The sequence below is a fragment of the Odontesthes bonariensis genome, chromosome 21 (genome assembly GCF_027942865.1).
Source record: "Odontesthes bonariensis isolate fOdoBon6 chromosome 21, fOdoBon6.hap1, whole genome shotgun sequence".
Classification (NCBI taxonomy): Eukaryota; Metazoa; Chordata; class Actinopteri; order Atheriniformes; family Atherinopsidae; genus Odontesthes; species Odontesthes bonariensis.
The window spans coordinates 8,727,151-8,848,943 of NC_134526.1; the positions used below are offsets into that span (position 1 = coordinate 8,727,151).

General features: G+C 41.1%; 10 protein-coding genes, 1 long non-coding RNA gene and 2 other non-coding genes across 15 annotated transcripts; 8 read left to right on the forward strand and 5 right to left on the reverse strand.

The window, feature by feature from the left end:
* Positions 1 to 5,448: 5,448 nt before the first annotated feature.
* slc1a9 (solute carrier family 1 member 9) lies at positions 5,449 to 30,340 on the forward strand. Its single transcript, XM_075453455.1, has 11 exons — positions 5,449 to 5,550; positions 13,557 to 13,715; positions 14,378 to 14,530; positions 16,327 to 16,580; positions 18,321 to 18,426; positions 18,554 to 18,680; positions 19,927 to 20,160; positions 20,902 to 21,096; positions 26,655 to 26,789; positions 26,941 to 27,370; positions 27,663 to 30,340. Exons 2-11 carry the CDS (start codon positions 13,562 to 13,564, stop codon positions 27,951 to 27,953), a joined length of 2,079 nt encoding a protein of 692 aa, XP_075309570.1. The 5' UTR covers positions 5,449 to 5,550; positions 13,557 to 13,561; the 3' UTR covers positions 27,954 to 30,340.
* A 2,068-nt stretch (positions 30,341 to 32,408) lies between these two features.
* Positions 32,409 to 40,452, reverse strand: kcna7 (potassium voltage-gated channel, shaker-related subfamily, member 7). Its single transcript, XM_075453456.1, has 3 exons — positions 40,216 to 40,452; positions 38,955 to 39,709; positions 32,409 to 36,742 (listed from the first exon to the last, which is right to left on the reverse strand). Exons 2-3 carry the CDS (start codon positions 39,657 to 39,659, stop codon positions 35,816 to 35,818), a joined length of 1,632 nt encoding a protein of 543 aa, XP_075309571.1. The 5' UTR covers positions 39,660 to 39,709; positions 40,216 to 40,452; the 3' UTR covers positions 32,409 to 35,815.
* Positions 40,453 to 43,324: 2,872 nt separating this feature from the next.
* On the forward strand, positions 43,325 to 50,124 carry hsd17b14 (hydroxysteroid (17-beta) dehydrogenase 14). The gene is made up of 9 exons (XM_075454759.1): positions 43,325 to 43,596; positions 43,689 to 43,724; positions 43,908 to 44,005; positions 44,073 to 44,139; positions 44,239 to 44,330; positions 46,580 to 46,684; positions 46,773 to 46,840; positions 48,714 to 48,810; positions 49,466 to 50,124. The coding sequence occupies exons 1-9, from the start codon at positions 43,515 to 43,517 to the stop codon at positions 49,610 to 49,612; spliced, it is 792 nt and encodes a 263-aa protein (XP_075310874.1). The 5' UTR covers positions 43,325 to 43,514; the 3' UTR covers positions 49,613 to 50,124.
* On the forward strand, positions 49,955 to 64,187 carry bcat2 (branched chain amino-acid transaminase 2, mitochondrial). Its single transcript, XM_075454758.1, has 11 exons — positions 49,955 to 50,330; positions 51,843 to 51,914; positions 52,315 to 52,515; positions 52,823 to 52,933; positions 54,192 to 54,311; positions 54,431 to 54,594; positions 57,417 to 57,559; positions 57,678 to 57,763; positions 59,554 to 59,694; positions 60,503 to 60,577; positions 62,755 to 64,187. Exons 1-11 carry the CDS (start codon positions 50,313 to 50,315, stop codon positions 62,794 to 62,796), a joined length of 1,173 nt encoding a protein of 390 aa, XP_075310873.1. The 5' UTR covers positions 49,955 to 50,312; the 3' UTR covers positions 62,797 to 64,187.
* Positions 64,188 to 66,348: 2,161 nt separating this feature from the next.
* Positions 66,349 to 70,545, reverse strand: ifi35 (interferon-induced protein 35). Its single transcript, XM_075453389.1, has 10 exons — positions 70,457 to 70,545; positions 70,096 to 70,122; positions 69,857 to 69,934; positions 69,270 to 69,428; positions 69,068 to 69,184; positions 68,846 to 68,990; positions 67,650 to 67,759; positions 67,386 to 67,569; positions 67,177 to 67,283; positions 66,349 to 67,081 (listed from the first exon to the last, which is right to left on the reverse strand). The coding sequence occupies exons 2-10, from the start codon at positions 70,108 to 70,110 to the stop codon at positions 66,878 to 66,880; spliced, it is 1,119 nt and encodes a 372-aa protein (XP_075309504.1). The 5' UTR covers positions 70,111 to 70,122; positions 70,457 to 70,545; the 3' UTR covers positions 66,349 to 66,877.
* LOC142370870 (uncharacterized) lies at positions 69,058 to 73,398 on the forward strand. 2 transcript variants are annotated; one of them, XR_012767911.1, is made up of 5 exons: positions 69,058 to 71,327; positions 71,782 to 71,947; positions 72,109 to 72,294; positions 72,381 to 72,532; positions 73,157 to 73,395. It is a non-coding gene; the product is annotated as an uncharacterized LOC142370870 (long non-coding RNA). The 2 variants fall into 2 exon arrangements; XR_012767910.1 differs by having other exon boundaries at positions 72,381 to 73,398.
* A 1,146-nt stretch (positions 73,399 to 74,544) lies between these two features.
* On the reverse strand, positions 74,545 to 77,171 carry rpl27 (ribosomal protein L27). Its single transcript, XM_075453444.1, has 5 exons — positions 77,097 to 77,171; positions 76,511 to 76,593; positions 75,922 to 76,091; positions 74,719 to 74,829; positions 74,545 to 74,632 (listed from the first exon to the last, which is right to left on the reverse strand). The coding sequence occupies exons 2-5, from the start codon at positions 76,589 to 76,591 to the stop codon at positions 74,584 to 74,586; spliced, it is 411 nt and encodes a 136-aa protein (XP_075309559.1). The 5' UTR covers positions 76,592 to 76,593; positions 77,097 to 77,171; the 3' UTR covers positions 74,545 to 74,583.
* A 1,923-nt stretch (positions 77,172 to 79,094) lies between these two features.
* rundc1 (RUN domain containing 1) lies at positions 79,095 to 85,048 on the reverse strand. The gene is made up of 5 exons (XM_075454422.1): positions 84,514 to 85,048; positions 83,184 to 83,342; positions 81,727 to 81,925; positions 81,514 to 81,612; positions 79,095 to 81,367 (listed from the first exon to the last, which is right to left on the reverse strand). The coding sequence occupies exons 1-5, from the start codon at positions 84,898 to 84,900 to the stop codon at positions 80,505 to 80,507; spliced, it is 1,707 nt and encodes a 568-aa protein (XP_075310537.1). The 5' UTR covers positions 84,901 to 85,048; the 3' UTR covers positions 79,095 to 80,504.
* Positions 85,049 to 86,017: 969 nt separating this feature from the next.
* On the reverse strand, positions 86,018 to 99,792 carry grna (granulin a). Its single transcript, XM_075453843.1, has 21 exons — positions 99,700 to 99,792; positions 98,943 to 99,083; positions 97,589 to 97,726; positions 97,378 to 97,506; positions 96,479 to 96,560; positions 96,277 to 96,383; positions 95,923 to 96,076; positions 95,702 to 95,836; positions 94,068 to 94,165; positions 93,740 to 93,982; positions 93,388 to 93,630; positions 93,036 to 93,278; positions 92,684 to 92,926; positions 91,060 to 91,302; positions 89,973 to 90,215; positions 89,621 to 89,863; positions 89,275 to 89,511; positions 88,419 to 88,766; positions 87,498 to 87,734; positions 87,099 to 87,356; positions 86,018 to 86,796 (listed from the first exon to the last, which is right to left on the reverse strand). Exons 2-21 carry the CDS (start codon positions 99,081 to 99,083, stop codon positions 86,653 to 86,655), a joined length of 3,909 nt encoding a protein of 1,302 aa, XP_075309958.1. The 5' UTR covers positions 99,700 to 99,792; the 3' UTR covers positions 86,018 to 86,652.
* Positions 99,793 to 99,875: 83 nt separating this feature from the next.
* Positions 99,876 to 107,430, forward strand: slc25a39 (solute carrier family 25 member 39). Of its 2 annotated transcripts, XM_075453841.1 has the most exons (12): positions 99,878 to 100,340; positions 101,398 to 101,503; positions 101,661 to 101,720; positions 101,864 to 101,914; positions 102,487 to 102,596; positions 102,695 to 102,762; positions 104,328 to 104,452; positions 104,535 to 104,708; positions 105,085 to 105,194; positions 105,990 to 106,071; positions 106,164 to 106,244; positions 106,330 to 107,430. In XM_075453841.1, exons 2-12 carry the CDS (start codon positions 101,407 to 101,409, stop codon positions 106,446 to 106,448), a joined length of 1,077 nt encoding a protein of 358 aa, XP_075309956.1. In that variant the 5' UTR covers positions 99,878 to 100,340; positions 101,398 to 101,406; the 3' UTR covers positions 106,449 to 107,430. The 2 variants fall into 2 exon arrangements, with proteins under 2 accessions (XP_075309957.1, XP_075309956.1); XM_075453842.1 differs by lacking the exon at positions 101,864 to 101,914 and having other exon boundaries at positions 99,876 to 100,340.
* A 451-nt stretch (positions 107,431 to 107,881) lies between these two features.
* On the forward strand, positions 107,882 to 111,229 carry rpl3 (ribosomal protein L3). The gene is made up of 9 exons (XM_075453435.1): positions 107,882 to 107,925; positions 108,364 to 108,556; positions 108,853 to 109,021; positions 109,364 to 109,499; positions 109,705 to 109,891; positions 109,976 to 110,238; positions 110,320 to 110,415; positions 110,534 to 110,653; positions 111,092 to 111,229. Exons 1-9 carry the CDS (start codon positions 107,923 to 107,925, stop codon positions 111,134 to 111,136), a joined length of 1,212 nt encoding a protein of 403 aa, XP_075309550.1. The 5' UTR covers positions 107,882 to 107,922; the 3' UTR covers positions 111,137 to 111,229.
* On the forward strand, positions 109,542 to 109,633 carry LOC142372207 (small nucleolar RNA U83B). The gene has a single exon (XR_012768200.1). It is a non-coding gene; the product is annotated as a small nucleolar RNA U83B (small nucleolar RNA).
* LOC142372205 (small nucleolar RNA SNORA54) lies at positions 110,891 to 111,023 on the forward strand. Its single transcript, XR_012768198.1, has one exon. It is a non-coding gene; the product is annotated as a small nucleolar RNA SNORA54 (small nucleolar RNA).
* Positions 111,230 to 121,793: the final 10,564 nt, after the last annotated feature.

A 121,793-nucleotide genomic window follows, 5' to 3' on the forward strand; every position in this document is an offset into this window, starting at 1 on the left:
CACTGCTATTGACCCATGAGAATAGAGCGTCCACTGAGCCTCCCCACCTTGAATGGTCTTGTTGAAAAGGAGAGCCATAAACTGGCGGATGAGCAGAGAGGGGGTGAGACTCTGCCTCCCACTCCTCCTGCCTCCCCCCTTTCTCTCTCACTCTCTCACATGCTATCTCTTTCTTTCCTTTACCAAGTAGTGGTTTCCATCTCACCAAAACCTCTTTTCCCCTGAATGTTTAAAAAGATGAAAGGATAAGGAAAAGAATGGAGACAAAAGAGTGCAGGGTTGTGTTACAACCCTGCCCCTGAGAGACTGCTCATGAAAGAGTTTGGGGATGGGAGAGATAGGGACCAGAGAGGAGACACAGAAAGAGACGTGGAATCATGAAAAGAGGTTTTTCAAGCCGTTAAAACGGGTCACTTCTGTATTGAGAGACAGACTAAAGTGAAGTCTTCACTTTGGGACGGAGACATTTAACACTGTCAATACCCTGAGATGGAAGGAAGCGTTGATATACTTGCACTCATTGACTGCTCGCACAAACACACACAATCACACACTCTCTGCGTTTCCTTTGCAGGATTATTCCTCCTGGCATTCACTGGCAATCACTTGAAATCCTTGCAACCCTCCAGCCATTCTCCCTATCTCCTTCTTTGTCTGAACTTGCCCTGTGTGCACCTAAATATTTCTGCCTCAGGGTGCATCAATGAAAGTTTGAGTGAAAGACAGAGAGCAGGAGAAAGTTGTTGGCTTCATGTGGGCAGGAATGACAGAGATGGTGATTAAAAGGGCTGGGATGTGTTTTGTTAGGCTATCACGCTTCAGCTCTCCTCTCACTGTGTGAGCATAATTTACCTATGCAAAGGTAAATGCAACCATTTCACAATCAACTAGATGAAAGGTTTTACTTAAGATAGTCGTTCACAGAACAAGTTTTACTTTATACCGATACAGTAACAGATTTCCTAAATCCTCCAGTAATCAAAAGTCCCAAAACATGGCAGGCTACGAACACAGCACAGTCCCTCTCTGTTTCCCATGACCTAAACAGATTTTTAGACTCAATAAAAAGTCTTTTTACAACACAGACCAAACATTAGAGGTTCCAGTGTAAAAACACAGAGCAGACCTATTGCTTTTTTCCTAAAATAAATTTCATTGCATAAATTGGCACGCAGCGGAAAACGCATACAAAAAACTCGATATCAGGGATGGTGTGCTAGGACGTTTAGTTTTGAATCATTGCATGGTGTTTATGAAATTAACAAAATTGGCTCACAGGAAGTTGAATCTTTCCAGACTGAATCGGTATCTTTGTATCTTTTAAATTTTTTACACAATCCCACCTCAAGTCTTAATATTCAGCACAAGATTTTGCGACTCGTGGTTTAAGAATATATTTTAATACGACTTAAGGCTCTTTTCGAAGTCTGCCACCCTGTCTGCCTCTTATCATCTCAAACCCCTTAGGCCCTGTATAATCCAAGAAATTGTTTCATCTCTCTTCAGAATTTGACAATCTAGGATTCTGGATTTTAAGTCAAAAATCGCTTAAAGAACTAAAAGGGAAACAGTTTTTATTTTAATAAGAAATTGAAACTGAAACAGGAAATTACCAAAAATTTAAAGAAATTTGAATGAAAATACAAGCTCACAGATATTCTAATATGTTGAAGAAGAACTCTGAATGACAATGGTGTCCCGTAGCTAACCCCTGTAGCTTGGTTGTTTTCTGTTAGATTTTTAAAATGAAAGTTTTGAAAGGATTATTAGAGCGGTGTCTGTTAAAGTTAAGTATCTCAACAGGCAGTAGCTGCAGTGATGGATTCGGGATTTTTCCTCAACTTTTTCCATGTTGAGCTGCCATATTGGGGACACATTTAAAAAAAGAAGCTCAAGTATATGCTCAGTGTCCATTTCTTCAGCAGGGTGTATACGTTTCGCCACCCTTTCGTTTACTGCTTGTCTTATTTTCTACAAGATACAAACACTGCATCGGTATAGTTGAAACATGGCTTTAAAGCACTGCAGTTTGTCATTTTTGCTCGTCTGTAAAGAGTCAAGTCCACTCTGGCTGGACAGAGGAATGTCTTGGTCCAGTCAGATTTCAGTGGGGTCAATGTCCCTCTAGCACAAACCTCCTGAATCCTCTTATGTTAGCTGCTCTGGCATCTTCAAAAGTGCTTCAGAAATTCTAGTTTCTATCATACAATACTACCTTGTAGGTCAGGAACTGCAGTCTCACTGGAATAACTTGATTGATCCACCTTTTGGATCGTCTTCAAATGGCTCTCATTTCTCAATAAGAAAAAATACACACAAGCATTTTGAAGTTTCCAGATGTCACTTTTACTCCCACCGGCCCCTCTGATGAAATCTTTACCACAGTGAGTGCCATCATCCATCAACTTGTTGCTTTTGCACTGGACATCCTCCTTCAATTGAAACTGGGAACTGAGTGTAATTGGAAGGCAGCTATTATGCCAATTATTGCAAATAGTTGAGCTGAGCCGTCAGAGTGAGGCTAACAGTGTGTCAGCAACAGAGCCACCAAGTCAGACCTCAGTTATAGATCCCGTACCTCTCTAAGGTACCCGCTGACAGTCCTTCATCGTCTCCTCTTACATCTTCACATCTCTCTGTCTGTCCTCTCTTTGCTGTCTCCACTTGCATTTTCAGACCTTTTTTATTGTTCCCAATATCTCCTCACTCTCCTCACGCACTAAACTCCACTTGTTGCACCTCTTCACCTCCAAAACAGCTCTCTCCAGTAAAATCTGCACTGCAACCATTACCACTAACACACTGAGGTATAGCTGCATATGTTTCCAATTTCAGGCGTAATGCAACTCTCTGCGCAATCTGACCCAATTAGCCCAAGTCTTCTGGAAATGCCGCAGTCGCCAGACCTGGTGGCAAAGAGGTAAAGGGTCAAAGGTGAGGCCGTTCAATCGGGGGGGGATCAGACTCTCTGATGAATGCGTCACCTCCTGTTTGCCTGTCTGTCTGGCTCTGAGTCTATCTTAGACATCGCCGGCTGCCGTGCTTTAGCTGCTGTCCAACTCACCCACAGACATGTTTGGCACAGGTGTGGGATTGTGCAGAAAAAGGAACCCAAGCCTGAAATTAAATTTCACAGCTTACTAAATGTCAAAGAGGATGAGTAGAGTTACGGGATCTGGAGCCAGACCACACATAAACACACATGCGCACTGAAGAATAAGTATGCACACATTTTCCCGTGCCCGTACCTACACACTGCTGCTCTGACAAACAAACAGCACATGCGCCTGCAAGTCTTTCCTGCGTAAAACTGAAATCAGCATGTGGAATGTTCAACTTCGGGAAAATGGTTTGTGGTGGGGGGCTTATGAGCACCAGAGCTTCGAAGCCTTCATTAGGGGAAGGAAGGATTTAGCTTGATAATTTAATTCTGATGGTTTATTAGAAACAGGTTGGAATAGGTGAAATTCTGCCCTATTTCAAGTCTGTTTAGATTTTAAAATATGTGACATACATGTAGACGCTGTCAGACATTGTCAGTTCCTGAAGCAGCTTCAGTATGCACACACTTTGCACGTCTTGTTTACATCGTCTGCACCGCTGTTCCCTCTCCTCTTACAGCACTTCACTCTTTCTCTCCCCAGATTACCTCTCAATCACTCCTCCTTGCTCCTTATCTGTCCCTCCACGGTGTCTCGTTGCAGCTCGGTCCACCTACAGCGGCTACACTTTCATTCACTCGCCGCAGATTTGTTGCAGTCTACACACCCCCAACATTCGACATGCAGCCTAAATGGTGAATGATCTATTTACAGTTATGTCTTCCATGTCGGTCCACACCTTCCTGTGTTTCTCAGCATTTTTGCACTTATCCACCCCTGTGCCCCCTCACCTCCTCCTTAAGCCACGTTTTGTCTCTTTTCTTGCCAGTGAGGAAAATGTTACACATTGTAAACTTTACTCACTGTACAACACCCGCAAGATTGGATTTCAGAGGCAGACTTTGTGTTTGAACTGCTCTGGCAATTAGTAGGGGATAGACTTACAGCGCACCTACTGCACAATGGAGGCACCGGCTCTGTTGTACAAGCCCCTGTTCCCATTTTGCCCCTCTCCATCTGTCACTCCTGTGGGACCATGTGTGAGCCAGTGTGTGTGCATGGAGGTGTGTGTTTGAATTCTTGTTTGCATATGTTTGTATGGAAGTTTGTGAGTATTTGTGCAGCGATTAACCAAATTCAAGTGCCATAGCTTAGAATTTTAATCAATATAATAATAGCAATTTATGAATATGACATTTACAGGTGACTGTTGTTATGAGCAGGTATTTGTCTCATAACAATTTGAAATGCTATTTTCTAATAGGATCATTTTTAAAGAATTGTAATTATTTTTTGTGTATTTTCTTATTTTAAAATCTGCTTATACAGTCTTTGGAAAACAGGGAAGTTAGAGTAAAATATTAATCTGTAAAAAAGTACAATTTCGGATTTTCTGAATATTTTACTGATCCAAATATTCTGTAAATATGTTCTGTCTGTCTAAAATTAGGATAAACTCAGCAACCAGTGATCAGACTCTCACTCCGAAGGGGAGAGGACAGGATGAGGGTCTTTTTTTAGTCTTTGTTACCAATATGACAGTTTTTAGTTAGTTTCATCCAGCTTAGTTTCATATTTCTGCCATGCCAGCAAGAAGAAGGAAGTTACATACCGAGGCATGTTTTCTTATGACTGTCAGCAGAGTCATGTCCACATACCACATTAGGCCCATAAATCAATTCTGACTTTGTCACGAAGCCCATACACCAGCAGCTTTTATGATGTAGCAATGTCTCTATGACATAGCTGAAATGCCTCAGAGCCTTCATTTTGTTTATTTCCAACTCCGTGTTCTGATGAAGTGTCACAGTTGATGGAAAATGCGAGAAACTTGTATGCGCAGTATGTAACTGCTCCGCCCTTGGGCCTCCGAGCACTTTGAGGCTCAGGCCTCATGACTGACACTGATATCTGTCAGAGTGCACCTCAGTGGGGAGCCTCTGTGCAGATTTCTCCTCACAGTACAGAGTCATAGCTCCCTCCTGTGGAAGGGAGGGTACTCATGCCCCCCCCATACAAAGACACACACACACACACACACACACACACACACACACACATTCTTGTTTAAGTTTTTGCATGAATCGAGTCTCTAAAATCATCTAAAAGCTGCATTTCTCATCTCTCTCCTGACTTGCTCAAAGTGATTATCATTTTTCCTCAATCATCTATTCTCTGAAATATGTCATCAAAGCACTGATAGCGGCCTGGGATGGGGAGAAGTGAGTGAAATAGAGTGAAAGAAAGGGAGGGGAGGAGGGTGAGATGCAGTGGAGGGTGGGGGGCTCAGAACACCAAGCTGTTGTATTAATCTGCAAATTTTCTCAGATGACGCAAGGACTGTGACTTTGCCTCCTGTCCCCTCTGCCTCTCCATCTCCACATCCCTGCACTGTGGATCTCTCCCGATGCCTCGCTCTTGTTGGACGGGAGACAGCGACACACAGCAGGTAAGCTCTGCCTCCTTTCTGATTTTTCACCTCTGTGTGCTGCCATTCATTCGCTGCTTGTACTTGCACTTTACACACACCACTTGCCCCCTTTGACAGAGTTGTTTTGATTTGATTGATGAGTGATATGTCTTGTTTTGTTCTGTCTGAGTCACTTATGATCATAAGCTTCCCAGAGGGAGGGGATGTTTTAATACGTTAGAGATGTTATTTATGTGTGATCTGCAGTAATTCTGAGAGATTAAAGATGCCGACTTTGCAAATATGTGGAATGTCTTATCACTTATGAGCATCATACCTGGAGAAGAGGATGAGAGAGGTTTAAAGCAGGAATAAGGGTTTTCCAGAATGTCTGCTTGCCAAAAGAGAAGATGGATTTACTGTACGGTGGAAATGAGCTTTATGAAATTCAGTCCTGCTGGACTGAGGAGCAATGGAGAAATACCGGCGACAGATCAAAAACGAGAAAATGGGAAAAAGAGAGAGTTTATATATAGCAGGGCTTTACAAGGGTGAGGAGAGCAGATGTGATAGACAGTCTGTGCTTAAGGAGTTCAAACAACAGATTAATACACTGAGATTATCATCCCTGAGAGAGGAGGGGAGGGCTGTGTGAGTGTATGACATGTGTCACACACACGCAGACTCAATCATGCTCACACAAGCTCAAGCGTTTTCTCGCACTCTCACTGCATTTCCATCCAATCTGAAATCTTAACACACGCACACACAAAAGTCGCTATCTGGTGGCAGCATTCTTGAGATTCTCTCTCAATGTCCACATTAATGAAAAGTGTAACAAATGGATGAAGCAATTAGTTAATCAATCCCCCACCCCCCCAAAAAAAACAAAAGAATTGAATAAAGTCACAGGAGATTAAACACCTTTGCGGTTGGTTGCAAAAGATAAGTACTAGAAAGACACAACCACACATTATTATGTAAAAAGATATTGAGATTATTCTCACCCACACCACCTATCTCTGAAGGTCTCTGGCTGCATCTTGATCTCTAATTTTCATCAGATCTGCATTTAATCCTAAATGTATCACTGATTAATTGATTTAGGGAGCTATATTAACATGCTTTGAAGATTTTTTAAAGGGTTTCATGTCCTTTTCAGTTACAAATACCAAAGATTCTATAATTATCTTTGAGATTTGCACAAAAATATATGAAGATGTCTCGGTGACTTTGGGCAAATAATAACGTGGCCAAATGAAAGAAATTTATTGAGATAAACTGAGCTTTGTGAAGTTGTGATGTGTATTTTTGACTCCAGAGTTATTTCTTGGCAATATGATAAAAAGGTTGAAACAAGAACTTCAATAATTGGTTGCAGCTTCATATCATTTAGAGAGTAAGCCTACATCATTAAATATGAGTTCCAGACAGGAAGGTTTGCGGCTCGGGAGGTAGAGCGGTTGTCCACCAGTCAGAAGTCAGTGAAGCCATTTCTCCATCCATACGTTCAACTGTTCTTGAGCAGTTTACTGAACTCCACATTGCCCCAGATGTGCTAATCCACGAGCGTTTGATAGAGAAAATTGTTGCATGAATAGGAGATGAAATGCAGAGCGAATGGGAATGTGGAATTGTAAAGTGCTTTGTTTGTTAAACAAAACTCAATGACTTGAAAAGCATTGTATGAACCAAGTTCTTTTGCCATCTGGTTTCACTCAGGCAACCAAAGCTCGCAGACACAAGTAAGATGTTTCCACGCCACAAAGGTTTTTGATCCATTAACTATACTTGCACATGCTGAACCTGTAGAGGGTGACAGGAGGCTGGAGCCTGCCCCAGCTAACTATGGGCGACAGTCAGTGTACACCCTGGGAAGGTCAACAGTCCATTGCAGGCATATGACAAAGAAACAGACAACAACACACCTTCAGTATATGTGGAACGCTCAATTAGCCTTACATGCATGTCTCTGACTGTGGGAGGAAACCGGAGAGCCTGCCAAAAACCCAGCAGGAACAGAGAGAACATGCAAACCCTAAAGTTATTTATGTAACCCTAAAACAAACAGCAGAAACTCTACAGGACGACTCAAATCCCATGTAGCCTAAAAGGGGTTAAAACAAGTTCAGAAGCTCCCTGACCTATGTGGTCATAACCGATCTCTTGAGCGCAGACCTGATCTGATTGACACTGACATTTACTGACAGAGTTGATATACATTTAACCCTCCAGCTGTAGTGATCTGGTAAAGCCATACCCCAGACACATGTTTGAATGCAGTTTTGCATATGTTGAAGGAATTAGTTGCTGCTGTGCTTTGAAGTGCAGATGTGTTTGTATGACGCATCCATACCACAGCGGTTAGGGTTCGACAGCAGTCCCGGTGAGATTTAGTTGATTTTAAAAGCTTTAATTTACATAAGCTTAAACAACAGCTCAGATTTAGACAGACAGTTTATCAATATTTGCAAGGTAAAGGACTACCTTATAGTATTCTACATTATTTTACTATTTAAAAGGGAGACTGGGAATTTGATGAGAGATTTTATTAATTTAGAGCTGAACTGATCAGTGTGATTTGGTAGTAATTGTTGTTTCCCAGCTGCACTGTTGAAGAATTTCCAACTAGAGCTGAAATGAGTAATTGATTAGCTGAGCAATAAAAAGTGACAAAGTAACGAAATAACTGTCAATTAATTTTTAAAGAAAATGCGTTCTCTCAAAATAAAGCTTCTGAAATGTATACATTCGCCACAATTTTGATTTGTATATAGGAATCTGAATATTTTTATGATTTTTGTTTGCTGGGTAGATTACATATTTAACAGTTCAAGTGGTTTGGGCTGATTTTCCACTATTTTGTGCTCTCACATCTATCAAATGACCAATTGACTAATTGTAAAAAATAACTGGCAGACTATACAATTAAAATAACATATTACTGTGAAAGAACATTTATGTCAGTGGATGATTTATCACTAATATTGCATATTGATGGTAATACCAGTTGCCATGTTTTTTCACTCCTAGCTGGTGGTGTACAGAGTTGTAGTGCATCTCTGCTGTGCAGCAGTGACCATCCTCTTTTCCTCTGTTGAACGAGAGCTGTGGAGGGGCGGGGTTAGGATTATATCTGGAGCAAAGCTCACACCAAACAATCAACTACAGAAATAATCCTCTAAGACACAGACACCGGTACACACCCGTACTTACAAAAAAACACGCATACAGATGTCTCCTAAACAATCTATTGCAACATACTGTATATTAATAGAACACACACAGTCACGTGAGAGGGAATCTGCACATTGTGGCAACTTGTTTGTGCTGTTCTCTGTGATCTTCTCTGTGTAATTATGAACAACTCTAATGTTGGTGTAAATCAAAAAGGTTCCACTCACTGCATTTTAATGGGAGTTGAGTAACACTGAAACCAAAGTAGAGGGAAATGTGTGTGGTTGATTTATGGTTGACTCAACTATTAACTGTTATCACAACATACATGAATATCAAACCCTGACGGGTCACATCATTCAAGACAACCAACAAACCCTCCCATGTAAGATGCTGGAAATTGACTTTTAGCCTGAAAAATGACTGGAAATACTCATTTATTTTCAAAATAGTTGCACAATTCATGTCTTGATCAGTCACTGGAATCTACAGTCAAGCTCTTATATTGATTTTTAGAACAAATAACTTGCGTTGAGACTTGGCTGGAGACCCGGTTGGTTCTGTAATGTTGAAGTGAAGAAGACTTTGAGGAGGAGTCCTGTTCGGATGGTCTGTGCAGCCTTGGCTCATTTATAGTAATCAAAACCTGCTCCTCTGGGAGATTAACTCATTCAGTGACTGCAGCCCGTCGTCTTGGAAACCAGTTAAAATGAAGGAGATGTGCCTTAAGAACATGGCCATGTGGAGACTTATTGTGAGGGTTGTCACGCATTGTCTTTTATCACGCATCGGATGAACCGCCACATTGTTTCCATTGAGGATCCTCGTGTTTATCCAGAATCCATTTCTTTAAAGTTCATGTGGAAGTCTGCCTGTCTTGTGGCTGTATTTGGCTCACGAGGGCATAGAAACAGCAGCGCCATCACTACCATACCATGTTATTTCTTTGTTCTGGGCTCAGCTCACTTCTGCTGAAGCTGTCATTCGTTAAATGTGTTTCCAAAACTCTTATGAACAATCAAAGGTATTCCCCCTTCGAATTTAAAACCTTACTGTCCAGAATCCACCTGGGATAGTTGTAACATCACTGTCATGTTTGGACAAAATCCAGGATTTAAGGTAAACTGCTTGACCGATCTTAACCTGCTGATTTTAATAGCATTTTATTATGGTTACAAAACTGTAATACGATATAACAGGACAGTCATTCATATCCTGGGTCTTTCTCTGACACTCTTAACAGCATCTGTTTCTTCTTCTTTGTGAAGAACCTTTCTGGCAAAGAAACTTAAGAAGTCAAATAGTTTCCCTCATTTGAGCTGAGCCAACAGGACAGCAGACTAAGAACTGATTCCTCGAGGCCAGCTATGTTATGTCTTGAGCCAGCTCTGACATTTCCTAGAGCAGGAAAATAATCTGTCTGTTGGGGAATGAAGACAGATTTGCAGCACAGCTTCAGTCTTTGAGTGTGTCCTTGGAGCTTACAGTCCTCATCATCAACCTCTTCACTGAATGTATGCTGTTGCTTCACTCTTCCAGGGCCTCAATCTGCCTTGACACTAAAAATACAGGCACCTTTATGACCTTCTGACTTTTGTTTTTTAAAGACTTGACTTTGCTCTTGTATTTTGGATTTTCATGGCTTTTCCTTGTTCCTTCCAAAGAACAAAACACTATCCTGCAGCCAGCAATACACTAAAGCTCCTGTTTTGTACCCACCCAATTAGACTCTTTTATGACTCCTTTGTGTGTGGTTCTGCCTAGATCTTATCGGCCAATTATGATCTTAACAAACAACAGAAACAAGAGCCAAATCCATCTTCTGATCACCTTTAATATATTTCATGAAAACAGCCTGTGGCCCTCACATTCCCCTCAGATTTGTGTAAATACGACCATGTGGCCAACTGACATTACCGAACAGTGTTCATGCTAAGAATGATGTAAAGATTTAAAAGAGGATTTATGAAGACTATAACAGTGGAACCCCTCCCCCTCCTGTCCTCGGCAGTCCATTCACTGAGGATTATATCTCTGCGATTGAAACTTGGCAGGACATTCTCCGCCCCTAAAATATAAGATTTTTCTGATCACACGGGCTGTCTGACTTCGTGTGCCTGGGGCAGCATCTGTTTGAAGAGAGTGGAGAGGGCAGACATGGCCACAAGCAGCAGGAGATGAGAGGGTGGAGATGATTCCTTGAAAGCGAATAAACCAGTAGGTGACATTTCTTCGTGTTTCCCTCCTTTATTGTGTTTTTGGTGAACGTGCACGACTGTACAGTACTGCCGTCCTGCTTCAGACAATACCATTCACTGAGCTGATTGATTATAATCATTTCTTATTGCGAGTCCGACTGTTAGTAAATGTTACATTTGTACTTGTGACAAGGATTTGGCATGACCGCTCTGCTCCCCAGATGTGTTTATGTATGATTGATGTTCAGAGATGGTGTTGTGCAGCTGAAATGTCTCAGTTGAGAGGACTCGTGTGGTGTTATCAGATAGCAGACAAATTCCTGTTGACGCTTTCTTTTGCCTTGGAGGGAAATTTGATTGCTTCCATTGCCATCCTGTGTTGATGCTCAGAGGGTAAAGACAGTGATAGTTATTGGTCGACAGGTGTTGGGATAAGAGTTTGGATTTGCACATGGACTTTATCATTTCACACATTTTGCTGATTATTCATCACCACTTGTTTGCATTTCTTTATACACAGATTTCAACATTTCAGAATGAATAATCAGGTTATGATTTTTGCTGTGTCACTTTGCTTAACCTCTTTTGAATGGTTTGTCATGACTACACATGTAGAGGATGAGGCCAACTTGTTCAGGTGATTTCCCTTTTCATCAGGTGCCACCATTTCAATCCCGTTTTTGATCTTTTTTAGGAAGTATCGAAACAACAGAGCAATTACATTTATCAGCACATTAATCTGAATCAGCCGATCCATCCTCTGACGTTCTCTGTAGCAAAACCAGCAGCTTAAACCTTTACTGATCGAACAAAATATCTCATCAACACACTGAAAAGACAAACAATTTGTGGAGGCAGTCAGGGTTTCCAGAATCCTCATAAATCCCCATAAATTTTGTACAAACAGTTTTGTTTATTAGCTGATTCTTCTATGGCTAATATAATTTATGCCCACCCAGCTGTGTTTAGCTTTAATAAGCAAATGAGTACATGAGTGGGGAAACAATGAAACCAGAGAGCTCAGAGCAATACAGGGAGCCCAATCAGTCATTCCCCCTGAAGAATTAAAATCAGACAAATCACAAGTTATCTGCTGCTCAATGACTCAATGTAAACTTTGAGTTCCCATGAAACAACTTGCACAATGCTATTGGCTTCCATGTATCTGCAGATTTCATATTAAAACAGAAGTTAGGGGGGGCTGTCCCCCTTGTCAACAAATGTCTTCAAGTGCAGAATGAGTAGTGAACGTTTTAAAATGATTTTCCAGGAAATTACAAACTACAAAGTGCAACACCTGAGGAAGATATCGTGCATCTTGTCTAATTTTTCCATTGTGTTACGTATGCACTCAATAGTAAAAAAAAAAGATATAACAAGGTACAGCCTTGTCTCAAATTAAAAATGTGGATAACGATGCCAACATTTGACCACAAGCTCCCTTGTGATTGGTAGTTGCCGCATTTGACAGTTGACAAATAAACTCTTAACTAATAAATATGGAGCTGTTTCTTCATTGAATACATTGACTCTCCTGCTTGCCGTGGTAATCAATGCCCAAAAAGTGTGTAATGTTTGTTCCTTTTGATTCTATATTTATTATATAAGAACAAACATAAAATAAGAGTCACAACCACACTTGTAAGGTGTCAAAAAAGTTTACAATCTGTGTTCTGAAATAACTTCAACTTACAAAACATGGGTGAGCCGCCCAGCTGGATGATTCTCCATGAAGCTTTGAATCACACACATTATATTTAAGACAGATCTATTGCTTTTAGAAAAGAATAGAAATAACTCTGAAGTATAACTCTTATTTGTATGGTGAGTTATCCGTGGCAACAACTGTAGAGCCCTTGACCGCAATATTTCGCAAGTTTAAAAACTAGTTGGATGTTCATCTTCTTCTTTTATGCAGTTTAAATGGTGAGCATTAAGGTTGGGAAGAATCCAGTACTACATTATGTGCAGATAGTGCACTTGATGGTGGCATAATTGAGTGAATAGCAAATGTGAGTGTGTAAATATGCAAATTGTTACATGTAAATAGATTCAGAGTTAAAAATAGAAACAAAATTCTGTTTATACGGAGTGGCCATCAGTCCTTTTAGTCTTCTACTATTCTATTACTATGGATTTAGCATAATTTACTGAAGCCTGTGCCCAGGTCAAAAAAACAGTCCAATTATGTCACACAACCAAATAGCTCATAACTCATAACTACATTTATCTGCAAAACTTTTTTGTCTCTCACCTCACAACAAGTTTCTGCATTTTCCATTTAGATGGATGCACAGATTATATCTCCGGAGTTGTTTCTTCATGTCTTGGTTTGCCAGTGCCTGTTCTGTTTGGGTTTCCTGCAGTCGTGCGTTTTTACTTCCCTCCGGAAGCTAAACCAAAAATAATCAAAGTTCCTTCATGCTGAGCCGTAGTTGCTTTGGTTTTCCTTATCCAACCTCAAGAACAGAGACAGTTCTCGACAGGAAAAGATTACTTTACAAACCATACAGGCCACTGGTGCATTTTTGAGAAATTTTAATGTTGCTAAATTGTATTTATCATATAGCACAACCTTCAGAGACTAACCTGTACCACGTCTGCAAGATGTTGACTTCTGGAAGATGAATTAATCCAGCAGCACCCATCTCTCTCCCTCTTCCTTCACAGGCAGGATGACAAACCAGCCGACAGCCAACCAATCCAAGACAAAAAAGGAGAAGGAGAAAGAAGAAACCCTGCAAGTTGACAACACAGACCTTGCATTTAAAGATGCTGAACACAGCAGCCAGAGTAGCCACAACCTGCTACTGGGACTCACTGTTCTCGGTATACAGTGACTGAGAAGCGCAATCTATGCTCTGAAAGTTTTCTGTGTTCAAGAAAAAAGACTTAACTTTTGCATCTCGAATCCCCACATTCCCACTGGCTGAATACAAATCAATTTAAGAACAAGTTTATTGTTTTAGGAGTGAAAAAAATCTGCTGCAAATGTCGCCACTCGGAAACCCGAATGCACACTCTCCACAATCACTTTCCCATGAGACATCGTAGGCTTGATGTTGTCTTTAGTCTGCCTCTGTAAACACTTTGGTATGTTTCACCATAGCAGTGTTCTTTGTCAAAAAAGCGCTGCAAAGTTAAGAAGTGGGTTATTTTTGTCTGTAATTTGTCACTAAGATTTAAACTCAGATATGAAGCCGTTTACATTACAGTAGATGGCTATCATTAGTCAGAGTTCCACTACATGTCAGATGTAAAACAGCAGGCCAGTTAGTACACTCAAACACTGTAAACTCAATATCATGTTCCAACTTTTGGACTTTTTTTTTCCCAGCTAAACAAGTACATAAACTGTGTTTCTCCCTGACTTTTGAAATGGGGGTGGGAGTCGAGAAAAACTTAAAAATTAACTTGATGTTATTCTCACTTTAAGGATTGTAGGTAATGTGTTTGCACAAATGAAGGATTAAACCCTGTCTCCTCCTCAGGTGTTGTTTTGGGGACAGTGTTTGGGATGACCCTGCGGTACATGACGGTGAAAGACAGTAATACCCTCACTATGGTTTCCTTTCCTGGAGACATCCTTATGAGGATGCTGAAAATGCTGATCCTGCCTCTAATCATTTCCAGCCTTATCACAGGTGAGTCACTTTGCAGTGACATATATGGTAGATTATGGAGTGAAATAATCATCATGTAGTTTACATGATGAGTAGTAGCAGATGGCTGATTGTCTCTGGGAGTTATTCTGCATAAATATAACAGAGTCGACCCACTCACCATCCATTTCCTGTGTTGTGCGGTTTTTGCCTCTGATTCACCCTTTCAAAGGAGACTATTAGCACGCCTGAATCTACTCATTCCAATGTACAAAAAATGTGAATGTGACCACAGATTCAGTGGATAATAGTCTAAAATGAAAATTGGGACCAATTTTACACAAGCCACACATCTTCTGAACATTCTGACATTACACATTAAAATCAGAAGGAAAGTACAGAGTCTGTCTATAGGTGGCAAACTATAGGTTTGGGATACCTCCTATGGAAAAGAAAAAAGAGAAACACAAAGTTAATGAGAACAATAATGGAGTGTTCAACACATAGTAATGAATACTAAAAGTATTTGGTACTAAAATGCTCACAATGATCTTTTAACTAATCTTAATAATCAGTTTATACCAATCTGATGACATTTGACTTGTTTTTTATTATGATCAATAATAATAAAAATGTAATAATTGTTGAAAACATTGAAGGACCCAAGCTTCCTTAAGAAGTACAGTCTGTTCTGTCCCTTGTTGTAGACAGCCTCAATTCTGCATTTGCAGTACAATCTGTTGTCCAGATAAACTCCACCTCTTCTCCCAGGATAGCTAAATGTAGTTTTTGGCGTATTCCTGATCCGGCCAAAACCCACAATCACCACATATATCTTGTTATTGTTTAAGGCGAGATGATTGCTCCCAAACCATGTCGCAATTTTATCGACCTTTTCCTGTCCTTCACCCCGCCAATGCAGTCCTCTGAGTATTTCTCGATATGGTATTATCTATAGATAATGGTCATATGATTCTAGCATTTGCATGGTGAGTGCTGTTTTGAACCAAACATCTTGTATGCATTTCAGATACCGCACCATTTTACTGCTATTATAACTGAAAAAGGAAAAATAACTTTTTATAGCAGATCTATCCAAAGGATGGGCTGAAAAATGTGAGATTTTGTAGAAGTCTGTGGGTGCATGATTCTACCTCAACTTTGATTTCAAGTTCCTGCTACATAGGAAACAGTAGTTTTGTGTAGTGCTGTGGTTCTCAGTTGGATTCAGCCCTAACTTGTAAAGTCGAGGCTTTCAAACAGTTGTCTTGATTAAGTCCAGTAGCTTTATTTATAAAACAGACTTATGCATAAAAGATAAGATAAGACAGACTTTTATTCATCCCACAAGGGAAAATTCCAAACAAGGGGAGATTCCAAAATTAGAATTTATATATCATTCGAAAATCATTTATAAATAGCTGATATAAAATCTTATTTTAGCATGAAAATGATATCCAACTGAAAATGTCTAAACATGACTGGGATTTTCCTTTAAAGGATTTTCTCACCGGTTATGTGGGACAGAGGGGGTGGGGTTGTAGTTTGGGACATATCCAAGTACATCCAAGCCCAAACTTTGCTTATTTTTGCTGACAATTTCTGGTCAGTTTAAGGTGTGAGGAATTAGTCAACAGACAGTTGAGAAAGTTAGGCAATATTCTAAATTTAGAGAGACAATGCAAGCATTATGAAAAGGAAAACTAAAAGGCATATGCCTTAATCTAAGTTGATTTTAGATGGAGCGCAGTGGATTTAGGACAACATGGATTTCTCTGAATCCACTTTAATCAGCTGTGTGAGCATGTCATTTCAAATCTGGCGTCTGTCTCCTTCAGGCCTCGCTGGTCTTGACGCCCGCTCCAGTGGCAGGATGGGAAGCAGAGCCATGTTGTACTACATGTCCACCACTATCATCGCTGCCATCCTGGGGGTCATCCTGGTGCTGGGAATCCATCCGGGGAACCCCAAACTGCGGGGAAATACAGGAACCTCAGCACCCAGGAGCCAGGAGGTCAGCAGCATGGACGCCTTCCTCGACCTGATTAGAAACCTGTTCCCTGAGAATCTGGTGCAGGCCTGCTTCCAACAGGTATCTGCCTATTTGAACCCCTTGAACAGAATTCTTGTGACGTTACTCTGGCTCTTCATTTCATCTGTGTTGCTCTTAATGAGACCATTATTTACTAAATGAAAAATCATGCTGCATTAAAGAAGATTTTCCACCAGCCAGTGAGACTATAAACTCACCAGGGATGTGTTTAATTAGGCAACAAATTATGTGAAAAGTTGGACAATTTTCTCAAAAATTCCAACAATCTTGTTTTTATTTGTCATTTCATGTATTATTAAATATGCTCCCTTCATGTTTTTTTCCAGCTTTTGCTCTAGTTGGTTTTTGCTTTGTGTGTGTTTTGCTTAATACCTGCTTCTTTTTAATTGCCTGCTGCTCACCCATGATCCATTAGTTGATTTACCCCTCACTACAGATATACACCTTTTTGCCTTTTTGTCTTCCTATGGGAATTCCCATTTTTTGAGGGGATTTTAATTATTTGGACTCAGTCTTTCGCCTGTCGTGTGTTCAACTGCCTTTGTATTAAACTTTGTTTTTAGGATGTTAATCGTCTTTCTTGCCATTGGGTAGAATACAGATTTAACGCACTTCATCACTGGCTTCATATTTGATCAGTGGAGGCTAATTCCTCCTCTTTACACAGTCCATGCACCAGCATGAGAAATCTCAGATCTCAGAGACTGTTCACAAGAAGGGTTTCCTGTTTTTTGATAAGCTAAAATTAAGAGATTCATCGTCTGAGATTTAAATCTCCATAATGGCTACCAAATGCACTTCAAGTTTTGGTTTACGTTAAATATTGTAAAATTTTGTTTGTGCTCTCAGTCACAGTTTAAATCCTTACTATGTGTGTGTATAAGGTATCACTGAGCAGTTTGATTTAAGGAAGGAAGAACAGTTGTCAACAACTGGTGGGTAACAACTGGTGTCCTCAAAAGCTCATACATAGGGCTCCGTGTGAAGGCCTAGTTTGATTCAAGGTATCTTGTGTGTAAAACAGAGCTCCCTCAAATAGTATTTATTAATAGTCTTTGAGCAATATCCTTGTTTTGAGCTGCAATGAAAAGATTGTTGGTATTTTTGCATATGAGGGTAACAGTCAGTTTGTTAATGCTGGGAGTAGTGCGTGGAAATCTGTGGATTAATGTAAGTCTCAGTCATGATGCAACAGTGGCTTGTCTGTCAGTATCCTGTTTTTTGTGCCATGCGTGTGTGTCTGAATGATTAGAAGTATTTGTATATGTGCATTTAACTGGGTGAGGGGTGAGGTCGGGCCTTCCTGCTACTGCTAATCTCTTTACATCTGCACTGCTACATCTGCATTTACAACAGCGAGGTATCTGCTGGTGAACACGGAGCTCTGCCCGACCTAACCTTACAGAGACCATTGTTCTTTTTCTTCTCCCTGTGGTGTTCCATCAGTTTTTCCTTTTTTTATTATGCCTCTCTTCACATCTCAGCTTTACTGAATCTTTTGTTTGTACCCATTAGGGATTCATTGAAGTCATAAAAGATTAAAATGTTTTAACAGAAAGGAAACGTACTTCCCCCTTTCAACCTCTCCGTCTCTTTTCTGTCTCTTTGTTGTTTTTATGTGAGAATATCTTGTTCCCTTAGTTAATTTTCCAGCTGCCAAGTCTTTGTTTGGTGATGAACTGCAATCGTTGCAAAAGCAGAGTTTTGCTGTGTTGTTTGTTTTTTCACAGCACCCCTAAACCACTGATCAATCTGAATGTCGGTCTGTGCTCATTTTAGGTTCAGACTGTGTTGAAAAAGGTGCCAGTGGCAGTACCAAATCAAACTGAGCCTTTAATAATTAGCAGAAAAAAATTGGAATACAAATGGGGCATGAACGTCCTTGGTAAGTGTAATATGTTTTGTGTCTTTTCATCTCATCGTGTTCATTTTTAATTGAGTTTTTTTGCTTTTGTTTTGCTCCACTGCATGTTGGAGTGTACGCTGTCAAACTGCTTTGTGTCTTTGTCAAGGCTTGATTGGCTTCTTCATCACCTTTGGGATCTGCATGGGCAGGATGGGCGAGCGGGGGAAGGTCATGTGCGACTTCTTCAATGTCCTAAATGAAATCATCATGTCAATGGTTTCAATGATCATGTGGTCAGTGTTTTGTATTCTCTGTGTGTATTTGTGTGTGCATGCACAACATGTGTCTCTGTTTTTGCTCTTGGTCGCCAACGGCTGCATTGCTCAGACATTCTGGGGATACCACACACAGAGGCCAGCGACAGTGATGGATAAGGCGCAGCCTGTGTACAGACAAATTGTGGGAACAGGCAACAGGGTTGAATAGCAAAGACTGAAAAGGAAAGAAAGAAGGAGGAAGAGGGAGAAAGTGTTAGTGAAGGACACAGACAGATGGAGAGAGAGAGCAGGTTTCCCTGGGACATGCTGGAGTCTGTGGTATGCTGGGGAGTAGCAGGAGCCGAGGCCCGGAACAACGTTGTTGGCTCCCTGGGGAACTGGGGTGGAAGAACTCCAAAATGTAATGTATCTGCCAATGGCAGAGGAGTCGCTTGGCAGCAGAGCAAAAAGCAGATGCGCACAGGAGCGATGTGGAAAGATGCGTGTGAGAGCATGCCTTCAGATAGCAGCGCATGCCTTGATGCCTCAGGATCCTGAGAAGTTGTGCAGAGAAAGGGACTGTGGTGACACCCAGAGCAGGGATGGAAGGAAATAGGAGCTGGGTAGGCGGTTGGAACAGAAACAGCAAGATGCTTGTCTCATAGCTCTCCTAGGCCATCTACATGTGCAGCTGGACACCAAAGAAATTGTGTCCTGTTCGCATCACTCACTCAATGTAAACATATTACTCGGGGGCCTATGGAGTTAGCCAAACACAAAGTCAAGTGTATACAGACAAACGTATCCTAGAAGGAGTACATTAATCGAATCATATACACTTCATACTCATACTTCATACTGTCATACAAACAACTGTCAGAGAGTGTCAGCCTCGGGGTTCAGCGCACAGCTGACCTGGAGGAGCAGGCTGCTGTCGTGATGGGACAAACCAGGAGGCGGGGCTTATAGGGGAGCACTGCTTCAGTTCAGATCTCCAAACAGAGCAGCCTGTATTCAGGAATGGGAACAACTGCACGATAAAGCTGACTAAAGAAAATGTATTGTCACCGAACGTTAATCTGATATCTCACTTTTAATCAAAATAAATGCACGACAAGTAAATCTTACAAATATAAAGAGTTGTGGTCAGTTTTTTGGCACCTTTGATTAAAAAAATAGATAAATGGGATGTCACACAGGGGGGGGTTTAAATATACAGAATACATTTAATGTCAGTCTTAAAAAAAAGACATAGGTCATCATCTGATAACTTTGTGTGCAGGTACTCTCCTGTTGGTATTGCCTCTCTGATAGCGGGCAAGATTGCAGCCATCGGAGACCTGGAGGTGGTGGCCAGGCAGCTGGGCATGTACATGGTGACTGTTATTGTGGGTCTGGCGATCCACGGTGGCTTAATCCTACCTGCTATATTCTTCGCTATCACCAGAAAAAGCCCCATAGTTTTCTACACTGGAATCTTCCAGGCATGGATCACAGCTCTGGGCACCGCCAGCAGGTATGTCACCATAAATGTGTGTGTGGGTGTGCGTTCAAGTTTTCTGTTTGCTCAGGTGTTACCACATTTGTGTCACTTTTTACACCATCCATTCCTCAGGCACCTGCTGATTACGGTGATGAACCAGCATCGCTTGCTACTCGCTGTCTGCTATTTTGGTTAAATCTAAAAGGCCTGATTGCAAAATTCTGTTCATGAAAGTGCAGTGACAAATCAGGACAGCAGAGCCAAATGCGTGAGTGCTGGCTATCATTGACAAGTCCATGTCAGACAGATCTCAAGTCGTAAATGTGTAAGCCTTCGGATTTGTAGTAACCAGTCACACCAGCCCCACTGTATCCTGCCTGGCTTGGCTTGGCTCGGCTTATCAGGGATTCTGCTGAAACCAACTGTCATTTTGGCACATCATTGAGGCTTTAGTGAAAACGGGTAATCCCATCAACGTTTCACTAATTATATTATGACCCGAGCTTAACATGGCTAGGAATCAAATTCCTTTAATTCACATATTGGAGGACTGAAACAGTGGCCTACACCAGCTGTTAGGAGGAGGCTGTCAACCGACTCAAATTTCTGCTGCCTTTTATTTGTGTCCTTTACCCCTTCACCTTCCTCCCAACCTCCACACTTATGTCTCACACCAACTGTTTGCCTATTTTATATCCTGAAACAGACACTGCTGTTTTCTGGACATCTGCATCCTTTTTATCTTACTTGCATCTTGTGTGGCCTTTGTTTCAGTGCAGGGACATTGCCAGTGACTTTCCGCTGTCTGGAGGAAAATCTGAAGATTGATAAACGTGTGACACGCTTCGTGCTGCCCATAGGTGCCACCATCAACATGGACGGCACCGCCCTGTATGAGGCCGTGGCTGCCATCTTTATCGCCCAGATGAACGACATCTCCCTGGACGGTGGACAGATTATCACTGTCAGGTATGTGTATGAGCAATTAATGATGCTCTTCTTCTGGTGCTGTTCTTTTTGAGAATTAGTGATCCTCGTCTTTCCAGATATGAAGGCGCCAGTATACTCCCTCCCTCCACATCTTTCCAAGAATAGATTTGTTTGGTCGGTTTCAGTTTCTGTAGCTTTCACAAACCAACAGTCCAACTTTTACACCCACTTAACACCATGTTTGGCCAGCTGTGCTGAGGCGAGAATGGAGCCAGAGTTTAAACTTTTCTCTCCAGTGGTCTTTATTAACTCTTCTCTCAACTTTTACTTTTGGGCTTTTACAAAACATTCAGAACCTACTAAAAGTGTGTCATTATTTACTAATTTAAACAGCATAATTCAGTCAAGATTGGTCAATCCATCTGCAGTTATCGTTTATTGTATAAAAGTTTGGCCCCTCCACATGGAATGCCTGAGACAGAAAGCAGCAAAGACTCCACACATAACAATTCCACATTGATCAGCTGATGTGTTGAGAGCCAAAGATAAACAGAAATGTGGCTGAGCTTGGCTGTGTGGCCTGTCTGAATTGATACTATGCTTAGTGTGTGGCCATTTTGATTCAGTTTAATCACCCAGTGATACATTATTGTCTTTGGTAGGAGACTCACAAAAGAAAACACATACTCTGTTGTCAAAGATATAACTAAAAGGTCAAAGCATACATACGAAAAAGATGGCATGCTGAGTTCAAAGCATATCAATATTCTATTTATCCTTATTTGACATGGATATTACATTGGGTATGATGTTTTTATGAATTCTTCATGAAGTAGTTGGTTCCAACAAACAGAAGAGACAAACCAGAGCTCCTCAAACTGCACATCGCTCAAACAGCAGAGGTTTTAGAAGACTTATGATTTCCATACCTTCTGACATGATCAGATACAATTTCGTACCAACTATGTAGCATAGCAAAGCTTGTAAGCTTTACAAATGGTTTCACTGATGAAAGTTCTTGGAACTATAATGTTTCAAAAGGGCTTTTCAGATGCTATCAAAAGCATAGCAAGTTATAAGAAGGTTTGCTAGAAGGTTTAATTTAATTACCATTGACAACATTTTTCCTCCTTAAAGTCCCCCTCCGCTAAAAATCAAGTTTTTAATAAACACATCTATATGTTTTCTTTTGTTATGATTCTTTTTTTTGTTATATTAACAAGACACATCATGGCAAATTCAGCCATCGGTGCTATGGTGCATGATCTCTGCAGTGAATTATAGAGCATCACCTACATCCTCATCCTCACCAAGACAAGGTCAAACAGCCCACATGTTCTGGTTAGGCTTCTTTCATGAACCAATCCTGACAGCCTAAGGGGTGGTGCTATACAGTTATACTGTGTGAACTGTGTGAGCTCGGATAATGTTAATGTTCGTAGTTCACCCATTGGAAGTTCTGAACTCAGTTCACAGTACCAAAATAAAATAGTTTTTTATGACCTCCTGAATTCTCCTCTCTATGTGGAACATAATGCTGTTGAGTGCTATGAGGTGCAGGAACATGTGTTCCACAGGCCTCTGAGCAGGTGTCTGCACATCTCTGAATTTATCTATTTTATTAATAACCATCAAGATATCAAAAGAATAATAACAAAGAAACATGTTTTAAGTGCATGGCCCGATGATAAGCGCTTCAGCCTCACAGTTATCGTCACATTAACACGAGGCAGCAAGTGAAAAACAATGCAAAAACTAACAGCAACAGTACAATTTCATATGTCTGAAACAAACTAAAGAGAACAGGCAAGCAGCGGTGTGACTAAATCCTTTGTGGAAGCAAACTTCATTTATTTTTTTTGCCAATTTTTGTCATTTGCTGTTTGTTATGGGAAAGTTGCTGCATGGTTTCAGATTAACTGTATCTATGCATGTCTGGAGTTCTCCTGCTGCAGTTGAATTATTGTTATTGTATATATTGTATTCTTGTCTGTGAATGGTGTAGAAATCACTGCCAGGGTGCATGCAAACACAATTCAGTATCTCTTATTCATTATGGACAAGATCGCTGTTTAATTCCACAAAAGAGCTGTTCTCACCTCATGTTCCCGAGTTTAAAACTGCCTTGTTCAGTTAAAAAATGTATAGAAAATATAAACAGTACTCACAAACACCTCCATTGTTGCATTCATACACAGTATTGATTAGTTGGGAGGTTGCTTTGCTATGACTACAGGAGGTAGTCTAACTAACTCTACCAAGCACTTTCCTGGGAACTTAGATGAACATGAGGGACCTTCTGGAATCACAAGCTCTTGATTGAACATGCAGCTCCCAGCCCAAAGATCCCCACGGCTCTGGAGATCCAGGGTCTCCACTGGGAGATAGCTTAGCTTTTCTATGAAGTGAATATATTACTACTCTTATTTTTTCTTTTGCATGTGATCTTTGATACTTTGTCTTCCTCTTATTGTGATTGTCCCTCTGCAATTACTGCAATATAAGACATGCTAAATTGAGCAAAGAATAAACACAGTTAGAGTGAACAGGGAAGGCCACTTTCAGTTTCAGCTGACGGCAAGCAGAGATTTAGGTAGGGTTGATTAGCATTTACTGAATTTGTTTGTTTTTTGGGCAAAAAATTCAAAGTGTACAATTTTGAGGAACATAAGTGAGTTTTTATAGGAATTTATAACTGCTTGTATGGGACTTTAAAAGCTTGTTATAGTCTTTTTTACTTATTTCCTGTCAAGCCTGTCAACAAAACAGTACTGAACTTAATATCTTTTTACATATCAAGAGCTCGAGAATGTTACAAAATAACTGCATGTGTATGATATTCCTTTCTCTTTTAGCCAGCCAACAAAATTGGAAACAGTTTAGGAATTTCTAAAAAGGAGCTATGGGTTTCTTTCATTCTTTGACAAAATCCTTTAAACAAAGTCAATCCCAATTGTACATAAAGACTTAAATCTTATTAACCATCACCAAGAGCTTGACTTCCTGGATAGTTTCTAATCTTTCTAATCTGACAAGCTGTTTATTGTTGTTTTTTTGTTTTATTATTGTTGTTTACACCAATAAAGGAGGTCTTAGGGTTCACTCAGATCAAAATGTGCCTGAAGAAATGTACTTGCATGCTGGGAACAAAAGCACAAGGGAACAGGAAACCGTGTGGGTAGGGCTGTAAACACAAACAGCTGGACCAAGCATGACTTGCGGACTAACAGCAACAACGCACAAGGTTGTAAATTATACAAATTACTCAGTGTTATCAAACATTTTACTCACTGTCCTTATCATCATTGCAGCAAACAGCCTATCTCCTTATCCCCTTCATCTGGGGGGTCATGTCTTCTTCTTCCAAACTGGTTGGACATTGAAGAACCTCTTGATTTTGTGTGTCTAAGATCACTCAAAGAAGCAAATCTGACCCCATAAACAGCAACCAACACCAGATCACATTGTATGATATAAGCTTTTGAATGTATGTTGAATGTATATCATATTTCTACTGCTGTTTTTAACTGCTCATATATACAAACATTTTATTTGCATCTACAACGTGCCACGTGTAACATTGTCCCGATTGTGAATATGCTCTTAATAATGTAGACAACAGTTTAAACCAAGTTAAAAGCATTTTCAAAAGACCTGCACGAATAAGGCAGCTTTTCGTGATATATAGAAATTAATGGAAGAAAGAGACTCTAAAACAAATGCAATGCAGAGGCAATTTTCCCATGTCTGCGGTTTTAGCGAAACATTAAGTCTAATTGGAACCAGTCTACTTGGTACAGATTCAGCTTGTTATTGCTGTGGGTTACAAATGGTGCTCAGCACTTTAAAATTGTTTATTGTATGTCTTTCATCAGTGGCTTTTTACCACCAAATTCCAAAATCTAATTTTCAAAACGTGCTGTATGACCATGGTGTCTTCTGCAGTAAATCTGTTGTCAAATATAATTCATAAATGGTTTGTAAACCATTTCATTTCCCAGTTAATAATAATTAGAGCTGCAGATTGTCAAAAGCAATTAAGATGTAATGCAGAGCTCTGTAATTAGATATATGGCATCATGGTGAAGATATCATGGTCCAGAAGAGCATCCAAACAGCCCTGCAGTTACATGTGGGACCAACAGGAGTTGATCATTTCTTTAATTGCAGACATGTCATGACAAGCAGCATTCCTACATGCTTTGTTGTGTACAGAAAAACTGCGTCCTCTGTGTTGCATTTATATAGGAGGAAAATAGATACACAGATGTCAGGTTGTTAGGGCACTGTATGAGCTTTCACTAAACTGTAGACATATTGTACCTTTTTTTTCCCACAAGTTGATGCAGTTTCCAGGTTTTGCATCTTTTGAGAGCTGCCCCACAGCTTTGAGCTACCATGCAAATGTAGATTAGGACACATTTATTACCATATGACAGAGAATACAGTACCGTTTTATCCTCATATGCATACATTTCCCTCGTCTGCAGTTCAACCATGGACAGTTCCATAAAACCCTGGCTTCAGCGCTGGTCTGTCCCTCTGTGTATTTGTGCTTTAGTGTTTCACATACTCTCAGAAGTCTTTTTGGTAGTATTCAACTTCCAACTGGGATACTCAAAGAATACCCCAACAATGAGTTTGTAGAATATGGCGTGCTCTTATCCCAATTGTTTGTAGGCTTCTTGGGTTTGGGTGCTCTTTAGTCCAAGGTATTGTACATCTAAGTTCAAATAATTCTCTGACTAAGGCACTCCCAATTAAAATGTCTTTATTAATTGACAAATCCTATTTGGACATTTTAAAAACAAAGCCCACGCGTAGCGGCATGAGTGCCTTCTTCAGGGCAGTAACACAAAAGAACAGAGTAGTGCATTTGTTAAGGGTGTAGGTAAGGACAGGTGCAGACAACTATACAATTAATGCTGAGCTTCTCCACACTGCTACAGCCCGCCTCCAAGACCCCAACAATAACAACAAAATCTGTCGAATAGAGAAGAATTTAAAATAGAAATATATGCATACTATGACTATTATTGTCAGTGTTCAACTTTGTGATGCCAAAAATGTATAATATCTATGATCTTAAAGTAGTCCATACACTAACTCACCAGCAAACTTCATGTGGTATTCAGTACCTTTTATGGCCCCATTAACAGGGCTTTTTTAGCACCCACTCGACTGAGCAAACATGCTGAATCAACAGCAAAGGCTCTCGCAAGTTCAGTCATTTCCACGATTAAATGTGGTTTAACCTCTGCCTTATCTGGTGTTGCTGTTTCTTGGAATCCCTAAATATGAATTTTATATGGGGACTTTCTTGCATTCTTTTTCTTTTTTTTGTTATTATGCAGAAAAAGGACATTGTTTCATGTTATTTTCAACAAAACCTAGATTTTGGAGTAAAAACCTCTTCACAACACCATTGCAGATGGTATCAAATTGTGACTATAAGTATTTGTTTTAGACCAACTTTTAACTGAAAACAGAAGTCACATTTGGAGACAAACCACTCCACCACATGACCTAAGTGCCAGTTAGTCAACCAATCAAACATCTGTCATTGCAGTGATTGAAATACACCTTTTCCTCCATAGTATGACCGCCACCCTGGCCAGTGTTGGAGCTGCCAGTATTCCCAGTGCTGGACTCGTGACCATGCTGTTGATCCTGACGGCAGTCGGCCTGCCCACCCAGGACATCAGTCTGCTGATCGCTGTCGACTGGCTGCTGTGAGTCAGGTGTCTGATGAGCAGGGAATAAGACGTCACTGCTCTGCAGTCTATGTTGGGGTGTTATAATCTATGAGAGTGGTTGTACAAATATGGGTTCTGGGGATCTTTTCTCCTTACTCCCTGACACTAACTCTGTTTGTCCAATCAGTGATAGATTGCGTACTTCCATCAATGTGGTAGGCGACTCTTTTGGTGCTGGAATTGTGGATCACTTGTCAAAGGAGGAGCTTGCAGAACTTGATGCAGAGGTTCAAATGCTCCAACCAGAGGAAGTGCTGGATTTCATCCCCCCGCCACCGGTCCTCACAGAGATGGACCTGATGGATCCTTTTAAACCGCCTGAGCTGCCGCCCCGCTCCCCACGCCCCCAAAAACTAAACCACCACAGCCACGTTCCCTCCCAGCCCATCACTTACTCCCCATCCCGTTCGGTCCGATCTCCATCACCACGCTCCGTCCGATCTCCCTCTCCACACTCTGTCTGCTCCCATTCCCCTCGACCTTTCCGTACTCATTCGCCACGCTTCCTCCGCAGGACGGAGCCGGGCTATTGTGCCCTGCCCAGCCACGATAATCAGGTATCTACCCTTAGCTTCTTCTTGTACTGTAATGCCATATATCTTTTTGACAAAGCATTCCTTTATGTTTTTCTGTGTTAGAGCTTTTTGATCTTGATTTGTGATACTAAAAAGATGTAAGTTATCTACCTTTAATACAAGCTAGATTTTGCCCAGTTTTATTGTATGTTGTGTGGTAAAACAACCAGTGTCCACTGCTGCAAACCCTGCTTCTATTCCTTTAACATCTGAGAATGTTAAACAGTCAGCGAATGCAGTCTGCGTGATCTCATATCCTTTTCTTTGCACTCAGATTTCCACACTGCAACGCACTTACAGAGAGCGGGACAGAGAACGGGACAAAGAGCGGGACAGAGAACGGGACAGGGAACGGGACAGGGAACGGGACAGGGAAAGGAACAGGGAACGGGACAGGGAGCGTGACAGGGAGCGTGACAGGGAACGGGAGCGACTGAGGCGAGAAAGTGAAACAGAGGAAGAGGAAGAGAGAGAAAGAGTTTTGTGTGAAGTGAGCGATGGCGAGGAGAGTGACGACACTGCTTACGATCGGAGACACACCATCCCACCTTGTGACCTGCCGTGATAGTATTTTACCAGCAAAAAGCTTTAGTTAGTTTGTTTCCGTTTTATGACAGATTTTTCCCAGTTTCAGCTTTTTAGCAAGACTCCACTAAAGGGTCCAGACTGGATTTCTAGCTGGTTGCGCTGCTAATTTCTGACTGACCAGTAAGCTCACACAGAGTTTAGTATAGATAGATATTAAATATTGTAATAACAGCATATGAACCACCTCTGAGAACGCCCCTTTAAAACTCGGCCTGAGATCAGTTTTATTCAGAAGTGAGCTAAAAGAGTTGTTTTTTTTCCCCCACATCCATCGCTGTCTTGATTTTCTATTTCTAAACTTAAACCAAACCTTAAATGCTCCTGATCTGATTGCCTGAACTTCCTGAACTGTGAGTCTGCCATTGATGATAAAAGCTGTTTAGTATGTTTGTTGGTGTTATCACCGGCTTTTTAACGCACAACCAGATGTTATTAGCTTCTCCTTTTCTTTTCATGATCTCATTCTGGTCCAATTTTACTTATTCAGGAAATTTAATTATTTTACATTTGAAAGAATAATTATATTATTTTTAGTTTGTTTTTTGCAAGACATGTTAGATTAGTTGAGTACAAACGTAGCCTGGTTCTGTCCAAAGATGATCCAATCCCCCCTAAAGCCCCAAGGTTTAAATGACCTGGAATCAATTTGAACATTTTAAGGGTTTTTATATGGTATGTCTTTCACTTCACATCTCTATTATATATTCTAAAGGTTTAAATTTCCTCAACATGTTGATGATTCATCATGCACCCGGGGGCATAAACTAGTTGGTGCCTTCTCAGGCCAATCAGAGCAGAGTGGAAACTTGTTGAAGGAGCGCCCCCAGTGTTGTCAACTTGAGACGTTTTCACACTTGGTTGCTGGTAATGTTCAGGGGAACGTGCGGACAATTTGCTCCAGTCTTTTTCCGCAGTTGCTGTTCACACAACCACATCACAGCAGGAGACGAAGTGACTGGCAAAACGATTAGCTGTTTTTAAGATAATCATCCCCAGTTCTGCCTTGTATGAGCAACGTCTCTCCTGTTGCAGGAACAGCTCTGTCTTTAACATCCTCTCTGCTTGTTTAGTGGCTAAAAGGAGCAGCAGCACCTCTGGGCTGCTTGCATACATGTAGTATTCTCCTTAGGCGTTAGGGGGCTGTGGACTGTGTGAGGAATCTTTTTACATCATAATATAGATTAAATCACAGCACAGCTTTTGTTTTTTGTGAATGATGGGTTTGTCAGATGATGCTAAGCTTATGAAATCTCAATTTTTATCAGAACAGAGCTACAACCTCAAATTGCTTTGATAGGGATTAACATGTTTTATGTCTTCATGGAGCACTTTGCAGTCACAATTTTAGACTCATTTTTTCCGACTGACAAAACTGTGATTGAGAATAGCTTTATTCTATATTTGACTGGATTAGGAAAGAGAGTAGGAGTTACGCAGATTTAAAGGGCTGGCACCAACAAGAGTGCAATCTCTTAAATATGCTAATTAGTATCGAGCTTCATTCAGCATCTTTTGTTCAGCATGAAAAGTTATATTTCTTTGCAATTGCAAATATTAGGGTCAAGACTGGAAGTCTGCTAGCTGTTTCAGTTGGCATTTGCTCTACCTTTTTTTGTTTTACATATAAGCTGAAGTGACACTTTTTCCATTCAGTGGATGATTTTGTATTTCACTATGCTGAAAGCAATAACTTTCTAAAGCTGTCACTGGTTCTATAGTTGTTGGTCTCAAGAAACAAGCTCTAATGTTTATTCTACACTTACGATTTTTTTTCTCAATTAATCAAAAACAAAGGTGGGGGTTGGTTGGCAGATTTACCTCCTATTGGACAGGTCAGGTTAGTGTTTATGCTAAGCTAAGCTAACCATCTTCTTGTTGCTGCCATATATATACATGAGAGATTCTCTGTGGAAAAGAGTAGTTTCAAAGTGTTAAACTAGCAACTTTGCAACACAAAAAGCACATTGAAAATGTAAATGGCATAAACATGAAATAAAGGCTACAACCACTAGAGATTAATTTTATACACTTTTCTACCCTCTTTCACCTCTATATTTTCCTCCTTGGTGCTCTTCTTCCTTTCCCCCTGACAGCAATCACTGTTGATGTTAATATTGTCTATATTATTTATGGTTTGTATTTTCTTGTTGTGATCTGGTGTGTGGTATGATGAATATTAAGCAAGATGCTGTTTTAACTTTGTTGTAGGTTTGAAATTTTTTAGAAATTTTACTCTAATATGTCATTTTATTTCTTAATTGCTGTAAAATAACTTTATCAGCCTCCTCTGTCCCACTGAATTGCCTTTCATTTGGAACTGAAGTTTATCTACCGCCTCCCTAAATCCTTAAGTCTTAATTCAAATTCACAGGTCCAGGTCGTGTGTATATTGTATGTAATAAAATCTTAGAGATTTATTTAAAGATACTGCAATTTGTCTGTGTTTTCTCTGCTGCTTAAGTAACTTGAACAATCTGAGGAGGGATTTTCTGTCAAAAAGGGGTCACGCGTCAGTGTTGGTGACTAAAGACAGCTGAAAATTCCTGCAGACAGCGATATTAGTGGATGGAGAATTTGCAACAAACACAAACAAAATGCACACGTTACACACTAGTCTGCGCTTGCACATTGATGAGACAAAGACTCACAGAGATACAAACGCTCTTAATCCTCTCAAAGAATAGTTAGAGATGGGCGAGGCAGGCGAGAGTGATGGATGGGAGAGGAATCGTAGGGCAGCAGATGGCCAGAAAGACGTCAATCCTTTTCATTCTTCCCAGACAGCATAAGGGCACTGTGGGTAATTGCAAGCAGGGCTGACGTTCAGGTCCCTGTGCATCAGAGAGGAGAGCTGAGGTGGAGAGAAAGAATGAGGTCATAGGTGAAATTCAGCAAGTTAGAAAATCACAACTTGTGTTAAAAAATTGAAATTTTGGATGATTGATTGGACATGTCAGGCTGATGGTGTCATGGATGTAATGGAACACTAATCTGCTGTGCAGCATGAAAGAAAGCTGGTCCTCCAACACATGACGTGGGGATATCTGAGGCCACAGGGGGTCATGAATTTAATCACTGCAGGCATCATTGCTGAGAGGAACGTGTGTGTGCGGGTGAACATCATCTGCTCTAAAACCCTGTACTTCAGCTCATTCAAGCATATTCTCAAGTCTTCAGTTATCATAAAAAGTGAACTGGAAAATAGCTCAAGCTACGACTACATAACTGGATAGCCTAGTTTTTATGGGATTCCAAAAAGATATCCCAGAAGGTACTTCCATTCTTCATATTCGTCCCAACTATTATGAGATATATAGGTAGTATATGGGTAACATATCTTGCATTAACTCTCTTCACCTATTATTGAGCCATTTCTTCGATTAAAATTCTTTGGTCTGGTTCTTGTGTCAAAATAATTTTACACCTGAAACGCCCCCCCACCAACAGGATAAATTGTTAAACTATAAAATTGTGCAGCTGTGTGATGTTCCCGTGTCCTTTTCATGCGGTCTTCCAGTCTCATGAAAAAGCGTGTTATTTGTAGGAATTGTGAGTTGGTAATAATTCCACATTAGTTTTGAATAGGGCAGCAACGTGACTCTGTCTATGTTTCCATGTATTTTTTAACAGTTAAGCCTAACCTTGCAGTTTGTTTTTTTTTTTTTATCCGAAACCTTTGTATTTATTAATATCTAACCCTAAACAGTCTTGAGTCGGATGGAGATCGAGCTCAGTTCTTTGTCATAACGGTGTCACGTTGTAGCCATGCTACCTCCTCATAAGCCCTTTCAAGCATGTTATAGTTGTGCATCGATACATTTAAGACAGTTTCTGTTGTGCAAAACAGCATCTAACAACTTGCAAAGAAAAACAGAGGAATGTAATGTTTTGGGGCGCTGAAAATTTCAGTCATTTGACCATTTTTGAGCCTCCATAGTGAAACCATTAAACTATTATGACTCTTACAGTTGCACAGTTTGTGAATTGCAGATATCCCCCCCCAAAAAAAAAAACTGATAACCATAGGTATTAAAACAAGTTAATTCTTTATGAAAAATGCTGTTAATCTTCTGTTTATACATGTCCTTTCATGCCATTGGAATGCCCCTGCGTACAGTATACAGGTGTTTTTCCAATACACTTTGCAGAAGTGTGCCACAGTGGATATTTCTGTGCATAATGTGAGAGCTTATACATTAGACCATACATCTCCATCAAAACCCTCTTTCAGACTGAATTGAAAACCTAAATTTGTCTCATCGCCTGTCTGCCCTCTGTGCACAGTTCGGTTAATTTAATCTTCGTTTTCTTTAGCTTTGATTCAAAATTTCCCTAATCAGTGCAGACTATATGAAAACTGTTATTTAAAAAGATAGAGCACCTTACAGCTATTTCCACTGTCAATTGAAATTAACAGTTATGTTTGATTAATCCTTTGACATATTATTTCCAAAAATAATCAACAAAATTCACAAGATTGTCCCGGAGCTCATCATGAAACATTCAAATGCTCCAATGTACAAGTCATAACATGAACATATTCCATTTAAAATGGTTAGCACATTTTTTCTTATGATTTAACAGTTGATTGATTGTTTTATAGCCCATTTAGGAGCTTCGGAGAGCATAAGCAGGATTCTGGAAATTCTCAACTTCTAAAGGAGTGTAATGGTTTCACATTATGTTTCAAATATGATGAAAGTGTTTTATTTTGGAACAATGAAAGTTACTGAGGATAAATCCTCTTAGTCATATGTTTTAAATGAGCAGAATCATTTCAAGATGACAGATGTTGTGTTTGGATACTCATTTTTACTATAAATCAAACCCACTGACAGCAGGAGTGAGACAGACATCCCGGTTTATGCTGTGCTGTCATTTTACAACCCAGTCTGACACCTGGAGGCAGGATCAGTCATCACATGCAGCAGATAGCAGCGGAACGGCATGTAATCTCACTGCTCTGAGCAGAGATTTCCACATTTTTCTGATCAGAAAATGCCAAGAACCTTGCACATACAGTTTCCATTATGCATCTGTCTCTGGTTACATGACTTATGATGCTTTTTAAAAGCTGTTTAGATTCAAGTACACATCATCAGATTCTCCCAGAGTCACTGCACAGAGAGTCATGCGAAAGGAATTGAGAAATCCATGACATGAATGATAAAACATGATCTTTATTAAATAAAGAAATACATATACAAAGCCACATCTGCCCTCAGTATCCAGGTCACACAACAGCCACACAGTTTAAACATGTCTATCCTTTAAAAGTGTCTTCACTGACACGACTTTTTAAGGTTCTCTTCTATTTTAAGACTTAACAATCTCTTCTTTAAGACTGAAAAATATTTCTTAAAGGCTGCAATCATCTTAATTATAGTAAAATTATGACAAATGTCAAAAAAGCACTCTAACGAACAGTATTTGTATCTTGCAGAGATGTTTTTGACAAAATAGGGATGAATAAGTTGTGCCACATTGTGCAATTAAGCAAGTATCACATGTGTCATTATATATTGTACTTTTTTCGATGAAAATTAATGAAAATGTCTCTGTTTTATCCTTGTTTAGAGCATGTATAAAAATGAACAACACTGAAGCAGATTATGTTGCAGGACTGGTCTGAGAATAGTTCTTCTGTGAAATCATGTCACTGGAATTCCTTGTGATGGATATTTTAATCAGAGACATATACTGAAAAACTCATATACTTTACAGTAGTATTCTGCTGTATTATTGCCATAAAGCGACATACTGTAAATAGCAAAGCCATGTAGAAGGAAGGTGCCATTATTTACACGGTAAACGTTGGACAGTGTGGGAAGGTGAAGGAAAAGGGTTTGATTTAAACTCAAGATCTTTTTATTTTGCTGGAAAAGTTTAATTTTGCCGTCTGAATTTCATTTTGAGTTCTGGAGCTTTATAGTTGCCTTTAATTATCAATAATTACTAAGTAATTAACAATATTGTAAACATACTGTAATTTCCTGACAAAACTGACATCGTTATGTCCTTATACATTTACAAAATGACTGTAGTAACCTTTATTAAATGATTAATAAATAAGTCTCAAATACAGTAAGAAAGTGTCACAGTGGACATTAAAGGATTAAGTAAGAGTTTCACTGATCCAATAAACACCTACGTGAACATTAAATCAGTTGAAATCAAATATAATAACTTAATGATTATGATTTGTTTTTTTTGTTGATGATTGACTTTTTTTTAGCACAAACTTCAAAGCATATGCAACTTGTGGATGTTCCAAAAATAAAAAAAACTGTCATTGATGAAATAGATTAAATAGGTTTTTTATTTAGTAACTGGATGGTAACGAAACAACCCTCTCAGTGATGAAGAGTTTGCTTAAAAATGACTTGATTTATGCCAATATTGTGCCATGTTCAAGCTTTTCGTTCAGCCCTGAAGATGGTGAATGTTTGGTTAAAAAAAAAAAACAGATTCAGGCTTCTTTAATTAACACATGCAGAGGTTAACAAAGACAAAGAGTTTTCAGTGATGAAAAAGCTGGGATGTGTGTTAACGCTAAAACTTCTGTGAGTAGTTGCAGTAGTAAAAGCTTCAGATTGTGATTGTTGCATCAGCCTGAGGTAGTTTGGTCCTCACCTCTTTGATGGAAATGTCAAGCAGTCCTGTCCTGAGATCAGCTTTTGCCCTACGCCTCTCTGAGCTGTATCAGTTTCACTGTGTAAGTGAGTCACACACAAACTGGCTCTGGACCAACCACATCAACTGTGTCTGCACCACCGCCAGCCGATGAGCGCTCGCTTTGTTGTCCTCGTCAGCGTGAGATTACGGCGCCACATTTCTGCCATAACTGTGACAAGAGCACCATCAACACCCACTGCACAATTAGCTGCTGGGCAAGCACAGGATTGATCTTGTTGTAACTAACTTCCACAGATCACCTCGGGTTGCAGCATCAGCAGCCATTACCCAAGTGTCTCATTGTTTAATCCTTTTTATTTTGAGAGTTTTTCTTCTGTTCATGTACGAAAATAATTACAAACTAATCAGTAAGAGACACGTGTGTTTTTCACAGTGAAAGAATTCAAACCAAAATCTCATAGCTTGAAATAATTTCCAGATACATCAGGCCTTCTTCTGTTTACCTGGAAAGAAACACGCTTTCAACTGCACCTTTCTAAATGTGACACTTTGTGATGCTATTTTTTTCCATTTTGAAATTCTGAAAATGGAAACTGTCAAACTTCCCAAGAAGGCGATTAATTGTGTCGCATGATTTCATGCTTATTTGTATCTGAATTCAAAATGTCAGCATATTTGGACAAAACCAGAAACTATAATGTTTAGTTGTTTTGTGTTTACATTTTTTTTGATGAAAACATATATTCTCACAACTTTGAGAATAAGAACTGGACAGAAAATTAGTGAAAAAGCAACCAGTGTCCGAAGAAAAACTTTAAACAGGCCTTCAGAAAGCCTGGAGAACTATTGCTCAAGACCACTTTAATAGATTACAAGAAAGACTGACTGTTTGCAAGAAAATATAAAGAAAAAGGGGTGGCTCAAGACTTTAGTACAGTAGTGTAAGTTATGTGAAAGTTCAGCTTATTTGTTGGGAAAACCAAAGCTTACTGTATAACTGTAAAATACAATCACACAAAAGCCTGAAATATTGAAACCATGGTCACAAACCTGGTTTGTTATGGTGCACTTTGTGTTTTCTTCTGAACCCAGTTGATCTTCGTTTCCTCCTTTTTTTTACATCTCAGCAGTATCTTCTTTCTTGATGTGTGGCAGTGTTTGTGTCAAAACCTGAACCTGAGCCTGAACCAAAACCCAAAACCGTCAGACCTGAGTGACCAGAGGTTCTTGGAGATAAAATCTCTGATCACCAGCTGGTTGTCCTGCACAAAGCCCAGCTGGAAGGGTCCCATTGAGCGGAGGACACACGGGCCTGTTTTGCCCATACAGCGGAGCATAATCCCCTATGTATTCAGGATCTTCATCTATCCCATCCTCCTCATCGTCCTCTTCATCATCCTCTTGATCCTTTTCCCAGAGTGAAGTGGCGACATGGTGGTACTCCCTGTTGTCCTCACACTCCATCTCTCGGTGGTAGAAGTAGCTGAAATTGGACACAATAACAGGCACAGGCAAAGAGATTGTGAGCACTCCGGCGATGGCGCACATGGAGCCCACCAGCTTTCCCCCAACCGTCCCTGGGCACATGTCCCCATAGCCGACTGTCGTCATGGACACCACTGCCCACCAGAAGGCCTCAGGTATGCTGGTGAAAAGCGTGCCAGGACTGTCCACCTCAGCAAAGTAGACAGCACTAGAAAACAGTATGACCCCGATGAAGAGGAAGAAGATGAGCAGGGCGAGCTCTCGCAGGCTGGCTTTCAGAGTCTGTCCCAGGATCTGGAGGCCTTTGGAGTGACGAGAAAGCTTGAAGATCCTGAATACTCTCACCAGCCTAATGACCCTGATTAGGGCCAGCGACACGGAGGGCTGTGTGCCTTTGTCCTTGACGAGCTCTGTTCCCACTGTAACAAAATAAGGCACTATGGCCAAGAAGTCGATGATGTTCATGATGTCTTTGAAGAAGTGCACCTTATTCGGAGCGCTGATGAAGCGCATGACGAGTTCAAAGGAGAACCAGCAGATGCAGATAGTCTCTACTATAAAGAAAGGGTCCTGGAAGGGACTGAATTTAGGGGGGATCAAGATGGTTTCATTTGGGTTGGTGGGGTGAGGCATCGAGGTGTATTGCTGTAAGACAAATAATGAAGCACAGGTGGTCACACTCATATTTACAACTTATTTTCTGTTTGTCAAACGTGAGCTCGAAAGAGAAATATGAGAATAAAGGGTAGCGTGATAGTAAATAGCACCATGGAGACAATATTTACAGAAGTGCAAACAGAGAAAACAAGGATGGGGCAAATGAGAGGGGGCGCAAGCAGGATTGTAATCAAAATTTGTCCTCAGCACATTTCAAGTATGACATCTGTCATCAGGATCCTGTGAGCTGTGTGATACCGTGCTAACTTTTCTCTCCTCTCCTTTTTCACTCTCCCAGCTTTAATTTTTTCCACAGACTTTTATATAAATCACTTTCTCTATATTTAAACACAAATAAACATGAAGTTCATGTGACACTGGTTTGTGTTACAGGCATCTGATACTCCGTTTAACCCAGCTGTTTGCTTTTTTCTCGGACGAAGGCGCAGGTTTGAAATAACTGGGCATTCGTGTCTTTTAACAAGTTAGATAAAGTTACTGCGAGCGTTTGATGGCTTTGCAGCACATATTATCCTCGTAAAGTACACTCAGTTTCAATTTCAGAAGTGGACCTGGCTGAAAATGAATGTAGTGTAATAGAAAGGTATAAAACGTTGTGCATCAGACTGTTAGAGAGGTGCGAATTAAACTCTGTGACCATTTTCAAGCTTGTGTTTTTCTTTGGGGGGGGGGGGGGGGGGGGGTTGCGAGATATTTTCATTACTAGCTCACCTACAGATGTAGGATGAACAAAATAATGAGAACTATATGTTCCAAAATGACCATACAGCTTAACAAACTTCTCCCTTTTCAACTCACATTGTGACGGTCATGAAAGGAGGATTTATTGTATATTAGATTACATTAGTTTCAGCTGGATGGGCCAATAAACTGGAAAAGGCGCTTACTTTTAATGTTACTTTTGAGTTCTTGTGTCTGCTTCTTTTTATAAAATCTGGAGGCTATTTAACTTTTCTTTTTTTTTTTTAAATGAAGTTTAAGACAAACAGTGCTCACATGGGTTTGATCACACAAAGTTGTATAATTTTTCTTTTCCTGCTGTTTAGATTTGTTTTAGGATCTGAGATATCTGACTCTTGGCCACTTTTAGCTGGACATCACAGCTCCAATAGCTCTAATGCTAACTTGGCTTTTTTACCCTGATCCAGACTGAAATGTCACATAAAATCACTAGCATGTATCCATCATGGACGACAGTTTGTGTAGTTTGTGTGCCACTTGCTCTGATCATCTACAGTATGGTCCTATCTGAGTGTATAATGCAGAATAAAACATGGGTGCTATCTTCTCTGTTCCCTGAACTCGTAGAATCTGTCTCGTCTCCGGGCTCCACGAGGCTAATTTCATTCTGTGGCTGTCATCAGAAAAGTTGATCTGCCACAATCTTTTCCATACCATTCCCAGTGCCTGTGAGTCACAGCGTTTATTAATACGGACTTTGGTTTATGTGTTGATGCACTCTAAGGGTTGTCCTTCTATTTATAGCCCTCTAGGTCTCCAAGGTGTAACATGAGACAAGCTCTCTTTCCTTGCCTTCACACTTGCTTCTCCACTTCTAAGCCCCTTCATTCACTCTCACATCTCATTAATTTTAAAGTATCTGCTTCATCCATATATTCTTGTCAGTCTGGCAGGTCTCAGTGAGCGGTCAGAGAGACATAGCATCTCCATGTGTCCCTCCTCTAAAAGTAAACCTCCATCCAACCTACTTTGATGGCTCTCCTCCCTTCTCTTGTTTTTTCTAGCCGGGGTTTAACTGCTCTCCTCATCCCTTCCATTCCTTTCCCTCAGTCTGACTGGATCAGATTTAATGACAAGTCCAAAATAATCTCAAGAAAACCTCCCTCCTGCTTCGTCTCTCTGCTGCCTTTGCTTCCTCCTCCTTCAGTCTTGGTTCTAAGCACTTCGCTGACGTCCTATTTTACCCTACATTTTATCACTCAGTGTTGATAGAGGAGATAAAGATGTTTTCACCTTGTCCGATAGCAGCTGGTTGATGTCATGCAAGGTGACACCTGTCAGCACTTGTTGTCATCCTCTGCTCACCTCATCACTTTAATGCAGTGTGAACCTTTGTTCTCGCTGCACCCCATCAGTGGCCTGACTGTTTCTTAACTCATCTGATTGTCTCCCCGTGAACCCTGGCTTTAGAAGGTGTCACAATGTAGCCCATCCTCACCTCCCTCCGTTCCTTCTCATTTCTGAACTCAGGCAGAGTCTCCAGGCAGAATATGAGAATAGATAGGACGATGACCATGACGCTGATGATGGCAATGATCCTTGCTCCGCCAGATGACTCTGGATACTCAAACAGCATCCAGATGCTCTGCTGCCACTTTTTGGCAGGTAAAGGTCGCTCCTCCTCCTTAGGGAAGCCTTCATCTTCTTTGAAGCGGTCGATGATAACCTCTCCAAGCTCGTAGAAGCGCAGCTCCTCCAGGAACATGTCCAGGGGGATGTTGGCAGGCCTCCTCAGCCTTCCACCTGACTGGTAGAAGTAAAGGATGGCATCAAAGCAGATGCGGTTTCTGTCCAAGAAGAGTTCATTACGCAGGGGGTCGAAGTAGCGTAGGCGCCGCAGGGGGTCGCCCAGCAGGGAGTCAGGGAACTGAGCGAGGGTTCGGAGCTGGGTCTCGTAACGCATCCCTGACACGTTGATGGCGAGGCGTTCGGTCAGAGCACAACCGCTCCTCCAGTGATTGGGGCGCCGGTTCTCCCTCCTGGACCCGCTCCTCGGTTCCTTCTCGCTGCTCTCCCTCTCCAGTTTGTTCAGCTTGTCTTTGCTCTGTTTTTGTTCGTCAGCGACCTCCTCAGCTTTCTGTTTTTCTTTTGTCTGCTCTCCTCCTTCTCCATCCGTACCTCCTCCCTTGTCTTGATTAAGCATTTCTCAGCCTTGGGGTTTTTTTTTTTCTTGCTGCTTTTGTTGTGTTTATTCTGGAGGGAAAAAAAATCAAGGTTAAACCCGCCATGGAGATACAACAGTACACAAAATCATACAAATAAAACAGTAAAAAATTATCAGTATCAGGCTAATGATGCTCATATTTAGCCAAAATCCTAGAAATACAGTGTTTTTATTCACAGATGTGTGTGCCAGATATAAACACAGGTGCCAGGTTCATTTGTCCACAGGATTTGTATCGAACAGGATAGGCTTTACAGGAGAAATATAACCATAGAGCACATTAAGCTGCTTAGACTAAATATTACACACAAAGGGAAGATTCATTGCATCATTAGTTTCAGTCAAGTGCATCCTTTAAACTCACAAAATCTCACTAAAGGTTTCTATGTGACTATGCCATAAAACTAGGGGAAGGTCTATACTTTTTACAACTTTTCCCCCTGGGTCTTCCATATTTTCATGTAAATTTGATCATATCAACACATGCAAACATCTCAGTACTTCACTGGAAGGCCACTTCAGCACGACTCCTCACCTGTCTGCCTGCCAGCTCCCCTGATTCCAACTAATCACACCTCCAGAGGGTGACCATGACTCTCCTGCTGTACCTCCACCTCCAGGTGCCTCTTATGCTGACTCCTACGTCCGTCTGCAAAACTTTCTGTATCAGTCCCCTCATCACGATGTCCAGGAAAGCCCTCCCAATTGTCCCTCCTTCATGAGCAGCAGGGAGGAGGCAGAGGGCTCCTTCAGGGGCCACTGTGGTGTTAATCTGCAGCCCTGGGTGAAGTTAAGCCTGCTTGTAGGTCACTCACTGTCTTGACTTGCACCCTTGCGCTCTCTCTCTCACGCTTAGCGCGCCACTCAGGGAATGCTGCGGGGCAGAAATTCAATCTTTGACCCTCTCCTGCTCCAAGAGTGCCGCTGCCTCTTCTCCACCTTTTTTTTTCTGTCCCCAACAAGCGGTCCTGCCTAAAAATGTCAACCTCTTCACCCCCTACTCTTTCTTAAACATACTGTACATGTTTGCATGCATGTGAGCGCTTCAGTGTGAAATATCATGTATCACAAGCAGGAACATTTAAGAAATGAAAGATTATGATAAAAAAAATTAAATACAGGGCAGAGTGGTGATGATTTACAGCTGAAATTTTACTGTGTGGTCTTTTTGCTGAATTATCAACAAATGGCTTTGCTCATTTCAATATAAAAATAAATGGCTGTGGTTATTCTGGACACACGGTGACATGCCTCCGTGTGTGATAAAACTACAATTCCCAGAAGAGGCTTTTCTAGCAGTTTATACACGTTGCCTTCATGTCCTCCATGTCTGCTCCAGCTTTTTATGTATGACTCTGCTGAATTCAGTTCATTATGTTTTAGATGTGTCATAGTTGAGAGTTTTGATGTAAACTATATGGATCATCGTCTGTGTTCTGTACTTTATTTTCAAAGAACACCCCTTTTCTGTGTGGTATGATATTTTACTTCCTGAGTTTGTCCTGCTCAAGTCTTTTGTCTTTGTCTGATTGCCTTGATTGTTTGCACTCGTCTCATTACCCCATCACTCCCTCTTCTCTGTCTCTCCAGCACTGTTTTTCTCAGCACGTTCCAGGAATCTGTCTCCAGATCTACTCGCTCCTTTGGTTTTGTTTGGATTTGTCAGTGACTTGGATCTGTTCAATTTTTTGTAAATGTATTAAAGTAAGTTTTCGTTATTCTGTGTCTACTTTGAGCCCCCCTGTTATTTAAAAAGACTGGGCTGCGTAAAGATGTTTGTTTTTGATGATTAACTTTTCAAATATATGGTAGCCTATTGTTCAAAGATCAGAAGAAATGTTAAAATCCTTTATATTTTGCCTGATTCTTGAGTGGCAGTGTCTTAATAATATATATATATATATATATATATATATATACACACACACACACACACACTGACTGTAGTAGCCTGGATGATTTTGCTCTTAATCTGGCTGCCCTGTTTTAAAAGAAGCATTTTATGCTTTTTTATTTCTGTGTTGTTTGTGACTCAGACCTGCCTGAAGTGATGCAGTTCTGCTTGTTGCCGCTGATGCTGCTAACCAAGATCACTAGTTATTTTGCAGCTGATAGAAAATGCCGACACCAAGACTTTAAAACGTTAAAAAGAATTGACCACATTACACAAATTAATGCTGCTTTTCACTGGATACCTGTAAGGGTCAGAGCTATTGGGATTATTTTTACTTTTTCGTTTTCTAAAGGAGTTGATTGGTCTGGAGTTGGAGTTTTTACATGTGTGGATCTCTTATCTCAAAGGTTGCCAGCATAAGTTACCATGATGATACAACTTGGTAAGAAGTGAACCAGCTTTAAGATACCAAAAAAACAGTGTTGAAAGTTACCGTGCCAAACCACCACTTCTGCTTAGTAGTTCAGGCCTGTGGACTTTTCTATCTGGAAACAATCTGTAAACTGTATAACTTGGAGTTATCTGAAGTCCATTTCAGTATCTTTCAAATCTCTTCTTAAAGTAGGGTGACCATACGTCCGTATTTCCCGGGACATGTCCGTATTTCACGGGACGCCCGGGACAGGAAGTGAAATACGGACGTGTCCCGGGAAATACGGACGTATGGTCACCCTATCTTAAAGGGATAGTTCGCCTCTTTTGACATGAAGCTGTATGACATCCCATATTAGCAACATCATTTATGAACATTTTCTTACCCCCTGCTGCGTCCTGTGAGCCGAGTTCCAGACGAGTTTTGGCGCTGACGAAGGTAGTCCTGCTAGTTGGCTGGGGCTAAACAAATAAAGAGTTTTGCTTCTCAAAACAATATGCGTTCAAAAGAGTAATACATTTGCATCACAAAATCGTTTTGCATGAAAAAGTCAGACCTCGCATCGCTTGCCGCTATTTTTGCCTCCCTTGATATCAATGCGTCCAATGTAAACTGTGCAGACCTAAGAGCAGACCGAGCAGTCCCCTGCTTCCGAGCAGTAAACACCGTAACAGCTATCGCTAGGTGGCTGGACGCATTGATATCAAGGGAGGCAAAAATAGCACCAAGCGATGCGAGGTCTGACTTTTTCATGCAAAACGATTTTGTGATGCAAATGTATTACTCTTTTGAACGCAAATTGTTTTGAGAAGCAAGACGCTTTATTTGTTTAGCCCCAGCCAACTAGCCGGACTAGCTTCGTCAGCGCCAAAACTCGCCTGGAACTCGGCTCACAGGACGCAGCAGGGGGTAAGAAAATGTTCATAAATGATATTGCTAATATGGGATCTCATACAGCTTCATGTCAAAAGAGGCGAACTATCCCTTTAAGACTCACTTTTGTCTGTTTTAACTGTTTTTTACAGTTAGTTGAAATTAATGGAATTGTACCTCTTTTCTTTTTTTCCCCCCTGTGTTTGTGTATAATTTCTTTTTTCTGATGCCTTTTCTGTTCTAAGCAAAGTGGCCTTTCTCTTTCCTAAAATAACATTTTCCAAGTACATTGTGCGCAAGTTAAATCGAAATGCAGGTGCATTCACATAGCCATACTTAAAACATTTACTTTTGAAATGACATTTTAAAACGCTCTGCTTTGTGTACAGTTTTAAGGTGCTCTGTGATTTCCAATTCTCCTGACAGCACATGAATGCAGCAAAACAAACTCCCTGTTTTTTTTGTGGAACTTTGAACCTCTCAAACTGCGGTGACATGTGGTTTTATTCGACAAAGTGGGATTGACAAAACCTGCTGTGAGAACATATGGAATAAATAATCGCTCCTGACTCCCTGCTGTCAGCAGCGCAGCTTTGCGGCGTTTTTCGACCAGATCAGCACAACCACCAACAAAATGTCCCTCCGCTACCACAACAAAGTTGTTATTGTCACTGGAGGATCCAAAGGGATTGGCAGAGGGATTGTCAAAACATTTGGTATGGTAATTCATATCTACAGTCAGCTATGGGTTTGTTTGATTGCAGCAGGAGGTGCAGCACTAAAACTTTTGCGCCTTTTTTTTTTTTAGTGGAAAATGGAGCCAAAGTGGCGTTTTGTGCAAGAGGTCAGTCATATGGATTTATATCCGGTTTCTTTATCATTTACTGTGGCTGAAAAGGCTGTAACGTCGTATTCAGTCAATTAAATTCAACAGATTGCATTAACACTATATTTTCTACTGTACATGAAACAAATGTGGCCTTTTAAAAATACTGTATATTTCACTTAAATCATGCATGTCTTTTAGGAGCAGCAGGTGAGGCTCTGGAGGTGGAGCTTAACACAAGTGGACCAGGTTCATGCAAATTTGTCAGGTGTGACGTCTCCAAGGAAGAAGACATCAAGGTAAAGTATAAATCTGGTGCCCAGCTTAAGCTGGATCAGTTTGTTTTAATTAGTTTTCCTGTCTCAGAAACTGATCACAGTCACGGTGGAGCATTATGGTCACATCGACTGTCTGGTCAACAATGCAGGCTGGCGTGAGTTTCGTACTTCTCTTCCTCCTGCAGATATAAGGTCATAAGGATTCAACTGCTGCTTAATTTAGCTTGTTTGGTTTTTTTAATCTTCTTCTTCAGACCCTCCCCATAAACCAACTGATGACACCACAGCAGAGGAGTTCAGAGATCTGCTCAATCTCAATCTTGTCAGCTACTTTTTGGCTTCAAAAGTAGGTGTGTGTGTGTGTGTGTGTGTGTGTGTGTGTGTGTGTGTGTGTGCGCAAATGATTTAAAGATGTATTTCTTCAGTTAATGTTGCCTCTGGAAACAAAAATATGACTCAGCCAGACCATCTTGTAAACTTTTAAAGTGGTCTTGAGCAATAGTGTTCTTGGTTTTTTTGAAGGTCTTTCAGATTTATTTCTTTGGACATTGGCTGCTTTTCTTTAAACTCTTTGTTATCTAATTCTTGAACCCGACTGTTTTCAGAGGAATTTTTTTATTTTTTTTATTTTATTTTTTTATTGAAGCCACTTAAAACTGACAGATGAATGTTTCCAGTATCAAAAAGCCCCCTAACTCAAAGGATGGCCCAGCGTTGCCTACACACAAAACAGCTTGGCAAAGAACCGAGTTTAAGGTGTATCTTTAGGACTTTCCTAGTAGCCTGTCACAAAGACACATAGATTGTTCCCGTGTCTTTAGTTTAGTTCTACATAAGCAGATGAACAGGATCTGTCCTTAAGAAAGAGGAAAAAATCCAGCAAAGACCTGACACAGGAGCTGAGAGATGCATCTGGACCTTCAGCTGATCCATCTGCTGTTGGCCCAAGCCTCATCAGAAATGGGCTCCATGGAAGGGTGGCTGTCAGGAAGCCGTTCTTAAGGAAGGGAAACGGGGAGAAAAGGCTGAGCTGTGCCAAAGGACACAAGAAGTGGGCTGAAAATCAGTGGCAACAGGTCTGATGGAGGGATGAATCCTCCCCAGAGCCCGGAACTCAACATTACTGAAGCAGTGTGGGATCATGTTGGCAGAGAACGGAACAAAAGGCAGCCCACATCCAAAGAAGAGCTTTGGGATGTCCTTCAAGAAGCCTGGAGAACTATTCCTGAAGACTCCTTAAAGAAAGGACAGAAAGCTTGTCTGAGAGGGTTCAGTCTATAATGAAGAATAAAGGTGCTCATACCAAATATTGACTTTCAACCTTGCTAGATTTGAACAAACTCTGTTTTTTCCTCATATATAGATAGATAGATAGATAAATACTTTATTAATACAGGGTGCTTGCGCAAGTCTTGAAAGTCTTAATAAGTAAGGAATTTTGAAGCACTGTTTTCCAGACCTTAAAGTCTTGAATTTTGTGTGAAAGTCTTAATAAAGTATGGAAAATAAATGTATGGTAGAATTTTACAGTATGCTCAAAGGCATTGTGAAATGAGAAATAGGAAGGTAGGCTATAAAACTATAATTTTACTAACTGGTCACGTACTGTATTAGCCTAATGGGATGAGATGTGAGTGAAGAGACTGAATTCGACATTACATTCATTCATCCATCCATTAGATAGTTTTTGTGACACTTGTTTGATGTGAAATTCATGTACTTGTGATTTTCATGTTTTGAAACATTTTCATCAGTAAAAGCATAATTTACTGTGAATAATGCATTTGTTCATTGAATACTAGCCTATAAAAATTAACATTTCTAATAAACACAGTTTAAACAATCTCAACCAATGAAGTAGGCAGTAGGCACACAAGTTACTAGTCCATAAAGTTAAGGTCTTGGGGAAAAAAAATATCAGTTTTGAAAAAGTCTGGAATTTTAATTTGGAAAAAGAGCAAGTACCCTGTATATAGGCAAATGTCTGCACATGTTGAATAAATAACTGCACCTGTTTCCTGTGTTCTTTGGCAGTATACAAAGAAACAAGGTTGGGTCAGGTCTGTGCACAGTAGAATACAATGTTAATGCAACATCACTTCAATGTTAAGTGATTCAGATGTATCACCTTCCAGATGGAGGAGAATCACTGACCAAAGAAGAACGTTAATATAGCCGTAATCAGGCAGTATGGAAACCGTATAGCACCACGAATCTGAGCTGAAGGGGCTAAACCGTTAAAATAATGTCCCTGATAGTTTGCTGTTTGCACAGTCTGCCTCTAAAGTAAAGACAAGGAAGTGCCTCGACTTGGGATTGATAAAAGATGGCACAGATGGTGTCCATGTCTGGTATGAACCTGGCCAGAAATGTAACAGTGAAGGCAGAGTCCTGACTGTGAAGCACAAAGGGTGGAGTTTGAGATGGGGCTGCATGAATGCACTAAGTTTGAGTCTGTCATTAAAAACAAAGTGTTGGAAAAAATGTAATCAAAGAGTGAAATTAAAGTTATTCCAGGATATTTTTGTTTGATTCCACAGACCTTCCCCTCATGCTCATCAACACTGTATTTACAACCTTTGTCTCTTTCCACAGTTTGCATTACCACATCTGCGACTGCGCCAGGGAAACATCATAAATATTTCCAGTCTTGTGGGCACCATCGGTCAGAGAGACGCTGCACCCTATGTTGCTACTAAAGTAGGTAAATGTCAGTGTAACCTGTTTAATCATTTCTTAAATCTTAGCCAGAGGAAAGGCTCCTGTAATGTAATGTTTTCTCCACAAGGGGGCGATCATTTCCATGACAAAGGCAATGGCTGTTGATGAGAGTCGATTCAGAGTCAGAGTAAACTGGTAAGGAAGACTTTTTGTCTGGTTTCTTCAGTTTCACGGCACTAAGAAAAAAAAAAGGCATTAAATACAAATTATCTCTGCTGACACTGATTTCCCCACATACAGTTTGATTTTGTACACAGTGGAAATGCATTCTGATGGTTCAAACAAGATCATTTAGACAATATCAGGTCCTGTAAAAAAAAAATAAAAAGGAGGGTAAAAAGGACGCAAAATAAATCTAAGGAAGGGTCATTAGATTATTTATTGGAGAGCAGAGTTTGGAAGTAACTAAGTGCACCAATTGCAGTCCTGCACAAAAGTCCTTCTCCAGCCCTCTTTTCTTTATAATAAGCTTCAAAGCAGCAGGCTTTGTTGTAATCTTTTAAAGTGATCTTGAGCAATAGTTCTCCAAGCTTTCTGAAGGTCTTTCAAAGTTTTACTTTGGACATTGGCCGCTCATTTTCAGTCCAGTCCTATACCTGACCGTTTTCAGAAGAACAAAAGGCAGCCAACATCCAAAGAAGAGCTTTTTTCTTGCCAGTAAATGAATAAATGAGGATTGGTTCATGACTTTTGCACAGTACGGAACTTAATTACTGTACTTCTTTGAGTTTTCCTTTGAATCTAAGCTTTTTACTTTCACCTGTTACAGCTCATATCCATACTTTCACGTTTGAATAAAGAGGCTTGTTACTTTAATTTTACTGTATTTGATGAATTTTATGTGCTTTTCTAACATGAAGTTTGGATTCAATTAACACGGATGGGACAGTGACATTGTGAAATAATCATCACTTGGTGCGTCCTTTGACACACGAGCGACATAAGACGTAACGCAACTAAACGGATAATAGGCAGACTCCAGTTTAATGCCACAAGAAGGGCCAGTAAAGAGAAACGTGGATGAAAGTGAAGCAGATGACGCGACAGGCAAAGCAGACGGTTGTTATTTAAATTATCTGATCAAAGTTGTCCTCGGTTGAATGCCCTGCCAGTTTTTTATTTTAATTTTCTTTCAAATCAAAAAGGTTGGATATTCTTTATATGTTATTATGAGGTTAGGATCAGATCGCTTTGCATTGAAACAGCTGGAGGATTTCTCTTTCAAATGGTTACTTTTGACTTTTATAAATAAATACTTTGTTGAACTTGAAATTTCTCCAGCTTGTTGTTAGGCTTCCAAGGAAAGAATCGGGCTAAAATTTCTAATTCAGAGCTTGTATTTTCTCACTTTCACTTGAGTTCTTGACCACTATTTTCTATGTACTTTTCTTAAGTTTTTCTGAGTTTTTGAGTAAACATTCTGTGCTTCTGTTAGCTCGATTCTTTCATTGGAAGCTCAAGAACAAGCCGGAGGAATCTCAAGTTAAATTAAGTGTTTATTGTTAGTCACACGTCAAGCATATCAGCGCTGGGCTCAGTGGAACAGAGCTCCCGCAGGAAATCCTTCAGACTGAGCCCCAATTTCCGGTAACATTTTGTATTTATAGCCTCATTATTTCACATAGGTTGGACTCACACTCGACCGAGTATGATTGGACATGAGTAGGTTCAACATGCATATTCTCTGAATAAGCCAAATAATGTGTGTGTGAATCTTGCACCTGCTTTCCCAGGCTAATTGTTTTGTCTCCCTATTCCTGGATCACTTAAGGTCATATATTGTGTCCACCGTGGAAAAGTACAGCATTTAACAAAGCCAATTTTAACACTTCTTCAACCTCTGGAGAGGTAGAAATGAAAAATGACACAATCATCTAAATTTACATTTTGAGTGTTGGATTAATATTTCTGAATAATGGAGTTCAGAATGACATGCCAACACTCTGTACCTTCTGCTTGTGATGCTGTAACACCTTCTGTGTCTGATGATGTCTGACATCTGTTTCAGCATCTCTCCAGGCAACGTGATGACCCCTCTGTGGGAAGAACTCGCAGGACAGACGCCGGATGCTGCAGCCGCCATCAGAATGGGAGAAAATGCTCAGGTGAGCTCAGGAAAGTTTGCAAGTAGTACAAAAAATCTTTAGAAATTATGAATTAGTCACTCGATGATCATAGGAAATGATCTCTTAATCAGGTCTGTTTTTACAGATGAGTTTTGGGTAGAGCTGAGTAAACAAAGCTCAGCAGCTAAACTGGAATGAAGCAAGTCGTTATAGACTGCCGGTCGGTATCAGGCTGCAGTTCTTGCTGTGTTGTTGTGTTAATAAAGCAAACTGCCCCATTTGTTGTGTTGTAAATGTCCACACTCTGATCCTTGGATCTTAGTAGACTTTGGAGTGGACAATTACAAAGAGAAGAAACTTGATGATCTTTGTTGGTACTGCATTATTCATAGTGGAAGACTGGAGGCCAATTACAAATGTCTCGGTGCTTGAGAAGCTTTTACTAGGAGCGCAAAGTATTATTTGCATATTTTATTTTGCTTGAATTTGAGGATGGAAAATGTGGACCCTAATTTTATGCCTACATTCAATGAAGTAGTGTGTAGTCTTCTTGTGTTATAGTATGTAGGTTTGAGTAACATGAGAGCCAAGCTGGTTTTATGGCTTAGCAGCTGTGAGAACAGCTGCAGGCGTCTGAACACGCACACAAGAAAGTTACCAAACCACTCACATGTGTTGCTTTTGCCTCAAACAGGTAATGGGTCGAATGGGGACAGAGGCTGAGTGTGGACTGGCTGCTTTGTATCTGGCTGCTGACGCAACCTTCTGCACCGGCATCGACTTGCTGCTCAGCGGAGGAGCTGAACTCAACTACGGCTTTAAGAGCCAGATCCCAACCTGACTGTCCCGCTCTCCATAGTTTCCCCTTGGCCGTGGAGTAGCTGCTGTAACACATACATGTATCTAACACAGACATGTATGCTTGTTACACCACTAAAACTAACACTAAATGCTTTTAAAAACTTGGATGTTGCTCTTGTAATACAATTAAGTGCCTTTGAATTGATTTAGTTCTCCAAATTACCTAGTTGGGGTAACATTTTTGCCATCTAGGCCAAATGTAACAGGACCTGCACCCTCCCCATGGATCAACCAATCAACATCAACCACTTCGACCTACAATAACCTCTTTTTCTCCTGGCCAGTCAGATACAAGGCTTTTGACACGCCTCGAGTGACTTCTTGAAGAAGACTGTACTGGTTAATAAAACCGGTCAATCTAAGTTGACAACCATTTATTTTATTTAAATCTCTTTTTTTTGTTGTTGCTGTTGCTCTTTCCACCCACCCTTTTTTGTCTTTGCACAGAACAATCAAAGTGATTTTAAAAATTAAACCAGAAAATTCTCAAAACAGTTACAGATTATTTGAAAAAGGATTATTTAGTAACTTTGTCAAGTATTTATGTGATTTTCCTGAAGGGCATTTTGTGTTCTCGCGGTTTCCAACTTCGCTGCAGCTGAGCGGAACTCGAGTTTACTGTAAGTGTTTGTTTCCACACGAACAAATAATCTTGGTTATATCAGCGCTACGTTGAGGCGATGGCAGCCCTCCGGACGGTGAGTTCATTGACAGAGTGTCTACTGTTTATCATCTGTTTACACTGATTGTGCAAGTAAATCATTCACGTAACTTGTCGATAAATTTGCCTCTAACGAGGAAAAAAGATAACATTTCCTCTATCGATTGGTTCACGCGCCCGGAGTCTGTCCCGCCAGCACGACTGGCAAAACATTACAGCATGGGAAGGACAGTAAACCGAACCTAATGAAGAATTACGAAATTTAAAATTGTCTTTCGTACTGGCGAAAATGTGTTTGCGTAGAAGACCCCAAAATACAGCAAATAAAATGTAAAGGGCTTGTTACAAATTCGGCTGACTTGTAAAGTAAATACTTGTATCACAATTGATTGAATTTAAAGTTTTATATGTGATACATCTCACCAGCCTCCGGTGTTTGTTTAGATATGTGTTGTTTTTTTTAAGTGCGTGTGAATATGCCGAAGTGGAAAATACATGCCACTAATAATGGCTCAGTCATGACCGTTTCTATGGCCGCGAAAAAACAATTGGTCCTTATATTGACCTTCCACAATGCTCTCAACTGGTTTCAAATGTCTACAGTAATGCTGTGTGTATTCTTACTGTGTATTTAGTTGTGTCCTATATGTAACTAAGGAGGTTGGACCAGATGTTAGCCATGAATGCTAGCATTTGCTGATGCAATTTTGCTCCATTCCACTCTGTTAATCCACGGGTAGAAAGCGGGATAACACGTCACTCATCAGCTTTATAAAAAGCATGCCACATAGGTCACATGAGAGAGGGTTAGTGCACACAGTGATATTAGCAGAAAAAAACAAAACTTGCATTATCCACAAAATGTACACGGGCTGTAACAGAAGTCTGAAGCTTTTTATAGGTGGTAATTATACTGTTTTGCCACATTCAAGCTATTCTTCTATATGACCTAAAGTTAGACTGGATGCACTCTAGTCTTCACTTTAGAATCAGAAACGCTGGCACCATAAATTCAGCTAATGACGCATTAAACAAGTAATCACAAGACTCCTCACACACAACCTGTTTCACTTGTTTTGACCATTTATAGACATAGTAAAGAGCTGAATAACCTGTTGATTAGCTTTCATGCCACCATAAATGCCATCTGTTGCAGAATACCTTGAAACGAGCCAAACTGGTGGCATCAACAAACTGCTTTCCTTTCTCACCAGTCATTGTTTATTTGTTAGCTGTTACACATGTCTGGTTTTCTTGCTCTTTGCCAACAAGTGTCTCAACTTGCATCCGTCCTCCTGCAGAATAGCCTGCTTGATTCTATTTAGAGTACAGCACTTAGCCCTGGCTGTGTCCTACAGTCCTGTTAAGTCATGCATACGATGACGTGCAGACAAAATGATTGGTACAGAGTTGCACACAACCAATGACCCAATGTTGAACATTATGCCTTCCTCATGCTTCATAGATAATTGTCACCTGAAATTAATTGATAGCTCCCGGTCGCCTGGCAACATTTAAACTTTGATGACATGTACAACTGTTTTTGTAGGCACTCCATGCACGACTTGTTCAAGCCCTCCCGTTTTCCTTTGGCTCCCTGCGGTTTGCCAGCTCCTTTAAGGTAATGAGGAAACTTGTTCAGAACTGCATTATAGCCAGTCAATATATACTCTAACTGTATGTGCCTTGTTGTTCTGTAGAGCATAAGATGTTTATAAAGCATCATGGAAAGAAGGAAGTAATATTTTGACTTGAAGTTGGCTTGTATTTAAAGTCTCTTTCCTCCTTTGTCTTTCTCTTACTCTTTCCTGTTGTAATTATTTCACTAAGTTTAATTGAACCTGATTAATTGACCAGACAAGTCAACATCTCAACTGTCTCTTTGCAACACTCCACTAAATGTGCTAAAGCATGCTCTGTCAATATCTACGATTTAAAAACGATCGCTGTGTTCGTGGCCTGCTTGGCTCTCGTCTCGTCCACTTCTGTCCCTCCGTCTCGCTTGTCCGTCTCCACCTCAGGCAACAGATCTCACCATTGAGCGGAACTCAGCATGCAAGCCGAAGCCCGACCCCTCCACCTTATTGTTTGGCAAGCAGTTCTCCGACCACATGTTGACCATCTGCTGGTCGGAGAAGGACGGCTGGGAGGCTCCGCAGATCAAACCTTTCCAGAACCTGTCGCTGCACCCGGCCACCTCTGCCCTGCACTACTCCATAGAGGTACGGGAGACATCATTTTTGTCATCAGATGCAACAACTCTTTCCTCTCCAGCAATCTTAGATATCTAAATCTTAGATAATACAGCTAAAGTTTAGTAATAGGGGTGACAGCGTTGTCACTGTGACACACACACACAAGATGGACATTTGACAACCCAAAGAATAAATAAGCACAAACGTCTTTTCAAAATATATTTTTAAAAAACTGCAAAATGTTGGAGAAGAATATAGAACCAACACTTTTGTCGAAGGTTGACCACCTTTTTTTTTTTTTTACCGTGTTGTGTGTTTTACGTCATCTTTCCAGCTGTTTGAGGGCATGAAGGCGTTCCGTGGAGTCGACAACCACATCCGTCTGTTCAGACCTATGCTGAACATGGAGAGGATGCATCGGAGTGCGGACAGAAGCTGCCTTCCTGTGAGTTTTTCACGCCACACCACAGTGTGCCATTGTGATCAAAGTGATAATGCGTCTGAAAGAAGCTTTTGGACCACGATGAAACAGTAAAGGCTTGTTCAGCATGACAAAAAACAGCTGCCTCATTCATCTGAGTCAGTCAGTGCATTGATGACAGAAAGCTCAGCTCACACGGTCATCTGGCAAAACGCCAACCCAGACTTAACTTTTACTGGAATGCAATACAAAATAATTCTGCAAGAGCCAGTTGGGTGCATGCATGAGCTTGAATCATTTTGAAATCCTGTCTTGGAATATTACAGACCTCTTGGCAGCCTCTTAATCCTCACAAATCTATCCCTCAAACTGGACTTCCTGGATTATGTTTCATTCTGTCACTGGAGCTTGAAACAACAGTGCCCCACCTATGCATGGAGGTTCCCAGTAACACCAACAATGAAATCAATTCTGCAATAAACTACTTGTTGTTCTATTCAACATCACTTTACTCGGCCTGTTGCAATTATTGCAAAATCATTTAACTGGGATTATTTTAGATTATTGTGATCCCGTCTGCACAATCTTCTTCAGTCACTTGTATGAAAACAGCAACGTGAAACAAACAAAGTGTGACTGACTGATGGCCAACGCCTTTAAAGACTTCAGCTTGTTGCACCTTCGCTCGGTTTAGATGGCCTTAAAGGTAAACAGATGCTATCTTTATTCATGTTTCCACTATTGATTTCCAACAATAGGTGAATCATGTGAATGATTCCAGAGAAAGACAAGTTGTGAATTCCAGTTATTTGTAAGCTAATCATTAATTATCTCACAATCATGGCAGCCCTACATTGATCTGGGGAATGTGGCATTTGTCCTGTTCAAACATCTTAGTAACAAGTTGAACAGCAGAGAGATGATCAGTGAAAATTTAGATATTTTGCAGCTGTTAATAAGTGAAGATTATTAGTCTTTTTTCCACTGCTGAAGAAGTAAATAAAGAGGAAATCTTCTTGTCATGAATGGATCTATGGTAGTAAAATGTTTCTTTCGGGTACTGCATGCCCAGTCATTTTCAAATCAAATTCAGTGTGCACGAACGTTCAGCTCTGGAGGAAAATACCAGACTGTGTCTGCATATTCAACAAGGATGTATCTCAGTTGGAATGATATTTAAGATATCAGATTACACACCATGAAATGGAAAAATCTCATGTTGCACAAAATGAGATAATGTAAAAAATAAATAATAATATTTTCCATGTTTTTGTCCTTGCAGCTGTTTGAGAAAGTTGAACTCATGGAGTGCATCAAGAAGCTGGTGGAAATCGACCAAGAGTGGGTCCCGTACTCCCAGGACGCCAGCCTTTATATCAGACCCACCTTCATCGGAACCGAGGTGAGCGTCAGCCACATGACCTGTGCCGCTTCCCGCCAAAGCTGAGTCGATGAAATGATGGCTACTTCTGTAGTGTTGCGCTGATTCCTTGCTCTCCGTCCCTCTCGCCCCTCATCCAGCCGTCTCTCGGCGTCTCTCGGCCCAGTAGAGCGATGATCTTTGTCATCATCGGCCCAGTGGGACCCTACTTTACCACAGGATCCTTCAACCCGGTTTCTCTGCTGGCCGACCCGTCGTTTGTCAGAGCTTGGAAAGGAGGTGTGGGGGCGTACAAGATGGGAGGGTGAGTGGACCTCAGTTCAGCTCCTATGCATGTGCTGTTTGATTAAAATCACGTCACCCTCTGATGATGGATTTTTTTATCTTGCATTTCTTCTGTGAGTTTTTATCTTTTTCTATCAACTTAATGAATATCACCTTGATTTGATATCTGTTTTGCATCAAGTCCTAATGTCCATCAGTCAAAAACAGAACTGATGTAGCTGTATCTGGGAACCCAAGTGTAAAGGGGGGGTGGACTATGTGTTCACTTTTGCTTTCAGCTTCATTTCTGTGCCTGTATCCAACTACACATGCATGAACGGGGGCTTTAGTAGCTCCCCTGTTGGGGGGGCACACCTGTATGTTGTCATTCACTATAATAAGTTCAGTTTAAATCTTTAGTAGTGTCGTCTGTAACACAAGAACTGTAACTATAAAAAGATGGCTGTGAGTATTGCTCTAATTCAAAGCAGATGAACAAGGCCACATCACAGCTGGAACAACAGGGAGGTGACAAACGATAACGATGGAATTGTTTATGGACCAGTTTGGTCGAATAAAACTCGCATCCAGTCAAAACAAAGCCAAGGTGACGTCCCCCTTTCTGCTGAAAGCTGGACGGCTCAAGGTCTTTGCTTTACACCGTTTCATCATTTATGTTCTATCCATTGAGTGGAAACGTAGATGAAAGCCATGTGATTTACTTTATCAGTGTCATGTATTCTGAATACCTCTTAGTGAGCAGCAAATTGTTTGTGTAGAAAAATTGCTCTTTATTATCGTCGACCACTTATTAAACTCTTGGTTAACTTGATATTAAAATGCACATTGAGAAAAGATGTCGTTGGCACGGATGAAATCTCTAAAACTGGTTTTTAACTGACTCCATCTGACGATTGCCCCTCAGGGTATCATCAAACTGGCTCATTTGAAAGTAGAAATAAGATCATTTTTGGATAAAGAAGTCAGCTTTCCTGAACAGAGTGGTAGCTTATCCAAACTCCTCTTGTCTGTGTAGAATATTGCGAACCAACAACCCTCTGGTTTCCCTTTCTCAATCAATGCCATTAAAGTTTAAAAGGAATCATTCATTTGATAAACACTGGTTACTCGTTTTTTTAAAAGAATTAAAAAAAATCAAACATCAGAAAAGTTCTGGAATAATTTGTCTGCTCTTTAGTTGCATCATGGCGTCATTCAGCAGTCGATCCAGACAAAGAACAATGATTTGAATGTTACACTTTGGACAAAGCCAAGAAAGACTCCCACAGAGTTTAAGTCTCATAAGATGGGCGCAAAGAAAAAGGTTGATGTCAAGAAATCCACCATAAGAAAGGCCTCTGCTTGAGCTGAATGGATTTCTCAGAAAGTGGGTAAGGATATGGGTCTCAGTCCTTGTAAATCTTTTATTACCAAGGTTGTTCAGGATCATTGATTTGACTGGTTCAACTCGGATGCATTCCAGGATCCTAGCTTGTTTTAATCAGAAATTCTCTTTTTCATTTCATTAAATTTTTCATTTTTCATCCTGTTGGATGTAAAGATAATCCAAAGATCAGGTGCAGAAGCACTAAAGAAACCGCAGTAGCAGAGGAAGTGTGAATAACACGCTGCAAAGACTCTGACACTCTGCTATAATCTAATCAGCCATGACTGCTCGTCTAAAAGCAGAACCTCATCAGCTCCTGTGCTATTTATTACATCATCTCAGTGGGTGACTTAGATCATGAAGCCAAAAATCTGCCCTCCTCCCACCAAAGACAAGGAAACACTTCAACTTTGAAACCTGATTTAGCAGCAGTAGTCAAGAGGAAAGTGACTCAGAGCAGCCGCCATGTTTGTTTGTGACCGCTGCACTATGATGTTTATTTAATGTGCTTTTGTCACTGTTTACTGCTTACATTTGAATTTTTTCAACAAGTAGTGGATGAAGGGATTTCCTGTCTGCCGAGATGGACACATAATCTAAGTAAAGTCAGTTTTATTAGAATAGAAAAAAATAGAAAAATACTTTATTCATCCCCCAATGGGGGAAATTCAAATTAGTCAAGTAGCTCAAAAAAATTATAAATATTTACAATGATTGTATATTAACAACAACAACAATAATACCAATTCTAGTAAAAAATACTACTACTAACTAATAATAATAAATGACTAAATAAACAAATAAATAAAAAAAAATAAAAAATCAATCAATTATTAATAGAGCTTTTGATCTGAAATTGCAAATTTGCCTCAGAAATGCCTGAAGTTTGCTGAAACTTAAACCAGCTTCAACTCAAAGACTCAGAAAATAATGTTTATTAAAATGTTTGCATTCACCATCGTGCGATGTGCCTTGTAGTCATGGTAACGCCGCTCATTTCTCTGGAAGTTGGGTGCAGACTGACCACGGTGACCTGTTGACACTGATCAGATTTACCTGCAGGATTCTCCCCCTTCTGCATAAACATTTTCTGTTGGTACATGAGACAGAAAACCACTTCTTTGTTCTGTTGAAATACTTGTATTTCTGTGGTGTTTTTCTTGGTTGTAGCCCTGAAGAAGTGAGCTGCTCAGCTGTGGTCACCAGCTTCAGAAATGTTGCTCGTGTCATAAATTCCATGAGTTGGTTGTAGAGTAGAGCGGCGCTGAGAGGCGAATTTTCAACTGAAAACGCTCTGTATTTTGCATTTAAAACATGATAGAATGTCAACTTTAACCTCCTGAAACCTGCAGATTGCTCTCATCAGAAAAGACACAATAAAATAAGGCATAATAGATGGACAATAATGCCAGTATTACTTCTGAAAAAACTGTCTGCTCATCTTTAGTGTATCCAACTGTGTCTTTTGTCTCCAGTAACTACGGGCCAACAATAGCAGTGCAGAACGAGGCATCGAAACAAGGCTGTCAGCAGGTCCTGTGGCTCTACGGCGAGAAAGAGGAGATCACAGAAGTCGGCACCATGAACCTCTTCATCTACTGGACCAATGAGAAAGGAGGTCAGACTTTTAGTTCCTCTCCGTGGGATTTGTTAAAGGTCTTTTGTGTTTGTCCCGGTAGAAACCTTTCAGCACCTTCGTCCTTCGGTGCAGGTAAAAGTATTTCTTGTGTTTGCAGAGAGGGAGTTGGTGACTCCTCCTCTGGACGGCATTATTCTCCCAGGAGTGACCAGACAGTCCCTGCTGGACCTGGGCAGAGCCTGGGTAAGACGACCAAACCAACCGCCACACAGTGATGCGTGCAAGTTCCAATTTAAGAAATGTAGCCCTGGATGTGCAGCAGCTGTGAGCAGTGGCTTCGCAGAATGAGCACTAAGCTATTTATCAGGCATGCAAACTTGCCACCTTTCGGCGAAATTCGCCGTTTTGAAATCAAAATGGGTCATTCTTCTGAATCGCGTAGATCCGAGGAGAAAAAAAAATGGGGGGGGGGGGGGGGGGGGGGGTGAGCATGTCAACTAGCGAGTGGAACTGTGAACCTCAAAACTACACTAGACCTATGTGACAACAAATGACTGACAAGAGTGGCGTGTGAGAGAACCACTATCACCAATCAGAAGTGAGGAGGGCGAACCCCTATTCACACCCCCCCCCCCCCCCGGACCACCCCCCTGCTACAATTTGACTGATGTCCTGAAATAGTCTTCATAACGAATTGTGTCGTTAGATCAATTAATGTGCTTTTAATAGTGTCTTTGATACAAGTGTCAGCTAAATGTCTTGATAACAGACTTGAAATAGTCTACAATTCCTCGATATTTCACCGCCTCACAGAACGCTGTTTGTGTTAGTGCTACTCGAGGTAACTGTAGAGTGGCTAACTAGCGCCTTCCACACAAGTTCAGGGCTTTGCTAATACTTTTAGCCAACGTCAATGGAGACCTTAATTGTCGCCGGACTTGGCTTTTTAACGAGGTATGCCCCTTCATAATACCCTCCGATAATCACGGAAAGGGAACATTTTGCCCATTTGAGGAGGTCGTTTCATTCGTCGTGAGTTTATCAATGCAGAGTCCGGAGAGCTCTGCCACAGGTCGTATTTGAGAGTGCGACCCCCATCCCCTCGCTGTTCGCCCACACCCCCGTTGATACCCCCGTTGATGATGACAGCCTACAGGTGCACTCGTGTTCATCCAGTATGATGCACCATCAATCGAAGTTAAAAGGGGGCACAATGTAGGATTACGTAGTGCTCGTGGCATGCATGTCTCAAAACTTACACTGTCATGAAAAAATGCCGTTTAACTAAGCTTGCCGCGAGAATGTTTTTCATGTTAGAGTGCCAGCTGTCGATACAAATTTGTCTCTGGCGGTACGTCAAGTGAATTGCTGATATAAGTTTTTCCCGTGGAGCTCGTTTGGCTCGGCATGCCAAACGTTCACTTTCGTGGTTTAATGACAGCGGACCGCGAAAGTGGTCGGGAGAGTCATCGTTCAGGCTATTACTAAGCATAGGCTGTCTTGGGGCAGTAATTAATTAAACGTTTAATCCTACATACTTGTAGTATCCCTTTAAGGACCATGGGACTAAATTTTTCGTTAAATTTAATGTAATTAAATGTATGATACTACAGTTAAATGCTTTTGAAGACCTGTGATGTTATATATCAAACACATAATAGTACAGTAAATGCAATTGATAGGCCTACTGTACCTATAAATTCATCTTTTATGCTGCACAGCTGTTCTCTACTTAATGCAAATGGGACATACTGTATATTTTATAATATATATTTTGTATAATTTACAACTTAATGCGTCTCATGTTTCCGCTTTTCCGCGCGTGCCGTGTGTCCGTGTACCCTTCTCACCTTTTTCACCCCTGACCAGTTTGCATGCCTGATTTATTAGTCCTTTCTGCATTTATCTGTGAAATGCTGGAGAATGTTACATATTCATCCCTCCACTCTGAATTCCTTGATGTGTGGAGGAGTCGTTAACGGCTATAAGGGTCATGTTCTCCTCTCCACGTCCTTCTCTGTCTGCTCTGTCAGGGGGAGTTTAAAGTGACGGAGCGTACGATGGACATGAAGGAGCTGCTCGGGGCTCTGGATGCTGGAAGAGTCCTGGAGGTGTTTGGAGCAGGGACGGCCTGCGTCGTCTGTCCGGTCGGCAGCCTCCTCTACAGAGGAAAGGTAGCACCTCATCCTTTTGGTCGTGTAGCTTGTTTGCTTAAATTCTCGATACTGTTCCGTACTTAATTGCGTTGTTGATTTTCCCACGAAAACCTGCTGCTTTGTTGAGCCTTTAAGTCTGTGAGACCAGCTTTTTCCTACTGCAACAAATTTTCCATTACGTACCGGTACAGAGCGGCTCGACTTGGCACGTCTTTTCCATGCTTTGTTTTTCATTGCATACATGCTCTCACTGTGCACAACTTTGCTTTGTGTTAAAATCTGCGACACTACTTCTATTAAGCAGACACTTTAATCCGAATCGACTTATAAGTGAGGAGCAAAGAGTCGTTATTGAGACAGGCTGCTTGTTCTGAAGGGTTTGAATATCTTTTGGGAGATATTAGCAATGACTGAGAGCCACGGAGCTCTGATCCTGTCAGCAGAGAAATAAAGTGTACTTATGTGCACAAATGAGATTATTTATGTTGCAAATTGTCTGCTGAACTTTCAAACACTCTTGCTGGTTTACAGCTAAGAGTTAAATAATATCAGGGTCATGGGTTGGGATCACATGATGCTAAAACTAAAACTCTGAGCACCATTTAGAAATAAAGTGTCTGGCATACAGTTAGCCTCGTTCACAGAACTGAAACTGAACTTTGTGATGTGTTACCTTGGCAGGGTGTGTTTAATCCATCCTTCTAAACGCCACTCTATCCACGTGTTGTAATGAGCTTTCTAGAGTTTGATATATTTGTTCTCATGGTCTTTTATGACATCTCGAACACTGTTGACCGTAAGCACTCTCCTTTTTCTTTTTACTCAGACGTACCAAATCCCGACCATGCAGCACGGTCCAGATCTGGCAAAGAAGTTCTACAAAGAGCTTACTGATATTCAGGTGAGCACCATGGTTCACTCTGCAGCACCTTACACTGTGAATGGTACAGCTTCCTTGAGTCTACGTTAACAGAATTTCACTTCTGGTTGCTCAGATTGGCAGGAAAAGGGAAGTGACTGGATTAGAGTACCCGGTCATTTTTATACTTTTTATACTACAGAGAAATAGCAAGCGCACCCGACAGAATAAAGATCTGATGTTGATGAAGTCAGGATTTTTCTTCATGATTCAGTGGATGACATGAGATTGTGTTTCGTGTCCTTTTTGTATTTTCTTTTTCTGACCAACAATCCAAACACATTCAGCTTACTGTTATATACATAGCTATATACATATGTTATATACAGCTGTGAACTAGAAAAACACAACTTCCTGCAGGAGAACCTGGAACTTAAGTTTTTGTTTGCACTTATGTTCTTTTTCTATATCAAAATGATTGCAGGTCTATATATAAATTCCACTTTTTGAAGCTCTAGCTCCTGTTGATACGAACGCTCATCTCTACAGAAAACTGAGAATGCACCTTTTTTTTTTCTTGTTAAATGATAACTGAATACATCTTGTCTGAAGAAAACAAAGGCGGATATCTTGAGATTGTGTCATAGATGAACTATCTATAAAATAATGAGGTCAAATGAGATTTTGGTTCATTTGATGTGTCAGGAAGGGTCCATGAGTACATACTAAGGTCCCGTTCACACTAGCAGTTATTTTGCTAAACAAACGTTTTCTTCTGTGTTTGCACAGTAAAACGTGGACTTTTAAAAACATTTTCCAAAGTAAAGATTATAAAACTCATGGCATCTGTGTGTACAAGACAAACGGAGCTTTTGGGCGTCTCTGCTTACTTAGCACGTGATCACTGTTGCTTCGTGTGAAGATCGTACTCCTGGAAACCGTGACAACAGTGAGGCCTACATGCTGTTTTTTTCCAAAGTTCTCTTTGGCTTTTGTTACTTCTCACTGAGAATCCACTTAGTCTGTCCACACAAACAAAAAGCATCCTTTGGCCAACTGAAAATCCAAGTGACTGGGCACCGGACGAACATCTTTTCAAATGGTAGGAAAAATAAAAAAATATCTCATGAGAAATCCCTGCTTCTCCTCACGATGATAAAAGTTATTAAAGTCTGAGTAAAGCACAAATACATCTGTATTTTGAGTTTATCATCAAAGAAAAATGTCATTAACCGTTCTTGTCTAATTTAAATGATTAAAACAGTCACCATTTAAGTCAAATTAAGCTTCCAGATCATGAGAAAGTGAGCAGTGGTCTCTGCTGTCAGATAAGCGGACTCACGGCCCTCAAATCAGTTCAAATGAATTGTACTAACGGGGCAAACGGAGCCAAGTTCTTTGGTGATATGAAACATTTTTGGTCAGCTTCCAGCTTTGTTGCAAACATTGTTTAATCATGCAGTTTTCACATGGTGGGTGTGACAGGAGGATGGTAGAAGGGGGGATGAGAGTCGGCTCGGTCAGCACAGCAGTGCATCAGTGTGTGCTGATCCACTCTTGTAACAACGGCAGTACAAAAGTGTTTACTTTGCCCTTCAATCTTCTGATGATAAATCGGATTCTCTGAGCTTGGTGTCAGATCCTCCAACATCTGTTTGATTGAACTCGTCTCTTCATCTCCTTCCTCACCAGTTTGAGTAAGCTCCCCGAGTGCTGTGCTGCTCCTCTGATTAAAGGAGAACTAAGTAGCTTGTTGTATGATGGTTGGCTCATCCCGGTCTGATGTGGGCTCATTGTGTTGCTCAGGGTGGGCTCGCTGTCATCACTGCAGCATCATGACGTTGGGATCGCACACCTGAAGTCCGTCTATTAACATGTTTTAAGCGCTTAATTTTTAGCTCACGTTACAGGCTAATCTTTGACTTTGCTTTACTCAGATTTTAACTTTTAAACTAAAACAAGCCTTCTTATCTCAAGTTAATGAATAACGTTAAGCTGGGCTGTTCAACAATAAATCAATATAATGAGATGGTTTCTGATTATATTGACTTGCATAACCATTTGTTTTTCATCACTGTGGTGAAAACGGGCCTCTGGACACAGTAAGTGCCAGCTGGATTTTTATGGTTAACCTTCTTCCAGTGCTCCTTTAACTTTCCCACATTTTCTGCTTGTTGACTGATTTCTATTCTCTTCTCTTGTTCCTGTGCTTCACCCAGTATGGACGCAAACCCAGCGAATGGGCGCCGCTGGTTGCTTAGACAGCCATTTCTGCACATGTGGGTTGTTTCAACAGTAGCCCAGTAATTCCATTTCGGACGACCAGCACCACCACCACCCCCCTCCCTCTCAGCCCACTAATGCACTCCTGCTGAACTCACCGGCCCGAGGAGACGGACGGCTGTCCCCGTCGGTCTGCTCGGGCAGCGCTAACAGACGTCCTCTTCTGTGAGGACGAGTAGAAAACTGCTTTGTGGTTTGAATGCTTGCTTTGGAAAGCAAAAATAACAACGATATGCAATGTTCTAACACGTCAAGCAGGAGAGAAAATTAGATAATCCAAGAAACTAGATGATAACATTTGAAGAAAATGTAAAGATCCAACTTTCAAAGCATTCAAACGTTATTAACTATGAGCAGCTCCTTCTGAGGAATGCGCTCGTTAACAGCACAAAGATTCTTTCTCATCATTCTGACATGATGTAAGTGGGATATTCACAAAGCAGCTACATATTTGGTGTTTAGGACTTTGATATTAGACAGTTAGCCTCTTGGCAGCATGCACCTTAAGTAGTTTCTCATCAACAAATGTATTCAGATGTGTTTCACAGCAAGAAAATTAACAATGACCTGTAGAACAACTTGTTGTTTTCTCCAAAACCTTTAACTGTTACATGTCAGTAGACGTTGAATAGGAAACCTGTGTGGGTGTTTTGTTACTGTTGTGTACATAATGACCAGAGCGAGTACTGCTGGAGATCTCATGGGGCCACGTCAGTTCGACACCAGACTTTGCACTGACCTCGGTTAACGTCGGCTTTGGTGGAGAGGAAACACGAACGGCTTTTATGTTTGACAGTTTTGTTTATGACGAACGCACAAAAACTAAAACTACACCTCCGAAAGTGAACGGCAGCGCGCACAAATGGTAGGACGGAAAGACTACACGCTGTGGAAGAGAAATGACTGTTAGATGCCGGCAGTTACTGCACTAGTTTGTGTATTATCACGAGAACAATGTATAGTAACAGATAAATTGTTATTTTAGAGGCTTTTAAATTATTATTTTATCCCTGTGTTGATGTGGATTTGGCCAACTGTCTTCCAAAGTACTTGTCACCAGTGTTTTGCTATATTCTCACTTTATGTCCTCTTCTAACTCTTTTTTCCCTGTCTTTGGATGTATTTTATTGGTACACTCACTGTACACCTGTCTGTACACCTCTCTCCCTTATCTAAGTGCCTGACCCGTCTGTTAGCTCGTCCTTCTGTGGATGAACAGACACGAATGTGTTTGTTCCAGTTCGTGCACTAGCAGATGTAGCTGGATATGAGAATCAATTTAGAGTTGTGGTTTTTTTTTTTCTATTTTGAATGTGCTGTTACTTTTATTCCTCTGTTACGTTTTTACAATAAATGTGATCTGAGTTCAGTGTCGCTTTGTTTTTTTAGTTCCTCACACACTGTAAGGTGTGTCCACCGCTGCTGCACAAAGGCATCTTTGTGTTTGTGGTGCTATTGGTTTTATTTAGTTCTTAAATGAGGAGACAACAATTAAGCGCTGCAGTGACGAGGTTTAGAAGCCTAATACAAACATTGGAAAATAATTATAAACTCTGAAAGTTGAGCCTCCTAAAATCAGAGGGTTGCCATTTTTTACTCAGTCCTTTATTTCAAATCTTTTGGAGGGAAAAAAAACCTTTAGCTTTTAGTTAGTGCCTCAATAGATATATATCTATGAAGAGATTGTGTACATTTTGACAGCCCTAATAAATATATATATGTCAAAATTAACGTGTGAATAATAAAAAAATATATATAAACATAATATACGTAGACGCCTCATTGAGTGCTGGTACGTAACAGCGTCGTCGCCACCAGTTTACGGTTGCAATAACCGGCGCAGTATTGATACCAGATCGAGTGGGATTACCGTTCACATGTAAGATTAAACAAAAATTTGGGTTATTTTACCATTTATAATGTCATCGTAATTAACGTTACTTACGTGTAACGCTATTACAGCGGGGACTGGTACTCTCTCTCAATGTCTCTTGCTGTTTTTTGTTTCTTCTTCATATTTTGAAGGTTTCCCAGTGATACAGGCTTGAGGAGGCAATGGGAAGTTGCTATAAGATGTTGTTGCGACTGAGTCGTCAAAGCTCTGTAGTGAGCACTTCAAGCCTGGTCATTTTGACAGGACGGGTGAGATTGTCAGGCTTGGAGATGATGCTTGTCAGTTGTGGTGTCTGTATTTCACAAAGTAAGGCTGCACCACATCGCAAAAATAACTACCCTGAAGTTACAGAGAGCCAGCATATGTAAGAAGCTGTGCAAAACAGTTATTTTTCAAGGGTTTCAGCTCCCCAGCCCTTACTTTATTCATTGTTGGTTTTTTGTCTGTTTTTCTTGAGTGCCAACAAAATTTTGTTGTTGGAATACAAATAAAAAAAATCCTTGAATCTCTATGGGAGCTTGTATGTATGTTTTACAGAAGTGTTGTGTGTGTGTGTGTGTGTGTGTGTGTGTGTGTGTATGAGAGAGAAGTAAATTCAAATGAACAATCAAACTGGTTTCTTTATTAAAATATCAAATTTATATTTAAATTAATTTATAATTTTATCAATATGCCATAGCCTACCATATGTCTTTGTTAAAGAGCATCATACATAGTCTACAGAGTTTTTCAGCATGAAAGCACATATTTTTTATGTGTGACAGCGTCCTGTATCATAACTAAATTGCCGCCGTTTGTAACAAACCAAACCGTGTGAAAATCCTGTAAATATTCGGGAGGTTATGATTATTGTAGTTGGGGATATACACCGTCCTCAGTCGAAATAAATGCAATGTGGGGGCATTGGAGACCCAGCCAAGATGGCGGCCGCGCTGATACGTCAGCTCCAATAGGCAGCGTCAGTCTATGAGGCGTCTACCTATATTTATGTCTATGGTCAAGACAACCTTCTGAAGTTCAAACAGAGCACCAGAATAGGGACGAAAGGGGATCTAAGTGACTTTGAAACGTGGCATGGTTGTTGGTGCCCGCGGGCTGGTCTGAGTGTTTCAGAAACTGCTGATCTGCTGGGATTTTCACCCACAACCATCTCTAAGGTTTACAGAGAATGGTCCAAAAAGAGAAAATATCCAGTGAGCGGCAGTTGTGGAGATAAATGTCCTGTTGGTGTGAGAGGCCAGAGGAGAATGGGCAGACTGGTTCGAGATGATGGGAAGGCAACAGGAACTCAAATAAGCTCTCTTTACAACCAAGGAATGCAGAATACCATCTCGATCTAGTCTCGATTTCAAACAAGTGGCATAAACTGAATTAAACTGAACTAGTTCCGTTAACGGGGTAATTTGCGGTAATTTTGAGAGCCTGCATTTTAACGCAAAGTCAGCTTTTTAGGCAAGATTAACGTGCGCAACTTCTTTAAATATGTCAAATTTAATGCGTTAACGGATATATTTATGTATATAAATAAATACAAAGATATATATATACATATATAGTTATACAGATGAATGCCAGGATGTATGAAATAAAAAGCTGAATAAAACCAAAGTCAAAAAAAATTCTCTGACTAAAGCACTCCCAATTAAAATGTCTTTATTACTTGACAAGTCCTACTTGGACATTAAAAACAAGGCCCACGCGTAGCGGCATGAGTGCCTTCTTCAGGGCAGTAACACCAAAGTCATTAGGAAAATGTACCAGGTTCACAAATTAAATGAGAAATCACATCCATCGTGTAATTTTATTGTCCCGTGATAAATTAATGTTACAGCAGATCATCGGTTTGTATTTCCGTCATTAAACTATTAGTTTTCTCAAGGATGTAAATGTTGAACACACCAATATTCACTGAGGTAAATGCCTCATCATTGAAGTCACACTCAGGTTAAAGACTTCCCTCATCCAAAAACATTTTGGTTTTATTAATATAGATTTTGTTAAAGAAAAATCACCCACCTATTTACTGATGCCAAAACAAGAGGTTAATTATATTTTATGCTTAGTTTTACTGACCTCGGTCAGAGAAAGTTTTCTAGATTTTTTTGGCTTTTTTGGCTGCTGCATTTGCTTTTCCCAGTTTTTACTGAGCCGAGGTGAATCCTCAGCTACTCCTCTGTGTTTGGGGAGATGCCGCCAAACACTGCCTCGGCGTGCTGACCCAGCGGGTTGTAGAGGAAGGCTTCGATCTCTCCTCCGCCGTTGCCGTTTTTTTGGAAGTGGATTTCTATTATATCCTGCAAAGTTTCCTGCTCCATGACGTCTGGTATTCCCGTCAGCAGCACCGTCCGCGGACACATCGTCATCTTGGTCTGACGAGGAAAAGACAAAAATCTGATTTCCAGAGAAGGCGTCACAGATTTAAAACAGTGGGACTTTTTTTTTTTCTCCTGACAAGTGCGCTCACCTGTAGATTTGTGATCTTTCCATTCAGAAACGGAGTCACTCTCACTCTGTGCTTTGTTTGTTGTAGCTGCACTTCATGATACTCTGTTCCTGTCAAACCTTTGGCAACTGATGGGAGAAAAACACAGTAACGTGTAATAAATATTCACAAATGTTTCAACTTAAAAAGAAGCCGTGGGCCTACAGTATATTAGTAACTCTAATGCTCACTGTTGTTCTCCACAAACGCAACGACCACAGTCCCGGAGTCGGACAGGAATTCACAGGAGTCCACCTCGCCGCCTCCGTTCTTCCTTTTGGAGAAGTGGATCTCCAGCTTGTTCACCAGGGTCTCTGTGTCCATCTTGGGCAGGTTGGAGATTAAAACGCGGTGAGAACAAACCTCGGAGTCGATCTGCAGGACGGGAGCAGCACCGATCACTTACAGGCTTCACTTAAAAGCTCGATTTCACACATTAGTTTGTGTTGCTTTACCTCCACCAGACTGGGAACCATCAGGTGAACTGGCCTGGCCTCCACAGAGATGCTGCACTCTCCTCCCAGATCCAGTTTATGTGTCTCTATCTTCAGAATATTACTCGCAACTGATGGCAAAACAGAAGCATTATTAATAACCAAAGTGAAAGTCGATGAGCAGGCACGTCTACATTTCAACAGAAACATCTGAGCAGCGACGTCTGCAGAGGCTGAAACGTTTAGCTCCTTTTTGCCCTCTAGTGGCTTGTTGTGACACTGCAGCAAAAACATTTACAACAAAACATAGTCTGTTTATCTGTTTTAGGAAAAAAATAAGTTATTACATCAGCAAATTTAGACAAGAATAAAACCGGCGACATCAAAAAATATTTTCTACATGCACGTACAGTTCTACAGTTGGAAAAGAGTGCTAAATGTAAGAATAAATTTGAGATAAATGCGTCCTATTATTTGTATTTCCTGTTACAAATCTAAGAACAATGAAAAGGGGCAGTGACTTTCTTTTAGTCACAACAAATAATAATAATAATAAGAGGCTGGCCCAGCACTTCCTGACTTTAGGTATCGGTGAGGTCATCATTGGGTGAAACCAAGTGGAGGGTTTTTCTCTGAGTGGTAATTTGTTTTGTGTGTTTGATTTATTTTGAAGTTAAGTGTTAGAACTGGTTATCTTTTTTTTTTCCAACCATTTAATTTGTGTATGAGTTTTTGCTTTGGCGTGCCGTTTGATTTTTCTGAGGTAAGACAGCTGTGTACGTTCCTTTTTTGGTTTCTGGAACAGACTAAAGCAGAACAGGTGTCCTCCCAGTTCTGCATAAAGGCTGTTGGATTTTTGGACTCTGGGGGCTTGAGAGTTGACATCATGCGTCGCCGTCTCTATTGTGACCAACGTTCAATAGAAAAGGTCAACTCAAAGAAGTACAAAGGACTGCTGAGTTTGCCTACTTACCATCTTTCTTCTTACACGACAGCAAGTCATAAGAATTCAATTCAAAATGAGCAAATGTTGAAACTTCTCAGTATCAACATGTTCTCTTTGTACAACTTTAAATGAAAAATTTGTTTGAAATGGTTAGCATCCCAACCTGTTTGATAGTTTGGTTGTAATTATCATCCTTAAATCTTGTCCCAAGTTTTTATGCAGCTGTAAGTAAAAACCTGACTTGCTCATCCATGCCTGAGCACAAACTCACCTTCCTCCTCCTCGAACGTGATCAGTGCCGTTCCTCCCTCCATCGGGTAAGTTATGTGCGGCTTCATCTCAAAAGTCTTCCAGTCGTCTGCGTCTCCCGTCAGACCGTTGAAGACGAACTTCCTCTCCGGCATGGCGGAGAACACCTGAAATGGACAGACCCCACGGGGTTCAGCAGAGAAACGCGATGCACGTGGAGGTGCGAACTCTCTGATTAACGTACGTCCGTCTGCGCTCTCAGGTAGGCGTTCTGAGCCTCCTCTTCCTTTATAGCAGCCTGGATGTTCTGGATCTCCCTCGTCAGATCGCTCCCCTCCTGCTTCACCACATCCAGCCTCAACTAGAAACCCAAAACAGCCCGATAACATCTGCTCAACTGTCCAGTGTTCACACAGTCAGGCTCAAACATCAGAGAGAACACACACCTTTTCATCTGCAGTCTGCTCTCTGTACGTGCGCTCATCTTCTTTCAGAATCTGGGTGATTTTCTCAGTTCGCTGCCTGAACTGCTTGATCATGTCCAGCTGGTCATTCTTGCTGTCGACCAGCTCCTTGTGCTCCTCCAGCAGCATCTCGTACTGTTTCTGTGGATGCAGCAGCATCAGAGGCTCTCCGTTATTCTACTTATTTCAATCTATCGAGATTTGTTCCAGCAGCCTAAAACCTATAAATATTTACAGCTGTGGAGAAAATATTCTGCTACTTTTTCTTGTTGACTTTAAAAGAAAGTGCTGCTCCTTAAAAACATTTAAACATTTAATTTTGTCATTTTTTCTCATAAAAGCTTCACATTTTACTTCTCGTTTTGTTCCAAGGTGCTATCTAAAGCACACACTGAGGCTTAAACTTATAATATCACCATAAAGGGTTCATGGTGACATTTTGGGGTAAATATTTACAGTATTTTGCATTTTCTGACCATAAGTGGGTGGCTTTTAATCACTGTACAAATGTAGATCAATGACATTTAACTGTTGAAGGTTGTGTGGATTGTGGAAGGGTTTTTATGGACCTTGCAGTTGTTAATCAAAGCCTGGACTCCCTCCAAGGTGTCCTCTGAGGGCTGGGTGTCTGTCACCAGGGAGAAATCCTGAAACACAAGTTGAAAAACATTAAAATGAAGAAATAAAACCGATTAACTCAATTTCATCGATATTTCTATTAGAATGTAGCGAATATGTCATTATCTGCCTCAGTGAAAGTTGTGCTACTCAAATTAAAACAACAGGAAGAAGCATAACGACGTCTCACCTCGTCTGATGACATTGTGAAAGTGACCTGAAATGTTTGAGAAAACATAACCGCTTTAGCTTGTTGTCAGTCAATAAGTAATAAACGGAATAATAACTAAGACTCGGTGTCAACAAGAAAAAAAGGAACTGAAGAAAACTTTAGAACAATAAATCTGTCGAGGGCCTGGTCTCAGGTTCAGGCACAGCCCAACAACTACTTCAATCTTATGTCACGAAAGCAAATTTAATAATAAAATAAATAAAAAAAACAAAGGGGGAAAAGCAGCGATATCTGATTTTATATCAAAGTGTTTCATTTAACGTAATGACTTAAGTTTCTTAGTAAAAACATTTTAAAAAGCAGCTCAGGGAGTACTTACGTCTTATTTTCGATGTGCTGTAAGTGATATTTATTCTTTCAGTTTCATTTTTCAGAAACAGCGAACGTGCTACGTCAAGAGGCGTTTAGGTGCTGTCGGAAATCTGTCGCTTTACGTGAAAACATGCGTGAAGCACCGCAGGAGGAAAATTATTCATATTACCATATTTAGACGATGTATATCACGCTTGTAATGTTTCAGTTTAGTCATATATTCTTTTAATGCTATGTGATTGCTCTAACTACTTTATATTCACTAATTCTACATATTGCTTTGTGATAATGTAGCTACCGCAACTTTTTCCTATATTTAAATCAACGGTTGTAACTACGTCGTCTTCTTTGGGCTACAGCGAATCGTCCATCTCACTCTGTCCCGACTCCTTTACATCCTCTGCTGTCACACCAACGCTCTTCATGCCCTCCTTCACAAAGCCCCCTCTGAGGTCTTCTTTTCCTCCAGCCTGGCAGCTCCATCTTCAACATCATGTGTCCAATATATCCTCTATCCCTCCTCTGCGCATGTCCAAATCATCTCAAACTTAGTCTCCAAACCGCTCATCCTGAAGTGTCCCTCTCATGGAATCACTTCTAATCTTTTAATTTCTTGGGTTGTATTTGAATGTACATTTTTTTCCCCGTGTGTGCAAGTGAGCAAGTAATTTAGCTCAAAAGTCGTATTTGACCGTCACAAGATGGTTTACTTCAGTAGAAGCAGCAATATTTTTGAGAGGGGTCTGGCTGCAGACCTGCACTGTCAGGACCCTTAGTTGCAGACATGCACTGTGACGTCACCTGCACTGTGAGGACCCGAAGCGACAAGTGAGGAGCACGTATTTTTCGTTCCCCATTTGAACTGTGGAGACGACGAGGTGAGTAAAAGTCGAGTGAAAACTACTCTTTCTTTCATACGAAGAAACAGAAACAGTCTTTATTCACTGGAACGTTACGTTGCACACTATATACTCTAAAGTTATATTAATTTTAAAGAATCAGGGTTTTTTTTAAACTTTTGGCTAGTCTTCAGCGTTGTTATCCTATCGATAGTGCTCACTTAAATGTGCCATTTTTCGTATCGATAGTGCTGACTTGTATAATTTTGTTTGACTTATTACGACATTATTTGTCTCTTACAGATGCATATTTCAATAACTATATACTGTAAAGTTATATTAATTTTAAAGAATCAGGTTTATTTACTTTTGGCTAGTCTTTAGCGTTGTTATCGTATCGATAGTGCTCACTTAAATGCGCCATTTATATATATATATATATATATATATATAATTTAGTTTTACTTATTACGACATTATTTGTCTCTTACAGATGCACATTTCAATAACAACCGCCGGCACTACGCCAAAAATCGAACGCTGCACGTCATGTTGCAAACTGTTTCACTGCCCTCTGTGCCTACAATTTAAACCAACAAAATTGTCCAAGCTGCAGAGCCACTTAGAGGCACATACAAAAGGTGGCATTTTATTTAAAGGTAAGCATAATGTATTTGTTTGTTTGTTTGTACTCATAAGTATTAGCCAACGCTTCTAACTTCTGGCAGGTTGTGGTTTGGTTTGTAAAAGGGTAAAAGGAAAATGAAGGGAATGTAGGTTGCAGTGAAGAACATCTGACACCTCACTTTCTGTCTTTTAGAAACCTATCCCAGTCACTAAATCCTGGCAACTGGACAGAGAAAACTGGACTACAAATTCAGGTAAGAGTATAAAGTATGTATAATGCATGTATTCATATTAATAGTTGAGTACTCAGGAAGAAGAGCAGCAGGCAGAGGTCTCCAAGAGAGCCAGACTTGCTGATGTGGACACACCAGTGGAAGGCGTAAGCTTTTGCACAGTATCTATTGGTCAGATACTGTTGGTGTGGCAGGTATAGGACAGACATCTTTCTTTCTGTCTTTTCCATAGGACTCGGTTGAAGATCGCATTCTTCAAAATTGCAGACATGCAGCAGAGTGGGCTGAGGCCAACAAACCACTGTTGTCTGCCCGAGTGGACCTGCCTGACGTTCTGGGCATGGGGGAAGAGGAACAGGCAGAGGCTGCTCTACAGTATGGGAGGTTGTACCCAGGCTCCGCCCTCGCAGTGACGCAACACCTTCGGCTCTGCTACACTTACTCAGGCAAACTGCTCATTCAGGTGGATTCGAGTTCCCGAAAAAATGGGAACTCCACCCACTTTGTCGGGAAGCAATCAACTTTGAGCAGCGCCAACGGCCCAGGGTAGAGGCGTGTTCAAGGTAGTGACGTGGTTGAACTGCCACTCAACCCATGGATTGTACACGGAAGCGCTTCATTCAATATCAACATGGAGCAGCGTCAAGCTTTTGACACTGCTGTAGATGCTGCAATGAAAGTGTTCGACGGGAGATTCTCGTTAAAAATCGAGCAAAGAACAGCCCTTGAATCATTTCTTGACAGGAAAGACGTTTTCGCCTTGCTCCCTACTGGCTTTGGTAAGAGTTTAATCTACCAGTTAGCCGGGCCCCGCTGGTAGCTAAATCATACGTCAGAGGAAAGAGTGGTGTGATTGGCTTAAGCTTAGGCACAGCCTTTTCTGGCCACAACCAGTAGCAACCCGAGGGAGGCGGGTTGACCAGGCCATTTCGAATCGTATTCGTTATGGTCTTGGTCAGACCAGAATCTCGAAGAGATTTGAAAGTCTATGTTAATCAGGCTAGGGAGGTTGTGGAACGAAGAACTGGACGAGGATGAAAGAGAAGCGATCCTGGAGCCTTTCAAAATGATATTTCACAATATTAACGACATGTTGATATTTTGTGAACAGGTAGTCGACAAAAACAAAGATTTTTTGTCATATTGTGAATGTTTGACTGAATAAACACTACAGAACATTTGATCATGTTGTGACTTGGTGTGCTTTTTATGTTTTCTCATTGATCCCTTAATAATTTGACTAAGATTATACTGTAGATATCAAGAGTTAGGGTACTATTTAGTGGTACTAAGGTGTTCCAGCAGCACAAGAACATAATTGGCATAGACATAGAACCAAACATGAAATTTATGGTGGTTAAGGATAAAAATACAGAATAATACAACAGAAAAACTAATTGAAACAAATACATATATATATATAAAGAGCAGTGCGATAAAGTCAAAATGAAATGATAATGAAATAGCAGTGACTTACTCTATAGTATACAATAAAATGTACAGTATAGGCCTATGGCATCTTGTGAGATGTTGGCTTATGAATATGAGCCTAAGAGAAAATGTGTGCAGTGACCAAACAAAAGTTTACAATACAAATAAAAACAATAGACCGGGAATACTGTTAACTAATTAATTCATTTGTGAGGACCTCTTGAAAAATATAGCGTTTAAAATAGTTTAAAAATACGTGCTTCCGATACACACGCTTTTATTTTGAAAGGCTTCGAATCAACTTCCGGTCCTCACAGTGCACTTCCGGTCCTCACAGTGCAGGTGACGGTCTGCAACAGGGTCCTGACAGTGCAGGTCTGTGGGTCCTGACAGTGCAGGTCTGCAGCCAGACTCTCTTGATATTTTTGGCTGTATAAGTACCACAGAAAAGTCTACCATGTAAATAATATGCCTAAACACATCTTTTATATATATATATATATATATATTCAGGTATATACTCACGTCATGGCTGATCACAATAGAAACTTAGCTGCAGTTTATAGCAAATTTTCAATCATTTTTGTGAATTTACTGTTAAGAGCAGTTAGAAAATGTTAAAAGCACAAGTGACAAATTATAACTGTGCTCTTATTCAACTATTCACTTGATATTTTTCCTTGATTTTGCATCGCTTTCATTTATCTTATAATCTTCATATAATGATGACCCACAAACGTGTATGGAAATAAAAAAAAAAAGTCTTCATTACTTAAATCAAAATTATAGTCATGTCCCTCACAGGCAGAAGTAAGTTGTGTACGTATAAATTAACAAAAATGTCAGCTTTCAAGGTTCCAGTCTTGGAAATCTGTTTTAAGACTTTACAAACACCCCGATTAATGTTAAAAGGAAGCAATTCCCTCAGCACCTTAATTAAAGTGAAAGAAGTCAACAGCCAAAACTCATTTTTAAACATTTATTTGTGAAACCAAGTGAACAAGTTAGAATCTGAGCTTCTGGAAGAACCACTTGTTTTTGCCCGTCTTGTACCTGAAAACACAACAGACAGAATATCAGCACAGCTGGACAAGCAGCAGGTAGCCTAAGCTCAATTATTGTTACATCAAGCGACTCACCTCTCCTCAAACTTGACCTTTGCCTCCCGCCTGGCTTTGCGTTTGAGAGCAGGATCCCTGAAGACGTCCTTGTTGACGACAGTTTTGTCCAGAGGAATATCCACAGAGTATCTGCAGGTGAAGCAGCACAGATGAGCTCAACTTTAACAGATTCTTAACCGGTTTTACACTGATGTCAACACCCACTTTAGGTGTTTCAGAGACAACCATTTTCATCGTGGTAACAAACAGTGAAACAGAGACGCAAATATTTACTGCTCAACAAACTGAGGCTTCATTCATGCTTCAACATTTTCCACCTCAACAGCACAACATAGTAAGCGATAGACGAATACCACAAAAAGTGTGATTATGTGTGAACAATTATATTTATCCAAATGGTTTTGAGAAATCTTATGGTCGTCAAGACTCAAACAAAACAAAGAGGGAATTTTTCGTGTTTAATAAACCAAATCGGGGATGTCCACATCCGGTCCTTAATGTTTGGAAGAGATCCATTTCCTCTGAATCGGGTGTGTTGAAGCAGGGAAACATCTAAAACCTGCAGGACAGCGGCACTCGAGGACCAACTTTGGACATCCCTGGACTAAATGATTCATGTAAGTACTAAATAAGTAAGTTAAAATGGAGCAAAGTCAACATATTTAAAAGCCAAACTGCATTCAGAGTATGTTTCCACTTGAGCAGTGTCAGATTCGAATGAATCTGTATATTTTAGCACCTGATGGACACCCCATATGGCTGTCTATACAAAGTAATTTCCCCAAAACAAAAGAGCAGAAGGGAAAACTGCTCACAGCTGTAAGGAGTAAGTCAAATAAAATAAAACATGGTGGAAAAACAACTCCAAAAATATTTCAAAGATTTGTAGGCGCCCATTACAACCAACTACGTATAATTTACACCTTAATTGTCACGAAGTCCCACAGTGTTTGATGTGTGTCGCCTCGTCAAAGCTGGTTTCTTTACATCATGCGACTAAAATACTGATCAAACCAGCGACTCATCAGATTGAAGCTAGTTTTCTTTATATGATACATGCTCATGGAAAGACCTATAAATGTCAAAACTGTTGCTCTGCCTGTATGATAAAGCCTCAATTTAAAGATTTACTTCAAAAGTGGAGGAATTGATGTTGCCAGGCTTTCAATGAAGAAGGTCTCGCCCACAGAGGTGCATGAGATGTGGACAAATGACACTGACCTGGTGGGCATGAGGTGGTTGTAGTTGAAGACCTTCACAAAGGCCTTGATCTTGGACCTCTTAGCGATCTTCTTCTTGCCCATTGTTGTAGTCACCTTACGAGGATAGCGGTCGATGCCTGCGACCAGAGCGTGGCTGTAAGGGCGGTCAGCTGTGCCATCATCAATGTTCTGTAGAGAGATGAGCGACGGAAGTGACATCAGGTTGGAAGGTTAGAGATGGGTTTGCACCACAGCAACACTTTTGTAAACAAGTATTTGCATCTACTGCAGGGAGCAGCTACCTGAACAACAGTACAGCAGCAGTTTCAGAAGCTAAACTTAACATTTTTTAATATTGACGTGATCAATATCTTTAAAGGAAACATCGCTTAACATGCATATAAAGCTTTGAAATCAAATTATTAGATGGTTGTGGTTTCAGTTGCATTAGATGACTTTGAGAAGCTGCAAATACTGCATATAAGTGGCTAACAAACATTCGATCAGACTGTGAGTATTAAATAATGTGTGTCGTTTTCCATAGATTGAATACCACAAATCCAGCTGCATTAGCAGCATATAACAGCCGTTCAGAGGCCGCTTTTTACCTTGACGATGACAGCTTTACGCCCGGCGTAGCGTCCAGCTAGGACCATCACCACCTTCCCAGGCTTCATGAACTTGCCCATTTCTGATAAATAGAAAATAATACACACGCTTAGTCAACTCCCCTGTCGTTGTACCAAATTCAGAGACAAAACAGATGTTACTTCACACGAGTCAAACACTAAAAGTTTCAAGTTTTAGCCTTGTTGCTGCGTTAGCTTCCGGCCAAGGAGCAGCAACAACAACCGTCTTTTACACATATATTCAACTCTCGTGTATGCTCGGTACATTTCAGAGGCTCATTAGGTTCAAATGAAAACAAAAAGGCTCGATATGTAGTGTGAAAATGCCTCCGGAGAAGGTTCAATGGGAGACTGCGCGTCCACATCAAGGGAGCTGCCATGTTGAAATCAGCGCAGCGCCGAATTAACTGCTCGTTTTTATCAAATAATCATTCACAAATTTACAAAATAACAGACACAGTTTAGAAAGGGGGATGCTTGTCGTTGATTTGTTGTGATAAAATCAACAGATTAAGGCAGATTTGGAGCGATGGATGAAGATTGTTCAAAGAGAAATCTCACTCACTGATGCTGTTCTACGGCCACCGCTAACAGGAAAGGAAGCCCAGAAGGTTTTCGTCACCTTTGACCCGCGCATTTCTATACGTCACTTCCGTAATAGATTCTCTGCTTTGACACGTCGTAATATTCTTCAAATATCTTTATTATTCAGTCTATTTATTTTATGTTGAAAAATAAAAAAGCCAAAACGAGCATTTGTTTATACATATCTATATTAATTTTGCATCTTGACTGTTTTCACAGGGAAAAAAAACAGCTCTTTTGCTTGAATAATGTCAGTTTTTAAAATCTCAAAAAACAAACATGAGTATTAGCAGCACAATAAACCTAAACAAATGTAACGAACCATGCTTGCAAAGGTGTATATTACTATATTTATGTCTGGCTTTTAAAAAAGAAAGCAAACTGGAACTTAATATTTTATGATTATCCAGTAAAACTTTGATCCCGATGTAAAGCTGTGAAGAAAAGGAACGCATAATAAATTGTATTAGGTAAAGTCATCAAAGCTTAATCTCTCCTCTATTTAAAAACAAAATGTGATGATTGAATCTGTGAATTAAGAATCTCTTTATTATTCTGATATGTAAAATAGCACAACCTTGATATCAGAAATAATGTATTTATTGAGTTACATGCAGTTGATTATGTTCGTACTAGTGAACACAGCAGTGGCATTATCAGTATATATATATATATATATATATATATATATTTAATTAATTAATGATTATTTTAATGAGTTTTAAATTTCTTTCTTTTTTAAATTTCTTTCTTTAATTTTTTTTATTAATTTTTAATGGTTTTATTGCCTTCTTGTGATTTTATGTAGCTGTAAAGCACTTTGAATTGCCCTGTGTATGAATTGTGCTCTATAAATAAAATTGCCTTGCCTTGCCTTGCCTATATATATATGTGTGTGTATGTATAAATTGCAAAAACTTGTCATTCAAAACTGATTTCCTGCATTTTCAAACCTCCTGCCCTCTTGGCTAATGTAAGAATTAGTTAAAAGTGAAGATGTTATGAAAACCTAGAAGACATCTCTATGATGTTTAGATGAGGAAATGCTCATTTAAAACAGCGCTATTTATTCAGGTGAAATGTTATCTTATCAAAACAATCTGTAGCTTTTGATGACAACAATTAGAAAAAATTTAAATAATGAGTTAAAGGCCTACATTAAAGGCCTACATCAAGCCGCTCTGCCGGCTGATTTCCACTCTCCACCTGGCGGAGAGTGTGTCCGCTCTCCGCCAGGTGGATTCCCCCTGAGCGTCCACACCGCAGGGAGCTGAACACGGCGGGATGCGCTCCGGCTGATTTCACCAGAGAGGAGGCAGGCGAACAGGGAGACACAGAGTTCCGACCGCAGGTCTCTCTGCTTCCTCTGTCCCCGGTGGTGTGAGCTGCTGAGGGGAACACACGCATCCACAGCACTTCGTAAATCTACTCGCAATAAAAACTGCACTGAACCCAACGTTTTATTGCCTTCACCACTCAACAAGCATACTACAATAGCGGCAGCCAGAAAAAACCATGGCACATGTGACGTCGCACGGAAGCCCCGCCCCCAGTCTGGAATTCCACGAAGGATTTCCAAGCGGCAAATTCAAAATCGCAAATTTCATGCGTTTATGAAATGTTTTGGTGTAGGGTCCAATGATCATTATTGTTCCTCTGTGTATGTATTATCATTATGTATTGGGTGTAGTGTCAGCTTTCTGTAGGCCTTTAATTATCCAAATATTATGATGAACACTGTCAGATTTAGAGCTGCTTTCTCAACACTCCAACATTAAGGTTGGCTCTGAAGTCGAATAAATCCAACAAAGTACTCTGGATGGGTGAACCTACAACTACGAGCTCTCAAACTCACCAGTTAATTTCACCATCTGAAACTTGTGAGACTTCCTTTAGACTTTTAAAGGATGCTAATCTCCATTTTTAATTTTCTCAAAAACTAAATGAATAAATAAAAAAAAAACCTAAGCAGCACAGCCATTCTTTCAGGGTTTAATGTGTTTACAGGTACACCTTAAATATAATAAAACCAAAACAAACACAGTTCATACATCCCAATATATTATCTTTGATTCATGATTAAATAAGAGTAACATAAATGTGATCATCTAAATGATCGAGTGAGTCTTGTTCCCCCCAAAAAACTGCTCCAGTTACAGTACAGCAGCTACTTTTAGCATTTTGATGTGTTCCACTTACTTCACTAACAAGCTATTAAAATAAATAAACAACTGAACAAAACAACAGGGAAAATATGACATTACACATACTAAATGTAGCCCAAACAGAAACAGAGGTTTGACAAAATGCATTACAAAGGAATCAGGTTTTCATCACAGGAAATACAAATACAGCCAGTGGTTTGATACATACACGTTGGTCACAGGAACACTGAGGGTTCAACGCCATAAACGGTAAGAAAACCTACAGCAGATATAAACTAACCTCAGTTTAACAGCATCTATGGTTTATACATTCAGTTATTAAGGGTACGATCGGTGCCGTTTCTGGAAGATAAAAAGAAAATCTGGAATAAAACTTTTACATCCATGTTGAGTATGAGATATATTCATACCATATTAGATCACTCTCGAAAGAGGAGAAAAGCAGCAGCTCATACAGGGTCGAAATGCTCACACAACAACAGCTTCGATGGTTTAAAACAGAGTCGAGACAAAAGCCGAAAGCTGCATATTTGTGGGAAATCTTTCGCAACACCTTGGCCTGTCCTGTGGAAACTAAAAGCTACTTTTCAAGTTGACCTGAGTGCTTTTGTTTACCTCTGCGATCAACCAATTTGCTACACACGGTTTACCTGCTGAATGATTCCTTCTGTAACAGCAGTCAGTGCATTTTCTTGCTAAGCTCCTGGTTACTGTGTAAAAGTCACAGTAGTTGGAAAGTTTCTGCCCACTCATTTTCTTCTTGTACCATCCAAGAGAAAACACTTACAGTACCGACTACTGTACGAGTGTTGCTTCTCCCACAGTGTTTGGCATAGTCAGAGCACGATTGGGTACAACAGAGGATGATACTGTATGCTGAGCACAGGTCACAAAGATCAGGAAGGCTTTACTAAAGGTGAGGTAATCTCAGTGTCCACTATAAGGCATGATTACAGTACAAGTAGCGCTGTTTTCTTGTCAGTTTTGCATTTTTTAAACGTGTTGCGATATGCTGACTAACACAACATCCATGCATGTACTGTCGACATCACATACTTGCACTTCACTTCAAATGGGTCGATGCTTAAATAACCGTTAAAGGGTTACATACTCAGAGACTTTGGTCCTGAATGCTAACAGGTAACAGCAGTGTGGTTTAAACTGATAAAATGCTTTAACGCTGCCATTCGTGTTGGTTTAATTTTCGCTGAATCATTTCCTCGTCAGAAAGCATCCTTAATGTTCTTGAGCTGCCGAACAGCCAGGTCCACTGGGAGGTTGAATCTCAGGTGGCTGATGCGACCCAGGATGCGCAGCGCTCCTTCAAAGCCCGTCTGGGCCATGTAGCTCCAGGCCTGGTAGTGTGGGTGTATCAGAGTCCCAGACTTGCACAGCAGGTTGAGCCACGACACCAGGCGCTGCTCGTTCAGAGCCATGCACACCAGAGCTTTGAACTCCGTGTCCGGTCCTCGCTTGTAGCGTCCGTGCTCCCTCAGCACGTGGTGAATGGCCCACAGCAGAGACTGCTTTGGGGTGACGGTCACCGGACCGCCGCCAACATGCAGGCTGAAGGACTGTGAGAGCTGGCGGGCCGGGGACTCCACGAAGGCCTTCCCGTTTTTGGAGTTGTAGTACTTTATGAAAAGTTCCCATGGGTGCATTGTTTGTGGGGCTGGTCTGTAAGGCAGAAGGCAGGAGATGGGTGCCAGCACCAGGCTCATGGTCTGCGAGGGTGAATAGAGGCCGTGAGACAACAAGTCTTTCAGAGCAATCGCCAGCTCCTTCCTCACAGCCATTGTCAGCTCGTCTCGGGCCCCGAGCGTGGATGTGCTGGTGTAGCTGACCACGTGATCAACAGAGGGATGTCTGCGCGAGCCCAACACTCGCACATTCTCTACAGCTGCCTCCAGACGCTGCAGCAGCGGCCCGTAGTCCTGCCCAGCAGACTCCTGGGGCCACATGCTCTGGGGCACGTGGCTGGTTGCGCAGCCAAATTGGCTGGCAGCAAAGATCTGCAGCACGGCGAGGGCCTTCTGGATCAGCTGCAGGCCGGTCTCTCGCATCCTCTGGGCCTGCTCCGGATCCACTGCAAGCAGAGGAGGAAAATCAGAAGATGGGAAGGATTTAGAAACCCACGTTATGCTCTGAAAAACCCTTTTCAGAGCATATTCTATACAAAGAAAGGCATTAGGCAGTTAAATTAAAACAGCCATTTGTTATAAAGTGACTGACTTTTCTTTTTCACACCAGGGGCTCTGGCATTGATCCCTGCTGCTTGTGGCTGCTGAGTGTGTCCACCACCATCAGGCAACAGGGGGTTCCCCACCTCATCTTTTAGAAGAAATGGAGAAAAAAAAAATGAACAGACGGTCAAGCAAGCAGGCAGACACTGCATAAAAAACTAGGATCTTAGCCTCTTCCGCGACATCTCAGACGCCTACTTACCCTGGATGAAGTTGATGAACATCTCCAGGTCCCTGATCTGGGTTTTCAGCTGATCCACCAGCTGCTCTTTGACTCTGGCTGGGTTCACTATCTGAGCAATGGCAGAGTCCACTCTCTGCCTCAGCTCCTCAGGCGACAAGTTACCGATGTCCTCGTTCAGATTCACATCCAACTTCTTGATCAACTCATCGATGATAACCTGGAAAATGTGAAACAGACTGAAGGATAAACCTCTTGTTGGTGATTTCACTGCTCCTTTAAAGTAGTATGAGCTTTCAGTGAGTGAGGGATTTGCATACTGTAACTGAGAAATGCAGTGCACATTGAGGGGGAGCTTATTCTCCTCCAGAAAATGGAAGTAGCAAAGTTTAGATCGTTTAAGGAGAATTTTCTGGTCCTACATTTGAATACAAACGGCTGTACTTTAACGTCCTTACCTTTCTAATATAGACATGTTACTTTAACATATTTTATGGTAATTATCACAATTTTATTATTATATTTACATTTTTGGGACAATAATATAAAGGAATAAAAATACCTCAATGTACCCATCAGCACACAACATAACACGTAACAAGATGTGACAACACAGCATGAGTAAACAGATAGGAGGGAAACTCGGACATAATGTCTCTCTGTAACTAGAAACATGGATCAAAGGGTGGCAGACAGAGCAGATTCAGACAGAAAGTTATTCAAAAACAGCAATGGAAACTAATGAGAGCAGTAAGAGTGTACCAGAGCAGCACAGCTACACGATGAGCAGTAACTCACTGTTAAGCTAACAGGAGCTCCAAAACAAGCTCTCTAACGTCCATCCCTAACACTTTCATACTATTTTCACAGCATAAAAATACCAATTACAACCTCTTTAATGTGCTTCTGGAATGATGTGCCAGATCTAATTATCTGGCACATTCTTTAAGCGCACCACTTCCTGATCCTCGTGTGCATCTAGATCGAGCTGTAAATTACGGTCAAACAAATCAGAGATTCCAGAAGATGATTAAGTTGAACTTCCTTGAATGCAATCTTCAGTTATGCAAACAAGGAAGTGTTGCTTGGTGCCAGGAAGAGTTTAAATATATATATATACACACACATGCTACAACTTCTGCAGTTCACAAGTTAACTTATTAATGGGGCAGTATCCAGCCGAGCTAGAAAAAGCAGTAATAAAAGAAACAAAGGAGAAAGCATGAGTAAAGAATTTTAAAAGGAAATGTTTGACTTTTTTTTTTTATTGTTGTTGTTTTTTTTTAAAAAGCCCCATTATTTCCTGAATACAACAGACAGCCAACAAAGAACACTTCAGGGGTTTTTGTAGCTCATAGTAGATATGTTCTTTTAACATTATCAACACGCGATTACTGCTGGCTGACCATGACCTGGAACTTTAATATTATGCAGTGACGGGAGCGAAGTGCCGCATTTTTGCTTTTCTACACTCCCACCTTCTGCCTCTCCATGACGACAGACTGCGGCAGCGAGTCGTAGCTGCCCTCCTGATAGGCGAAACGCTCGAGATCATCCAGCTGCGTCTTCAGCTGGAAAATGAGATCCTTTTGTTTTTCCCTCTGAGCCTCCAGACGCTCCCTCTTCTCCCTTTCACTCTGACAGGAGACACACACAGGGATTGTAATTTATGCAGACAGCGAGTGAGGAGTACCCACAATGACACAATGAATATATTCAGACTGCAGGGCAGTCACGGTTGCTTCTAAAACAAATGTTCCCTGCAAAATAGATTTTTCCTGAGGGGCTTTTTACGTCATACTCACCAAATCACCCTGCAAGTGAAGCATGTGACAAGGGAGAAATAAAGAGAACACACAGTGAGCTCTAATGCCGCCTTTCCTGCAGTTAATAATGACATGAGGCTGAAACTTCACTTCTGTGAGAACAACAACATGAACAAAGCAGGGTGCTTCAACATGACTGTGTACACAGAAGCCTTCATTACGCAGATAGTGATCTGCTGGAGGTGTTTACATTGGGCTGTGTTGCTGAGAGTGGCACACAAAGGCAACATTTTCCACCAAAGATAAGGAAACTCGGGGAACAAAGCACAGGTCGGGCGAAGCAGCCTGGAGAGTAACGCAACAAGTGCACTACCCATTTTAATTAGACGGCTCACAGCCACTGAATCACTGTGTTTAACACTCACAGCATGCATCTAAATGAAAGCATTAGCATCCTCCGCGATGACATTATAAGCCTCATTTTTAGTAAGGCAGACATAAATCCCACAACACGATGTTTCCTTTATTTAATTTACAAGATGCAGACTTGTACTATGAATTCAAGACTGTTGAAGGTAAATAAACCCAAAATAACTTAACCGGACATGTGGATGGCATCTTTTGTTGTGTCAAAAAGGAGGTGCGTCTCAAAGGCAAATCTTATATGTGGTTATCTGAGTGAGGCTGTGTGAAGAAACTAAATTTAGTAAAGACAAATCTAGAGTTCTGAGCAGATGGTCGAGTTTAAACCAGGAAAGTGGCTTAAAAGCTAAACATGTGACGTTAATCATCAGATGTAAGGAGGCTGGAAATATAAGTAAATTATAACTTCACAGAATATTATATTATTGCCTCAAAAATGAGTAAATACGGGAAGTTTTATTGACCTGAAACCTGTTGCCATACTTTGAATCACTGCTCTGTTCTACAAATATTTCAATTTCTAATATTTCCCAGGCATTTCCACAGAATGTGTGAAGGGTAGATATCTGCACGATCGCGGTGTTTATATATTTCGTGGAAGCGGGACCAAACAGCTCACCGAGTTCTCCAGCTGTGTGGCATCATGAGCTCTGGAGCCCACGACGTGTGGGCATCCCCTGAAGGCGAACTCCTCCAGCTCGGCCAGCATCCTCTCCTTCTCCTCGGTCTGAGCGTGAACTATCTGCTTTAGTCTGAACTGAACCTGGGCAAAGTGAGAAGTGAGGGCCAGCAGAGAGGAGTTTAGCAAGTCCTGCTCCTCCTCAAGCTTCTTTAGCCGGACAGACATCACCTCCTCGGTGGCCGGCGACGAGCCTTTCTGCCTCGTCTGACCGCCGCTCCCGGGTTCATCCTCGGGACTGGCTACGGCGCCCACCGGCGCCCATCGCTCTCCTGCGCCGGCGAGCACAGCCTCGCTATCCGAGGCTGACAGCTCCTCTGTGGACATTTTGGCCGACAAGATTCACTCCAGCTCTTTATTAACCGTCTCCAGTTTACAAACACTGAGTTCCAGGTGGTTAATACTCAATGTTGCGCAGATAACCAGAAAGATAATCGCCAGTCAAACAGGTGCATCGCCATTTTGGGAAGGATGATTCATACGTCAGGGTGCGTAAGCACGTAAAGTTAATGAGACGTAAAGGAGAAATACCGGAAGTTTAGAACGTTTGCCTTTAAAATTAAAGCGTTAAGTCCAACTGAAAGGAAGTGTCAGTGGCAGAAAAATAATACATACTACTACAGTATAATCATTTTTCAAAACCTATTTTTGATTATATCTCTATGAGCATACAGTAAACATTTCAAAATTATCAGAGTTCACCACCTATGCTTTGAGTTATCTAATACAGCTGATTTATATAGCATTATATTTTGTATTTATATACGCCTTGCATCTTTTTACTGTCTTTTTTTTTTAAATCTTTTTTTTTACCTGCTCCTATACTCTTCCTCCACATAAGTTTAACTCTCAGGAATAAGTCCTATTGTTTTCTGTCTTATGTTCAATCACGAAACGTTGCCCTTTGTATAAGTTTTTTTTATTTTCAAATAAGTAATGGCAAGTTTGTTTTTATTTCAGCACCTATCAACTGATACAAACCCAAACTGTTACCATTAAAACGTCAGTGGTTTGAAATAAAAAAAGGGGAAAAACCTTGCAAGCATAGGGAAGTAAAGCAATTTCTTGCCACATGTCTGTAACTGCTTATTACTTTACAGATTCACCACTTCCTGAATGTAACAGATGTTCTCTTCTCAGCTTTATGACTACAGCTTATTGTTTTATACAACCTTGGAATAGACACAGCTATTTTCATGAAAAAAATACATGTATGTTTTATCTAATATTCTAAGTTATAAAAACTGTCGGAACATGAGCTCTGAAGACCTGGTGTTATATAACGGCTGTTTTCTGTGACAGAATCTTCACTCTTACACCAGCCGGAGTGATATGATACGTTTTAATGTTTTCATTTCTTCACTTGAAAATATAGAGACCTCTTCAGTCCTGAGAGGTTAAGCGGCACCAAGCAGGCAATAATGGTACGATGAATACCATAAAATTACAGGTGGATGATTTATTAACCAATTAGAAATTATACCACAAGCAGATTCACACATTCAAACCAAGTGATGTGGTTTTAGTAATGGGTAAAGGTGAAACACAGATCAACAATCAACATCACTGTTCCTTCAACATGAATTGGAATAAGACAGCTGTCTAAGTTTGTCACATTCAAAATCATAGCAGTATGTAATTCATTCCAGAATGTAGGAGCAATCATTGATAAAGAAGTGCATTTTTTTAATCATCGGGCAGTTGCAGCAGTACACACAGAAACAGATTATTGACAGTGGGTAAAATAATATTGCCTCTGGAGCGTTTCAGTTGTAGTCTTCTTGATGGAGTAGAGTTTCAAGTAACAAATTGTGTGTGCTTACAATGACAAGTATCTATCTTGATTTTAAAATGATATAACTTCACGTTCACTGATGACCGATGTGAATCGGATGCATGTAGATAGAAACATGCACACAACAGAACCCCTTAAGTGCAATTCAGTTTTACAGTGTTGCCATTTACCACACGTCTCTAAGAACAAAGCATTTAAAAACATTTTTCCCTTATCAATCCCTTATCTTAACTCCTATTAGTGAATTGCATTAAAAAATGTATGACAATGCATCGGGGTTATTTTCACACAATTAGAGCTCTTTTCTTGTTGGCGAGGAACACGTGCCAGTTGTGCCAGTTGAGCCCCACGTTCTGGGTGCAGGAGCCAGCGTCGGTGCAGGAGTAGCCATCGGGACAGCAGTGCTTCATGTCGCTGCAGCACACCGCCTACAGGAAGGACACAGGGAGCTTTAGTTATCCACTCGCAACTCACCTGCACATTCTGAATGGTTATTAAAGGCTGAACCCTCACAAATCATATGGTGGGAATCATTGTAGAATAGCTGCAGCAACAAATCCAAACTTTGTAATAAGAATGTAAAAATTTACTTTTCTGACTTACTTCTTAATTTACTATGTGTCAGACACATTTACTACTGTATATGGTAGTGCATCGTAAAATAACTTTCATTAGGAGGGATGTAGCTGGAGGGGACGCACTGGAATTATCGCTGTACTATGTGACATACCTTAGGAGATGGACAGCAGCCCCAGGTAGTGTCAGACATTCTGCAGCAGGTTTCATCATCATTGCAACTAATCTGGTCATCACATTTGATGACCGTGTTCTTTAATGGAGTGAAGGGGAGCTTGTACTCTGGTAGATACACTGGCGTGAGTGGGACCGTCTCCAGCTGCAACATGATGAGCTTGTGACACGACATGGAGGCAATGTCACAGGTGTAACCCTGCGGGCAGCAGTGCTCCTTATCTGGGCAGCACACAGCCTGCACACAACAAATGACACCTCTTATTTTACATAGGTAAACCCTGATGAAGCTAACGTATACTGATACAGCACCTTATATTTTCATGTCAAAGCTTCTTTGTCCAATCTCACGCACACAGAAAACCCGCACAGCACTCACATTTTGCAGCGGGCAGCAGCCCCACTGGCCCGTGAACAGTCTGCAGCAAGAGGTGTGTTCAGGACAACGATTCCCATCGTCGCACTGCACAGAGCTGGAATCAGCCTGGACGCTCGTGGTAGCTGTAATCTTGGTGTACCATGGAATCACCACTTCTCCTTTGATGCACGAGGTCTGGCTCTCATCGCACTTGTAGTTATTGGGACAACAGTGGTCTCCATCAGCACAGCACACCGCCTGGTGAGAGGAAGTATGACTTTCACTTCATTCATTCTGTTTTCAGTTCTGCTTTCACCTGTTTTGAAGTGCAAAAGTTAGTCATGGAAAAATTTTGTGCAACAGCTATGGTCTGCTACCGATCTAAAAATTCAAAGTGCCAACAAAAGGATTTACATTCCCTTGGGTGATTTCAGCCTGTAGTTGATTATTTTTGATGTTAACAACAGAAATGAGAAGCAAAATAATTAAATGTATTGTAATGCAAAGTAGGGTCAAAACTGATTTCCAATCAATCCTCTGGGGCTTGAGAAACATATAATTAGCTGTTTGCAGCTGAATGCATGACTACAGTGTGGGCGGATCTTTTCCATCAAGCAGAAACAGTATTGAAAGAACCTTTAAAAGTAACAAATGTCAGCTGGCTATCTAACTGCTGAGATATCTGTGTGGTTTTTCCCCGCGCATGAGAACTAGCTTCTTCTGTAGGAAAGAATTTAGTTTTGCCTATTGTGTGTGGTTTGTGTGCAGAGGAGGTTTCTGTCAACCATGTCATAAAAGTGCTCCACGTTTCTTCTCATCTATTCTCCCCAGTTTGTACTAGTTTCTCCAGATTGAAATGTCATCCATTGTTAACTATTGTTATCTGTGTTCCCTCTTTCAACAGAATCAGAGTCAGTAAAGCTGTGAGGAAGAAGAGCGCACCTTCGGCAGAGGACAACAGCCCCACTTTTTGGACGAGGCCATGAAGCAGCAGGTGGTGTGCTGAGGGCAGCTGGTGTGGGCGTCACACTGAATCCCGCCCTCTACTTCTGTATTCTTCTCATCCTCCTCGTCATCAACATCTTCTTCCTCCTCATCCTCAACATCTTCTTCCTCCTCGTCGTAATCTGCCTCCTGTGCGGTCATCTCTTCACCCGTTTCAGCAGAAGGAAATGCAGGAATCTTCTGTTTCATGGGCGTTGAGCCTAACGCGCTGTTACAGGTGAGGGTGGCCAGGTCACAGGTGGTGCCAGTTGGGCAGCAGTGTTCATGGTCTTCGCAACATACCGCCTTTTATACAAAATGACAGCAAAGCTTTCAGTCGCAAACATTTTTAGGACACATTTACAGCATCTATGAGTATCTGTAAAGCTCACATGTTTATTGAATCTAAACCAATAGAAAAAGCCATGTTTCCACTATTTGTATTTAGCTAAGATAGCTCCTGGTGCTAATCTTAGCTGAATGGCTTCCACTGATAGCCTCATATCAATAACAGACACGACAGATGCCAATTGTTTAATTTGTCATTCTATTTCCTTAAATGTGACACCGTTCCTTTAAAAGACTGAAGTATGACAGTTTACTATGGACTTAAAACAAAGCTGTTTTCATGTGCTACAGTACATTTTGTCATTCTAAAGATTTAAAACCTCAAAGATCTGTCTGGAAGATCCTTGTTGAGAGGGTTTTTTGGGTGTCTTTAGTGCAAATTGTAAAAACCATCAAACCAAATAAATCTGGGAAATGTTGTCTACAAACTGTCTCATTCATCAGTGGTACATGTTGGTTTGCTAACCTGAGGCAGAGGACAACAGGCCCAGCCACCCTCTTTGGTTTTACAGCAGGTGGTGCCATCAGGACAAGAAGAGCTGCTGTCACATGACACATTCTGCATCTGCGCTCCAAGCCTGGGGATTGAAGGTATCTTCTCCACCCAGGGCAGAGAGAACAGGCCATCCTCACATTTCTGTGCCGCCACGTTACATTTTTTACCCTTTGGACAGCAGTGTGTAAAGTCTTCACAACAAACAGCCTGGGGAGGATATAATCGGACAGATGGACGACAATTAATACACTATTAGCACCTTTAACTCCAAAGTTTTATACAGTTTAATTAGAACTTATAGCATTTATTATCTCACCTCTGGTAGAGGACAACAGGCCCAGCCACCCTCTTTGGTTTTACAGCAGGTGGTGCCATCAGGACAACCGGTGGTGTCGTCACAGGGAACATCCTTTAGTTGAACCTGAACACTCTGCCTGGGGATTGAAGGTATCTTCTCCACCCAGGGCAGAGAGAACAGGCCATCCTCACATTTCTGTGCCGCCACGTTACATTTTTTACCTTTTGGACAGCAGTGTGTAAAGTCTTCACAACAAACAGCCTGGGGAGGATATAATCGGACAGATGGACGACAATTAATACACGATTAGCGCCTTTAACTCCAAAGTTTTATACAGTTTAATTAGAACTTATAGCATTTATTATCTCACCTCTGGTAGAGGACAACAGGCCCAGCCACCCTCTTTGGTTTTACAGCAGGTGGTGCCATCAGGACAACCGGTGGTGTCGTCACAGGGAACATCCTTTAGTTGAACCTGAACACTCTGCCTGGGGATTGAAGGTATCTTTTCCACCCAGGGCAGAGAGATCAGGCCATCTTCACATTTCTGTGCCGCCACGTTACATTTTTTACCTTTTGGACAGCAGTGTGTAAAGTCTTCACAACAAACAGCCTGGGGATGATATAATTGGACAGATGGACGACCATTTATACACGATTAGCACCTTTATACGGAAGCCCAGAGCGGACGTGGTACGTATAAACTTTTTTTTGATGGTTTTCTCGAGATAACGAGTTAATTTACCGATGGTTTTCAAGGCCACTTTTTCTCCCCAGTCCGCCCCTGTTTATATGTGTTTATATGTATTTCTGGCAAAGGTGTACCCATTTTTACCCCCCTTTCATTGAAAACTGAATAAAGTAGCCTATGAATCAAACATGGAATGTGGAGCGTTTGTATAACAATTCTTCTTGTGAAAATGCACAAAGCAAATCCCGCTGGTGTGACAAGCATTTAGTATTCTCGAGAGAACGAGTTATTTGTCTCGTTATCTCGAGAAAACGATAACGGCACCTCTCGTGCATCATTCGGTAACCATGGAGACGGCCTGGTCCCCTCAGCTGGTCACTGATGAAGTTGACCATATCAGCAGGATCACTTAGGTGTAAACGCCTATTGAGCTGCAGTCGAGCCAGCCGTCTCCTTAAATGACGCGGGCTGATATGAAAGTTATCTCTACAAGACAAACAAATTGCGAACACATAAAACACATATAAACACATATAAACAGGGGCGGACTGGGGAGAAAAAGTGGCCTCGAAAACCATTGGTAAATTAACTCGTTATCTCGAGAAAACGATCATTGTTTTGTCGAGATAACGACATAATTATCTTGTTATCTCGAGAAAACCATCAAAAAAAAGTTTATACGTACCACGTCCGCTCTGGGCTTCCGTACCTTTAACTCCAAAGTTTTATACAGTTTAATTAGAACTTATAGCATTTGTTATCTCACCTCTGGTAGAGGACAACAGGCCCAGCCACCCTCTTTGGTTTTACAGCAGGTGGTGCCATCAGGACAACCGGTGGTGTCGTCACAGGGAACATCCTTTAGTTGAACCTGAACACTCTGCCTGGGGATTGAAGGTATCTTTTCCACCCAGGGCAGAGAGAACAGGCCATCTTCACATTTCTGTGCCGCCACGTTACATTTTTTACCTTTTGGACAGCAGTGTGTAAAGTCTTCACAACAAACAGCCTGGGGATGATATAATCGGACAGATGGACGACCATTTATACACGATTAGCACCTTTATACGGAAGCCCAGAGCGGACGTGGTACGTATAAACTTTTTTTTGATGGTTTTCTCGAGATAACGAGTTAATTTACCGATGGTTTTCAAGGCCACTTTTTCTCCCCAGTCCGCCCCTGTTTATATGTGTTTATATGTATTTCTGGCAAAGGTGTACCCATTTTTACCCCCCTTTCATTGAAAACTGAATAAAGTAGCCTATGAATCAAACATGGAATGTGGAGCGTTTGTGTAACAATTCTTCTTGTGAAAATGCACACAGCAAATCCCGCTGGTGTGACAAGCATTTAGTATTCTCGAGAGACCGAGTTATTTATCTCGTTATCTCGAGAAAATGATAACGGCACCTCTCGTGCATCATTTGGTAACCATGGAGACGGCCTGGTCCCCTCAGCTGGTCACTGATGAAGTTGACCATATCAGCAGGATCACTTAGGTGTAAAGGGCCGTGTATACTCTCGCAGCAGTGTGTCGCAGTGAGCTTGTCGCAGACATGACGCAGTTATTTTTGATTTATGCCCACTTTTGAAGCGCGATCTGCGCTATGTTAATCCCCCGCCACAATGCAAGAGGGACAATCACGAACAAGGTAGGATTGTGGGTGTGGTAGGTGGCGTGTTTCTCTTCCGGTTACGGAGGTCATTCAACAACCATGGTGACTGGACGAATGCGCACTTTGATTGAGATGCAGCTGATCGATCTAGAAATAGAAGAAATATTGCTACTACTGGAGCTGGCAGAGAGGCGAAAGAATCGTCACGGTTAGCGTCACCATTACCCGGTTAGCAAACAGGAAATACGCATAGTGTAGAGCGGATGTAGAGTTGACCAATCAGAGGCCTCCTTTCTCTCCTCCCTGCGGCGATGTCTGCGGCACTGTCTGCGGTGAATTACAATTTTGGGGAGGTGCACCAGAGTGTCTGCGTTAACTGCGACACACACGCAGACAACCTGGTTTCCGAACATAAACCGTCCTTAAACGCCTATTGAGCTGCAGTCGAGTCAGCCGTCTCCTTAAATGACGCGGGCTGATATGAAAGTTATCTCTACAAGACAAACAAATTGCGAACACATAAAACACATATAAACACATATAAACAGGGGCGGACTGGGGAGAAAAAGTGGCCTCAAAAACCATTGGTAAATTAACTCGTTATCTCGAGAAAACGATCATTGTTTTGTCGAGATAACGACATAATTATCTTGTTATCTCGAGAAAACCATCAAAAAAAAGTTTATACGTACCACGTCCGCTCTGGGCTTCCGTACCTTTAACTCCAAAGTTTTATACAGTTTAATTAGAACTTATAGCATTTGTTATCTCACCTCTGGTAGAGGACAACAGGCCCAGCCACCCTCTTTGGTTTTACAGCAGGTGGTGCCATCAGGACAACCGGTGGTGTCGTCACAGGGAACATCCTTTAGTTGAACCTGAACACTCTGCCTGGGGATTGAAGGTATCTTTTCCACCCAGGGCAGAGAGAACAGGCCATCTTCACATTTCTGTGCCGCCACGTTACATTTTTTACCTTTTGGACAGCAGTGTGTAAAGTCTTCACAACAAACAGCCTGGGGAGGATATAATCGGACAGATGGACGACCATTAATACACGATTAGCACCTTTAACTCCAAAGTTTTATACAGTTTAATTAGAACTTATAGCATTTGTTATCTCACCTCTGGTAGAGGACAACAGGCCCAGCCACCCTCTTTGGTTTTACAGCAGGTGGTGCCATCAGAACAACCGGTGGTGTCGTCACAGGGAACATCCTTTAGTTGAACCTGAACACTCTGCCTGGGGATTGAAGGTATCTTTTCCACCCAGGGCAGAGAGAACAGGCCATCTTCACATTTCTGTGCCGCCACGTTACATTTTTTACCTTTTGGACAGCAGTGTGTAAAGTCTTCACAACAAACAGCCTGGGGAGGATATAATCGGACAGATGGACGACCATTAATACACAATTAGCACCTTTAACTCCAAAGTTTTATACAGTTTAATTAGAACTTATAGCATTTGTTATCTCACCTCTGGTAGAGGACAACAGGCCCAGCCACCCTCTTTGGTTTTACAGCAGGTGGTGCCATCAGGACAACCGGTGGTGTCGTCACAGGGAACATCCTTTAGTTGAACCTGAACACTCTGCCTGGGGATTGAAGGTATCTTTTCCACCCAGGGCAGAGAGAACAGGCCATCCTCACATTTCTGTGCCGCCACGTTACATTTTTTACCTTTTGGACAGCAGTGTGTAAAGTCTTCACAACAAACAGCCTGGGGAGGATATAATCAGACAGATGGACGACCATTAATACACTATTAGCGCCTTAAACTCCAAAGTTTTATACAGTTTAATTAGAACTTATAGCATTTATTATCTCACCTCTGGTAGAGGACAACAGGCCCAGCCACCCTCTTTGGTTTTACAGCAGGTGGTGCCATCAGGACAACCGGTGGTGTCGTCACAGGGAACATCCTTTAGTTGTACCTGAACACTCTGCCTTAGTATTGTTGGTACTTTCTCTACCCATGGGATGGAGCATGTGTTGTCATCACAGGTCCGTTCAGCCAGGTTACATGTTTTACCTTTTGGACAGCAGTGTGTAAAGTCTTCACAACAAACAGCCTGGGGATGATAAGATGCAACAGATGGGAAACTATCAGAGCTTTACAGATTAAAAGAAGGACGATGGAAGATGACGAATGTATACCTCAGGTAGAGGACAGCATGCCCAGCCACCCTCTTTGGTTTTACAGCAGCTGGTGCCATCTGGACAGGCGGCTGTATCATTGCAAGGGACATCATTGACTGAAAGAAAAACCAGCAGGAAAAGAAACCCTTAGTAACATTGGGGAAAAAAAATGAACAGTTTCTTCCTCTTATGAAAGCTGCGTCTTTGTGATACAAAGCAAAACAGAAGTAAAGACTTTCGAAATATTAAAGTAATCCATCTTAATGGTCAATTTTTGTGGAGTAACACATTTCACTGAAATATTCAGGCATTGGCCACATTTAGGGTATTTGGTCAAGAACAGGTGAGCAAGTGCACGTCAGGGCCATTAGTGTTGTACACTGTGGCTTCTGGGGCAGGACTGGAACAGGGCTGACCCTAACCCTGAACCTCAACAGACCTGCTCTGCAGCATCAGTTTAGTCTAAACAGGAAATACTGTAAGTTGTAACAACTTTAAGCTGAGTCATTTCATCATGTATGCACTGACACAGCAACAAATTGTACAACATAAAACCCTTGACTTCTGCATGGAAGGGATCTGGTGTGGCTTTGTTATTCTTCAGTGGGACATTGGTTTGGGTCCGCATGTTTCTTAAAGGAAAAAGACCCCATAAATCAACACAAAGTTGCTCTGAGTAATCACCTGTATCTCAAGATGAAACATTTCTATCCTTAAGGGAGTGGTCTTCTCCGGGATGACCACATTCATAACACACTCAGGGTCCCTGAATAGTTTAATAATGTAATTGTATAGTGTGGCCCTCGCAGTCATAGATTTCAGCCTTGTGACATATCTATGGGAAATGGTGGACTGGAGCTCTGTCACACCAGGAAACATGTAAGTGTGTTTGTCAACATCTCATGTCACATCTGAAAAGGGGTGTCCTTGGAAAAAATCCAGCAAAGAGATGCATCTGGACCTCCATCGGCTGTTGGCCCAAGCCTCATCAGAAATGGTCTCCATGGAAGGGTGGCTGTCAGGAAGACGTTCTTAAGGAAGGGAAACAGGGAGAAAAGGCTGAGCTGTGCCAAATGACACAAGAAGTGGACTGAAAATCAGTGGCAGCAGGTCTGATGGAGGGATGAATCCTCCCCAGAGCCCGGAGCTCAACATTACTGAAGCAGTGTGGGATCATGCTGACAGAGAACGGTCAACAAAAGGCAGCCCACATCCAAAGAAGAGCTTTGGGATGTCCTTCAAGAAGCCTGGAGAACTAATAGGGTTCAGACTGTGTCAAAGAATAAAGGTGATCAGCCAAAACGTTGACTTTGAAGCTTATTAGAAATGTGCCAACCTTGTTGTATTGTACTATATTTACATCTATGTTTACATCTACATGTTTTAAAAACTTGCACAGTGCTATATGTCCACTAATGCCTACATTGTAATCATTTATGGCCAGATCGACCGTGTGGAATATGTATAGTACATTGTCATGTAGCCTCGGGTATGTGATAACTGATGTAGCGAGATGTCAAGTTGGTAACTGGTCATTGTTGGTACAGTTGTGCCTTAAACTTTGAGAAACTACACAACATTTTGGTATACATTGTCGTTTTTATTTTTATGTATACTTTCTCAAATACTGTGATGCATGATTAAGATCTCACCTGCTTCTGCCTCAGCAACAGATGACACGGGTACTTCCTCCTTGGAGAGAGGAACTGGATTGGCTGTGGTGACGTCTGGGTTTTTTTCTTTTTCGGTATCCTCAACTGCTATAGCAGTCACTTCTATCTCACTATCTACATTACATACACAGAGTTTTAGACAATGATTGCTCAGTATGAGGAAGTATTTTAGGCATTATGCGCACCACAAACAGGCTGACCTTTCTGGTTCTCCCAGTCTTCTCTTATCCTGGCAGGGAACTTGGCCCACATTGGTAATTCTTTTTTGGTATACGGGGAAACACATTTCATGTGTCCAATGTCACATGTGGTGCCTTCAGGGCAGCAGTGTTGCTTATCATTGCAGCACACAGCCTATTTAGACAATAGAATCACATGGAGTATCACCTCAGAACCGTGCAGGATAAGGCACAATAAAGACATGATAACTGCACTCAGAGACACCACATGCAAACCCTCCATTTGACTTTTACCTAATTCATAATCTCACTTATGGTATGGAGTGGTATTAGCATGTAAACCTGTCTGATATGTATGTGTGTAGGATGCTGTACCTTTGGCATTGGACAGCATCCCCACTTGCCCTCTGGAGTTTCACAGCAAGTTGTATCATCTGGACACTCCGACACTCCGTCATTGCACAGAACTGTAGTCACAAGCTCTGTAACAATATAACAGGAACAGAAACATTTTAAAAACTGGACAAATGGTGATTCTAAGCGAGTTTAAGATGAAAAAAACTGGTAGGATTTCAACCTTTCTTGATGCAGGAACGGCTGTCGATGCTGCACTGGTGGCCCTCAGGACAGCAGTGTTTTCCATCAGAACAGGAGACTCCCTGATGAAAGGATAAGAAGTAAAGTAAGTGAAAGTAAGTGAAAATGTATGAGTGTATTCAGTGATGTGAAACAAACAAAGATGCTTTCAGACAGGAAGTATGTAACATCTAACTGCACAAACTAAAGGTTGAAAGGTCTTGTGCTAATTAATCAGGAAATTCAAAACCACATGTAAAGCTGGTCAGTACTTATATTAGACAGATGTGGAGAAATTTTCTGTTTTTTTAAGCCAGAGGCTTCTTCAATAATATAATATACCCATTAAACCAATAATAATGGATTACTTTAAACTCATTCAAAAGGGTGAGATACAACACTGTGCAAAGTGTAGAGCCACCCCTCATCTCTTAATATATTGCCAGGAAAACAGGAAATAGACAGTGATTTATTGAAATATGTGCAAACATAAATGGAAATAAAGTATATAAGGCTCCTTAAAGATAAGCCAGAGTAAATAGAGATAAATTATTGTGCTACACAGCGTCCAGGTGTGGCATTTTGGAGTGATTTCAAATGTACCTCAAGAATAAAAGATGTTGGCTAAAGTGGAGGGTTTCCACATTCAGATTCTGGTTGTAAATATGTTTAAGGAAATTTAGAAAATACTTCAAATCTGGTACAAAATATCACTTGTTGGGAGAGACATTATAGCTGTCAAAAAAAGAATTAAACAAAATAGTGTCTTGAATATAACTGGTTCAGTAAAGTGCAACAACAAAAATGAAATTCTTCAGGTTTCTTTGATCATCGTCTCAGGAACAACACATTAAAATACTTCCTGAAAGGCTGCATGTCTATAAGAGCTGGTTAGGTTACCTTGGCTAGAGGGCAACAGCCAAACTTCGTCAAAGCCTTCAAGCAGGAAAACTCAGCAGGGCAACGTGACAGATCGGGACAGATGTTATCATCATCCTCACCCATATATGTCTTGATCATCCTGAAAGACTGTGGGAACGAAGAATGATAGAGAATCTGAACATTTAATCTTGGTTCATGAACTGTTTGGTATTCTGTCTGTCACGCTTACTTTGGAGAAAGTGGGTTCATCAGCAGAGGTCCTTTCCATCCATGGGATGGACACAGTGGCATTCACACAGCTGGATGTGGCTGTATTACATAGTGTGTCTGCAGGACAGCAATGGATGTGATCCTCACAGCACTCAGCCTGTGGAGGCAGCAGCAGTACAGACACTTTGACTACCAAAGTTTCTGAAGGACTATCACACAAGCTGAGTGGGGCTTGTGCTTTTATCTGGTTTGTAAAGTAGTAAAACACTACTGACGATGAATAGCACAATTGTTAAATAACTTTTCATTTAGAGTACGAGAGAATAGTTATCTTAGATGTCAATTTTACTATTATATGACTGAGGAACGAATGATTAACAAGCTGAAGCTGAAGTCTATGAAGACACAACAGCTGGACAACTTAGTTTATGATGAATCACAATAATAAACTAAAATCTAAAGTAATCTAAATTAAACTAAAAGCAGCTGACACACAAATTCACAACTGAATACTTGTTAAAAATCTAATCTGAGCCCAGCTAATGCTAGTTTCCTTTTTTGCATGCTAATAGCTTTAGCTCTTTATAGTTTGTATGACTGAAGTGAACGTATCTATGTTTGTGGAGATAATAATCAGTATGTTTTTGTTATTTAACTAAATTTAAGTATCTAAATAAAAACATTAGGTTACTTTAGCTTTAGTTTATGCAAGCTGCAGCTCTTTCAAGCTAACTTTAGCTAGATTTGGCTCTGTAATAGCTCAGTAGTTGACTGTTAGTTTGAGCTATTTCAAGCTTCAAGTGCTGAGTGACATTTATATTTCTTTGAATAAACATTAAATGGCAGAATAAATGGTGTAAAGATCTTCGTATAATTAGTAGGGACTTCTTTTTGGGTTTTGTATGAAAAATGTTTAAAACAAATTTAATAAGCTGATGCACATTTTTTCATGAAAATGCACCTTTAAGTTATCTACAGGAAACAATTACGGATATAAAACGACTATCGAAACGGTTTGGCCACATAAAAGCACCATTCCAGCTTGCCTGAAGAAGCAACTTGACCCTGGTAAAGTAAAAATGGACTTCTTTGAAGTGCCCCAAAAATGGCTCAAGTCTGGCACGAGTATAGAAACTGAGCCAGGACTTCAACAATTTAAGGTCACTGCACATAGTTCATAGTTAGGCCAAATGTGACAAAAAAAATGTGCCAAATCTCTGTCCAAAATGGAGCAAATTCACACACCAAAATCTGACCAAATATAGCAACTTTTACTGACAGTGAAACTTACGACAGGTATTTATGATTTCTTTGTCGAGAAAAACAGTCACTTTGGGTATTTGGGTATTTGGGTTGTGTGCGGTGGCATCTACCTGATCAAATAGGCAACAACCATAGCCATTAGTTGGGCTGTTGCAGCAGGTGTGTCCCTCGTGACATCTCCCTCCATCTGGACACTCTTCAGCACCCACCAGGGCCAGCAGAGCCCAACAGATCACAACCCACCTCTGCATCTGCAGGCAGAAGGAACAACACACATGCAGAGGATGTGAAAAATGGAAAGTGAAACCTATGCATGCCTAAGCCCCCCTTTTTAGTGAACATCTAAAATGATGTTTTTTTCCTCAAAAAGTTGTTGAAACTTTTGAATCCAAAGAGCAAAAATGATGCTATGGTATTTTCACATGCCAACGGATTATTCTTGACCTTTTCACTGTGACTATGTCAAATATTTTGTTTTATTATAACATTAAGAGGGACAAACAAAAAAACAACCCAAACACTGTCTGACACCAACACTTTTTGTTTATTTCCTGATAGACTGACAGTTCCTTTAATGAATGAATAAGCAAACCAAACACAATAAGAATTAATATAAAATAACTTTCACTTTCGTTTATCTTACACTTAGATTCCGAATAAACTGGATATTTGTCAAAAGAAACTGATGATACATCATAAAGATTAAACCACCGTAATGAAAGCAAGTTAAAACCTAACATTGTTGTTCAAATGTGTGAATCATCAAGTCTTTACAGTTCAGTGACAGTTCAGTGACAGGTATTCTTTATTAAGAAAACATTTTGTCAGATAGTTAAGGGTAAAAGAAGAAGATTAGATTGGCCTTACCTTTGTAAAAGACTAAAGAGCTGTTGCGAGCTGCCAGGTGTTTCACAAACGTATCACCGCAACTCAGCCAAAGTGGCAGACCAACATTGGCTTTAACCCGCCCACAAATGGGAGGGTTAGGAAATAGGTGGTTTCCAGTTACTCTAAGAAGCCAAACTTCCTGCTTTACGTTTGATCTCTCCTATGAATTTAAGTTTTTAATTATACGGCTGGTCTAAATACGATTTATTTTGTGTCTACGGAGAAGCTGCGTGCTTCATTATGAAGCAAAGGACACTTGTTTACACGCTGCGGCGCACTGCAGCTTCGACTCCACTAGGCGGCGCCACAGCAAAGCAGCCACAGGAGCAAACCGAATCCAAGCGCTGATCTACAAATCATATGCGCAGGCCGCTTCCGGTTAATCGTCATAGCTGTCTTCGGGTGCACATGCTTGTGAAATCCGTGTGAATAGTACGTCAGCGTTTTGTGACATATTCCCACCGAACAGCCTTGGCTGCAAGTTTAGGCCGACTCCGATAACATATTGACGGGCTCTCTGTTATGAGACTTCCGAAAAAGCTGAGGCACAGCAGACTGGCTCCGAATAACATGGGTGAAGACACCTGTGTTTCACAAAGAGTCTGGCAGCCAAAGTAGAGGTGAGTGATGTTAGCTAAAAAAAGGTAAGTGGAGGACGAAAACCGCTCGCTCGGTTTGTCAGCTCAGCTAATCTGGGTTCTAATGCTGGCGGTTTAAATATTGCACATTTTTAACGACTTTGTGCTCGTCCATTTGATAAATTAGTCGATTTTATCTGAAGCCAAAGTGTTCCTGCTCACCCCTAGAGTGGCCTAAAATGTACACGTTTTGTTAAAAATTGGAGTTAGCAAGCTAACACTGAAAAAGAACACAGTGTACCAACGCTGGGTTTCATGTACCGTCTATAGGCTGTGAGGTGTTTCTAAACTTAAAGCCTTAATCTAATGTAAACTGAAGATAGCCTTTGCGTATTCTCCTTTTATCTTGTATTCGGTGTCCATGAGGTGTCATGTTTGTTCGGGGTTACGTGACAACTCCCCCTGACGCTTTGTGTAACGGTGAAGGACCTTCTCATGTCAGGGCGCACGTTCACAGACGCATGTTTAAGGGCCATGTGGCTGTAACCGCCACACTAAAACTGCGATTAAACTCCCGAAACTGGACAAGTCAGGGGAAACAAAAGGCAACCATACTGTCTGTAGGACTAATTTGAGGCGGCTGATCGTTTTTGAAGGAGTGGATCAGGAGGCGAGGCTGCCACTGGCTGCGTGGTGAGATTTGAGACGCGCATGGAAAAGATAAGCTATCAGAACATTTCAAGCCTTCAAGGACCTTGTTTTACCAACTCCACCTAGACACATCCCGCTCAGTTCAATGAGAAACTAGCCTAGACTTTATTACATGGTAATAATTGGCTTACTCCTCCAGCTTTGCCTGATTTCCTTTTGGCACTAATTTGGGCATTTATGCAGCACTCACCTTTGATACATAACAGGACTCTGACTCAGCCAAAAACTCGGAAAATAAGGTTGCTCATCCTTCATAACGCCTCTTGAATTGTTGTTTATAACAGTGGGACTTGGATACTGTTGACAGAATCAGAAGACACCTCAGAAGTTTTGTGACCGTGCATGACATTCTAAGCGTGACCTGTTATATTTTTCTTTGGTCTGACAGGTGGGCAGGATGGGGGAGCGGACCGTTGGCAGCCCTGTGGCTGCGATCTCTCCAGTGCAGCAGATGCTGGCCTCTGGCACTGGAGCCCTCCTCACATCTCTATTTGGTTAGATTATAGAAACAAAAAAAATAGAAGAAAAAAAACAGGATTTATTTCTTTTTAACAGAATTTTTAGATCGTTTTTTTCTTCTTCTTTTTTTAACATTTGCTCCCCGTTTTGCTTGTTGTTATGCAGCTTGTTTACAGTTAAATTTGTTTTCAGTCACACCGCTGGACGTTGTGAAGATAAGGCTGCAGGCTCAACAGACTCCCTTTAACCAGGGTAGGAAAACACGTCCTCTGTGGAATCACTGAGTTTGCTTTTATCTCAATGCTTTGCTCTTGATACTTACCTCACTTCACCTCTCTGCTCTGTCTTCATGCCCTGCCTGTCATCTGCCCCCCCCCTTTTGCTTCGTGCCCCAGCTTTAGCCCGTGAATCTGCACCATGGGGTGGTGTGAGCCGTGCTCCCAAGTGTGAGTATTGACCGGCCGCTGCAGCTCGCTGAAACAGCACATTTTCTCTGTGCGTGGCCATATGCTAGAATAACAACCAGAAGAAGAAAAAGTCCCTTCTGCATAAAGATGATCATGAACGCAGACAGTGGAGCCCAAGCTTTTCTTTTGGGAGATCGATCACTCACTCGTGATCCTGACCTTGTTTAAATGTTTTCTATGTGTAAAACCTGTAGGGCTGGTTGGGAAATGATGCTTTTTTTAGTCTTTTCAATAGTTAGTTAGTCAATCATCAGCCTTAAATAAGTAAACAGAGTAAGCAGTACCAAGGATGGCCCTGATGTTATCTTGAGTGGCTCTGCGGTCAGTGCCTTTGCCTGTATTATTAATGACTTTTCTCTCCCTTTTGTGAAGGCTTGTATAACTTAGGTTGCTGGTTCATATTCCTACTGTCAGACACGAATTGTCTGAAAAATATCTTTATTCATAGATCGACTGCTGGAAATCTTGGTCAGCTGGGGTTCATACAGTCAGTGCCTGCTTAGCGTTGGGTGCTATCTGTTTCTTTGACCGCTGTTTGTCCTCCTGTACAGGGAAGTGCTTCCTGTATTGCAATGGACTGATGGACCACATCTACGTTTGTCAGAATGGAACCAGTTGCACCAGCTGGTACAAGACACCGACACATTTCAGCGGGACTCTTGTGAGTGGCACCACATTGGCGGCTGTGTTTTTGTGTCGGTCTTTTACCCCAACAGAAAATGATCCAGGATGTCCGTCTTGTTTTTATTTGTGCGACAGGATGCGTTTGTGAAAATCACACGCCATGAAGGAGTCCGGTCTCTGTGGAGTGGGCTGCCACCAACACTGTGAGTGTCACCTGGAAAATGCAGAACTTATAACACAGAGGGCAGTCTTTATAAAAGGTGGTAGAATTCTCTGAGTACTAAGGAAAGCAGCGTCACTGCTTCCTTTCCCATCTGAAACACCAGACCATACTTTATGAGGGAAAAAAACAGATGCTCATGAACAGATCTCTGAGTGTGAATGGGCAGAATCTTCAGACGAGGAACAAAAATGGATCCATGCATGTAAACAGCTGTGGAGAACAAAAAACACATTGGCTGAAATGGAAAAACCTGAAACCCGTGATCTGTTTTTCTGTGACAGTTTTGCTCCTTTATAAGCTTCTTTTTTTTTTTTTTTGTTTATTAAATGTATTTTATTTATCTTCTGTCAAACAATGACTGATGCTCAGAACAGGAGGTTAGGAAGTCTGCAGGCTCTGCTTGAAGCCTACAAATATGGCTGTTTCCCTCAGAGGCAGTCATCAGATCAGGGGTCTTCAGTATGGAAGTTTTTCTGTGCCATCAGAGTTTGAATACGAATTTCTAATATTGAATTTTTACAGCATCAAAATCAGACTTTGAATTTGAGAAACCAACAGTGTAAAAAAAAATTCAACATCTAAAAAAAAAATTCAGTGGAAAAAGAACCAGATTTTTAACATCCGGGTAAACAGGGAGAAGCAATCGATCCCTGTCTCAATTCATCAGATCTTCTCCCTGTTTACCCGGATGTTAAAAATCTGGTTCTTTTTCCACTGAATTTTTTGAAGTTGAATTTTTTTCCACTGATTTTTTTTTTTTTTGTTTTTGTTTTTAGAAATTGCTTCTTTTTTTTTTTTTTACACTGTTGGTTTTTCAAATTCAAAGTCTGATTTTGATGCTGTAAAAATTCAATATTAGAAATTTGTATTCAAACTCTGATGGCACAGAAAAACTTCCATACTTCAGTCTGAGACGGTCAGCCTCCATTCAGATCAAGTTTGGGGAAAAATCACCACAGTCTTGTTTTCTGGACGCCGCAATAATCGTGATTTTGTTGTTTAATCCCGTACGCGCTTCGAAAGTGAACCAAAGCAAGAACCAAATATTGGTGTTTAACATTTCCAGACAAAACAAAACGCATAAATAGTCTGTCCTGACATTAAAAAGAAAAAGAAAAGTCAATAATCTCAGAATTAATGTATCTGACTCTTCTGGTTTGACATGCCTGGACATGCCTTACTGTGCCTGTGTTTCCTGGTTGTTTCTACCACCACTATTAAAAAGACAAATGTCAAGAATTCTCTGTATTAAAAGAAAAAAACAAAACAAATCCACCCAAATTTCAACAGCATTTCTTATTAATTAATTAATTGATGCACGTACACTCCCAAAAATAACCGGACGAAGGTAACACTTCATGAATGTGGTTTTTCTGCAGCTTTTAGAGCAGAAGAAATGTGTTGAACACTTCTGACTGTGAAGTATTTAGTTGTTTTTATTCAAAGAGCAGTACGCAGTTTCTGTTTTTACATTTCAAAGCTTTGCATGAATGGTGCGTGCAGCAGCACCGATTTCCAACGCTGTTCTTTTGTTTGTGTGCGCAGGGTCATGGCCGTACCAGCCACGGTCATCTACTTCACATGCTACGACCAGCTGCGGGACTTCCTGAGGTTCGGCATGGGAATGCAGGGCAGCCACGTCCCTCTTCTCGCTGGCGGCCTTGCCAGATGTAAGTGCATGAGAATCCCACACCGACGCCCCAGCTGTGAGCAGTTTGCTGTAACTCGTGTGTGCGTTTGGGTTTATTGCAGTGGGGGCTGTGACGGTGATCAGCCCTCTGGAGCTGGTTCGGACCAAGATGCAGTCCAGACGTTTGACGTACAGCGAGCTGCGGGTGTGTATCCGCTCTGCGGTGGCCCAGGATGGCCTGCTGTCGCTGTGGAGGGGCTGGGGACCCACTGTTCTCAGAGATGTGCCCTTTTCTGGTGAGATACGTGAACACATAGAGGGGAAATATACTGTACTTAAGGGCCGCTGTAGAGACACAAAGTCAATCCAGTTTTTTTTTTTGTTTTTTTTTAAACTACACGTCATGTTGGGAAAAGGTGTCGAACCAGTCCTGGAGCATTTTACACTCTTGTTATTATTCAATCTTTTCAACGTGTTCAAAACATGAACTCTTAGACCTAAGTTTGGTTTGTTTTGGCCTCACATTTGCGGGTTTGGGGGTGGTTTGGTTAGTATTTGAGAAATAAGGAATGGGGGACGGGGGGGAACAACCGAAATGGGCTGTTGTTTCTTGTTGATTGGCAAAGCAACAAATTTAGATTCCCAACTATCTCTGTTTGTGTATATCTGTAGCGCTGTACTGGTTCAACTATGAACTGGTGAAGGCCCAGCTCTGTGAACAGCATGGACTGCCTGAGGCCAACTTTTCCATCAGCTTTACTGCAGGAGCCGTCTCTGGAGCTGTGAGTACCCATCAGCAGCGCTAACACACACACTTCTCCTCTGCTGCTGTTGCTGCAGTGAAGCAATGCTTAAAGTAGCACGTTTTCATGAATAATTATCAGTTATTTTTCTATGAAACCTGAAAACTGTGCTGAGGAGATGACACGAATAAGTCGCTTACTAGATTTCCATCCAAATGTATTCTGAAATCTAATGTTTGCACGTGTGCATACATGACTGTTCCACTAACCCAATTTTTTTGTTAAGAGAGGGTTCATCAAGATAGGTTCAAGGTGATCCAAAGTGTTGTGTAACAGTTGTTTATGGAGTGTTTAAGAAGAGCTGTAGAACAGGGTAAAGGAAGTAAATGAGTGCCAGTCAAACCATGGACAAAGGGCAAAAAACTAATGTGATGGAACATCTGGTTACAGGGAACTGAAACTGAATGAATACAACTGTACTGGAATGATGACAGCTAAATTATCTGCGTCAACCATTAAGAAACAGCGTTTCATTACAATTTTTAAGGTTATTAAGGGACTGGGAAGCTCCTTTGGGAAAATGGATTTAATGCCGTCTGTGTTTATGACCTCGGCTTATCTGATATTGAGGTCTTGAACAATGTGTTAAAATCACGAATGTTTTAATTAGGACAGTGTTTGACGCACATGCAGGTTGTAATGTTCGAGTTAATAATTAAACAGCATTCTTATATAAACGGTTATCCTTTAAGATCGTTATTATTGAGGGGTGTGAGGTGTAACTCGTAGTATTGCTCAGGTAATGAGGGTTGGTGTCTGTTACACTCATTGTAGATTGCTGCAGTCCTGACGCTGCCATTCGATGTCGTAAAAACTCGCAGGCAGATCCAGCTCGGAGAGATGGATACTCTCGGAGGTCAGTGCTTGTATATAAACTTAACGTGGACATATATGTCGTAGGAATGTGCTTACAGTGACTCATCATTATTCCCTTTTGTTATTACTCAGTTTCCGTAAAGAAGACCGCATCCACCTGGCACATAATGAAGGAAATCTGGTCTGAGTTGGGCTACAGGGGCCTCTTTGCAGGTACGCTTCAATTCTGACTTAGGTTCAGTAAAAATGTGCTGTTTTACCATCCAAAAAAAGTGAAATTATATTTGTTTTTTTTCAGGTTTCATGCCCAGGGTGATCAAAGTTGCCCCGGCCTGTGCTGTTATGATAAGCAGCTATGAGTTTGGGAAGACCTTCTTCCAAAAGATGAACCTTGATCGACAGCAGCTGGCAACCTGAAGGCTGTTGGAAAACATGAAGGTTTTGTTATGAGGACAGATAGAGATTAAGACTTCTCAGAGAAAAAGCTCTGAGGATGGACTTGTGCTTCTGGGACAAGCCTACAACCAGGGCCACAAAAAGGAGCCTCAGCAAACCTGAACACTGAGGGACCACAGACTTTTATGTGTGTTTGAGCTGATTCTTCATAGGTTTAAAAGCAGAATTCAGTGTGTATGTGTGTGTGTGTGTGTGTGTGTGAAGGAACACAAGTTATTCCAAAAGTGTTGGTGAAGAAGTCACAGATTCAGTCTGACCACAATCACCCATGATGACAAACCTGAGCCCACTCACCCGCTGTGCATGACAGTGGTGGAAACTTAATGACTGCAACTTCATCTGTACTGTGGCATGGATTGTAGATGTTTCAAGATAAGCTGCTCCCACTTGCATCACTGCATAAACTGAAAGGAATAAAGCATGACAATTTTGGGTAATTATCTGCTATGTAGATGACTTACAAATTTTTTTTTGTATGCAGGATAGATATGTTTGGATTTTGAGTTGCAACAGGAGAGCTGTGAAATTAAATGAAAACAATAGTTTCTCGTGTTTTGCGGACGTTTGCCTCTGCTTTGTGGTCCTAGTTCTCGTAAAAAGACACTTTACTTCATGCAAGCTCTTACTTTATGAGGATACAGTCTCCATGTCTTCATTTGTGCACGATGCATTTAGCAGTTAATACTACAGTTACATCAATTTCTGTGAAAAATCAGGATTTGCTAAGAAGTTTCAGGTGATGGTTGATGGACAAAAGCAACAAAGGGTTTTTAAAAAATGTACCTAGCAGCATTCTGGTGATTAAAATGCTTTAGTGTTCCTATCCACACACACAAAAAGATAAAAACTAAAAAACACTGGATCATAAAACAAGTTATTTCTGCCTTAATTTGCTGATGTAAATGTGTGTCTTGTTTTATATGAATAAAATCATTGAAAGGCGCTACAACCTGATTTTTTTTTTTTTTATGAAAGAAATCATATATTTCATAAGTATGCTGGTTTAAATGACAAAAAAACATTGTCTACATTAGTCATGATAGTGACATGGATGTGATATTGGACATTAAAAGATTAAAAATGTACACTAATTTAAATTCAGCTTTAATAAAAAGGGTAAGACAAAGTTAAATTCAAGTCAAACTAAAGAAAATGTTCATTTTTTTTTTATTATGTCTCTTAGATCTCAGACATATAAGAACAAATAAGGGAGTCATAATTATTCTATTATCAAAAGTTATATTGTGTTGTACAGTATTTAACTTACAAGCAGACAGCGGCATCTAGTGGTTAGAACGTTTAATACCGTTAGGACCGGAAATGTCATGGGCGGGACTTCTCGGAGGATAATCACGCCGGCTCTCGCGATTTTTGCTCAAGTATATAGAGGCAGTTAGCCCCTCGATAGTTCTCTTTCATTCGGACTGGAGACAAAATGGTGAGCTTACTTCAACATCACTCTGTCCTTGGAGTAGGAATCCTCTTATCATCTCTGGCATCCGCCACGTTTCACTGCTCAAGAACAGTCAGATTATATTTATCATAGGTTCTGATGAGATATATTTAAATATTTCCAAGATATTTCAGTCTGAAATGGCATATTTCGTGTTGCATGCGTATCCATACCGGCAACTGGTAGTCCAAAATGGCTGATTGTAGAAGGCCGATACACAAGTTTTTATTAAATTGTATTGCTAAATCACTACGAGCACATTACTTTTAAACATTTTGTGCAATTAATTGTTTAAACTGTAAGCGTGAAGCTCTTTTGTATTGCTGAATGGTAAGAGGCACATGTGTATTTACCGAGGTTAGCTTGCTAATGCCCTGCTAACGTCGTGGTCATCGCCGGTACTCACTGTGGTTTTCTCAACAGTCCCACCGAAAATTTTCTGCTCCACGTCACGGATCTCTGGGCTTCTTGCCCCGCAAGAGAAGTCGCCGTCATCGTGGTAAGGTCAAGAGCTTCCCCAAGGATGACCCCAGCAAGCCCGTTCACCTGACGGCCTTCCTGGGTTACAAGGCTGGCATGACACACATTGTCCGTGAGGTCGACAGACCTGGCTCAAGTAAGTGGAAGCACAGGAGTTCCTTAATTCAAATTATAGCAAGATGCATATATTTTTAATGAGTAGATGTGCAAATAGATACTGCTGGATGGTATTAGTAGTTAAATTATGACTTTTAAGATGTAAAATGTGGTGTTCTGCCTGTGATGAGACACTCGACGGGCGGACAGAATGGGGTTATACCCCTTGCTGAATGTCGAGCACTGAGCGCAGTCTAATCTTTGAGTGCGATCAGTCATACAGTATAAAATGGATTGGCAAGTTGGATAACCTGAACATGTGGTCCTGTGTTACAGAGGTGAACAAGAAGGAGGTGGTTGAAGCTGTGACCATCGTGGAGACTCCTCCCATGATCGTGGTTGGCGTTGTGGGATACGTCAACACCCCCCGCGGCCTGCGTTCCTTCAAGACCATCTTTGCCGAGCACATCAGCGACGAGTGCAAGCGCCGGTTCTACAGGAACTGGTGAGTTAAAATTGAAAATCATTTTGGATGTAGTCGAAGCAGATGTTAGTTGCCAGTGGAAATTAAAAGAGCTGTGTTTCACTGAGCGAGTCTAACATCATGGTGGCCCCTGTGGCAGCTCCTCTCAGGTGCTGCCTGCCCTGATGAGCTCCAGGCTCCTCTGGCCAGTGGAAAGTGCTTCTTAGAAACTGTGCCATGAGCCGAAATCCTCTTAAGCTGATACGGCCCCCCCTTACCCTCGTGGAAGGAGGGATGGCTGGCGGCTATGCACTGCGTTCTTCCGCTGGCCCTCTGGGGTTATGAAGGACCTGTGCCAACAATTGTGTCACTTCATGCTTATAGGTACAAGTCCAAGAAGAAGGCTTTCACCAAATACTGCAAGAAGTGGCAGGATGATGATGGCAAAAAGCAGCTGGAGAAAGATTTTTCTGCCATGAAGAAGTACTGCCAGGTCATCCGCGTCATCACTCACACACAGGTTGGTATATTACGCTCTTCGGATAAGAATCTGTTGTCCTGCTCTGTCAGTGATGAGACCACGGAACCTGCGTCAGGCATGGCGCCCGATAGTTATGAGGATATCTTCCATGCTGCCTTCCTTCTGAGACTAGAGATCTGAAATGGTTATTTATCTGATGTGGGTTGCACATGTATTCAGGCCTAACCTGGCGTCTTCTGTGCAGATGCGTCTGCTGCCCGTGAGGCAGAAGAAGTCCCACCTCATGGAGGTGCAGCTGAATGGCGGCACCATCTCTGATAAGGTGGATTGGGCTCGTGAAAAGCTTGAGCAGACCGTACCAGTCGGCACCGTTTTCACCCAGGACGAGATGATCGACGTCATTGGCGTTACCAAGGGACACGGATACAAGGGTACGATCACTAATGTAGTCTGAACTCACAGAAGCGGCTTTAAGGGCGGAATTTGACTCTTACAAAGCATGTTTGGTCTTTCAGGTGTCACCAGCCGTTGGCACACAAAGAAGCTTCCACGCAAAACCCATCGTGGTCTGCGTAAAGTTGCCTGTATTGGTGCCTGGCATCCTGCCCGTGTGGCCTTCTCTGTGGCCCGTGCTGGTCAGAAAGGTTACCACCACCGCACAGAAATCAACAAGAAGATCTACAAGATCGGCCAGGGCTACCACACCAAGGATGGCAAGGTGGTTAAGAGCAACGCCTCCACGGAGTACGATCTGTCCAACAAGAGCATCAACCCCCTGGTGAGTGTCATTTGTGCATATACACCATTGATAGTTTAACCAGGTAGCTGTGGTGGCTAATCTCTTTTCTTCTGATTACAGGGTGGATTTGTCCACTATGGAGAGGTGACCAATGACTTTGTCATGGTGAAGGGCTGCGTCGTGGGTACCAAGAAAAGGGTGCTGACTCTGCGCAAGGTCGGTTCAAAATGCAACAAGATGTAGTGTGAATCCTCCAGTGACTATTCTGACCTTTTCAGTCTTAAAACCTCTGAGACACAACTTGTGAAACTTAAGTCTTTTTGTTCCTTCTCAGTCTCTGTTGGTGCAGAGCAGCCGTCGTGCTTTGGAGAAGATCGACCTCAAGTTCATCGACACCACCTCCAAGTTTGGTCATGGCCGCTTCCAGACCGTGGAGGAAAAGAAGGCATTCATGGTAAGACTTGTTAAAAATGAGAACTTAATTCTCACACTCGTTAAGGATGAACGGGTTAATCTGTTGCAAACCTGGAACATGAATAAAGATGTAATATTTCATCAGTTTGTTCTTTATCTACTTATCTGAAGCATTGAATTATGCTTTCAACACTTTCATGGGTACATAAACCTGCATCACATGTAGTCAGTGCAGCAACTGTCCACTCAGCAGATGTCACAGTTTGTTACGGTTTCCCTGCACTGTTCGTAACCTGGTTCAGCTCTCAGTGTGAACTTTGGGTTCCATTCCAGTGCTACAGTGAACTCCAGTGAGGCAGGGGAGCAGTGCCCATTTGTGCTAGTTCCCTGTTCACTCTCTGGAAACACCTGCTTTCCTCTGCCAAAGGCAGACCATTAGGTAGAGCCCATAAAACTGATCGTGTTCTCTCTTCCACAGGGACCACTCAAGAAGGACCGCATTGTCAAGGAAGAAACTGCGTAGAGTCCCCGCCTTCAGATGTTGTCTCTGCAGGGTTGAATATCACCATCACTACAGCTGTGCAGAGTTGTTTAATAAAATATAAAAACCAAAGAATGTCTTTGTATCAGTTTATTTGATATGGTGTTGAGTGACTGATGGTGCGTTTTAAGTTGACTAGAGAAAGAATTGGATATCATTATTGGGAACACTGGTTAAAATAATGCTTCATTTAGTCACTTGAAAACCTTTTGAAAGCTCACTATTAATGGAAAATGCCACTTAAAGATGGGGCAAAGTTCTCCAAATCCTTGAGATAAATGCAGGTAGTCTGATTAAGAGGAAAAGGTTTTTTTTTTTTTAAATAGTAGACATGATTGTTTTGAGTTGTGTTCTCTTAGGAGTATAAAATTTCCATCGAGTGGCCTTGACTAGTTTAGTTGCATTGAGCTAACCCTAAATGTTTCCAGTTCTGCACCTCGGCTGAAAAGGTTGACGTCAGCTGGGATGAGAGCTGCCGCCTATGCAGAACTGATGGACAGCAAGTCACTGCATTTAGCCAACATTGCATGTTTTTAACTGGCTATATGTGTCCTTGAGCTGTAAGGTTTGCATTTGGCTGACACGCACAGCTCCAGCAGTCGCAGGATAATTAAGCCCCGGCATCATCTATTCTGAGTCATCAGTGCCAAATCTGAGACCTTCGCTTCAGCGGGTAATGAGAAAGACCCTGAGAGGGCTCTACAGACAGTTTAGATATCCCGTGAAACACCTTTCTGAGACCTCTGCATAATATTCAGCTCTCTTAGCAGAAATGTGGATTTACTGTAAGGCTTTTCAAGGTCCCACCCAGCACACCTGGAGCTGCGGGGGTTGAAGGACGGCTGTTCTCTGGAGCAGCATTTTAGCTATTGGACATTTCCTCTATCAAAGCAGTTCTGCCTTAGAGATACTCTGGTGCTAAAAGTGAGCCTGCTGCACATGTTGAAAGCAGGTTGAAGCCCTGTGTCGCTGTGGCCAGAGGACAGTCATGGAGATGATTCTGCTGTTGCATAATCACCTCCAGAGGCTTTGACCCCTGACCCTCTGCTCGGCTTTACATAACACCCCCATCCCTGCTGAATGTGGCCATTAATTGCTCCCTCGGCCCCGTTCAGGTGAGGTCAGGTGTCGGGGCAGGTGCATCTACTCAAAGAGCATGTTTGTGAACCTTTCACGTGAGCACCATTTCACCCCATTAGTCCAGTCGTCCATCATCCTGTGAGCTCTGCTCAGAATCAGGCTGATGACTTCATAGACTTCTGAGGAGGTGACGGATTTGGAAGATTATCTAGAAACTTATTGTTACTATTTAGACATTTTACATCAGTCTGGTCAGTGTCTATTTCTTTGTGTTCATCTGTGGTTTTGGTTGTTTTATTGTTCTTTTTCATCAGTCTGGTTATTTTTTAGTGATTTGTCATATTTCCATGTCAGTATGTTAAGTGCCAGTTTGTGGCTGCTTTGCGGGAACTTGTTAAATTTAACGGTTCTTTGTCCCTCTTTTTGGTTCTTGTGCATCAGTTTGTGACCCTACAATATCTCAATGTGTATTAATTGGTAGTTCTGCCTCCCCTTTGTGCACGACTTTTTAGTTATCTTGTGTTTGGTCTCTCTGCTCTCATCGTCAGCTTTTAGATCTTTTGCATCAGTCTGTGGCTGTTTTGATTGTCTGTGGTAGTTTCAGTCTGCGTTTGTTATAGTTTTGTGGTGGTTTGCACCTCTGTGATTATTTTGTGTCTCTTTTTAACGTTCTCCTGCTGACTTTTTGGGTTACTTTAAGTCACTTTTATTGACCGTTTCGTATCTGCTCATTTTGTGTGAGCTTGTCGATGCTTTGAATGAATTTATTCATCATTCTGTTGAATGCCATTTCCAGGTTGTTTGTGCTGTTCGCTTTACTTCTCAATCATTTAGAATATGGGAATCTGCTTAACGTATTTGTGGGTTTTTTTATTGGTTCGCAGACTTTTTGTACATTTTGCATGTATTTATGGTCATTTTGAGACACATTGTGGTCATTTTAGTTATTTTGTGCGTTTGCGGTTATTTTGCATGGAATGCTTTGCCTTTTGTTTCGCTTTGTTATTGCTGTTAATCAGTTCAGCTAAACTTTGTGGCACTTTTTTACATCTTAATTAACATTCACTGTCTGTATTTACCTTTTGTTTTACTTTGTGGTCACATTGCATCCTGATTATGTGCCACTTTTTGATCCTTTTGTCAATATTGTGTCATATTTTTATTTGATTCTGGATGGACTTTCATAGATTTGCCTCAGTCTTTGTTTTTGAGTCTCTGTAGTTGTTTTGCATCACTTTGTGGTAATTTTCTGATAATTATTGGTTGGTTTGTGTGGTTATGTGCGGTTCAACACCGCCAGTTTCCATTCACATGGCTCTGCACCTGATCATTTCAGTCCTTTATCATTTGAAATGACTTCTCTTAAAGGGAAGCACAAAAGGATTCTGTATTGTTTGTGGCTCTTTAAAAAAAAAAAAAAAAAAATCATAAGCCAGTCCATATGCATGTATGTGTGTGCTACCATGCAGTGGAACCTCCAGTGCAGTGCTGTGGTAGCAGCTGTTGTTAGTGGGACAGCAGCCAGGTAACCAAAGTGCATGCTGGGACAGCAGAGCGGATGGCCAAGCGTTTGATTTATGTGAGTATGTGTGAGTGTGCAGTTGCCTGCACATGTATGTAGGCGTGTGCATCTGTGTGTTGGTGTTCTTCCTGGCATTGTCGACATCCGGCTGGCACAGAGTCAGCAGCGTACCATCCTGCTGAGTGAGGGTAGTGGCTGGGTGGTGTCGTGGCGTGGAGTCTGACAGGAGGACAGACTGTTGGAGGGGACGACCACACACTCAGGACCATTATTACACACGAAGGAGGCTACAGGCGACAACTGGTCCAACAGTGACCATCTCACAGCTTGACGAGTGTAAGGGACAGTTTCGTGGCTAAAATCCCCGGAATTTAGGTCTGAAATAATTTCCTCTTCAGGATGTAGTTAATCTACAACAAAATTGTTCTCTGAATAATCATTTAAATTAAAAAATGCAGTGTGTCCTTACAATCTTTGAGGAAATGTGGAGGACAAAAGAAGAAGAGGACCCAAGACCTGACACAGGAGCTGAGAGATGCATCTGGACCTTCAGCTGATCCATCTGCTGTTGGCCCAAGCCTCATCAGAAATGGTCTCCATTGAAGGGTGGCTGTCAAGAAGCCGTTCTTAAGGAAGGGAAACAGGGAGAAAAGGCTGAGCTGTGCCAAAGGACACAAGAAGTGGGCTGAAAATCAGTGGCAGCAGGTCTTATGGAGGGATGAATCCTCCCCAGAGCCCGGAGCTCAACATTACTGAAGCAGGGTGGGATCATGTTGGCAGAGAACGGAACAAAAGGTAGCCCACATCCAAAGAAGAGCTTTGGGATGTCCTTCAAGAAGCCTGGAGAACTATTCCTGAAGACTCCTTAAAGAAATAACAGAAAGCTTTTCTAAGAGGGTTCAGGCTGTGTTGAAGAATAAAGGCTGTTCAATCAAATGCATCAACCCTGTTCACGTTCATGTTCGCACATGTTTTAATAATTTGCTGCACCTGTATCCTGTTTTTCTGGTAATACACAGTATATATATATATATATATATATATATATATATATATATATATATATATATATATATATAAAAATAAATACATACTTATATGTATGTATGTAGGTAGTATATATTTATATATACACACACACACATATATACATAAGTTGCATTTATCAAAATGGCCAGGATGTCTCCTTTCACATAGCCTAAGAATGTGTTCTTGAAGCTTGTATTTATCACACCTCTCTTGGCGAAACTCCCAACATGAAGACTGGGAAATGTATCTATATTTCATGCTTCTTTTAGTGTGAAGAAGTCAAGATGTAATGAGATAGATTCACTTACATTCTTCCTGCCAGACCTGATAAAATATTAGTGTAAATGTCTTCATCCATCTTTTTAACGTACATGGACCTCACTGACTAATTCTGCATGGCTTTACAAGTCAGCGGTTCTCTTCTTCTCATTCTGTGTCTGTGCAGGCGACACTGAATCTGAGTCTTTCTCTGGGGCCTTACAGACTGCAGCTCCTACACCCCTGCACCGTGGCATCAGTATTCCAGGCCCGTTCATGGACACGGCGTTCCCTGAGCCGAAGGAGGCAGCAGCAGCCCCGCAACTCATCTCCCATCCCACCAGCAGAGGGCAGAGCATGGCTCCATTTGGTTAAAGCATCCAAGAGCACTTTGTGTGCTATTGCTTTGGTTCCTCCTCTTTATGTCTCTTTTTAAACTGTCCTCCATTCAGAGCTGGATTTGAAAGTTTCATATGCTTTAAAACAGCAATGACACAGCTCAGACTGTTCTCTGCTCCCTAAAGTTTCTCTCGTGGGAGATGATAGCACTTCTTTGCTGCTTGTATCAACAATAGTGGTGATGCAAATATGTTGTTTGACTACTTTTTGCTCAAATATCTTTTTTTTTTTTTTTTTTTTCACCTGGAGGACTGAGCTTATAGCTCTCTGTTGCCACTCCACTTTACATGACCCAAAAATAACCTGCAGTGAGCGCAGTCAGCAACTGTTCCGGTCAGCAGAAACAACAGGCAGACACTCGGGTTTGCACATGCAGATTCAGTGTTTGCATGAAAAGGAAAGAAAAAAAAAACCCACATCTGCACAGATGTCCTCACACACGCACATTTCAGGTAGCGTTTGGTTTCCAGAGCTATCATCCTCAGAGAGTGAATGTTTGGGGTCTGGAGCCTCTTCTTACCAACGTAGAGTTGGCGGTGGATTTGGAGGCACGGCGCCCGCAGGTTCCAGCCTCTCTGGCCCAAAACCTTATCCAGTAAGGTCACAGAGAGGGCACTGGAAGGTCTGATGTGAGGTTATGTAACCTTGCAGCCTGCCAGAGATGCAAAGCCAAGCTTGGGCAGTGACAGAGCCTGTGAGTTTTCTCCTAATATTCCTAACCAAGGCAGCGGGGGAGGCCTCATCTTGATAACCCCCCCATCTGTCTCTGATCACACAGCACTGTAGAGACACTTTGATTGCCACAGCAGAAAGGAAGGGAGGGAAGGAGAAAACTGGAGGGAAGGAGAATAGCATGACTTAAATGCTGAAGAGACCTGATGATGTAGGCTAATTAGCAATCTAAGTTATAAAGGGGGGTCAAATTTGAGGAAGTTTTAATAACTTTGTCTTTTGTTTGCAGATGTTTAGGACAAAAAAACTATTTTTTTTGGGATCAATTTATGCAAAATCCTTGTCAAATGATTAATTTGCTACTATATTTCCGATAACAGTCTCATGGAGAGGATGTTCAGGGTTGTCCATAATTATATCATAATTATATATGGTAACAAGCAAAAGTTTAGCTGAATTAAACAAGCTAAAATAACCTAGTCTCCTACCTCTGATGATCGATACTGCGCTCCAGAAAATCTAGTCAATGTGGTCTCACTGTACGCCTCACGTCTCAGTCTTATGTGACCTCATCAGTCAGGTCGCTGTGCCCTGAGCCAATCGAACTTGAACATAAGGAAACAGATTTGACTATAGGAATAGACTAAACTTATTTCACCTTGATGTTTTTCTAGAGGTGAGAAGTAAGAAGTGTAGTTGCCTTATTTTGATTCATATTAGAGCCATGAGGCCTCAGTTCAAATTTTGGTCCAAGTTGTCATGAGGAAATCACTCAACTGCACATCCTGGTTAACGTAACATCTTTCCGCCTTTATTCAACATCACCTACATTGCAAACTTTTCCAAGTGTAACGTTCAACAAAGCTGTGAAGTTGTAGTAGCTCCGGACATAGTGTGTGTTTCTTGCATCTTCTTGAGATTTTCTACTGCTCTTTTCTGAGAAAACAGATTTCTGAGACATTTTTTTTATGCTGGCAAGTTTTTACATCTGTTGTGATGCGCAACCATGGCAACAGGAAAGTTGTTAGCCTGTTGGAGCCAACTGAGCTTTCCAAAGCCCGAGTAATGCCTGGAAAGAGGAGACGTCTATAATGCAGAGCAGCAACTAAATGGAGAAAAAGATCATTGCTGGAAATATGAGCTCAATGGAAAATAAAGTGGACAAAGTTGGATCCCTGATGAGGACACAGCAGGAATATCAGGAAAGGAATATTCTTTTTCCCTTATCGAGACATGGGAGCAGGAACTCCAACATCTTTCTACTCAGCCTTAAGACTATATGACAGACAGAGACTGCAGACAGAGGTAACAGTGAAGGAGGGATTACAGAGCTTGTTTACAACAGATGGTGTAATCCTGGACATGATACTGAGAAGGAGCATCTCTGCTCCCCAGTTGATGATCTGTTGGCTGTGAGTTCCTCTCCATGTTGCCTCCTGAGAGAGTTCTCCTGTAGTACCTGCCGATGCTGCAAATGTACTCATCAGCTAAGTTGTTGGCAAGCTTCAAAGCTACTATTTTTATATTTGGGACATACAGTATATATATATATATATATATATATATATATATATGAATGGTTAGATTACAATATTTGGCCTTGTGCACATGTAAGATAGTAAAACTATATAAAGTGCATCATCTAAAACAGCTGTGACAAACGGTAGCCAGAGTTAACAGGCCACTAATCCAAAATGCTGCATACAAAGGAGCAAGAGTAAAACTGTTGTCTTTTAACAGGCATTGTGCAGTATATCTTTGTTGTTATTTGTGTTTGTACATAACAGCTTCGTGAAATGTTTGTAAATTCTTGAAGTAGAGCTTATTGCACTTGTTCTTCATCCTTTTCATTAGTGTTTTTTTTAGGGCTGGGCTAGTTAACTCGTTATTATCGTGTTAACGCATGGATTATTTAACGCCGATAATTATTTAATCGGGCATTAAGGCATGTTTTTTTTTAAATATATTTTTGGGGGGGCTTTTGTGTCTTTAATGGATGGGAAAGTTCAGAGAGACAGGAAGCAGGGGGCAGAGAGAAGGGGAACGACACGCAGCACAGGACTGTCTGATGTGGGACTTGAACCGGGGCCAGCTGTAGCGAGGAGGACTATATCCTCTTGTACATGGGGTGTCTGCTCAACCCACTACGCCACAAACCACCCCTGTTTTATAGGGTTTTATTTTGTAAAAGTCTGTCCGGAAAAGAAAGTAATTGGCGGATCCACCAAACATGGAGAAGGGTACGGAACTTTTACTCGGCCATTTTCATTTTAAAGTTCTTCCAGACGGCGGAGTCGACAGAACCAAAGTCATCTGTAAACACTGCCAAGTTGAATTGTCTTCTCAGCGTAGTAGTTCCAGTCTAAAATATCACTTAAAGGCAAAACGCACAACTGATACCAGCGAGTCATTCAAGGAAACAGACAGTGGAGCGAGGCTTCTACATAAAAACTACAGAAAGATGCTGATGTTAAAAGTGTGTTTGCACAACAAATGTTATGGCACTTTCATTCATATGGCAGCACATTTAAAATAAAACTAAATGCTAAAGGCTATACACTACTTTTGAATTCATTTTTGGATTTTGCGTACAAATGCGATGAATCGTGATTAATCAGGGAAATCATGTGATTAATTAGATTAAAAATTTTAATCGTTGCCCAGCCTTTGTTTTTTTACAATCAAAATTAGTTTGTGTTTGATATCCCTATGTGCTCATCATTACCATATCTACATCTAGTACCTGTCTGCAAATATGGCCACACAACCCAGAAAGCACTAAGCCATAACATAGTTCCCCAGTCTTCATGGTACTATGATAACACCCAAAAGGCCACTACATCAATCTGTACAGGACACAACATCAGTCCGAAATGTAGTACATTCCATGATGATATCTCAGGTATTGTGATAATCTGCCTACCATTGTGTGTTACGTTTTTGTACCATAGTGCCATATCTATTCAGGCTGCTATCAAAAAACACTGAGAATACTAACATAAAAGCATAAAGTCTGTCTTTCATAAGGCAGCGTTTAACCATCTAATGTTTGATACAAATAATCCCTTTTTTTATTACATATATACTGTATTACTGTAAGTGATTCATACTGAGCCTTTTAAAGGCATTTTTTGTCATAAATTGAATCATTCTAACATTGCATCTCAAGGAATTGTAATGTTATCATAAGATTAATCTCGCTGTCTCTAACTGCTACAACACCAGTACAGTCTGATGGCAGCTCGTTAAACAGTCACCAAATGTGAAAGCTTCACAAAAGATGTTCTTGTTGATTTGTATTATTGGGCACGGCTTCCTTTTTACAGAGAGGAATGCTGTTTTAGCATTCCAAAACATTCATAACACGAGTTTTTACCTGTTTTAACAGCTGGAAGAGTCGAGATGTGGAAGTTTGAAGGGTGTCGTTCACGTGACCCAAGTTTGTCTTACTAAAAGTGAATTTATTGCTTTCAAACTTGTGCTTGAATAAAATAACTTTAGTTTTTATGCCTATTACATAATTTGCCCTGAGCAGCTTTTGTCTGAGCAGATTAAATCCGCTATTTGCTGGAAACCTGAGATGGAAACCAGCTTTTGTTTGTCTGTGTGAAAGTGAAGACCTGCTTTCAATAAAAAAACTACTGACAATTTTAGAAGCATTTCGTGGATGCCTTGTCAGGACAGGAGTGTCACTTCTCACATATTACAGGTCAGTCCATTCAGAATGAACAATTCAGTATCATAAGTCAAAAGGAGGGGGCTGTGGTGGTTTTGCACCGTCACCTCATAGTGAGAGAGTTCCAGGTTAAACTCCTGGCTGGGGCCTTTCTATGTGGAGTTTGCATGTTCTCCCCGTGTATGCGCGGGTTCTCTCCGGGTACTCCGGCTTCCTCCCAAAAACATGCATGTTAGGTTAATTGGTGACTCTAAAATTGTCCTTAGGACTGTGTGTGGTTGTTTGTCTCGTTTGTCTCTGTGATGGACTGGCGGCCTGTCCAGGGTGTCCCGCCTCACGTCTGATGATCGCTGGGATAGGCTCCAGCCCCCCCGCGGCCCGACCGACGGATTAAGCGGGTATAGAAAATGGATGGATGGATGTCAAAAGGAGAATACTCTGTTTTAAAAAGTAATTTCTGACAGCCTTCTGAAACGCTTGACACCCCTGAACCTGTGATGCCCATGAGTGTTTCTCTGACATTTGCAGCCGTCCACCTGCTGTCTGGAAATTCAATCTTTCAGCAAACGTGCAACACGTCAAGATATTTGCCTTCAAAAAGTGTAAGTCAGAGAAAGACAAAATGGAGATGCTATTCCTAAGAGAAGGAAAAAAGACAGAGGAAAAAAAGGAGACTTATTCAGTCTGAGAACACATTAAAAATGTGACATTCAAACAGCTGCACCGAGGCAGCTGCTGCTTTGTGAGGAAGCCAGTATCTCTGAGCCTTACCTCAAACACACGCACACTTTCTCTTTAATGTAGTCCAGGCCTGTAAAATTACTTCTGCTTATGAATTCTGAATAAGGAGGGCTATACATAATAAAAAGCCGTATTCATTTCGACTGCTACGTTAACACATTTTTCCCCTCAACTTTATGGAGAGTGTCAGTTTGTGTCCGTGAACCTGCAGAGTGGCAAACAGGATCACCTTTCCACATCATTCGTGTTTCACTTTCTAAATACATCCACTGGAGTTTTGTAGATTTTTCTGGGATCACCGCTAAGCTCAACGCACTTCCTTGACCACATATACTCGAAACACATTGTGAAGAACAAACCTGTTTTGTCTCACTTTGTCTATCAGCATACAGTATGTCAGTGCTTCACACACTCACATACACTCTTAGATAAGGATGTAAAGTCCTGAAAGCAATGCTTTTAGTTTGGAGGGGCTGGACATTCTCTTCGTAGGTAAACCTCCTGTAGAAAAAAAAAAACTAGCAGTGTTATTACGAAAGCCACGTCCAAGCAAGATGCCACTATGGTGGGTGTCTTCCATGAAGTCTTCTCTGAGACTTTTCAGCGAGGTAGAGAAATAAAATATCCTCACTGGTTCAAAGAATAGCTGTCCTTTGGCACCAGATGTCAAAAGTACCACGAAGCTTCTTCTGCAGACATAAATTTGAATAAATTTTTGGCTTGAGCTGCTTTCTATTAAGTAGAGGTGCAAATATTCTCATTCGGCACATGTAGTAAACTCAGATATTTGATGGCCAGTACTGATATTTCTGGATTACAGCTCCCAGTGGTCGATTACAGCGTGTTATCACCATTTTACAACAGCAGGCTGAAGCTGTGATTTCAGCAGAGCACACAAGGTTTTATGTCTGACAGCTCAGCTTTTATTTTTATGGGTGTATGAAGGCTGATGCCAATATCTGTTGGAATGAACTTGCCAAAAAGCCGATATTTTGTGTTGACATCCAGTGTCTGAAAAATAAGCCTTTTTCAAAATTCTAAGAGCCTCTCCTCTCTCAATGTCCTTGTCTGGGTTCAACACACTCAGTATTTGTTGGATTTGACAAAAATAACCATGATAACACATCTTTGAAGTTTCCTGATATGACGTTTGAATGGATGCATATGACCTTCAGAAGAAAAAGTGGGTTACCATCTCATAATTGTGAGAGGGACCTGAATAATTATGATATCTGGATTGAAAAATTACAAGCAAAGAACTT

Coding starts and splice junctions, on each gene's coding strand:
- hsd17b14 (XM_075454759.1), top strand. CDS start 43,515: ATGTCCCTCCGCTACCACAACAAAGTTGTTATTGTCACTGGAGGATCC. Junction 44,331..46,579: donor GCTACTTTTTGGCTTCAAAA/GTAGGTGTGTGT, acceptor CTCTTTCCACAG/TTTGCATTACCACATCTGCG. Junction 46,841..48,713: donor TTCAGAGTCAGAGTAAACTG/GTAAGGAAGACT, acceptor CATCTGTTTCAG/CATCTCTCCAGGCAACGTGA.
- grna (XM_075453843.1), bottom strand. CDS start 99,083: ATGCAGAGGTGGGTTGTGATCTGTTGGGCTCTGCTGGCCCTGGTGGGT. Junction 93,631..93,739: donor CCTGTTGTCCTCTACCAGAG/GTGAGATAATAA, acceptor TATCCTCCCCAG/GCTGTTTGTTGTGAAGACTT. Junction 86,797..87,098: donor GCTGCTGTCCATCTCCTAAG/GTATGTCACATA, acceptor TCCTTCCTGTAG/GCGGTGTGCTGCAGCGACAT.
- rpl3 (XM_075453435.1), top strand. Junction 109,500..109,704: donor GCGTCATCACTCACACACAG/GTTGGTATATTA, acceptor TCTTCTGTGCAG/ATGCGTCTGCTGCCCGTGAG. Junction 110,416..110,533: donor GGGTGCTGACTCTGCGCAAG/GTCGGTTCAAAA, acceptor GTTCCTTCTCAG/TCTCTGTTGGTGCAGAGCAG.
- rundc1 (XM_075454422.1), bottom strand. CDS start 84,900: ATGTCCACAGAGGAGCTGTCAGCCTCGGATAGCGAGGCTGTGCTCGCC. Junction 83,343..84,513: donor CCACACAGCTGGAGAACTCG/GTGAGCTGTTTG, acceptor GTCTCCTGTCAG/AGTGAAAGGGAGAAGAGGGA. Junction 81,613..81,726: donor GTTCATCAACTTCATCCAGG/GTAAGTAGGCGT, acceptor TTCTTCTAAAAG/ATGAGGTGGGGAACCCCCTG.
- slc25a39 (XM_075453841.1), top strand. CDS start 101,407: ATGGGGGAGCGGACCGTTGGCAGCCCTGTGGCTGCGATCTCTCCAGTG. Junction 102,597..102,694: donor CACATTTCAGCGGGACTCTT/GTGAGTGGCACC, acceptor TTTGTGCGACAG/GATGCGTTTGTGAAAATCAC. Junction 104,453..104,534: donor CGCTGGCGGCCTTGCCAGAT/GTAAGTGCATGA, acceptor GGTTTATTGCAG/TGGGGGCTGTGACGGTGATC.
- rpl27 (XM_075453444.1), bottom strand. CDS start 76,591: ATGGGCAAGTTCATGAAGCCTGGGAAGGTGGTGATGGTCCTAGCTGGA. Junction 74,830..75,921: donor AACCACCTCATGCCCACCAG/GTCAGTGTCATT, acceptor CTTCACCTGCAG/ATACTCTGTGGATATTCCTC. Junction 74,633..74,718: donor AAGGTCAAGTTTGAGGAGAG/GTGAGTCGCTTG, acceptor TTGTGTTTTCAG/GTACAAGACGGGCAAAAACA.
- slc1a9 (XM_075453455.1), top strand. CDS start 13,562: ATGACAAACCAGCCGACAGCCAACCAATCCAAGACAAAAAAGGAGAAG. Junction 20,161..20,901: donor GCTCTGGGCACCGCCAGCAG/GTATGTCACCAT, acceptor CCTTTGTTTCAG/TGCAGGGACATTGCCAGTGA. Junction 26,790..26,940: donor ATCGCTGTCGACTGGCTGCT/GTGAGTCAGGTG, acceptor TTGTCCAATCAG/TGATAGATTGCGTACTTCCA.
- bcat2 (XM_075454758.1), top strand. Junction 52,516..52,822: donor CCCTGCACTACTCCATAGAG/GTACGGGAGACA, acceptor TCATCTTTCCAG/CTGTTTGAGGGCATGAAGGC. Junction 54,595..57,416: donor GGGGCGTACAAGATGGGAGG/GTGAGTGGACCT, acceptor TTTTGTCTCCAG/TAACTACGGGCCAACAATAG.
- ifi35 (XM_075453389.1), bottom strand. Junction 69,429..69,856: donor CTTTGATTAACAACTGCAAG/GTCCATAAAAAC, acceptor CTGCATCCACAG/AAACAGTACGAGATGCTGCT. Junction 68,991..69,067: donor ACCTGAGAGCGCAGACGGAC/GTACGTTAATCA, acceptor TGTCCATTTCAG/GTGTTCTCCGCCATGCCGGA.
- kcna7 (XM_075453456.1), bottom strand. CDS start 39,659: ATGCTTAATCAAGACAAGGGAGGAGGTACGGATGGAGAAGGAGGAGAG. Junction 36,743..38,954: donor ATGAGAAGGAACGGAGGGAG/GTGAGGATGGGC, acceptor TTTGTCTTACAG/CAATACACCTCGATGCCTCA.